Below are 144179 nucleotides of genomic sequence, written 5' to 3'. Positions count from 1 at the left end.
TCTACTAAAATATTCCCTACTGATCAACTGTCAACACTCTTTTTTTTTTTTTTTTTAAATCTGAGATAATTAAATGATTAAATCCAGCTAGTCTGAGGTGACTTTCTAGGGGGCAGGGACAGAACACCAGGATGTTTTTGCACTATTGACTACATGTGACATATGGGCAGGTTACAGGTTATGGAAGAGTAGCTTTGGCACTGTTTGCTTAAATACCATGTTAGCTATAATCACAATCTGTTTAATTAGAAAAGTATAATAATGCTGATAACCTGATTTTTTATTAAGAAATGTGTTATATAGTTCTTGCTTGAAGCTCCCACTGGACCTTGGAGGATAATTTGTAATTAGAAAAGCAGGACTAAACCACTGCTTTTCCTCTAGGGACATATTTTTGTTAAATATCCTTCAGCTGTATTCTTAAGGTAAGCAATTTGCTAGGGGCCAGACATAAATCTTTGCTGGCAGGGATGGGTTAGTAAATCCAGAAGAAATCTATAACAGCCTGAAGAATTTTCTGTCCTGAAACTACCTTGAACTGGTAACAGCCTATAGAGATAGAAGTAGTTTTGTTTGTTTGTTTGTTTCTGTAGGAAGGGAGACTTTATTTTAAAGAAGTTATCAGTTGTCCTCCTCCTTCCTAAGTACACAGCTTGAAGGATTTACAGCACAAGTCCAGGACTCAGCTCTGTGTTTTCAAAGCAGAAAGAAGGCAAGTTCTCACATAATGCTGAGGATATTGCAGCATATGCTTTAGACCCATACTCTCAAACAAAACAAAAAATAAAAGAAAAACAACACAAGGAGGTTTTTAAAACCATAGTTTCACACGTTCCTTATGCTGATTTATGTAGTCCCACCTCATTCCTGTACGCACACTGCTTCCTCTTTTCTGTCAGGGTGAGGATTTATATGGTGGCAGGTGAACCTGATTGGAGACCTGATCCATGTCAAAACTAGCCATAGAAAAAGAGGGTTAATTTTAATCTGGATCAAGGAACTGATCTCATTTATTAAACAGCTGCATAAATGTTCTGTGCCAGGATGTTTAGGGAGAGACAAAATGGGTGAAGAAAGGCAAGATTACTTCTTTTGATAGCAGTGCTGACCTGTGCCATTTTATAGCATATGAGAAATTGCAGGCTATAAGTGGACTGACTTTTGCAGCACAATGAATTAACTTATTCTCAAAATTAGTGTCAGGCCCTTACAATGTATCATAGATAACCAAATCTGGTTTTAAAAAGGAAAAATAATTTTGTTAAAGGAACAGTGAATTTATTTTAATTTGTCTCATAAATCGCTAATTTAGTGGTCAAAGGTGAGTTTTTTTTAACTAAATGCAGGTATAAAACTTCTTTAACAAACTTTCTTTTATTTTAAGAAGTCCTCTTGGAATGAGTAAATCAAAAAATACCAATTAGATGAGTTTATGAGATCTTTTAAGATGTTTCTGTTCATCAGAGGACAGATATTTCAGAATGTATTGTTTCTTTTTCTTAGCAGACAAATTGTTATTTCTTATTCCTTAGGTTCTCATATTCATCAATCACAAACACATTGCTTAAGTACTGAAAGGTAACATTAATTTCCAATCTACATGGATATTTTTATTAGTTACCAGTCTAGCAAAGTATCTGGATTCTATTCACGTAAGTAAAACATTTATCTTTCATGTAGTAATGATTTTAGAATGGCATTACACTGTGAGTTGTGTGCTGAAGCAAAATATCTGCAAAACTATCACAAAACAAAGCTTGGGGACATCTTTGAACATTAAGGGATAAGCATGGTTTATATCTTTCAGATGAAATATGGTTTAGGTAGAAGTAACTGATGATTTTTCATAAGCATTTAAAGTAGTGTTTGTCTTTCTTTGTATGAAGGTTTTAGGGTATGTACAGAGAAAGATCTTAAAGGACCTTTCTTAAGATCTAAAGCAGATTTTATTTTTTTTTCTTATTGCTCACAGAAGGTGTGGAAGAAAGGTTCTACCACGGCATTTCACGTGACTTTGAACACATGCCCATGTTTCTCTCTGTTCCTAAACAGATCATTTTTATTCTCTAATACTTTTCCTGGAAAACAGAACTCTCACTAAGAAGCAAATGTAGTACAGGCTTGTTTTACTGAGGTGATATCAACAACACATCAAAGAAAACCTGCATCTTAATGAAACTGTTTCTATTTCATGGATTCTCCACTGGTAGCACACCTGAAGCTTGTAGTTGGAGAGTACAGTTAAATTTTTTGCACAAAGCACACTTAAAGACATGTAACATACCAAAAATGGTGAAGAAATTTACAGTAAGAGAGCTCTTCTAAAACCTGTCTGTTTTACAGTTGTCAATCTACTTTGGCAATTTTATTTGCAAAATGAAAACTGTCCCTGGGTCACAGAAAGGAGAAACTTCATGGAATTTCTTTAGAAAGCTTGATCTTTCCATGGAGTAAAACCAGTGCCCAAAAGTATAACCACACATGTTGTTACATTCTCTAACTACTATAAATACAAATTTAGCTGTAATTATTGCTTAAACTTTACTAGACGCTGTACACTTGTCCTGATGACACAACATTCAAGACAGGCATATGCTGTTTGCTAAAAACTTGCATTACCTTTAGTTCTTGCAACTCTCCTGTCAGTCAGGTATTATGCCTCTTACTGTTTTATCTTGGTGAAGTATTTCTTAGATGCTAAGAATGCCTTCAGAACAAAAAGGGCCACTAGGAGGATTAGCAGGAGTTTGTGATAAGCCATCTTTACATTTCCATCTCTTCCATCTAACTGTGTGATAGAACAGCCTATCTAATGATTAAGAGATAGGGATATAAAGGGACAGCTATCTTGGCTTCCACCTAACTACCCCATGAAAAATAATTATGGAGTGTTTTTGAAATGCTTACAGCAGCAATAGAAAGAAATGAAATGGATTTTATCAGCATCTGTAACAGATCCTGTTGCAGAGGCTTACTCCTTAATGATCTACTTATGATGAAGGCATCTGTGCGCTGGCTGGCAACTCCCACGCTGCTGAGACTGAGCAATTTAAACAGAAGTATCCTCTCAATTTCTGCTAGAGTCCTCTAGACACTTTTACCAAATTCCCAAGCTGGCTTCTGCTCTGCTGTTGTAGGCAGATGCTGAATGCCACCTACCTGTGAATCCAAGCGCTATGGCAGCAAACAGAAGCTGTTTCCTGAACAAATGGTAAGAAATATTGCATCTAACATCGAAATACATGTCTCCAACAGAGAAATAAACTACCAGAGATCTGGGCAACATTCACCCTGAATTCAGACCATGAGAATGTTTTGGTACCTCTGCTGAGCACTTCTACCATAGCATTTACAATTAAAGAATAATGTTGAACTAACAATTCATCTTGCAGTTCTGAAAATAATAAACAGGAGAAGAGGGAAGAACTGTTATCTCCGGAATGGCTGCTTCCCCCACCCCTCACTCCAAAAGCTTAGATTTAATTTCTACACGTCAAGATATTTTAATTCTTTCAGTTATTCTAAATGGAGGAACCTGACTCAAGGTAGTTTAATTTCTGACTGGACTTTTGGATGACAGCTTTGTCCTGGGTTGGGAAACCTTAACTCTAGCATACCTAGGTGTGAGTTAGTTTGTGAGGTCCTATGTAGTTAGCAACCTTAGTAAATTATTCTTTAATTACATAGTGCATTTGGAGAGAACACTTCCTGAGCTCACAGAGAATACCATTACACTTGGTAAATTATATTATATCTTTATGTAAATGAGCAGTTACTCTAATAGGCCAACGTCTTTTCCTATTTGGAGTCATTAGCAAAATCACAATCAGTACACTGACAGTCTAATTAATTCATTTGAAGCCTTTAAAAAAAAAAAAAAAAGGAAGACACAGCAAACCATGCTTAACTATTCACCAACAGCAGTCTACCACAGTTAAAGGATAGAGAAATACAAGCTATAGCTAACATCATTGGGAAACTACCTTTAATTTCTAATTCTTAAGTGTCCTGGGCTGGATTTAACAAGGCTGTTGGTACTTCTGGTTTGCTGCTGTTTCATGAAGGAGACGTCAATGGCACGAAGCTGGGTGCCTTCTTTGATCTGTAGGTCGGCCTCTTCTCACAGATAACTAGTAATAGGACTAGAGGGAAGGGCCTCAAGTTGTGCCAGGGGAGGTTTAGTTTAGAAATTAGGAGAAATTTCAGAAGGAGTAGTCAGGCGTTGGCATGGGTTGTCCAGGGAGGTGGTAGAGTCATTGTCCCTGGGGGTGTTTAAGGAGAGGTTGGACCTGGTGCTTCGGGGACATGGTTAGTGGGTGACATTGGTCGGGGATGGTTGCACCTGATGATCTGTGAGGGCTTTTTCAGTTTTAATGACTTCAGGCTTCAGTTCCCCCTGCAGCCCCACACAGGGGCACAGGCCCTGCAGGCCTGCAGTGACTCACCGAGGAAAGAGCCCTTGGGAGAGGCAGCTGCTGGCAGAAACGCACCCCGAGGAGCACCAGCACTTGTGCAGGCAGGCAGGCAGTCGTGTGCTGCAGCACCAGCTAAGGGAAAAGAAAAAAAAACCACAGAGGTGCGTGTATAACAGTGCCATCTAGTGACGCGCATAACCGGGGCCACCTTCCCTTCGCGGGCCCAGCCATAAAGCCCCAGAGCCATGTGCTGTGCGTTGTTATTACTATTTTACTGCCGTCCCGAGGCTGAAGGACCCTTCCCCAGTGCCCAGAGCCACCCCACAGACCCGCGGGCCGCCTCCAGGCGCCCTCCCCCGGGCGGAGGCAGGAGCGGGCGGCCGGCAGGGGGCAGCGCGGCCGGGCCTGGCGGAGCCGGGCAGGTGGCGGCTCCTCCCCGCCGCCCTGACTCAGCCACACGGCCCCGCTCCCCGCTCCCTGACACCGGCCCGGCCGTGCCCGGCCCGGCTGCCCTGTGGAGGGGGAGCCGCCGAGCCAGGTAGGGGCTGAGGGGGGCCGGTTGCGCTATGTAGGTCACGGGAAATCAGGCCGGCATAATCCCCCTCCGCGGGGAGGGGAGGGGAGGCTGGGCGCGACCTGGCTGCCAAGTGCCCTGACGGGAAGCCGGCCGGGACGGGGCGAGCGGCGAGGGGAGAGCCTGGGGAGGGCTCCTGGCTGCTCCAGGAGGTTTTTTTTTTTTTTTTTTTTTCCTCACAGGTGTGATACCAGCGTCTTTTTCACTTGGCTTGTTGGCTTTCTGACCCTGGCCGTGGGTTCCCGGTTTGGGTTCGCACTTCTCCGTCAGCGCTCCGGTAATACCGACCTGTTGTTTTTTTTTTTTTCCTCAGGAAATTCCTCGCGTCAGTCACTTAGGAAAACTTAAAAAGGCTCCTTTGGGTGTTCTGGGGCGCCACAGCAAAGCGAGGGGCTGAGTTTGCCTCGATGAAGTGCCTGCCGCCTGCCCTCAGGGCAGCGCTGTGCGGGCAGGGCGGCGTGAGGCGCTCCCCCGGGCCCTGTGGGACGGTGCGGTGCCTGCCAGGGGGCTGTGAGCGGGGCCGAGCCGTGCTGCTGGGGCTCTGCCGCATCAGGACCCGTGAGCTCTGAAAACTGAGAAATGCTGAGGCAGGCTTGGCGGTATCCACAGAATCACAGAATTCCTAGGTTGGAAGAGACCTCAAGATCATCCGAGGTAATATTTCGCTCGGATTTCCTCCTTCTCCTGCCCAGTGCCTGTGATTGGTCTTCTGATCATCCCAGAGACAGATAGGAAGATAAATACCTCCAAATGAGCGTTATTTTTATATATTGTCGTACTTTTTAAGCTGAAAAATACTGCAGAATCTGCCTCTGCATTCGCTGTCCTGATACTTTCCAATGACCAGCGTGAAACTCTGATGCTGCTCCAGAGTCCGCAGTGGCATTTTTCATCCATACCACAGGGCTTGCACCCCTCCCCGGAGCCCTCAGAAGAATTCAGGGCCTTATTTCCTTGGCAGCGAGGCGTGATGTTTTTATCTTGTTTCGTTTTCAGATTGAAGAGGGAGTGGTAATAAACTCTTTGTTCAAAGAGCTCTCTCACATCAGTGTAGTAGTAGTGCTAAGCCATGCGGTTCACACCCATGCTTTTGGCCTGTGCTGTTTTTGTGTCATAATTTCTAGAGGTAAATCTTTTAGAATTAAGGGTAATTGGAAGGGGATAGAACACCTGAAGGAGTCAAGTCAGATTAGGATTTCCACGTTATTTGTGCTGCCTTACTTCAGCTGGGCTGTATATAAAGAGTCCACCTGCTCTGAAACTAATCTAGGAATTAGGACCTGATGCTGTGATTCATGTCTTCCTTGCTGGCTGTACGTTAATAAATGTGGAAGGTCAAAGGAGGAAGAAAAGACAGAAAACCTTATAATCTGCTTTGTAAAGTATAAATAGTTGCAAAGGGCAAGACTGTACCGGTGATGTATCGATGTGAGGATGGCAGTTGCAGTTGTGAAGCTGTTGAACACCCAGATGCCTTTTTCTGTGATTCATCTCAATCAACACAAATGTTTTCAATTGACTTCTGCAAACAGCTATTTTAATCTATTTGTTGAACCATGAAGACTGACAATATGTACTTTGAAAAAATAACTGAATTGTATTAAAATGATGACAGCTGAGTTGCTAAAGCCTGTAAAAGAAACATAACTCCATTTACTTTTTTTTTTTTTTTTACTTTTTTTTTTTTTTTTTTTTTAAGACTTTACTGTCAAAGCGTTATGGTGGTTATGGTAAAAATTAGGTTATGCTCTGTGAAGGGTGTTTTTTTTTTTTTTTTCCCTCTGAAGTGGGATGTGGAACTTCATATAATCCAAAACTTTGAGCAACAAAATTGGAGAAACTGCTGCTGGCGTGATTTTATTCAATCATGATATGAAACTGAGTTTTAGAAGTCTGTCTATGCACTTTCTTTTTAAAAGATTATACTAATGCATTGGACCCTGCTAAGTGTAAGTCTTCAGACTTACAGACTCAGTACCATCTGAATCATCAGTTTCTCTGTTAAACTCTTCATTGAAGGGTTATCGAGATTACTTTGATGTACATCAAGTTTTAAGGCTGCTTTAAAAAAAATAATATATATATATATTTACAGGCTGCTGTTCCACCCTTGCATATCTTTATTTATTAGTATACAAATGGTACTTTTTGATGTTTGCAGAATGTTTCATTGCAAGAGCTTTTAAAATTTTAATGAGGTTTATGGAAATCCAGTGTAGTTCTTAATGTCTGAGTTGTGTACTTAAGCCTTTGACAATGCAGGTCTATACGTCCTGGTCTTACTGTGACTTGTAGTTTCTCTCAAACGTTTGAGAGAGATGCGCTCTGCTCTCTCTGTGCTTTACAACATGTCTAGAGCAGTTGGCATGTTTGTGTTTGCTGTGTGTCCCTGAGAATAGGGCTTTTCAGACCGCATGTTCCACTCATCCTTTTTCTAATAGTTTTAAAACTATATTTTGGTTTACAGACACTTAAACTCTAAGACATGCTAATTTTTTTTTCAGCCACAAGTGTTCTTTCTATTTAAACATGCTGACATGGCATTGTTGGCTTAGTTGTGAGGTCTTCTCAGCCTAACCAGATAGTCATTTAGTCTAAGACTGTCTGACCTACCACCCAGAAAGCAAATGTATTCTGTACTCTTATTTAGCACCAAGGAAAGAGAGCTTCCAGGAAGATAGAGCAAAACACTGATTTTGTGTCTTGCAGTCTGCTCCGTGTAGCTGCTCTAACATATGGTGTGTTTCAGGTGGTGTTGTCACATGACAGTAGATGCCTATGCTGATGTTTATAGATGTTTACAGATGAGTTTATAGATGAAATGATGTTTATAGATGCATTTTTACTGCTCTGATAGTGTGGACATGGGATAGGCTACAAAGGTCTGCTCTAGTGAAAAGCTGGGGCAATAATGACCTGGAAATTCTGCATTTTTGTCTCTCTTACAGTACAGCATCGTTACAAAATAAAGGCTTCTTATATTCTGTCAGAATTATACCTTTAAAAACCTCATACAAACACTCTCCAGTACCTTGTCCTGATTGGATTCATCCATTTGAAAGTCAGAGGTAGGACTTCAATCTGTCTTGTAGAGCAGGCCAGCTAGACTTGGATCAGGTCTGAACACTGACTAGGCTAAGCTGAAAGAATGGTTTTGAACACACTTTTGAATGCATACAGCAAGAAATGGTGCTGTACATTATGCAGGAGTAATTATTCCATCCATCAATATATTTTTGTGGTGTTGATTGGCATTTGGAGGTGCTGCAGTGGTAATAAAGCATTCCTAGCTCAAGTTAGTGTTATCAGGACTAAGGAGCTTTCGGGAACACATACTGCCTTACTGTTTTATGGCATTAATCATAAGACTTCTTATGACTGCATGTAGTTACCTTCTGGTAAAGGAGTCATCTTGGTGGTGTGATAAGAGTACTTTCCCTTTGAAATCATGTGGCCAGAAAATGCTTGTCAAAGGTTGGTTCTGAAGGACGCATCCAGGTGAGGCAATTCAGTAAGGAATGAAAGCAGACATTATAATGGTGGTTGAGGCTCTGGACACCTGAAGGCATCATCTGTAAAAGTGTTACCTTTGTGTCTAGTGGGATTAGCTTTAATTGGCAGAGATGTGTCAAGTTTGGAAACGTGACACAAATACAGCTATCTGCGTGCAGGAGGCCTGAAAGCACAGTTCCATACGTACCAAGTAATGCTATGGTTTTTTCCTCCGGAATAAACTGTCACCTGAAAAGGAGGGATGAGGGTTAGGTTGCGTGAGGTGTACTTAGGTCTTTGATTTGCTTTGTTCTGTCTCTGAACTAAAGGCAGTGTGTTTTCCTGGCAGTTGCAATATTTGTCCTGGAATTTGTTCTGCTTCGTACTGTGGTGGCTCCCCATGGGTGCGCAGGGACGTTATTGAGAAATCAATGACTTCTAAAAAGAAAAAAAGAAGAAAAAAACGTTCAAGTGTGAAGTAATACTGAATTGCCCAAGTGTACTGTGACAGTTAATTCTGGTCTCATCATGATTAGCATTATAGAGAACATGCTATCTGCTTCTGTAGGGAAATAGATAGCTAAATAGTGCTAAAAATGTTAGGTGAATTATTATTATATATTTTTGCCATGTTATTGCAGAAGGATAGTCAAATGTCATCATTGTCCCTTGTACCTCTACTCAAGTCTCCAAATAGCATGACAGACATTGTTGTTTTATTGATTTGAACAGTTGCATGCCTTAGTATAACTTGTTTGGTTTGAAAAAACAAAACAAGCTGTATGGTAATAAAAACGTGCTAGGATCTTTGCGTAAGTAACTTGCTGAGAGACACTTGTGCCCTTTCTCCTCCTAAGTCTTGTGCATTTTGAACAACTTGCCTGTGTTGTTTATCAGTGGAGGGTAGGATTTATTTCTGTGAAACTTTCTTATATAAGTAGCTCTAATGTAGTCACTGATGTAGTAATATTTTAATTTGCCTGGGGAGCTGATAAAGTGATGCCAGCAAGAAAGCTCCCAGCTAGAAGGATTTCCTAATGTACATAAAAAAAAACAAAACACTGGCACAACAAACAAACAAACAAAACCCCTTTAAGCTATTTAAAAGACCTATATGCCAGTGAACTTTTGAATTGTAAATTAAATTTAACTGTTGGCTGTCTACTGCGCTGCTGGTTGGAGAGCTGAACTGCTGAAAAACCAATCCCAACTGAACTCATAAAATCATTAGTAAAACCTCACGTACCCTGGTGCAGGAGAGAAAGTATATGCTGAGGATATTGCATTTTTGAGTTAGTTATATAAACAGCTATTATTAATATATTTATAGTAACTAAACCATTTTTTTCAGGTGTTTGTTTTTGACACATGCGACAGAGCAACAAATGAAAAACTGCTATGGTGTAGCCAGGTCCATAAAAGTAGCGTGCATTTTTATTAAATTACTTTAACTCATTTTGATGTGGCAGGTTCTTGCCTTATTGCAGCACATGTGAGAGGCAGAGATAATTTGGCTTGCCGCTGCAATGCTGTACTGGTATTGGTTATATTGAGAGTGGTGTTTCTGTAAGCATGTATTTTGAAAGTATTTGGGAAGAAGGGAGTGTGAGTAGGGAGGTGCTGATTTTATTATCACATGTGCTTATCTTATTCCGCTGGACCAATCTGCTGTGCATAGCTGTGCTGTTTCCTCCCTGGAGTTTTGTGACACTTACACACTTTGCCTGTGCCATAAACGTGTTTTAGTATGGTGCCATAAATTCAGAATGTATTCCCATAAGAAAACCTATGGAGGACAAAAGCTCATGCCCCCTTGTGAGGAACTCCTTAATGAATACTCCCAAGCACAGAGAGATGTGGATGCATGTCAGAGACGAGGGCTCTGTACCCTTCTGCATGTGACCTGGAATTACTTGATGTTCTCTTCCGTATGTGCCTGAGTGAGGTACAGCTATGACCGGTGCTAAGCAGCCAAGTAATTTTCTGTAAACCATTACTGCCTTCAAAAAAAAAAAGGGTGTGTTGCTCCTTGTTTGGCTCTGACGTTGTTTAACCCACCCAAATGCCCTTGGGATACCTGTGGCATGGTCTGGGAGCAGCACTCATACTGGGACTTGACCGACATTTGAAGGTAGTGGTGGTGGGTTCATGTAGTCTTTTGTTTTGAGGGAATCTTGTGTTTTTTCCCTTTTTTTTTTTTTCTTTTTTTTTTTTTTTTTCAATAGTTAGTCATTTTGCCATTCAGTTCATAGTCAGCTATCACATTTGGAATTGCTAGGTCTAAGTGGGTAATTTCCTTTCTGAATTCTTGACTTGCATTGAGATTAATTATGCTTGCCCGCTTGGACTGGTTTCAGGTAAACAACTGGAAAGTTCTTTATCAGCTCCTTGAAACATTTTCATACGGCGAGCAGCACGTAAAGTGGAAATACTACGTTCTCTTAAAAGGAGGGGAAAAAAGCAAAACAATTTCCCCTCAGTGATTCCTGTTCTTAATGCTTTGGTCCCAGCAGTGTGAACAGCACTGGAAGACGTTAGTGTGAACCGGCTGCCAGATACCACAGAAGTTTTATGGATGTCAGTGGTTACATCTGCCTTCAGCAGTTTTTTGCTGGCATGATTTTTACAGTGGTGATCTTTGCCAGCAACAACCCAGTGCTCAGGGGTTCCTGACTTGCTGGTGCCGATACAGCAGAACGCACAGGAGAATCGAGGAGGTTTTGCAGAATTCCTTAGGCTGCATCAAGCTGGGTTAGTTTCGCTTTGATGCTGGTGGAGTCCTTGGGTTTAGAAAACTTCTTTATGTTTACAAGAACTTTTATTGAGAAATATTTAAATATTCCAAGAGAAACAACTAAGGCATTTAGCAAACATTGCCTTTATGATGTGTTCTGTTTGCAAGTTATGGTTCATGTCAGTGGTGGTGTTTTCAGCAACCTGTTAATAAAATGGGTTAATTGGAAGAGTTAAGTGATATCCACCACCCAATATTGGGGACGTAGGGGCAGAGGTGAATGCTGGTGATAATGCTCTTCAGTAGATGGACTGCTGTGGCTGAGGGAGTAGGCAAAGTTGTAGGCACCCAGACCTGGTTTCTGCTGACATTCAAGGCAGCTCAGTTAAAATGCCTGAATTATTTGACCTTTGGTGTATATAGAAGTTATCTGAATGCTTTACCAGGCATTAATGTTTCTTTTAGTCTTTGCCTATAAGGAAGAAAATTGTTAGCGGAATTTGTGGCTTGTATTTGCATGAACATTTCCCATTAGCCTTCAGTGAAATTCAACAGCATTTGAATTACTTCATGTGCAGATACATTTTAAAAAGTTAAATGAATTAAAGATGAATGAAATGTTATCTGATTCCTCCTCTTGACAATTTAAAACTCTAAAATGATAGCAGTAGCTCGCATTTCATGGATGTTGTATTGGTTTGGGAAGTGCTAAGCTATGCATAGCTGAAATCCAGGACTTGCTGTACGTTCTTATCATTACCGTAGCAGGTGCATGTGCAGCGATTCAATAGGTGGAAAGTTACTGAGTGATTTCGAAGCAGCAGCAAGCGTGGGGGATAATGCCTTGTTGTATTGGCAGGAAGGCCTGTTCCTTTACTAATGGTGATATTTGTACCAATTTCTGGCAAACATTTCAAGTAACAACAGTTGAGGTTTAAAGGAGGCGTCAACCCAGCAGCAGCATTTCAGCAGCACTCAGCACTGGGTGCAGTGACAAAAGGCTGTGACAGAAGGTAATGTGATCCAAGCGGTTATCGTACCAAAGTACTTTCAAATATTCTGAGATAAAAATATTATTTATTCAGGAACGGGAGTATTGGGGTCTGTGGCATCAGGGAGTTGAAAGAAACAGTTGCAGGCAGAATAAGCCTTTCTGTGAAATAAACCAAGGGATTTTTAGAAAGGCAGACTTGAGTCGAGTGGGGTCAACATGAATCTTATCCACTCTTTCTGTGTGTTAAGAGCAATAGAAGATGACACAGGAGAGAGATTTTTCCTTCGGGAAATTATGTTAATGCAGAAATAGAAACTATTCCTCCGCAGGGGAAACCAAAAAGCAGTGAGAGGCTGGTTTGGCTCCCAGTGAGCTCTTTAACATCAAACACAGCAAGGAGGGTAGGGGAGTCCTGGTAGTTGGAGTAGTTGGGTTACTACGGGCAAGTGTAGAGTTGGAGCACAAGCAGGTAATCCTAAAATGCAACTCTCAGACTGACGAAGATCGACAAGAAGTCGTTAGAGAAATATAACGATAGTGAAAAGAAAGACAAGGAAGGTTTGCTGCTCTTTGAAGACTAGAGCTGTTGACAGATAATACAAAGCAGACCGAGGTCTTTGACCTCATCCTCTTGTAAGAGAGCCTGGGACTAAGAGGCCGATGTAACCCATGATCAAGGCGAGTGCTACAACCCTAAGCTGGCATGGGGAGGGGACAGCTTAAAGAGCACGGAGATAAGTTTAGGTCTGATGTGTTTAAAAAGCATTATTCAAAGGGTAAGAGCTGGCTGATGTAATCCCTGAGTTGCTGCAACTCTTAACTCATGGAGGATGTGTGTAATGCTGGGGAACTGAAGAGCAACTGACGAGTCTCTGTTTTTAGAGGGGAGGATAGAAATGAACACTTGTAGACCCAGTTGTTTAACTTTGTTTATTCTGGTATTTTTCATGGGATTTACATTCTTCTGAAGCACTAGAAGATGACGAAGAAATGGGTAGTAGCCCAGATGATTTTATTTTTAAGATTAAAATGTGTTAGCCTAATGCAATTTCTTTCTCCAAAACTCTTAACAGGCCCTGCAGACAGAGGAGGAGCAGTTGATCTCTGGTATCTTGAATCCTTGTGGTAGAAAATGTCAAAGTTTCACCCTTGTTAAAGAACGTCGGGAGGAACTCACTGTGGGTAAGTGCTGAAGTGCTTGAAAAACAGTTTTCTCTGGCAGCGGACTCAAAAGACAGCGTTCTGTTTTGTGTATTTGTTTTATAGAAAGGATTTAAAGATTATAGTAGATGAGAAGAATGAGTCAACATGGTTATGGAATTGTAAAATTAGAGAATATCATACCAAGCTATTGTCATAGAATGGTTTAATTCTGCCCTCAGTAAAGGGTTTTTTAACAGGGCTGGTTCTTGGGTTGGCTTGAGGTTTGCATAGCAAAAGCATGAGCCCCACCGCTCAGTTCCTTACTTCAAACAGAGTGAGGCTACTTTGAAGTAATTGCTGCCACCTGGTTGTTTCGGCCTGGTCAATGGGAGCGAGCAGAGAAGGCCAGAGGGCCAAATGTATCCTTGCTTCCCCTGAGGTTTGCTTCAGTAACCCTTCAGGAACTGTCTAGTTCTTACTGGGGGGTCCTGTATCTACATCACCTAGGTGAGAATAGAGGTATACTCTGCAAGTTAAGTGATGTAATCTTTATCACCAGTGGAGGTAAGGTCTGAGTTGAGGTAGCTCCCAGTTTTGAAAACGGAATTTATTTAAAAAGTAATAATCAAAGTACAAACCCATTGGAGGCAGTCTGGAGAAGAACAATAAGAATGCCTGGGAATCTGGAGGAATGACTGAGTGAGCTAAGAGTGGTTATTTCAGCTTCCAAGAGGAGAGGGAGGTAGTGGGGAAATGAGAGCTAGCGAGGGTCAGTCTCAGTATGTGATACACACGTTTTTGTTTTTCCATGGTCTGTTTTGTTTCCTTGGTTGGTCAGACACTTGTATTGACATGTGTTCTCAGGAAAAGTCGTGAATAGTATAAAGAACAGCTGATGTGAGCCTCTGTGAGTTGTGATAGAGACAGGGTGGGTATTGCCACGGCAAAAGGCATCTAAGTGCACCGGGTGACTTTGCATGGGTTTTGATTCTTTGGTGAGTAAGAGATGGCTACAGTGGTGCAACACTATCTGCAAAATGCAGGGAGACTGCAGTGCTGGTAATTCTTTTTCTCCCTCTCTCTGCTTTCCTGTCTTACCAGATAGGGAGGATCCAGAGGATACTAAAGCATTGTGCCTCTTTTTAATATGTTTTTTATTTCTTCCTGCATCAAATGTATGGGCGAGACTTTTAGTACTTCTCATTGTAGCAGTTGAAAAGAAGCTAGAACTCCTTGGTGTAAGACAGCAATGTGAAAAAAGGAGACTGTGGGCATGCCTACACCCACACTGGCTCTGCAGGAGCAAATCCTAGAACAGGGAGTGCTAGGAAACATGGTATGAAGACGCTTAGATTAGCTTTGGAAGCAGTTTAGTCATGTTTGTGTGGCCCTGCATCCAAGCCACTGTGGTTTTACTGCTTCCCGACCTATGCTAATGTCTGCTTGCTGCCGTGCAGACTTAATCAGCTTGTATTAGTGACAACTTGGCAAACCCTGCCTTTTAATCCACTCTGTGTTGTAAACAGCCCTCTATTGTGCTTCCCCTGTGGCCTATGTTTATTAGGGTGCACTAACTCTTTTCCTTTAATTAATTGTCCACTAACAGTGCAAAACAGGGACGGCACTTGACTGTGTGAAAATTCTAGTTTGAGTGCTAGGGATAACGACAGTGAGATGAAACAAAGGCTTTAATTTCATCTGGAAGGTATTGGGCAAATTTCTGAATAGCAGAAGGAAAGCACGGAACTGAGGCAGTCCGGCTACGTCAACTGATCTCTAAATCAAGAGTGAGTAGGCAGAATTTTATTGAAAGTTAACAGCTTAGGATTTTTTTTTTTTTTTTTGCTTTATTCACAGAGGTAAGTTTATCAGGATGTATTGCTTCTATGAAATGTACTTTCTCTTAATTACCATTGTGTATGTATGAAACAGCTAATTTTTAACAAACTTGCCTTTTAATATTTTAAAGTGCATCTGCTGTTTTTTGAGACTTTGAATGGCATGTATTGCTACTGGGAGAGTTTGTGTTGTTTCATAAATCTGTGGACTGTGGATTCTGGGGTTATTTTCTTGGTTTTCACATGAAGGGGAAAGATAAGGAAAGCAATTTAAATTTCCCAAACCACAAGGCTATGCATCTTTCATAAAATCTAGTCTGGGTAGTGGTGTAGGTTATGATACATGGGATGCAATACAGTCTCTAAGGAGAACTTCCATCTCAAATAAAATGCAGTGTAATCCTATGATTATACTCAGCTCAAAATTAATTGTGAAAGGGGATGACTAGCTCTTGGCTACTCACTTCAAAAATCCTTGAAAAGGTTTTTGCCATTCTGAGGATGTCCTGTATCCTTCCTATTAAAAGGAAGTTTGATGGACTCTATGCTGTGGCTTGAAGGAGCACTGAAGACTGTCTTCTGTCACAATGATGTTGACATTCTCAAGATACAGAATTGAGCATCTTAATTCATGAAGGTTACTGCTATGAATTGACTATCTTTGTGTTCTAAAATGTTTAGATCCCTTTCCACTGATTTCAGTGAGGATAGAATTTCAGGCTAACGAAACAGCTGATTATGTATATGTGTGTTTTTAACTTTTTTTGGTTCTTTTTTTTTTTTTTTTTATAGCATTTCTTCCACCATTTCCTATCTTCCTCATTTGTCCCAGTTTTCAGAAATGAGAAGGTGCAAACTTGCATTTTCTCTTCCCTACCAGTTTACGATAGAGAATGCAGATGTGTATTATTTCTTACTTGGTGTGTGATTTTATTTGATTGCTTTTACAAAGCCATGTATTTAGTGCAAAAGCAAAATCTTTGTTCTTCCAAAAATGTTACACAAGGCAAGACTGTACTTGGCAGGAATGGTTTATCAGTGCCTAGAATGAGATCCAAGTGTCAGTGCTCTCTGGAGATAAGGATGTATTATTTTCTACCTGCCAGTGCTGAATTCTGTCTGGAGGTGAATAAGAGCTGGTGACAAGTACACTCTGGCAATATTGAGTGATTAATATGACTCTTCTGAGCTATGAGTACAGGAAGCTCTCTGTTTAATTGTAACTGTGCTTTTAAAATTTAATTATAGCTTTTTATGGAGAGGGAAAAAAAAGCTGATTGGGAAATAGAATTTCGTGAAGTAATACAGATTCTTCCTATTTCATATGCTACACTGACTCTCCTGTTGCCCTCTGCATCTAAGGTCTGTATTTGTGTGTTTTGTTTGTTTGGTTTTAAATTAATTGGAAAACCAGAGGCACTTAGGTTGTGGAAAGTGACTGTAGCTCAATGTTAAGGTTTCAGATGTAGATTTTTTTTACATATTTGTGTTCAGAGAATTTTTCGATGTTCTTAATGCCTTCTCTTTAATGCCTGCACGCTGACTGTATATCACAGAGAAATCAAGCTTTTGTAGACTACAAAAGAACAGACCTTTGCATCCTGTTTTACTGCCTCAGTAGAGGAAACAAAGATTTATTGCATCAGTCCTGCAGTACTTTGAAGCTGAAACATTGAATATGTTAGGATAATATGGCACCACTCTTAAATATGTCTAATACTGTATTAAGCATAAACTTGAAAACATGCACTAGCCAGCTCAGAAATGTGGTTATTCCTCATATGACCATCTTCTTCATTGACCATGTTTACAGTCCCCTGTACCAATTTGCAATTTCAAGCTTGTGATTCTGGATGAGGAATGTCTTTGAAAGCAAAGCTCCCCAAACCAAACTGGCAACAATAAACTGCCAAAAAACTTTCACAACCAACAACATTAGATAGTAATAGTTCCCAGAGTAAAGTGGTTCCATGTTGGTGTTAGGTATATATTTTCCTTTCTTTTATTTTGGAGGCACAGACCGGATTAGGATTGCATTAAGGGTGCTGGCAGGAAAGGTTTTGGAGATGATCTGGAGGGTAGACAGATTTGCCGTGGTATCATCTCACTAGAGAAAATGGGCTGGTTCTGAAGACGACCCCTTTGTTTTAACAAAGGGGGAAAAGATGCTAAAATACTGTAACTAGATTTCTAGTTGCCTCTGTATAAACCTGATATGATCTTCACTAAAATTCTGGAGCATAAAACAATAAAGGATCTGCTGGGTTTTCTAGTCTAGTCTGTACTGAAATCATGTTTTGATTTCTGCTCTGTAAACTGATGGTGTCCTCTCATTAGCTCTTCAATATTGGAGTGGTTTTGTTCATGCTACTCTGATGAGAGAGCTGTTTCAGAATGATCTTAGAAACTGCGGCTCTGCTTCCATCGCAGCCAGTTCGAACTATGAGTTCTCGTCCAAAAATTGTACTTATGCAAAATAAATTTTTTCCTCCCGTGATGTATACCGTTTTAAGTGCTGCATGGCTCCTTAAAACAGCATGCTGAAAGCCATTTCACAATTCTAGTTCCTTGCTCATAAGAGGGAAAAACTGACAGCCTCCCTGTTTGGAATTAATTTGTGTTGTCTGGAGGATTTTCTGCCAGACAGGTTAGCAGGATGTCTGTAAAATCCATTTTGAATGCTAAGCACTGTATAAATGAATAGACACCCTTTTCATACTTGCTTTTTCTTGTATGTGTGCGGCCTTGTTAGATGTCAAATATGAATTTAATATGAATGACTCCAGTGTTAACAGAAATGTGTGGATTTCTCCTTCCCCTTTGCGCGCACCTGGCTGGTTTAACAAGATGTTGTTATGATGCATTTCCTGTCTCAATAATTGAGTTTTGTGACCGGCTTCTTGGCAGCGCGGCCAGCTTTAGCATTCAGTGTCACGCCACTTCTTTCTGATTTTGCATTTCATGGGTGCAGTGTGTAGCTGTGAAATGACCTTGATGGGTCTAGTGTGGCTGTATATTTATTTATCTCTTTCTCCATGGTTAGTTTTTAGCCAGAATGGTTTCTTAATTGCCCCTGACAGGCTCAGCGTGTGGCACACAAGTGTTTTCAAAGAGCAACAGGGATGGGTGGGTGGCAGCAAGCAAGGGAAATGCGGATGGCTTCCACAGGGCAGCGAGCACATAACTGATGATGGTTTCGGTGCTTTCAGGGGTTTCTCACCCAGGTGGTGGAAGAAAAAAAGCCTGAAACCACTGGACTTCTCTGTGTGGACTGTCTCATGCTGCGGAATACAGTTCATCGCTACTGCGTCTCTTGTATGTGACCTGAGGGTATATCATCAGAAGGCTTGTTCTCATAAAGGTTTTTGTTGGCCCTCTCAGTTGTTACGCTGCCAGATCTCATTCAGTTGTTGGGCAGTTACTTTGTATTAATAGAGAAGGATAACTTTCACTTCACTAATTTCTTCCCCTTTCATTGTCTGCAGTGGAAAACAGAACGCAGCTGAAGGAACTTTTAAATCTACCTTGTCTGCCAAACAGAGCAGCTACCAAAGCAAGATGTTCTTTGCTGTAGACACATTAATTGCAGGTGAAGTGGATGCATTTAATAAGTAATGCATAATAGAAGTGTCTGCTGAAGTACGAGGTCTCAATTTGGAATACTGGCTGTCACGATAGGCTCTGGCTTGATGGACACAACTCCTCTGAAAAATGGGCTTGAGACTTCAACTTTATTTACAGTGCTGGCTGGAGGCTTCAGTAGCACTGAGCTGCATTTAGGTGATGTGAGTTCCGGAGCGTCCTGCCCATGTGCACTGAATCATTTCTCTTCTTGTTCACGCCTATACAGTATCCTCTGCAGGGTGACACTTGCATAATATTCCTGTGGCAAACACAGTAATTGCTAACACGTGAAATCAATATATGGCAATTATCAAATGCACTTCAGCTGTTTCTCAGTGCCCTGCAGACTTCTGGAGAGCAATACTTTGTGACCTATATAGTGTTTATGTAGGTCATAGATCACCAGTGGCACACCGGTGAGGACACACAAGGCTATATACCAGGATTTTCGTGAGTTGGAATAATTCCTCTTTTTTTCTTTTCAGAGTATCTCCTTGTCATTTGGGCTATGGGACATAAAATAGTTGAAAAGTTCCTCATGAGATGAATATGTGCGTTTTGTTCCTAACGGGTACGCTGTAGGATACCCAAAGAGTTCAAGGAGGAAGGACTTGTCATCTCCATCTCTACTTAAAAAAAAAAAAAAGAGGATTTCTAAAGTTTGTGTGCTCTTACTATGAAAACAGAACAAGGGGCAGGGACTGCTAGACTTCGGTTTGTCATTGTGCTGTCTTACTTCACCTTTCTGTGCAGTGAAACTAGTCAACTGACAGATGAAAATTCAGATAAATCTCTCCCAGACCTGATCTACAAGTATGAGTATCATTTGGTTCTTGCTGCAACATTGTACGTGTGCTTTTTTTATGAGATAAGCTGCTTTACAAGGTGGAAAGGGCTGGATATGTGCGTTGCCTCCCCAAGTGGAACTTAGTCTGCAAAAAGAGCTGATCAAAGAGCACAGACAGGGGCGTGGTCTGTGTAGCTTGAATGTTTCATATAAGAGTTGGCACCATTTGGGGAGGAGATGTGGATGTTAATTGCAAGATTGGAATAAGGAACTGGTGTGGATAAGAGAAGTGAAGTTGGATGGCAGGAGCGAGCCCAGTGTGTGGGAGTTAAATGAGATTGGGATTAGTACAGACAAGCTTGCCATTCGTCAGTATGTTTGGTTTCCAGAGCTGTGTTAGTCATACTAGGTAGTCCATTCGTGCCATTCAAATAGTGTCATAAAGCAGAGCTAGTGTGAAGTGATATTTTCAAGTGATCACTAGTTCCTGCTGTTTGTATACTCCAGTTTTCTTTGAAACTGATTGGAAAGGATAGGAACAGCTGGTAGATAATGTAAACTCTGGTGTCCTGCTTGTTCTTTGTAAAACTCCTAACACTTGCTTTATGAAAATGATTATCATCTTTCATCACGTTTTGATGTAGCATGTGTTTGGTCTTGTCCTTCCCTGTAATACAGCATAGTCAGTCATTCTTCCACCTCGTGCTTGATGCAGTTTGTGTGCACCTGTGAATGGGAGATTTCTGCTTTGTCAAACTGGAAAGGAAAGATTCTTCTTATACCAACCTGTGCTTCTCTGTAATGGCTAGGGAAACAGCTGGTTTCTCTGCAATATATTGTAGGGGTTCCCAAAATATTGTATGAAAGGATCTTTATGAAACCAGGGGCTGCAGAAACAATGATGCTTGACAAGTTAAGCATTTAATCTGTTCTGGTTTTCATTGTCTGAAGGAATTACTTGGCAGTTCTGACAGGGCTGTAAACCTGTTTTTATTAAATGCAAATTATAAAAAATGTATCTGAATGTCAAGCCTCTTCCAGAGGCTCAGCCACAGCAGGGTGTTTGTCCAGAAGCACTACATGTTCCCAGCACAGGTGGCACTACCTCCAAAATTGAAAGAGTGTCAACTTTGAAATGGACTGAGCTGCAGCTATCTATGTCTCTGTGGCTGTATGGAAGCTCTTGATTTCCCAAGTGACTGTTTCTCCATCAATTGCTGTAGGTAAGAGTTGTTCTCCAGGTGGGTTGTCATTATTAGAGTTGAGGCCAGTTGGTTTTCCTGATAGAAAACAGAGGACCAGAACCTGTTCAGACTGTATTCCCATCTCATTCTGTAAATTCATTTATAGCAGGTGTACAGCTTTCAGTGACTTGTTTCTTCCTTACCAGACTTAAAATCTAGTTAGGTTTATGGGCAGGCAACACGTTCACTGATGGTAGAGAGTAATAGAACTAATACCAACTGTCTGTAGTTCCTACTGTGCTGGCTCCAGCCATCAGTTTTACTAGTATGTTTGAGATCTTCTTGGTTTAGCTAACGATAGCAAGAAATGGGATTATTTTTTTCACTAACTTAATAGCTTGAGTTTCTAGTTCAAGTTTATCCATGATAAAGATTTTAGTACCAGTTGATAATCATAAAATATTAATGCATTTGAAATAAGTATGTTTCTGAGTATTTTTGTTTTCAATTAAACTCCTTTAAGGAAATCTTTCCTAAGTCCAGGTTGGAATTTCAGAATGGAAAAAACACAAAATACTTTAAAACCTCTTTTAAGTTACTTCGTTTGTATGCAGGATATTAGGATAAAGCTTTCTTTCAGCTAAATTATGTTTGTTTGTTTGTTTTGTTTTTTTCCTGGTGAAAGATTTGTAAGGCTTTGAGTTGTGATTTAAAAAAAAAAAAAGTAGAAAAATTATGAAGATGTAGCCTTGTGGGGCGGGAATATTTTCTTTCTTCCCAGCAATGAGTTGTATCATAGGAGCAATCCAGTGAAAAATTTGGTTTTTATCAGTTATGTGAAATGAGTGTTACAGGCTAAGGTTCTGTTCTACTGATGTAGGTAATTCTTAAACTGCCTCGAGCTTCACAAAATGTTAATAGAAAAGAGCTAATACATGACTTAGATTTTACACTTTCATAGGATTCCTATTTGCAGGCTACTTGGTATGGCCTTTTTTAGGAGCCAATGATGTGCTATAAATGATTTAAACAGTTCTTATTGTCTTTATCTTCCATCACTATTTCCCAGTGTATGAATTTGCTCTTACTGTGGTGCTGGGGGATAGGTCCATAAAGGATGCATTTATCTGGAAGCTTGGAGAAGCACAAAGGTGTGTACATTACTTCAGTAATGCGTAAGACACAATCTTTCTCAGTTCAAGACAAACAAGGAAAAAAACTTGTGTGTGTATCACATAATCAGGGCTATTCATTCCAGAGTTTCAGGGTGTGTCATAAAAAATGTTTTGTCCAACCATCTTGACTTATTTGACATTACTTGTGTCTCAAGTCTAATTAAGTAAGTCCATTATTTTGTCCTGAAGAATTTATGCACAGTGCAGTAAAGTTAACGGTGTGTAATGATAGTTGGGACAGGACACTGGCAAGATGAAATGAAAAAGTAAGACTAGTTTTCTGCTGGTAGCGACAGCTGGTTTTCTCAACTTCAGTCATACTGAAATAGAAGTAATAAGTAGTTATCTTTCCAGAATTGGCTTTATTTTAGTACTAACTTAGTGGAAATTGTGCTTGGTACTAAACCAAAGGAAATTGGTGACCACTCGGAAAAAAGGAGGTTTGGTAAGTTCAAAGCAGCACAAAGGGAATTTGTGGTCATTTTGAGTAGTTGAGATCTGCTAAGTTCAGACCTAAAAATGAAGAACTTTTAATGATAATGCAAAAAAAATAAGTGTGTGTCTGATTTTCATAACACAAGTGTTTAGCGATTTAGTAATTTTATGTTTATTTTGGAAGAACAACAGCCATTGTGATGACAGCTTTGGAAAACTGTGTGGAGAAGTCATGCTGTAACAAACGTGAAAAAAAATCTTTAAAGATCAGTTACTCAGTTAACAGGATGTTTTCTCATTCGTCATTGTTGTTGCTTGCCTATATTTTTCTTAAATAAAGGGAATTTTCAGGTAGAGCTGACTTCATTTTTCCAAATGTGGATTAATTAAGTTGGTTTTAAGTATACATTGTTATTTCAAAAGACAAATTTGGAATAGATCAAAGAGAGGAGTAGGTGTTAATTTATAGGCCTGTAAGAACAGATTTAATTGGAAGGCTAAATGTAAACTTATTGATTAGATTTTGGTTTTCTTTCTGCAGTCTGAGAACCTGAACAGGCTGAACAGGAAAACACCAGAGAAGCCTTTCTGGAGCTGTTGTCAGACAAACTTCTTTTTAATCAGGCAAGCAGTGAAGGTAATGCTGTGCGATCCATTCATTCTGTACACACCAGTGCAGAGCCAGGGTGGGTTTTTGGGTTGAACTGTCCTTAAGCAGGAGGTGACAGGTTTATGGCACTGGAAAGAAGGGGCAGAGGTCTGGTGGAAGTTTTGCTGCACAAGCACAGAGCTGGGTTTCCCAGGGCAGTGCCTCAGGAGTGCTGTTCTGAGGTGAAACCAGAGAGGGCATAGCGTTCGTGCAATTCAGCACATTTTCCTGTTGGTCAGGTTTGGGTTCCACCTGCGTGTACTCATACCTGCAACTGAGCAGAGAGCGCAGCAGCGTCTGTACTGATGGGGGTCATGGATCAGTTCAGCACAGGGGTATTTTCGGGTCACAGGTGCGTGGGGGCAATATGCGAATAGTGCAAGCATGTAGAGGTATCTCTAGCCATGTGCTTATTTAATCAAAACCAATAGTTTTTCTGTTCTGTAAGTTCTTTTCTCTCCTCTTTTTTTTTTTTTTTTTTAGTGAATTTTACTAGTTACTTTTAGAAATCATGTATATTTCTGATACCTTCTGTGGCTGGTAACAATGTGTTCTCTTGTTTGAGCCACGAATTAACACTGGTGCTGGAACAGAGGCAGCAAATGGAGATACCCAGAGAGGGGAGAATGCAGGATCAGAGTTGTAGGCACTTGAATCACATTTAATATACTCTTTTTATATTTTTTTAAGGGACTTTTCACCTCTGCTTTAGTGTATGCTTCAGGGCTGTGGATATACATTGTCATTTATGTCACTGGATTCTAGAATAAGTTTTCAAACTCTGGTTTGCTAGAAATAGAATTGTCTACATGAAAATTCAATGTCACCTGCTTAAAACATACTGTTGGGCTTTTGGAAGCAATATTCATGGTCTTAATTTCATATTAAATTGAAATGAAAAATTTACATCAAGTATTGTTTTTATTGTAAGTCCCTTAGAACAAAGATTTGGAAACTGTAAGTATAACATTACTGAGAAGGAATTTTGGAGAACTTTTTTTTTTTTTCTACCACCCAGATTAGATCAGCGTGGTTTGCTGGCAGTGCATGAGGTTCAAAGCCGAAAAAAATATCAAATCAAATTAATTTGATTTCATTGGCACATGTGTGCACAAGTTTACAAAATGCAGGCTAAGCAGAATACTTGTTTCACCCTACTTCTGTGGCTCTATTAACTAAAATGAACTGTGGCTTATCTTAACCACGAGAAGATGGAAGTGATTAGATAAACATGATATATTCCTGTGGGGCGCCAGTTGCTAGAAGCAGCATGCAGTTTGCAAAATGATTTCTTGTAACATCCTTTTTATGTCCATTCAATCTGAAAGCTTGGTCTTCATTACCAATGCAGTGCAGCAGTGTATCTGACACAGAGGCTGCTTTGTTGCAGGCCATTTCCATATATTATGAAGGTGTGCAGCTGACTACTTCAGCCCCAGGTTCTAAAACTTTTCAACTGGTTTGCGTGAATGTGTTTTTTTTTTTTTTTTTTTTTTTTGTGAAACATAGGGGGTTTTTGCCTCCCTTTGAACAGGAACGTTATATTGAAGAGGCAGGAAATCTTCTTGCTAGTGAGGGAATAGTTGATGATTGAGGATAACTCAAAATGATTTTGAAACTTTGACCCAAATCTGTATTCTCACAGGTAAAATTAGTGTAACTCATTGACTTGAGTGGTACTGCTCTGGGAATTAATTTTCTGAAATTTGAATTTACATTCCAAGGAATGTATAAACGTTTTGTTTCAGTGCAAGACTGTTGATGTTTGTCAGTTTAATCACTGTATAATTAGAATTCGATTGCTTTCTGAAGTTCTTTGATCCTCCAGATATAAAAAGGGATACTGGAAAATAACTTGGTAATCACCAGTTAATATTGATTTTCCTCAGTAGTGTTTCTTTCACTTCATAGCTGTTCTTCACACCTAGTGGCTACCCAGTTACACTGAGAAGACAGGTAACAATTAAAAATAAATTTAAATCTCAAAACGTTGATATTTAATAACTCCTAGTTTTGCTGGTTGTTCCGAAGTCCTCGTAACCTTTGTTTGAGTTGAGTTTGTTCCCCCAGTGTGTTGAAATTAGATTGCTAATCTGTAAAATGTTGTAAATTCTCAAGTGGCCTATGCAAGATAAACTTTTTGTACAATCTAGCAGCAGAGCACTGTTGTTGTAGGATGTGCTGGAGAGAAGCATTTATTTTAGTCTCATGAACCAATTGTTTAGGTATGCCCTTGAGCAATCAGCTGCAACTAAGAAAATGAATCTTTTGAAGAGGCTGTGGTAATGTAGCTTTTCCTTGTGAATTCAGTAACTTGAAAATTTGTCTTACTGTACAGTCTTTAAAGATTACAATTACTTGTGTCCTCATTTAAGCAAAATTCGTAGAACTCTTTGACAGTTATCTGATTCTATGGGTGACACTAGTAAGTAGGCAACGGTGTGATACTAGAAAATCTGTGCAGACTAATATTTCACTGCTTTGAAGATGCCATAGTATCTTCAGTGAATGTAAGAGAATATTAAAAATCTGGAGTCTGATTAATTTATCAAGGGGATTATAAATTATAAATTGACTGGACTTGATAGCCAAGGCGATCTTCCAGTTCTAAGCATTATGAAGGTCATGACATGGAGAAAACTTTCAAAAGCCAAAATAATTGAAATATCTACTCCTGTTCTGGAAACAGCTTAGAAACTTCAGCATAACTTTCTGCTAGTTGTGAATGGCAAGATTGAAACTTTATTTTGATGTGATAGGTAGGTGATGATGATAGCTATCATCACAGGAGCAATTTAAAAATGCATTTTGCCTGAAAGGAGCAAGTTAGTTTTCTGCTTCTCTCCTTGTGGGAAGGCTGTAACCTTATCAGTCTGTTCGCCCTTTCAAGGGTGTGTCAGCTGAACAGAAAACAGCATTTTAAGGTGGGTACTGCAGTCCTTCTACTGGAGTCACGGTAGGTGCTTTTGCAATCAGTTCCCTCCATACCAAGGATCTTTGAGGATGGAATAGAATAGATGAGGAAGTTTCTGTATCCTTTCTTACACTTCTTTGTGACTGTATAGGAGATATACAGACTGCTGTTAATTTCTGGGTTGGGTGGGGCGTGTTATGGGGTCTGAAGAAGAATCTGCTGGCCTCAAAGGGCGTTATTAGTTTGGAATTGGCCAAAAGCAGAGGTGAACATTACAGGGGAGTAATATGGGGGAAATAAAACGTGAAAGAGATGTCTGAAGAAATATTTCAAGCAACAGACTTCTTCCAGTGCCAGAAGAGGAAAGGATGTGAAAAGTTTTAAGAAAATAAGGAATTCTTTTTATTTTATTAGGTATACTGAACATGATTGTTTCTCTAAACATTCTTACGAATGTATCTCTTGGCCAGTAAGTTCTTTTTTTTGTCCAATTCTGCTAGCATTTTGTTATATTTCCATACATGTCTTATATCAGTTTGTGTCCCTTGCTGGGGACACGGTGGCAACCAGGCCAGGGAATATTTCCTTTGCATTTGGATAGTTCTGAATGAAGTGTGAACAGGGATCTAGTGTCTCCTGGCATTTTAAACATGTTGAAATGTTTACTGCTGAGAAATTTGAATTCTTGTAATGTTATTTTAGAAGAATGAACCTGTGTTTAACGACTGTCTCAGTGAGAAATGGTAAGGTATGGAAGTGTAAATCCTCAGCATTCCACTCTGGAAGGGCTCTAAATATACAACTATGGTAATAAAAAATTAGGGAATAGTCCCAGGAGCAGCCGAGCTGCTCTAGCCTCTGTCAGGTGGGAGCTGCACAGCCCCACTGATCAGGAAGCTGTCCCTTTCTCTGTTCTCCTGGGTTTGCTTCTGATAGTTTGGTAAACTGAATCAGCTTGGGGGTGACCAGGTGCACTTCCATGCACAAAATACCCATGCTAGGGATGTGGCACAAGGGGAAGGACCTCGCTCTCTTGGAAACACTGGGTTGTTTAACTGGATCATCCCATCCTATGGAGATATATTTTAGTGAAAACCCTATCAGAGGCTCTCTAAACTATTGTCCTAGAAAGGTAGAACTGAGATTAAGATGAACTGTTAATCTTCGGACACTAAAAATCATAGCCTAGAAAGCTTTGGGGTCTCATACATCTTAAGGCTGTGGGGCTGGATTCTGCTTTCATTGGTTAATGCTGCTGCAAGTCAACATGCCATACAGAGGGGGAAAATAATCAGGCTTTAATGAGACGCAGTTGAAGAAATCCAGTGAGACAAACTCAGCGGAATGAACATGTAGAAAGCAACTACGGTTGAAGAGCTAATATGCTGTGTCTTGAGAAATACAAACAAGTAGGAGGGTAGTAATAAGTGCTCATGCAGGGTAAGCCAACTGCCTAGAGCTGAGTGCCCCACAGTAGTTAATTGGGGAGATGAAGCTATTGTCCCACTGCCTTTGGAAAAGAAACAAGAAAAACTGGTCTGGTGCTTCTGAAAGGCAAGGCAGCAGCTGAAGCAGTACCATGAATGACCTTGTTCAGAATTTCTCACTTTTCCTGAAACTGGGGAGGAAGAAAAAGGCAAACAAAAACCAACAGCAAGCCCTGAGCAGTTACTGGTGCTCTTTTATCAATGTTTTGTTTTTCTTTTATAATGGAAATATTTGGATTGTTTGCACAATTATCTTACAAGCAGGTATTCTGGAAAATCTCCTCCAGTGATACATAGAAATTTATCTATTTCTGTGTTCTGAAATACGAACTGAGGAAGTCACGTAAATGCAACTGTTCTACATTTTCAAGCGTTGTTTTATGATATATGGATTAGCATGTTACTAATAAGAGAACTGAGTTTGCATGTTCTCTCGTAGCATGTTTAATTCACCATATTACCACTAGCTTCCCAAATAGGTTCCTCAGTGTTGCGAAACAATGTGAGCTTTGTATCTGACCGAGGCATGTCTACATGTGATGCCTCTCCGGAGGTGCAGTCCAGGGTCAAGAGCTTTAGAAGCAGTTTTCCTTTTTCTCTCTCTCCAGTGTAAAATACTCCCTTGAGACAGGTTGCAGGTGAGAAGTGAAGGGGCCTGGTCTCAAGGTGCTTGGTATCATTCTGCTGCTTCTCTGACTGCTGAGAGGGTAGTCATAGTTGTACTGCCTTAGAGCATTGGAGGTGTGATGTGTGGAGCAGTGCTCTGCTGTTCTAAATAAAATAAGCCAAACTGCTGTGCAAGCACTATTAGATATTTTGTGTAGCTAGTAGTTTTATTAGCTTTTAATAAGAGCAACAGCAGTTTGCTTTTGCAACTGGTGTAGTCAGAGATAAGCAAAACGTCTGGTATGAGGAGAGTCTCTCACTTTTGGATTAAAGATGGGCCTCGATGGTGCTGGCCTTTCCTCTGCCTTCTCCTGCCCTTTCCCAGAGCAGCAGCACAGCTGAGGCTGGCAGACACCTCTGGAGGTCATCCTGTCCAGCTGCCCTGGACCTGCTGGCAATCCTACTCCTGCTGCAGGCCAGGAGGGATGCAGCGATGGCTGTGTGTCAGCCTTGCAGCAAGAACATGTAGCTGCTTCATGGTCTGCCTGGTGTCTGCCAGGTCCCTGCGTCTTGTGCCAGGCTGCTTTCTAGCTGGTTAGTCCCCAGTGCGTGCTTGTGCCTGGAGCTATCCCTCCCCAGGTGCAGGGCTTTTGCGTATTGAACTTTGTGAGTGTCCTCTCTCATCATCCCTTCTGCCCGCTGGGATCTCAGAACGGTATCACAGCTATCTAATCTATCAGCTACTCCTCCCACTTCTGTAATTTCCACAAACCAGCATGGGAGTGCACTCTGGTACTGCACTCATTAACAAAGATGTTGAATGGTATTGGCCTCTAGCTGGAATCTTGTTTTATCTCATTAGACTAAAATTCAGTTCTGTCAGTGGCTAATTTCCTAGCACCACTTGTGATTCCTCCACATCTTTCTAGTAGCTGTTGTCTTAAAGAGACTTTAAAACTGGGCAAGGCCAAGTTCAGTGTAGGAAATGGGCAGCATATAGAGATGTCATCAGAGCCTGTGTGGGGACTGCTGCTGAGTGCTGTGCAGCTTAGCCCGAGGGTGCTTCATGAACAGTGGAAAGCAGATAGCAAACAGCTCACTCCAGAATGAGAGGTCTTCTACTAAGCTGGAGTCAAACCAGCTGCAGAGCTGCGTCTAATTACTTAGCCCATGGTTACAGCTAGTGGAGAAGCCTTCCTATTAAATTACCCAGTGTTTGTGTTGTGATTTTTTTTTCCCCGTTCATTATTTGTTTTTATTTCATTATTTATTTTATTAATTAAAATTATTTTTTTAAATATAAGAGAGCAATATTTATTTATTGCTCTCTTTCTTGAACCTCATAGAATGCTATAGTAGCATACAAAAGCAGTGTGCGTTTCATAATGAGGAATAATTGTCTTAAAGCTATCTGTGGGGGAGCAGCTGGAATGGCTGATCCCTGTGAATCAAATTCCCACTCAAGTCAGGAGTAAGCTGATGCCACTGCCTGTCCTCCCTCACATGCTCACAGCCTGAGTGGAGGCAGCAACAAAAGTCACCTGTGCAAGTGGCCAGGTGGTAACTTCAGTCCCTCCAAACTGCTGCCCAGGTGGGTGTTTAGCATTTTATATAAAGAGTAGCCAAATTTTTCATCTTCCCTTTTTTACAGGAGGTTAGCATGCACATTTCCCATCTCCTAGACTCCGTAAGCAAGCATCAGCTACAGACCTAGCTGCTAAGAAATTTTGGAAGACCTCTTTTGTGCGAGTCAGGAGAAAATGGTTAGGTAAATGCACATCTGTTGTGGTTGAATTTTTTGATTTACCTCAACTCTGATTCTGCTTTCTTTCCCAACCCTGATTCTTGCACGTTTAATAGCAGGAGAATCCACAGAAAATCGATCTGTGCCTGGGGAAGTATGGATAATTATTTTCTTGTTCCTACACTTATGTTTATATTTCAGGTACTCTTCAAAGCATCTTGTACGCCTGAATCAGTCATTACTTTTAATCTATCATCATTCTATTGCCATTCATCTATCATCGTCTTAGCATGTGTCCATGACAAGCATCATGGAGATAGAAGATTGAAAACATTTCTTGACGTATAGAAAGCTGGGATTTTGTTTCTAGTGTGATAAAACTAACTTCTGACATGCCATGTTTATACTGATGTTTCTTTATATCTCAATTATATATAGAAAGGGATTGCATGCTTCTTGTCTGAGCTTCCTGTGGTGATGGGGGGGCGGGGAGGGAAATACTTATCTGTTGTAGTAAGACAAATTCAGAAGGGATGTTCTGAACCTCAGATGCTCACAGCACATTCCTTCTGTATCTGGGCTTCAAGGATTTGTGCACTTTACTTTTCATTAAACTGCATATGCAAGTCTGACTTGTAGGTGATAGAAAATGAAAGGTGAAATGAAATGACTGGAGTTTTTAGAACGTATTTTCTGCTGAATAATTTCCCAAACAAGTTATGCAGTTACTTCAAGTGAAAAATTAACAAGCTACTGTGCTTTGCGTTTTAATAATGCATAGTAAGGTAAGTCCACGTCTGTTTTTTTTTTTTTTTCTTCTGTTTCTTCATGTTTTCATTGTTAAAATAAGGAAATAAATGTCGTAAGATTTATTTAGTATGTGTGTTGTTGTTCAGTTTTTATTGCAGGGTGCCTACATCTGAAACTGTCACTTTTATGTGCAAGTTTCAGATGCTTTATATATGGTGCATGTAGGATTTGACCATGAAATTAGAAAGACCTGTACAGTAAATCTGCCTCCATATTAAGGCATTTGTGCAGCAACTTGACTCCTAACGGCAAAACATACTGGCTGGTATACGTACTGGTTTGTATATGCATAGGTGGTGATGGGAGTAGGTTGTTTTTTTTGAACATTACTGTGCACTACAGAAGAGGTTGATTAGTGGTTTGTCAATACAAATCAGAGCAATCTATCTTCTCTTTTCCACCTATAGTTTTTCTTTACTTTTCCCATCCTTTTTTGTCTGGAAAAAACAAAACAAAACAAAACAAACCACCAACACCTTCATTTTGTTTAATTCAGTTCTGCTATTTCCATCGCTCTCCCGTTTATGCTTTTCTGATAAATGAAATGCTGTTCTGCAGGAATGATATTAAATGGAATTGGGTGGAAAAAAAAATGAAGTTATTTCTGCTTGGACTAGTCCTTTATGCACCTCTTTAATTTTACCCATCTGTATTTCCCTATTTTCTTCTTATAATTCACACAGTACCTTCAGCGATATGGCAGGTTGTCTGCAGGAGATGGGCTGACACCAAATGATTGAACAATTGAAAGCATTATTCTAGATATGCAGGAATTATTGCAAGAAAATTGGCCTGCTTGTTGTTCTAGGCATTGTGGAAAGAGCACGCAGATACGCAGAAGTCCTGACTTGAAGGAGAGGATCTGAGTTATGTGCAGAGTACGTCGGCAGCAGTGCTGCTCAGTGAGTCAGGGCTGGGAGCTGCTGGCAGTCAGAGAACATGTTACAGATGCCTTTCCACTGCGGAGCAGGATGGGAGGGAAGGGGACATAGTTCATTGCCCTGGGGAGTTGTGGCGGTACGCAAAGTGGGAAGATGCTTGCTTCCTTTTAAAGACCTGGCCTTGAGCTGATACAGCTCCATTTTGCTCTGCCTCTTCAGTCTCCCTGCTATGTATAAAAGCAGCTGCCAGTGTGAGAGAGGCTGATGGCTAAATGTGTTTTCCCGTACAAAAGGTTCTGTTCCCATCCTGGCTGAGGAGGGACAGCAGGAGGAGTTCTTCTTGGGTATTAAAAATAGAACAGCCCCCACGCCCCAGTGTAACTGGGGATGTTTGCACTGGTTGTTTCCTGTGGACTTTGATCTGAATGCTTAGGATGTTCTTGCAAGTAGCATTTAGTTAGGTACCACAACACTTCAGAAACAAACACAACCCCTCTCTGTCAGCTCTTACCTCTTTTTGCCTGATGTGACCTGGTTCATTGGCCAAGTGATCTGCATAACTGCAGCTTTGGTGCTTTCTTTAAAATCAAGCTGTTGGAGGACTCAGGCGTAGAGAAGAGGATGAGAAATACTTGGTTTTGGGGGTTTGCTCTGCCCGTTGGCTCTGACTTCCACCTTGTGGATTAGGAACCACTAAGCATAAAGACTCTGCAGCCCTCCATGTCCAAGGATCTATTTGAGCCCACTTTGGCTTGCTGATACATCAGTGAATAAAAGCAAACAAACTACATCGCAATCAAATATAGGCCAACCCTGCGTCAGTTCATGTTCTTTTATATTGTATAGAAGGCCTGGGTTTGAGTCTTTCTTCCCAGCTTCTAGTTCTTTTGGGGCTCAGTCCTGCAAAGCACTGAGTTGGCTTTGGTCTAGCATGGTGTTTAAACATTTTCACCTCTGCAAGCAGGGAGCTCCACATCAGTTTGATGACAATGTTAAGCATGTGGTCTCTATTGTGCTTTTTTATTTTTTTTTTTTTGGCTTTCCAGGTTGAAGGGCTTTGAAGCAGTGAGTGTTTGACTGTGTTACATTTTGTGCCTTGAAAAACTGGGTCTGAAGGGGAACCCTGGAAGGAAGGACAACAGTATAATAATTATAAGTACGAACCTTTTGTGGTTTTTCTATTCCACTTTGAGAAAGGGGAATGAAGTTGGCATTAAAGTAAACAGGATGTATCGCACTGGGTGAGACTAAGTCCCCTGTCAGAGTAATGTATGAGATAATAACATAATGTGCCACAGGATTCTTGAATATGCTAAAAGTAAAAACACTGATGTAAGGTATTCTATTTGTACAGTCAATGTTAACAAAGCACCCTTGAGATAATAACTGTAGCACTGGAAATTAGATGTGCTGCTGCCGCCTTTAATGCCAATTATGTCCTTGTCAGCTAGCCTGCTTGCTGCTTGTTAACCTTAATGTGTGAAACTGCTGTAGAGCTGCCATTCAGTTCCTATACATGTTTTAGTCCAACTTTTAAAGTTAACTCAGCCAGAGAAATACTCTATTTTGACCTTTTTTCTTTTTCTCAGGATACTTTCTGAACTGTTCAGATGCATTGCACTTAGCGTGCATGCACACTCGTATGTAACTGTAGGAGAGGAGTACTCGGTAATGCACTGCAGCCTGGAATTTGCCTTGCTGACACAGAACAGGTTTGGTCATCCAGAAATTAAAATTGGGTACCCTTATGAAGTTTTAGCTGTCCAACTTAATTTACTGGGGGATGTGCATGATAGGTCTATTTGCAATCTGGACGCAAAAAACATTATAGCTGGTTAAATTTTGTCGTGTATGCAGAATCACCAACAATAATAAATCTATTTTGAGTCATCTATTACACGAAAAAAAGCATTTTGCTCTAAGGTTGTCTTTTACAGGTAAATGATACTTTTAAGTGATACAAATTTTGCTGTTCTTCTGAACCTGGTACTGTGTGTACTGGCTTAGTTGTATCTGATCACTGGGCAACAGTTCCTTTTGGCTTTCCTATTGTGCGGTAGGCTTTATTTTTGGTTATACAATTTCATGATTTGTACTGTGCAAAATTTTTGTATTTTGCATTGAACATAAGCATGTAAAGTCAACTCACAGTGATATGTGGCCAGATTATCTGCACAGAGGGCTGTCTATGCTGTAGATGCAAAAATAGTTTAGGTATGTTAGAGCTGGCATGGTGTGGCTCAGCGCTCCAGAAAATCCGGCTTGAATGTTTCCAGCCTCAGTTTGTCCCTGGTAATGCTGCAAGCAGTTTTGCAGGAAACGGAGCCAAAATTAATAAAGGGTTGCTGGCTCTGTGTGGAGCCACTGTGTACACGTGTTCCTGGAAGAGGAAGCTCCGGGAGGCTCAGTACTGAGGCGGCCGTTCTGCCTGAGGTCAGCTCAGCTTCACCTGCGGTCGCTATTAGCCCTGGTTCTGCTGGCTCGGAGCTGATGTTTGTGTAAAGCTACTCTAGCACGCTTGCTGATGGTTGTTTTTGAGAAGACTTGTTAGAGCAGAGTACAGCACTGTGGAAAAGCACGGACTTCGCTTGGGAGCAGTACCACGTCTGATCTGTAAAACCCTTCTGTTGGAGTAAAGCGAGTTTTGTTGCTGTTACTTGATTTTTTTCTTTTTTTTCTGGAGGAAACAATTTGGATGCAGTATTAGTGGTGCGGAGCCAAATCTAATAAAGTTAAGTTAGTATCCCTGCGGACTGCAGTTACTTCTTGGGTTTATCTACTCACTGTTGGCTTGAAAGTAAAAGTTTTTTTATGATTAGAATTGATTGTAGTTTATGTAGCAGGACTTAGTTTTCTAGTGCTTTCAGGTACAAACTTGAAAGACAGAAGTTGCAGGAGAAAATTCAGCCTCAGTGGGATTTGAGGTTAGCGTTATGATACCTCTCCTAGGTGCTGAGTGTTTCTTACCTTGCATTGTCAAAGACTTACGCCAGCCACTTCAGCTGGATGCTCAAGTTGCTCAGAAACATTCCTATGTTCCTATAGCAGATTCCAGCAGGAGAGGGGATCTTTAACAAGCAGAAGGAAACCTTATTTATTTTCATCTTCTATCTGGCAAAAATCAAGTCTTAGAATTACTTTGGTGGGGGTATCTTTGACTATTTTATCTCAGAAATGAGATTCAGCTGGTAAGTGGAAGGAAAGATTGAGGCTATGCAGATGGAACATTTCGGGAGGATTTCTTTCATGTGACAGTGAGTCCATTGTTAGCCTTGATCAGAAGCAAGAATTTGTCACACCCTTTCACAGTATGGAATATATTCTGAGCCTCTGAAATACTTTGTAGGGAGAGGAAGGGAATCGGGGATTTTATCAATAGCTCCTATAAGACCACTTCCTAAAACTGCTTTCCAACTGCGTTGCTGCTTTCCATACTTTGCTCCAATTCTCCAGCAGAGGTTCAAGTCAGTTCTTGAATAATTCTTATTTAAAATAACTTAAGAAAGCAGACTTGTTATTTCAGCAGCCGTCTCGCTGGAGAGCAGCGTGGCCCAAACGCTACAATATTTTGAAAAGCTGGTCTCTCAAGATGAAATTCTACCTGTGTCTCTGTTATGATAATCTATCGTCTTGAGGTTGGCTGTGATTATTGTTAGTACTATAAAAATGTCTTTAAGAAAGACTTACTCGGTGGCATTTCCATGCAAGTGAGTAATAATACAAGCATGAGGGTGGAGAAGGGTGTATGCCAGATTTATTTTCCATAAGACAACGAGGGGAAAAAAAAAAACAGTAGAAGAAATTATTCAGAGCTTTCTCTTGCATTGAAATTCTATAAGTGGAGCCTGTGAAGAATTAAAAAGATCAGGAGAAAAGGAGTTGGTTAGAGCTGGGCTGGACTAGGTTTGTGCCTGGATCTGTGTGTGATGAGGCTTAGTTTTTTTTTTTTTTTTTTTTTTTTTTACTAAGTTATTTTGAGTTCAAAGAGAGATGAATATGTGATTTGTGCCCAACAAAAGAAAGGGCTACAGCTGTCAAAGCTCAGGAAGAAATCCACCTGGTCACAGAGCTGACTTTATCTGTCCCTCCTTTTTCCTGTCCTGTCACTGTTCTGCCCTTGCATGTGATGAGGGGAAATACCCAGAGTGCAGGAGGTGCTGGGGTTTTCCAGACTGCTTTAGTTTGGGTTGAGGATAGCCACGAAGCACTCCCATCCCAGCCAGCATCTGCCTCTTGGGAGTATGTGCCAGGCTGTCACCCGGCATACTGCACCTCTCTGCTTGCTGTAAATGTGCTGATTGTTGAAGAGATTTCTACAGATTTCTGAGGGAGTGTCGTAGTTACTGCTGCTTCACGGGCACTATTTCAGTGTGCTGGCTCTCGTAATTCCACAGCATAGAAATCACAGCTTTAGGAATGGAAAATGCACCTTAATTTAATATGATTAACCCCAAAATGCAACGCAGAAAATAATTAATATTGCATTTTGTTTGGGCCATGATGTCTGATCAGCATTACGTCCCATAAGTGGGACTCTGTTTTGCCCTGCTTTGCGTGTGGGCATGCCTTTGAAATAAAACATTTTGGGGCGCGCTGTTCTGCTACAGGCTGCAGTCTTCTTCTTTGCTTCTGTCTTCTGCACTCGTGCTGTTGTTTTCATGGCCACAAATCTAGCTGTCTAACATTTAGTTTTTCAGCACCTACTCTCCTCCTAATGAATGTGATCATTTACACAGTGTCACCGTAGTATTGGCATGCTAAATAATTTAGTGAGCTGTGTCAGGTAGATAGCTCGATGTTGTCTATGTTACTATGGCAATACATTTGCTTAATGTAAATATTATTCATTCTGACCATATGAATCTCAGGGCCTCTGACATTATTAGCTGTATTTGGAAGGTGGGAATCTGCGTATCTGGAAGAGAAGTTGTTCTGAAAATACTAATAGTTTAAAGATCACTTTCTTTTTTCATAATTCCTTCTGCTCGTTGACTGAGCTACATAATCTATTGATTGTAAAGAACAGAGCAGAACATTTCTCCTGTTTCTTTATAATGAAGCTGTATTACAACCACGATAAAGAAATATATAACTGTATTCTGATCCTCTAAAAATTCAGCTAACTGAAATAAATGGAAATAGGATCCTGAGGTCCATTAACTTTGCTCTCGGTCACAGAGTCACGGCAATTCTAGAAGCACAAGAACTTAAAATCAGACCTGGAAGACAAATTTCCCTCGGGCATTGGATTTGATTCTGTAGTTTGAAAGGACTGCTAAGCGTGAAGGACTCTTCTGTCACCTTTATGGGTACCAACAGATAGAGAGCTACTCAAAAACAAAATAAAAAAATCCTTCTTCGATAGGAAATTGATGTAAGCAATATGTTAATAAAGTTTATATCTCTTATGTGGTCGATGGTTTTCTTGTCCATTTTGTGGACCATTTCCAGAGAGAAGCAACTACCTTCAACAAAGTTTTGTCCTGAAGGCCAGTTTATTCCTGATTGTATGAGCAATGAGCTGCCAGCACTTCAGAGGCAGCAAATAGGAATAAACGTTGTATCATTCTATTAATGTATTTTTTGTTTTACTTTCCCTAAGTGTGGTATGGCATCATGATTCATCAGCTGACAGTCCATATAAAACTTCAGTCACTTCAAACCACAGGTGTTATCTAATATTGAATGCAAGTCTGTAATATTCACAGTATTTTATGTACTGTTTTTGCAGCTTTACTTGCTGAACTGCTAAGTTTATGACCAGCGTTGAAAAGAGGAGTTGGCTGCACTGCACCCACCCCTTTGTTTAGAATTGTCCCCAACCTTCACACCAAACGTCTGTAATGCAGGGGGAAAAGGCACAGTAAACACTGAATTACACCTTCAGTCGTTTGTAGCTCTGCAAGGAAGGGTAGGTGATACTGGAGGGCTCCGTGTGCTGAAATCTGAAGTCAGTGCTCAGCACCTATCTGTGTTTGGCCTGCTAATTGGAAGGAGTAATAAAACAAACCTGCAGCAGTAGCTGAGCACACACTTCTGAGTTTTTTATGTCACAGAAGAGCCTTTGTTGGACTTGCATAAGCATTCTTTATTTTTCCCCTCTCCAAGATGGTGAAACTTTTGCTGTCAGTGCTTGTACGTAAGGTAAATCTCCTGACTGGACAGGAATACAAACTAGAATTGGTAGTTGCCTTGCCATGGCATTGTTGCTCACAAATGCTAGTCTAGAATTCAAGTTAACCTGGGAAAATTAATTATTTACTACTTATATCTCTTCCTGACAAGGCTGCCTGTGGGAATACTCTGCTGCTGGCTGTCTCCCTTTTAAAAATACAATACGCTTTAGATACATCTGTTGTTTATAGATGCAGGCAGATATTGGAGCATTTAGATTCAGAATACCTACCAAGTATTAGCATAGCTGAAAGAGTAATTGGAGCAGCTTCTCTGATTATTATTTTAGTAAACAATCCATACGCGTAAACTAGCGTGGGAGAGGCTGTGCCTTCCGTAATGTATTGAAGGAAAAAAGACTACAGAGGCATTTTATCCCCTATGGGAAAAAAATGTGTAGCGAGGGGAACTCCTGTGGGATCAGGCTGGCAGGATTTTCCTGTACAGAAAGAGGCTTGAAGGCTCTGCACTTCCTGAGTCACAAGTATCTTATTTTCAAGACAGGTTGTCGGGAGGGATCCTCTGAGTGCCCAGCCTTTACCAACGCTTGGTTTCAGGACCTGGTGCGTGCCATAAGAACCATGTGAGGTGCACGGGCTGTTCTGACACAACTCACACTGCCAGTAGCTGGAAAAGTGGCGGAGCTCCTCTGGCCTGGCTGTTCTGCAGCACTAGAGCTGTTCACGTCTGTAGGAAGGAAAAGTTCCTGCAGGGGGGGAAAGGAGCCTAGCTCTGAAGTGCCCCCTTCTCACTTGTAGTGCCTGGCTGCAGCAAGGAGTTGGGTGCGTGCCGGTGCCTACCTGGGGATGCCTGTAGGCACAGAGGAATGCTTTCCGTCAAGCCCTGTGCCTAACCTTGTGTTTCTGAGCTCCACTGTGTTTCTTTGCGTGTACTGCTGAAATACGGCGTGCCTGTATTTTAAAGCCAGGCTGGAGGAAGCGGAATGGATTGCATTACAAGCTGGGTGTTTAAAGCAGGTGATAAATTGAAAGGAACAAAAGCGCGTTCCGAAAAGCAGTTGCGTTTAATGCTTCACACATGATTTGCTCAGCTAGTTTCTTTTATTGTCACGCTCTTAAGTGCCTTTTCACTTTACTCCACAGAAGAAAACATTCTGATAGCTCTGCAGTGCCTTTCATGAGCATAATGAATATTTGCTTTTGAATATTACCTTACAAATAAGAAGTGGAGTTGTTTCATCTGTAGTGTTCTTATTCTTTTGGCTGTCATTCCTTTTGTGCATTTTGCTTTGAAAAGGTGATGGTGGCTGCTGTGCCATCCCTTGCCTTCCATGGCTCTCCTCGTGGTCCCGTGTGTGGGTTAGGATGGTGGCTTCCCAGAGGAACTGTGCCTCTGAAACATCTCCTTTTGAACTGGCATAAGTGAGTCCTGACACTGGTTGCTGTTGATCCATAGATAGATGGCACTTAATTATCCCCTGCCTTGCCTTCTTTCCATTGCTGTCACAGGGCAGATATGCTGTGGAGATTAAAATGGAAAGAATGTTATCACCCTCGTGCTCTTGTGTTGTCCTTAAATATGATGGTTGCCCGTTTAAGTGCTCAAGTTAGATAGATGTGGCATAAAAATACACAGGGTAGTGTAAGGCCTAAATTATACTTTCAGTATCCTTTTCAGTAAATGTGGGTATTTTACAGCACTGGGTGTACTTTTGACAGAATATGGTGAAAAAGGTGAGTAAAAAAAACAAATAGAGTCTCCAAGCTTCTGCTGTTAATCTTGCCAGTACCTCAGTGCTTTGCTTTCATTGTTAGGGATTAGAGAGTATAAACCAAGTGTAACATAATGTGTTGTAGATACAAAAGTACTTGCTATTTAATCCTTACTGTTACTGCAGGAAAACAGGCAGACACCATTGAAATAACAGCAACAAGCAGTGTTTGTCTGCCTGTTGAGTTCTTAGGTCGTGGCTTTGGGCTGTTGGAAGGGTGAGGAGGAAGGCCCAGAAGGCTGGTGCTTGCTCACAGCGGGAGCTCTGCAGGTGTTTGCTTCCAGATCCCAGCACTGAACTTCAGAGCTCCTAATATGCTATTCTAATATGCTGCTTGAGTGGTGTTAAACTGTAATAACCAGCATTGTAATAAGCTTTACTAGACGTTATTAAGTGGGTTTAGTATTCAAACCGTGGTGTTGGAGATAAGTGTGCCAATGAACCTTATCAGTGGAGCAAAATGTAAATTTTAACTTGTTTATCTCATTAGTCCTTAATAGGGCTTTGCAAATCATGGCTGCATCATCTGATGGATTATATCCTCTGATCTGCTAAGCAAAACAGCACTCTAATAATAGCCAAACACTGTATGAAATCTTCCAGTTGGCATCCTGAGACACCTAATGTATTTTTTTCTTCATTGAGAGGGGCATTGGTTGTGACTTACCTTTTCTGTGCAATGCTGAAGTGAAGGTAACGTGAGAATTCATGACTTGTAGACCCTGAGCTTAGAAACATTTCCCCAGGTAGGGCTTTCTGATGGGCCCATAGGTCTAAGCACATTGTCTGTGTGTGATGTGCAGGAACTCGCCTTCTGGGCAGCTAAAACAGCCCGGCTGTCAACTGAATGATGGTGACTTGCTGCATTAAAAATAATCAGAGTTCTCCACAAGTCTGTTGCTCCCATCTTACGGGAGAGTGAAGAGAATCGGAGGAGAACTTGAGTCTCCTGGCATGAAGGCAGTTCCTTGTTGTGGCTTGTGAGGATGACTGTGTCTCCAGTATGCTATTCAGAGCGATTAAGAGGGAATTTAATAGATTTGAGGGAATTCTACTTTTTCTTACCCAACTGCTCATACAAATCTTGCCCGAGTCCAAAGAAATTTGTTCAGTCCATCTAGAAACTTTTAAGTTTTGAAGGTTTCCCAGTAAATGTAAGGTGTGGTAATTGCGAGTGAACACGTGGTTCTGGGGTCTGACACAACCAAACTCGATCACTTCCACTTGGAAGTTGATTTGGTTCACGTTTACTCCCATGTAGTCTTTACTTTGAAAATGTTCTACTAATCTTCTCAGGTTGATGTCTTAAATGACCACACCTCTTTGCAGAACAACATTAAAATAATACTTCAGATATTGCTGAATGCTCTATTATGAGAGGATCCATTGTTTGAATGGATGCTGGAGGTGCAAGATTTATTTCTTCTCTTACCATCCTGTTGTGAAATTGGTACTTAAAACCCTTTGCAGTACTCTGAGGGATGTGAGATGGGACAACTGTTAAAATACAGCAGTACACCAGCAGTAGCTACAGCCCTCATGGGTCCACAGAGTCAATTTACTGCTTCTGGTGGTGGGTTTATTGTGCTAGCAGTCATACATCACAGCGCTGCGTTTTATTTTTAGCATTAATCTTACTGATGGTCGAGTTGGTGGATAGGTACACTGTCACAGGGAAAGCTTAGCTTTTCCCCTGTTGGAGACGACTGCAGCTCTCGGGTCCCAGTCCTGCTGAGCTATAGGATGTGGGAGCATTGGGGCAACCTCGCCTGTACGTGTCGAGTCGAGCTGTACTGAATTTTCAAGTGTTAGCAAATTTGGGGACTGGTTCTTTCCACTTATTTATTATGGCGGGAGTTACTGCAGGTGGATATGCTTTTGGTACCTGCACTTCTGAAGAGAAGTTTTCTGCCATACGTTGTTAATTTGTCCTTAGTCATATATGTTTGGTTTAGTGCTGTCTTACCATTTATTTTCTGTTACTTTTCCAGAGCAGACACTTGATTGTATGCAAATTCTCACAACGTCAATGAAATGCCTCCTGAGACATCCAGGGACTGGAGGTTAATGTTGTTCAGAGGGCAGGAATACTTGATAGCAGCAGGGATATCTGAATGCTGACTAGTGGAAAGACGTACTCAGAAACAGTTTTGAAGTGTCATTACTGGAGTGCCCATGGCATGAATTATGGTTCAAGTAAAGTGGTGTCTGTGGGGAGAGATGGACTTGGAGATAAAACAGTAAAAAGTGGAAAAATAAAACATAAAACAGAGCACAGAGATGGCAGTATGTGGTGAGACAGTAGAAATACTAAAAGTTTAGTTTCAGCAGAGGGATAACTGGTAAACGTAATAGTTTTGCATATACTACAGTACTTTTCATAACTGATGTATCGATGCAAAAAATGGCTTGACATATGCTGTCTAGTTCTTATAACTTATTTCTTGTCTTAAGTGAGATGCTAGAAAAAAAATATCATTTAGTTTCAAGAAGCACGTGCTCAGGAATGAAATTGGAGTCCTACTTTCAAAGATGCTGTGGTTACAGCTGACTGCTGCTCAAGACATATGCGTGCAGACTGACGGTCACATGCCTCTTCAGACTGTTCCTGCCTTCAGCTTGCACTTCTCCTTTGGAGCTCTGTGAGGATTGGTATGCCGTATGTAACGTTGTCTCAGGCTCAGTTTGCAATTTTGGGTAGCATACAGTGCCAATTTTCAAGAAATTTGTCAAATTTGGGGTGAGGAGGAATGGGATGGGAAAGATGCTGGATTTCAGGCATGGCAGATAAATACACCCCAGCTACTTAAAAATAAAACCACAACAAAACAAAGCACACAGAAGTAGTGTAGGCATACTGTAACTTGTACAGCTCCACAAGCTCAGGAGGGATGGCAGCAGAGGTGAGAAGCAGCAAGGTTCCCAAAGACACACACAGACACTCCCCGCCTTTGGAGGTGTGCAAGAAGGAATAGGAACAACCTGTCGCTGGGTGGAACCTGGGCTTTCCCACGCCTGTAAATTTCTCCTTAGGTGCTACAGAATTAAATGGGAGAGGTTGTGGTTTGACTTTCTGTTATCTGTATAGAGAAGTGTTCCTGCTACAGCTGGCATCCAGGCTAGGATGTCAATTTTGAGCATTCCAAGTGTTAGAAAGTTTTAATAGTAAATAAATTCTACGTTAGTAGCTTCTGGTGCTCACCCCACCTTTTAGTAGACACTCTTCTCCTGCAAAATTTGTGAGGTTCTTTGTTTATCAGAGCACTCCCTTTTTAAGATGTGCAGTCCTCATTTGCAATTCAGAAAAGGCTTTTACTTACCTTCTCTTGCCTTCTAGGGTGTGGAAGCTGCTAGTTTATCTTCATTCCTCTCTGGACTAGAAAGGCACCTCTAATTCTGTTCACCTTGTGCCAGAGGTTCAAAGGCAAAACTGAAAAAAATAATTCAGAATTGTCACAAGTGTGTTGGATTTCCTTTGTCTTTTTTTTTTTTTTTTTTATTGTTCCTTTACTTGATTATTTAGCTGTTGTTTTTTCCTTAAAGCTGACAACATGTCTGAAGCAAGTGTTGTATAGACTAAAAATAGATAGTTCTTCTTTGGCAGTGCATTTACATGCCTTATTATCCAGGCAGAGACAGTCTCAAGAATGGAAGATGCTGTAATTGCATTTGGTTCCAGTTGTGGAAGACAGGACAGCATAGGAGTATAACATATTCTCGTAACAGAGTAAACTTGTGTTATGAGATCGGAGATAAATTAATTTGTACTCTGCATAATGGACAGCTTGATGCTGTTTATGTTGACACAAATCTTTTTATTCCCAGGAAAGCTGGAGAAACTTAGGAGGAAAAACACCTACCAGATGTATAAAATACAGTGAAACTGATTGGAAATGGAAATACAAATTCAATTACACGGTTATTTTTCTTTTGCTTTGGCTTTTTATGCACTGAAAATAATAAAAATGCCAACAATTCACTTTGGATTTTGCTGTTCACTAGCATGTATATTAAAAGTGAGAAATTTGAAGCACGTATAGAAAGACATAACCTGTCAAAGTCCATCCAACTTGCAAATCTGTGCTAAAATTTTTAAACATGGGCGTCACGGCAGGAGGAGAGGCAGGTTTTCCATGCAGCTGTACTCAGCGATGGGTGAAGTGTTACCTTATGGAAATTCCTGACTTTGCAGGAGGAATTAATGTGAAATGAATCGTCAACTCCCGCTTCTCTGTTTAAATTGGATTAAAAGGGGAGAGTTGAGAGCAGCATTTCTGTGCATCTTCCTATGGGACCAAATACCTGGGGGTTTGTGCGTTGTGGGAACAGAGAGCTGCAGGGATGGCTTAGGATTTTGTAAGGAGTGCTTATTTTGCCTTTTTTACTTTTCTTCCTGTTTCTCATCCCTATTCTTCAGTGAGCAGTGTGCTGCGGTGATTTGTGGGCCTCATCTGAGGCAATAATGTTAATTCAATTGTTATCCCCAAATTTGGCAATTGATAGTCATAAAAAGGAAATGAAAAAGGATTTTGCAATTGCTTTTCTCTTCACCAAGTGTGGAACATAATTTAGGAGAAAGGCAGTTCACTATCTTCTGGAGCTTTCTCTAAGCTAAATTGCAAATGCCTGATGCAAACAATGGTAGTTCATGCAATGTTCTGTTCTTTCTGTGTTTCTTTTTTCTTTCTTTTTTTAAAAGAGGAAAAAAAAAACACAAAATGGATTTCCATGCATAAGCGCCAATCCCCTAGATTTAACATTCTATTACAACCCTCTGCCTGATGTCAGGTGATGCATATACGTAGTGTGAGATATGAAAATGACCTTTCAGGTTTTAGTAGCTCATTAAGCGTAGTAGGCTTGCTAAGTAATTTGTGACAGGCTTCTGCCATCCTACAATGTAATGAAACAGTTGTCCTGAAGCTGTGTAACAACATGCTTTTGGTCATTCCCTTCATTCATTAATTCATCGCGCCACTAACAGGGTATCACTTCAGAGAGTAGGAAATAATCTTTACTTGCTGGATAAGTATCTTGGGGGGGTAATTCTCTCTAAAATGAGTGGTTTCAGGCAGCCACGTACAGAAAGATAAATGATGATTTTAAGTCATGCAGTCAACTATTATAGTCCGTGCACTATAATGAACATACTGAGAAATGTGGGAGGTTTTTATAGTGTAATAGATAGCTACCTAAATTTATATACAGTTGTAAAATTATTTTTTTAAGGAAAAAAACAACTTGGTATTGCAAATGAATTCCTGAGAGGAGGTATAAATATGTTTCTAGAATAAGTAGTATGTTAACAACCATGCAATATTCATTGCATACCTAGCAGTTTTGATTTAATGGGATATTTTGGCCTATTCCTGGGCTTTTAATTTGAGAGAGGCAGGTAAAAGAGAAGTAACACGTGCATGTGAATGAGAGAGAATTCCAGTTACAAAGTGCAGGTTCTTTTCTCAGTGAAAACTTCGTAACAAACCTCTGGGGAGGCCAGTTGGTTTATTGATCAAGTAATCAGGGTAATCTTTTAATGTTTTTTTTCTTTTTTACTGATTCTTGAGCCTGAACTGTATTTAGAATCTGCAGAATCATCTGAGAGTTTGGAGAGAAGAAATATTTATGGCTTCTTTATTATGAAATATGGGGAAAGTTTAGAATATGTGGACCTGCATTGTATTGTGGGTTAGTGCTGAAAGCTTACATGTCATCTTTACTGTCAGTTTGTAGAGTCAAGAACATTAGTCTTGGATGACTTATGCTTGCTATAATGAATAGTTTGACATGTTATACAAAGCGCTTGAAAAACTGTTTACATATTGCTCTTGTAGCCATAAAATATATAACTTAATCTTGTTTTCTGTAATCTGCATACGGTAATTATGTGTATGTTGATAACTGTTTTCTAGAGCATTGTTCTCTCAGGAAGATTGTATTTCCTATTCTCTACGTGAGTGTTCTGAAAACAGTGTTAAATCTTCAGAGCATGGAGCCTTTCACTGTTGAGCTAGCCTCATTTATCTTCCTGTCAGGAAGCTTTTCCAGATATGCAACTTAATTATTTCCTATGAATTTATTTTGTACTTTTAGCTGTAGACACTTTATTTTACCTTTCTTAGAAAGAAAGAACAGAACCCAAAACTTTCAAAAAGGAAAACAAGGTTCTGGGTTCTGTTCACTTCATCATCACAACTTCAAGAAGCTTGTGTTGTCCCAAAATATGAGTGAGCTGGGGCCAAGTTTGTATGATTTAACATGTCACACAGATGTCAGAATTATCTTGGAAAGCAAAATTGATGTTACAGGTTGAGTTGGATCACTTTGATGTCTCTCTTCCACTAGCATAACCAGAACATAAAGTTGGTTTTGTTAAACGTCTGTTTTCTGATGTGCTGCTCCCTCCCACTCCTGGATGGTGATAAATCTTGAAATAAAGCCCTGCAAATTCCCAGTAGAGGTGGGGAGGTTGGCAACGACTGTTTTTTCCAAATAATTCACTTCAATGATGTCAAAAAAAAAAAAAAGTGTGTGGATGCAGCAGCTGATCTGTGCAGTTCCTCTATGAATCAAGGAATGCAAAGTAGCTCTCTTTCAGTGACATGTCTTTTGCCCTTTGGGGTTGTTCTCTTTCCCTCTGAAATCTGATAGGAAAGCATATTCATTGCACACAGTTGTAAACTGAGTTTTGTTTTGCTTGCAGTGCCTGTCTCGCACAGTACAACAGCAAACACTTCGGTCTGTGGCCATCAGACATGTTAATGACTTGGTTCTCTCTGGAAACATCCTTTCCTTGGATCAGCAGTTTTGGTGGTGATTTGGGAATGAACCAGTGGAGTTAAAACCTTTGAATCAATTTCAGTGACATCTACTTTCTTCAGTATGTAGGTAGAAACAAACTTTTCTGAGATGCTGTTTTTTCAGTTTTAAATTCAGGTTCCAATCCCCCTTTTGTAGCTGTTGTCTGCAAGTAGCCGACAAGATAGCTCAGTCACGTGGTGACTGAGTGCTATTGTCAAAGGAGAAAATAGAGATAGGTATTTTGGATGTTAATAACCTCAGCTACCATTTTATTCTCGCATTTTTAGCCACCATAATCTGTGTTTTTAACCACTAGTTATTACTGAATTGCTTCATTTCTGTAGTAAGCCAAATGTGGGGGAGCTCAAACATAACAGAGAAGCAGATTTATGTTCCTTATCGCTCTTTAAAAGAAGCAAATCACACCACTAGATTTGCAACCTTATTTCCTCGCAACCCCAGCCCTTCCTTAGCTTCAGATTTATGACCTAGGGATATGAATGTATAGCTCGTCCCTCCCGGGTCTTTGCAAGAGTAGCTTCAGTCATGCTGTGCTCTTGAGTTCCAGGAAAATTGCCTGTGTACAAATGAATGTGGTGGCTGAATGTGCCCCGTGGTGTATCAGGTAAATAGAGCCCTCCTCGAGGAGGTCAAGGTCTCTGACAGGTATTCTGCTTTGTTTAATTACAGTTCCCTTGAGCAGTCGCTGCCATTTCTCTGGCTGGTAATGTGCCCTTTGATGAATTGTCTTTGTTGGTTACTTGTGCACTTTCCTAGACCCACTATGTGTAATGTTAGCCTAAAGCATCAATGCATTTTGGACCATACTGCCTAACTGGCCTCTCTGTTCATTCATTTTGGCCAACCCCTCCAATCCCTGCAGCAGAAATTGCTGCGGTCTCGGGATTTGGCAGAGCCTGTGCCCCAGCACACAGGCTACCAGTGTGACTCCATCCCATTGCTTGCCCTTTACGTGCACGCTGTACCACTGCAGCACGGCTGAGCTGGGGCAGGCACTACTGCTGTGCTTGCTCTGGGGAAATGGCTCATTCCTGTGTCTGGAGACCCATGTATTTATTTAAGGCCATAAACCAGATCCCCTAACAATTAACACACAGGACATGAAGAGGTTAGTGGGACCCCAGCTAGTTATCTGAGCTGGTGTGACACCCCAATAAACGTGTGAGTAGTGTACATCTCCAGAGATTTCAGAAAAGATGAATTGCGTTTTTAACTGCAGCAGGCTGACCGTAAATGTGACAGTAAGGTTTTCATCTCCTTATAAACCACACTCAGCGTAGTTTCTGTCATGAGATACATCTTGTTATTGTGGTCTCGGTGGGCACAAGTCACAAGGCACGCTTTCATGTTTGCGGGTTGGATTAAATTGTGCTTGATGAGAACAGAGTGATACTTCGATTAACTGCATTGCTTCACAATTTGTGGTGACTTCTTCTCTGCTGAGCTTTGATAAAGCTACCTGCTTAAGTGTAAAACATCTCCCATCCACCCACGCGAGGCACAGCATCCTTGCAGGTACTGGGTAGCAAAGGCAAGCAGAAGAAAGCTGACTAATTGTGAAGTGTTTGCTTGAGGTAGACAAAGGACAAGACAACTAGTGGACTGCAGCATCAAAACATGGAAAAAAAATGAAGGAGGAAGCTAACTGCTAATATAGTTTAATGTGTTAAAAAATGTGGTGTAAAGTGTTAAATTGTTAATGTAGTTTTCTTGCTAGTAGAACTTTTGCGAGTAGGACTTAATTAAGCACAGAACTTGAGAACTCTCCAGTGCAGTGGCTTTTAACCACTGTTCTCCCAGTTACCCACCCTGGTTCCAGTTCTCCAGTGAGCAAGCTGTAATCTTTCTGCCTTCTGGTACTGAATGTATAGGACCATTAAGGCAGAGGATGTGACTCCTCGTCATAAGCTTTTCTGTAGCAAAACTTAGCACAAGCAGGATGAATCCTATAATGCAGCGACTGTTTTCCTTTGAAATACTCTCGTTAATAAAATTTACACCCTCTCCCGGATCATAGTCCCTAAAGAAAAGCTGACAAATTTATGCAGAAAGCCTTCTTTTTGATCAAAAATAAACAAACCTTGAACAAGGTCTCTTTTAAGCTGGAACTAAGTTGAGGCTTGCTAAAATTTGCCACTCATTTTTCGCCTGCTCTCCCTCATCCACTTATCAGAGACTGCAGAAAAGTGATTGTATAGCTATGCTTAAAACCATATAATTTCCCTCTGCTTCTTTGAAGTTGTCTAATTTCAAGCTCCTTTATGCCACACTGATCCATGAAAATGTTGTGGTATTTGCTGTTTCTTTCACTTCCATTAAGGCTTCTTATCCAGCTCTCTATTGTCTCCGGATTGACAGGGATGGGCAGCTTTGGCCAGCAGGACAAAAGCGTGCAGAATCCAGTACCAGCAGTACAGTTGCACTCGAGAACTGTTGGAGAACACACCAGCATAGGGTTTCAACAGAAGACAACTTTGAAGATTAAACAGGGGAGCCTTGCAGCATATTCTGAGTCTATATTGCCTTGCTATGTTAGGCTGCACATTTTTTGTCTGTATGGTGTGCATTACCTGGTACGCCCTGATCCTGCAAACTTCTGTGCTACTTTTTTAAATTCAAAAGTAAAACTTCTGAAGAGATGTTCTGGTGGGAGTGGGCTTGACAAGGGATGATTCTCAGCTGGGCTGTTCCTCCAGTGTACTTGGCAATGAAATAAGTACTTCTGTTGATTAGGGAGTTCAGCCATATAATGAGCTGTGGGAAAAGGGTTGATGATTTACAGGCTTCTGAAGGAAAACTGAAAGCAAGTATCCTCTGCAAGTCCAACAGTTAGCTCTCAGTCTCATTGTTAATCTAAAGCTACTCAGTGTAGTTATGACTGCTGCTTTTTTTTTTTTTTTCTTTTTTTTTTTTTTTTTAAAAAAAAAAGGCAAATCAGTTAGGTTGTGCTAAAGATTTCTGCTCTTTTCCTTCCATCCTCATTTGCTTTTCTCAGATTCCACAGACGTGGTTACAGATCTAGGTTTGTGATTGTACAATTTTCTCTGCTGCTGCTCAGGGAGCACATAGGTGCTCGTTAACATCCCGTTTGTATACGTAACAGTTAACTGTATTTGCAGAAAAAAAGAAAACCCAACAAACTAAATAAGCCCCCATTGAAAGGTATTTGATATAAACCCATCAAAAGCTTTTGAAATGATGCAATTTTGTTCAATTACTCAAAAAATATAGCAAGATCTTAGGGGAATTTCACTTGTCTGTGTGAAACTCATTTCCTCGTGTGTGATGCGATTCCCATTCCACATTGGGATTGTTATGTACATAAAACTTTGGCTGTAGGTGTGGGAACCTTGTGTAGGAGAATAAAGAGTAGAGACAAAAGTCTTGTCAGTTTAGGCAATTACAATAGCTCTAGAATGCATATGTAAGTGGACTTTGCCTCTTAATAATGTTAACTGACTGTTTGGTAGGATATGCTTGAATTATGGAAAGATTTACCTGCTAAGAAGGTTTTGTTATTGTACAGCACGGTGAAAATATTAAACTGAGCAATGGTTTTTGGAAGTTGCATTTCGGATGGACTGCAGGAGAGGTGTATTTCCACTCGTCAGGTCTGTTAATTGATGGAGTAATGCCTTGACTAGGATTTAGTGGAGAGGAAAAGCTAAATTATTGTAGTATTTCAACCCTAAACTGATTAAAATATTTCTGTCTGTAGTGGTGACTGAGTTAATTTCTACCCTTTCTTCCATGATTGGTGTTTTATAAATTAATTCGTTTTCCCAAATTTGCATTTAGTATAATCAGATTATTTGTCTTGTCAGATTATTTGTCATTCAGCCTTGCAAAATAATCAAGAAAATCCAGTGGAAAAAGCTACTTGCCACAAATACGGTGAACATATTCTTTCTAGTGCCGCTGTAATGAGCATACTAACTTTCGGTAGATGTGTATCTTAGAAGATAACATCTCTTCCAATATAATTGTCTTCCTTTTTCAAATAGTACACTGTTTTTAGGATCTATTATGTGACCGCTTGTCAAAAAGCTGTATATGCTTTCTGAAGCAGCATTACTGACTCTGAAGTCTTTGAAGCCTATACAATCTATCAGTGTTTTGTCTTACTAAAGAAATCCCGATATCCCAAGATACTTTCCAGACTGGAAATATTTGCTTCCTTAAGAGAATTGATTTGATTTTAGAAATGTTACTGCACATTGCAGTCTTGCTTGCTGCTGTCTAGTTACTTTTAAATTAGAGATAATTAAAAGGCCGTAGTATTTGCTGCTGTGAGGGGAAGGTCTGTATTCTCTCACCACTCTTAAATTTCGGATCCGATAGCTGAGCTGGATGCAGGCCAACTTAGCCATGGTCAGCTTACCATTTGCTGCAGACAAGTTGATTTGTTTTCAGCTAGTAATTTGGATTTGGTAGTTTTGCGCTTCATTCCGTGCTTCATACAATCTGTTTATAATGACTTTGTGCGGTAGGAGTGAGCATTCAGAATAAACCGGTTCTGATTGAGTTTTAATGTCTGAGAGGTTGCTATTCATCACCAAGGGATGAATGATCTTTTTCATGATTCTTTGTTATTAAAGATTTAAATGGCTTCAGTCTTGTGACATATGTATGTGCAATCTACTGGTACAGGCAGGTTTTTGTTAGAATGCATAAATGCAGGAGGTGAACTTGCTGTTTTACGGTGTTTGTCACTTGTGTACTACTAAAGATCTTCATCTAGCAATGGGGTAGCATTTGTGCAGGTAATAAAACACATCTCGTAAATGGATTGGGCAAGCTGCATGCAACAGCAACTCAGGGAAACCTTCCTAAACCTTCCTAAAAACAGAAGTGAACCTTCCTAAAAGTCTCCCGTGGTTGGTAGTACAGGCGTTTCTAGATGCCCATGCTACAAGCACAGACAGCAGAGGTGATCTGCTTCGGCAGTAAGCTTTTAACAGAGGCGGGATTTCACTGTGTAAGAACACAGAGGTGGTTATAAATTCTTTCATAAATGTTAGCCATGAAGTAGGTCTTTAGTAGAAAATGAATTTTTGATCTGCACACACAAATGTAACTGGCTGTGCTGTTGGATCTCTTGGTATGTTGTTGTGTTTTGAATGTGTGGTGAGAGATGCACCATAAAATAGTGCCTCACTGCCGGTGAGCACTTGGATGTCCTTTTTTCTGTACATCTGTGCTGAGCCACTCCTGCACAGCTGCAGAGAAGTGGAGCAACACTGCAGGAGTCTGTGATGATCAAAGTGCGAGTATGGCACCTCTACCCTCCAAACCCATGTTTTGATAGCTACAAGATAGAAGTAGTAAAGGTGTCTTTCCCTCTTGTTTTATAGGAGGGTCTGATGGGGAGGGAATGCATGCTGCTGGGAACTTGGGGAGTGGAGGGTGAGGCTGGTTAGGCATGATGCATGAGAAGGAAGAGCCGTGAAGGTTGGGGAGGACAGAGAATTAGAACAGGTTGGATGAGAAGAGAAGGTAACAGGTTTTAGATTGCCCGTGTATATTACATCCTAGAGCTTTGCATGTATCTCAAGTGTCTTACGTCACCAGCCTTTGATTTTTATTGGCAGTCTTGAAGAAAGCCATGATCTCCCTTACAGTTGTTTGCTAGATTAAATAGGGAGGGCTGACCTGAAGTTTCTGATTCTACTGTCGCAATTGTAACGATGGTAATCTGTCATGTGATATCGAGATGGGTATGTAATAAAAGTTTCTTCTGTTTAAATTCTTCAACAAGTGCAAACTCTACAGAAACAACCTCCAAGTTGTAAAGTCAAACAACTCAAAACTAGTAAATTCCAGAAATGAACTTGCCTCTGCTTTGTTAATTAACTTCTCTTACTGCACCTTATGATACCATCTTTAATTACACAATCACATTAAGTTTTCCAAAGCTGCTTGCTTCATTTCATGCACAGGACAGATCTGCTTGAAGGGTGAATTGGGGCTGTGCGGTGAAGGGCACTTCTGCCCAGAGGAGTCTGCTCAGTTGCTACAGAAATAGGAAGGTTTGTGTTTGGAGGAGAGGGCTGGCCAAGGGGGAACGGGCATGAAGTGAACAGGTGCTCCAAAGAAGCTCAAATAAATATTTATTGGGATTGTTGGGTGTGGTATTAGGAAAGCTACTTGCAGCAGGCTTTTTGTAAGTGTTTTCTCGGCATGTTTTTGGTTTGTTCTGTAGATGTGTTGAGCTGCTAGTAAAGGTCACCACGTTTGTGTGCATTGAACATACAGGAGGTAATGGGGTGCCAGCATTGTTTAGGAAGCAGTGTTGTTACCCAAATGGATAAACTGTCCCAGGTTCATGCTGGCCTTTCCATGTGAGGCATGTTTTTTTTTCCAAAGAGAAAATAGCTCGTGTTAATTGTGTTGTACAGCAGTGTTTAGGAAATGCATAATGTGTATTTCAAGTGGTATAAGGAGCAAGGGGTGGGGGTGGGAGGGAAGACCCTTATATGCAATTGAATCTTGTTGAATCTCAAACATAGAGAATATACATACATACATGGGAACAAGGGGGTATTAAGACTGCCTGATCAACTTCTGTTTGTTTTTTGTTTGTCTCAAAAATCTTAGTGGTGTAGCCTGGTCTTTTTTTGGACATTCTGAATGCAGCAAAAATTTGCTGTTACTTTTTTGACTGTCGGTATGTTTTTTTCTGCTAACAATTTCAAGAATATAAGCAGAGCAGACCTGCAGGGAGCAGAGATGTCCACTGTAGAGAAAGATTTTTATCTTCTAAGATACATGCAGGGAAATATCTACTGCACTAGCAACGAATTGCTATATAGGCTGTGGCAGAAAAATCTCCTAATGTATTTGACTAAGCCAAGGAATATCCAGGACTCTTGGGATCCTAATGAAGACTGGAGAAAGAAGCATTTCAAAATGCATAAAAGTCTTCTATGTTGTACACAAGCTGTAGGAACCTGTAGTGCATTTGTTGTCTTCCTTAACTGTGTTGTTTTTTTGTTGTTGTTTTTGTTTTGCAGTGGCTCAAAATTAATAGCAGAGTCTGTTTGCAAAAGAAGAATAAAAAATTAAAGTTGATGGAGGGGCAAAAAAGAGGGGAACTGTGTAACTTAGATATTGACGCTTGAGGGAATACTATGTTCTCTTAAGCCTCCCAAATATCTGTAAGATATCTGTCTTTGTTTCATTTTAACGTTTCCCTGCAGGTGTGCAACTACTTTGATACTCAGATATCTAGGATATTAAATAATGGATGAAAAGAAAGTGCCAGTGTTTGGTCTTATAGTCCTCTAATATGACATCTCAATTTATTTGACGGTGAATACATGAGGGTGGTTTGGTTTTATATTTTTTTATGTCCTTTGGTTTTGGTTATTGTCCTTTGGTGTTGATACAAGTGCATCTTTCTACCTGCATACGGTATGCTACAGGTATTTCCAACTGATATGTTTTCTGACAGAAAAAAAAATGAAGTATTCACGATTATATCTATTCATGGGAATACTGTTTTTAAAAATATATAAAGAACCTGTACTTTTTTACTTGTACAGTCTATGCTACAGTTATTAAGCTACCCTGAAGAGAGACATGATCAGAAGGCAAAAACATACAGAAAAAAATAAAAATGTAATAAAGTATGCATACAGTGTTTATTGCATGAGCTTGTTGTATTTGAGTAGCACCTTAATTCAATCACTGATCTTAAAAAATCCGTTTGAGGCTTAAAAACTCTTATCATGAGAAGTTTAAGATGGTGGTCACATATAACATGTTTTAAAAAATTCCATCCTCCAGCTGAATTAAAATAAAATAAATGCTTTAGTGATATCTGTAAGTATGTTCTGTGTGTGTGTGTGTGCGTGTATATATATAAATTGGTGTACAGATGTGTTTTGTGTTATTTTTCCTTAAACAGAATTCTGTGGATACCGGAGCTCAAAACAGGATATTGATCTCTCTGTGATGCTTGGACATCTTTTACTAAGTACGGGATTTTCAAAGGAGATCCAGCATGGCCTAGATGGTTGACCTTCGGAAAACTTATAATGTCCTCTGGAACCAGTATCAGAAAAAAACGGCAGGGTCTGAGCCTGCAAGGTGTTGACCCAGAAACATGCATGATAGTGTTTAGAACACACTGGGCACAGGTAATGCTATTGAGTTTTATTGATTTGAAGAAGACTGCATTAAAATGAATTTGCTTCAGTCTTGCTTTTGGGGGTAATCCTGAATTGCTGAGGAACAACTTCATCTACTATGTTTAAACATTTTAAAACACAAAGGTAATTGATGTTTTAAGGTATGGCTAGGCTTAACTAATCACAATTCAAACCCCAGACTTATATCTGAAAGGGAAGTAGTATGACATTGCAATATCTTATAGGAGGTCTAGATCTTCTACTTGTCTTTTCTAATGATTCACTGGGACTTGTACCCTATTACAAACTTCTGTGTTTCCTTTCCTTATCCTAGTTAAGAGTTGCCTATCTTCTGTAAAGCATTAGATGTATGGGAGCCAAGCTGTATACAGGGTTGTTTATTATGGACAGATAAAGATTATGCACTGATTCTAAAAATTGTTTGCTTGTTATCAGGATTTTTACTGTTTGTAGGCAAAGATGTTTTGCTCTGAACAACATGATAGAAGATCTTATTTGCTACAGTAATATAAATAACAGTTTATGTAAAATTGATTTCTGTGCTTCTGCTTTTGCTGCTTCTGCTATCTTTAGAAGCAAGTCAGGAAAGGGCAGTGGTGTTTCTGAGATATTTCCAGTGTTGGAAGAGCCGTCTTTCAGGAGCCACCTTCTGTCATTGAACTGTGGTGATGCTGTTGTGTTAGGGGAGGACCTGCTGAATTTTTGGTTTTGCAGCAATTATCCTCCACAAAAGGACTAAATATGGTGGTTGTTCCACAGACAACGAGCTTCACTGATCGCATGCAGAACAGAATTTAATCCAGGGCATTTAAGTGCTGGGATTGCAGTTATTACTCAATCCTAAATCTGTGTTGAACGTTGCCAGGAGTACATGGGCATAAGTGGCCATTTGTATTTTATATGATGTGGCATGGAGAGATCAACTATGTGGACTTCTTGGACTTCTGCCTCTCTCACAACTGCAAGTCACCTCATGATATTGATGCTCCTGAACACGGTTACTCTGTGTGAAGAGCCAGCCCTTTGATTTCAGTCCTTTGTGACTAAGAAGCTGACTGCAAACATCATTGAAACTCAGTTTCCAAAGGCTAAAGGAACCTGCTTTAGCCATGCTTCAGAGAACCTAAAGTTTTCTGCAGTAAGAGAGGTGGCAAATTCAGGTGCCTATAAAGGTGAACAAAAGAATTAACTTTTAGCCTCTTGCATGCCAAATGTGAGACTTTTACATCTAGAAGATTCTTGAGAGACAAATCTTAAAAGCATAAAAAGGGTTTGGGCTTCTTGTTTTACAAATCCTGATTTTTTTTTTCCTTATAGGTAAGTGCATATTTTGAAACATACACTGAAAACAATTTACCTGTTCTTGTTTCTTTTTAGGTTCTAAAAATCTTAGAGAAGCATGATCCCTTGAAGAATACTCAGGCAAAGTATGGGGCAATTTCACCTGATGAAGCCAGCACTGTTCAGAATTACGTGGAACACATGCTTTTCTTACTAATTGAGGAGCAAGCAAAGGACGCCTCAATGGGGCCCATTCTAGAGTTTGTGGTCTCAGAAAACATAATGGAGAAGCTTTTTCTTTGGAGCCTACGGCGAGAGTTCACTGATGAGACAAAAATTGAGCAACTCAAAATGTATGAAATGCTAGTAACCCAGTCTCATCAGCCTTTGCTACATCACAAGCCCATCTTGAAGCCTTTGATGATGTTGCTGAGCTCCTGCTCAGGAACAACCACTCCAACAGTGGAAACAGAATTGGTTGTCCTCCTGAACCAGCTCTGCTCTATAATAGCCAAAGATCCCTCCATTCTAGAACTGTTTTTCCACACCAGTGAGGACCAAGGAGCTGCCAATTTCCTCATATTTTCCCTTCTGATTCCCTTCATCCATCGAGAAGGAACGGTGGGCCAACAGGCTCGTGATGCACTGCTCTTCATAATGTCCCTGTCTGCAGAAAACAATGTTGTTGCAAACCACATAGCAGAGAACACCTATTTTTGCCCAGTAAGTTGTTCCTCTTTTGCTCGGTCTTCAATGTTAAGCTAGGCATTGCACTTGTGTTCTGCTCAACTTGTTCTGTCCTTTTTGGTAAAGATGTGTTTTAACATACTTTTTTGTTTCTGCCAACAGCTGTTTTACAAATTATAATGCTGTTCAAGCTGGCCCTACTCCCAAATGCAGTCTTGCTGCTTCTTTTTATACCACTGTGCTTCCCCTCCTTTGGACCAGCACAAGTGTGTGTGTGTGTGTTTTTTTTTCCTGCAGTCAGTCACTCAGTGAGTTGATTTAGGAAACTGATGGAAGCTAACGTGGGTGACTTGCTCTTTGTCAGCGATCTGCACATTTTGGTGGCTGTCTCAACCATAACATCATCGTGCTATGTTGTAGTCTGTTACAAAACTTGGTAGTAATGTTGCGCTGTTAGAGCTGACAAATCAGCTATATTACACAAATGGAAAATCTTTGCTATTAAACAAGTAAATAAGCTAATTTAACAAACAGCATTGCACTATTGCACTTGCTTCATGCCTTATCACAAAAATTAATTTGAGATCTGCAACAGCTTTAAAACCTAGTATCACTGTGGAGAGAAGATGCTCTTCTGTGCCAGTTTCTGGCTCAATTCTTTTATCTTCTGTGTGGCTTGCATTTTTAGTTTAATAAATGCCATAAAAAATTAAATGGATGGGAACCTTTCATAGCTACTAAAGCGGAGTGCTTTACAGTGCTTTTACACTAACATACCTTCAACACAAACATTTGCACGTGACAGCTATTCCAGCCATAGGTCTCTGTTTCCCCTCAGACTGCTGTACCCTTTGACAGGTAAGGCAGAGCCGGGTTTGTAGTCTGGAGCAAGCCTAGAAGTTCCAAAGCAGAACTTGTAAATGGTATCCTTTGTCAGTTGTAAATGTTGCATCAAATGTCTTGTGCTGAGAGACTCCAGTTGACCTTATTTAATAGATGCTGCTAAAAAATACGAACTTGGTTCTTAAATTGTCCCTGAGACCGATGCCATTATTGGCTCTATGCTATAACTTCCATAATTACATCTTCCAATTAATTAAAAAAAAATCCTTTTTACACTGAAGATAAAAGCCAACTATATTAACCTTCGAACAGCGGGGAGCCATGACTGACAATCATTCTAATTAGGATGGCCTCTTGTCAAATGTGCTAAAATCAGACTTTTCTGAACAGTAATGAGACTGGCCTAAGTTTATAATAAAATTTTAATGCAGTGCCATAGAATTAGCTCACTAGCACAGAGTCTTTCTTGAATTTGAGTGTGATGAGCTCAAGGACCAGGTTCTGTTCTGGTGAAAGAAGATGCTCTGTAGACATCAGTGGCATTGCTGCATATCACTAAAATCAGGGTCACTGAGGCTACATCTGCACTGCAAAACAGGTGGCACAGCCCTTTGCTGATCTGAGTTGCGTTTGAGTGGCACTGTGATGATGCTGTCTTTGGTTACTTGGCTAAATTCGTTGATAGCACGTAGGATTTTCTGTACCATGCCTCACTGCATAGCATAGACATGACCTGGGCCGAGACCTGACCATAAATCTCTTCTGCTTCATATGTCCAAATCTGTGCCAAAGTGTACCTGAAGGCTTTCTCCATATTATTTTTTGAGCTCACTTTGTTTAGCAGCTTTTTAAAACTAAACTGTCCATAGTATTCAAAGCTGTGGGTGAGTAACCTATAAAGAAGGAAGGGGACAGGCTGGAGTGAGAACATCTCATAAACAAGTGTTTTTGACATAGAACGTGAAGACAAGCTATTTAGGCAAAGATTTCTGATTTTTACAAAGGTTTTCCTGTATCTTTGGTCAAGTAATTTTTACAATGTTTTAACCTGCAGCTTCTGTAACTTCGTGATTTAAGGTATTGTCTGTTCACTGCATAACAGGAAAACAATGTTTCTATGGAATTTTGAGTGGGGTAGCATCTCAAAGCTTCTCCACGAAACATTGTATTTGTAAATACCCCACAACTCAGGAGAGTTAGGTATAAAAGAAGGTATTATGACTCCAATGCACTTGAAAAGTTGAGACCGCACAGAGATAGGACAATGGATGTGGGAGGAATGAGGAATTATTAAAGGGAAGGAACTTCAATGTGAAAATAAGATGGCCAGATAGCAATTGTTTATATATTGACAACACATGATTTAACCAAATATGAGATTTACAAATCTCATAGACAGTCAGTGCCTTTCTCTGAGTCAAGACAAAGCATATCAGTCATTGGTTTGCAGAGAGCCTCATGACTCAGTGGTGAAAAAGAAAACTTTGGAGGTGTTTCTAAGAGTTGATGAGCATGTAGGGCTGCCATAACAATTGTTAGAAGAAATCTAGAAGGACAGTGACTGTTTAAGGTAAAACAAAACAAAAAAAAAGAAACCAGTCTTTCTCTCCCAGGATGTGAACTCATTCATTTCCTTCCTTCTAGAATATTTTTTTCATTGATGATTGTGATCTTGCTGATTAAAACTCCATAATGTGGACTGTGTACATTATTTAATACGCCTGCTTATAACATGTGAAGAGTTCTGTTAGTAATTTCAAATGGTAGTTGTATTTTTACCACATACTTTTATATAAAAAAAAATATATTTTTTTTATTTAAATCAGAGTAAATTTGCTTCTAATGGCTACTCTGTTTCTCAGTGCTTTAGAAACATGGTTTCACATAGAGCTATTTGTGTTGTACTTCATAGAAAAAATAAGAGCTTTCTAAACGCTTCACATTTTAACAGCTACATCTGTCACTTGTTACTCCAGTAAGTTGGACAAGCTAAAGAGTGCCCCGTTTTGAGACACTGAATGATTGGGAGTTCTCTGCTCCTTGTAGCAGTGAACAGCGTGTTTTGCTCAAGGTCGTTTTCATGCACTTCAGAACTAAACTTCCATATCAAGGAGAAATGAGGATAGTGCTCAGTTCTGAAAATCAAATTGCTTTGCTTACCGAAAGGGTGTGTGCTTATAAATAGCAATTAAATTTTAAGCAGACAATGGAAAATCAAGCATGCATTAATTAGGAGATTGTCACACAAAAGAAATTTAAATTCTCTTTTTCAGATTTTTTTTTTTCTTTCTACAATTGTCTGAAGCCTGGGTTTGTGAGTACAAGTATGGAGGGGATTACTGGAAATATTTTAATAGGTCTAGTGAAATCTACCCAACTTCTTACTTTGAGCTCTTCTACCAAGAGAAAGGAAAAAACTTCCTTGTTATAAAAGAATGTGATTGCACAAATAAAGCTTTGCTCCATAGTTTAGCTTCTTGGATTTGTTAGTATTTCCTGCAACTTTTTATTGTTGGTTTTATGTATGTGTGTGTGTGTCTGTATATATGTGTGTACATATATATATATATATATATGTATATTTATGTGTGAAAAAGTAGCTTAGCATGCCAAAGCAGAGTTTCCCACAGTATTATCTTTTTCATGGTATTTGGCTTAATTATATGTACCAGAATAAGCTCATCTTCAAAGCTTTGTGATTTTTTAGAAATGGAAAGCATTCAGAAAGACAGCCTTTGCCCAGCTGGATAGATTAACAGTTGTGATTGGTTACACTTGCATGTCATCAACACCTCCGTCCCCTTCCATGAACCCTTGGGTTGTTGACCTGCACATTGTCAAGTGTTTGTTTTCTAATGGAGAAAACAGTTGTCTTTCACCTGGACTTTGATTGTCGAGCCCTGTGGACACCAAGTAGCCATTTCTGGACAGACAAATTCCTCTAAGAGTTCACTGAATGAAAACTGAAAAGGTTTCCATCAGGCTGAGTCTTAATGATCCCATTAAATGAACATCATCTTAAAAAGTGCCCTAAAGTTGTAGAAAATCATGTCAGAAGGATGAGAATTGTAAAATAAAAATTTCCAGCTTCAAATAATGTTAATAATTAAAAGTTTGGTCCTGAACTCCCAATGCTCTTGATATATTCAGTAACACTTAAAAAGGTTTTTTTTGGGGAAATACGCTTTTAAAATTGTAACTAAAACTACATTTTTGCGCTTCTGTGATAATATTCTACATAGATCACCCGTAAGCCTTAATAGCACTGGAAACGTCTATACAGTAAGTTATTTCCCTTTTCTTCCCTTCCCTTCCCTTTTCCAAGTAAATACGAAGGAAAAAAGAAATTATTAACAGTTAAAAAATTCTTCTTGTGACTTGGATTCAACTGAATACCCATTTCTACGAATAGAAGTCAACACGTATCTGTGGCCAGAGTGAGACTGTACTTCATTTTTGTTGATGGGGACACTTCCCCCTCCATTTCTAGTTTTTTCTATTTCCTGGTGAAATAATTTTATATAGGCATATGGAAGTAACATTCAAACCATCTGCATCTGACAGGCTATGGAGATATGACAATGGTGGCTTCTTCTGGAGGATAAATGAAGGAAAGTGTAAAATAATTTTACAGGCATTTAAAAAAAAATATATAAATTCTGATAAAGAATACAAGATGATCTGCTTTTTCACATCACTTTCTCATAATTACCAGTTCTTGTAAGAAGGATAATATGTAGAAGGCTCTTGAAAATACTCATGTTTTTCTGCCACAGAACTCTTCCAAAGGAAACTGAATTAATCATAACAGTCTCTTGAGTTACTAAAACTAGCAAGAGAAAGGATTTGTTGTGCGTTCAAGCAGATGAACATTTAGAAACTTAACTTATTTCTCTGCTGTTTTTGAAATACAGGTGCTGGCAACAGGACTAAGTGGCCTCTATTCGTCTTTGCCTACAAAGTTGGAAGAAAAAGGGGAAGAGTGGCACTGTCTACTGAAAGATGACTGGCTGTTGTCACCAGCCCTTGTGCAATTCATGAATTCTCTTGAATTTTGCAATGCTGTGATACAGGTAATGGAGTAGAGCTGTCCTATTCTCTTGAAGCAATAGTTTTATATATTCTGCAAAAGTTTTTGCATGATGGAGTTTAGTTTCCCTTATTGATGGCATGGACTTGTACGTTACACTAAATAAGTTGCTTATAAAGTGAAGGCTTTGTGCTGGTTGTTCCAGTTGTAAGGATGAATTAATATGTTTTTGTTTTTCAGATGACAGATGTTTGTAATAAATTCGGTATAATTGTGCTGCTTCTTGATATTTCATCACAAAATTGGGAGTATTTTCTTTCTTTAAAAAAAAAAAAAAGTTTATTGCATTTTAATGCTACTGTTGATATTAAAAGTAAATTGAATGCCTTTACGTGGGGGGGAGAGTACTATTTATGTATTTGTGTTAAAAAACACTCTGTTTTTGTTTAAGCTCTTATAACAGTGTACACAAGAAAATAGTCTGTTTAGTTTGTTTTGCCTTTCAGTGACCACTGCATTTAAATTATTAATTTCAGATTGGCCTGTTTAGATTACATACTCTGTTCCTAATAATTGCTTCTTGATTTTTTTCTGGCTTTGATCCAGAAAAATCTATTTTGTATTGTTTTTTAAGGACAGAGGACCCTACAGAGCACTTGCCCAATATTTTATTAACATAGGATATAAATTCTACACGGGCTGTAGGTATGTGTTACTTAAAGAAATGCACTGAATAGGATTGAAAATAACATTTCCTGTTAAATAAAAAGTAAGTTGTAGTGAGATGCGTGCAAAATACTGTAAAGCAACCAATCGACTATTAAAGCATTGAACAAGTGAGAATAATAGTAGCTGTCATTCTTTAAATGCAGTATAAAAGATTTTCTAACATCTGTCCAAGTGGTGTTTGTATGCAGGAGATCTACATTTGTAGGAGATAATATTTGATACCTTTTTTAGAGTCCATGCAAAAGTTGCTGCAGACGAATTAAGAATATGTAATTTAAAAACTGCTTTTCAAATAAACTGAAAATTATTAAAGATCTTAAGTTGACATGCACAAAAGAGCAGTTTCTGAGTGCTGCCTGATTGTGTCTTCATAGTCTATCTTCAGCAATGCGCAGAAGAAAACTCAGTTACAGCAGGAATTTTTGCTTAATGCATGGAATGGTTTTTGTGCTGTGGCTCGTTCTGTGCTGACTGAAAAACTTTGGCCAGAGATTAATAAGGGACAGTGTAGCCAAGACCTCTTGCCACTTACTACTTTTTCCCTGGATCACAGCATGAAGAAGGGTAACCATTTTTCTTCCCCTTTTCAAAGTGAGGGTTATAAATTATAGGAATTTTGGGAAGAATTGCAAGTAGGAGAATGTATTTGTGGCTGCATGTAGGCTGTGACATTCAAGTTTGTATTTAAACTTCAAACGGAATATATTAACCTGGAGTGCTTCTGAAGGGATATTTTTTTTGCTCTTATTAAATTTATTTTAAATGCATTAATTGGTAATATGTTTTATTTTGTGGAAAATAGTGAATGCATCATTATAAAAGTAGATTTTTGGCTTCCAATAGCAGTTCAATTTTTTAAAAGTTAATAACCTATTTTATAAATAACGTATGCTGTTTTTCATTTTATTTTTTCTGTTTCTTTTTCTTTTTTTTTCCCCAGTGGTTGGGGGAAGAGCATGTGAACTGAATGTTCTTGCGCCACAGCCTAGAGAACGCTTTGGTTTACCTACTCTTAAAACACAGGAAAACAGTCGTTCTGCTTTTTCTTGTTGTAAGAGGACAATTTAATGATGGCAAGTCCACCTTCAAGTGACCCTGAGAAGGTTGCAGGAGCTAAATTTAGAATCTCAAGTCTTCCTTGATGCATGGGCATGCACGCTTTGCTGTCCATCCATTCATCTTTGTCAACACACGCGGAGATTGAAAAGCCCTGTTCTCCCACTGTTGGCAGGCTTACCGTAATTAAACACAGTTTGTGTTTGAGGAACACACAATCTTTAAGAATCCATATCGTAGAAAATGCTAGAGAGAAGGACAAATGAACATGGCTTTTTAAATGTGAAGTTATTTTGGTAGTGGGCAGTAGTAGTATCTTCCTTGTCTTGTTTGAAATCTCACTGGAACTGTTCTGTCTTTGCTCACCTCCCTTCCCCTTAGGTCGCACATCCTTTGATTCGTAACCAGCTTGTGAATTACATTTACAACGGATTTTTGGTGCCAGTAATGGCTCCTGCGCTCCATAAGGTCAGTGGTGAATGCGAGTGTGGCTTGAATGAGGCAAAGACATTATGGATGATCTCTCCGTGAAGATGATACTGAACATAGCTGAGTGAACATAGCTAACAGTAGTGAGTTCTATGCTGACTTCCCACCTTTTCTTTCCATAATTCCTCTTTACTCCATGCAGATTGTTAAGTAAAATGAGGATATTTATGAAAATGTTTAAAATTGTGAAGTGAAATGGAGAACCAAAACCTTTTTGTTGCACTAGGCTGACATACCATCAAAAAGCAGTGACCATTCAGACAGCATTTCATCATGACGGACATTGCCATGAGGGATTTTTTTTCCAAATGAATATTTTTCCAAAAGGAAAACGCCCAAAGTCCAAATGTTGAAAAGGAAAATGTTTGGTCAATAAATATTCCCCCAACTTTAGCTAAGTTGGTAGTGTTTCGTTACCACAGTTGGTAGAATTATTTTCATAAAGTGGAGAAGAAATAGAATTTTATGTCAATTTTCTCATGTGCTAGGGTGCAATTTATGTTACGTCAAAGAAAAAAAAATCTTTGAGTTTTAGTGCAAAATATTTCACTGATGTTGGTGAATTACTGATTTTCTTTTTTTTTTATTTTATTTTTGTTGCACTGCAGGAAACTACATGTCCTGCAGAATATGTCAATTAACGGTCATTTTCCTAAAAAAGAACATCTTGTGTGAGGAGAAAAAGCAGGAAATGATGAGAATAAAAACTAAGATTTTTTTTTTGGATATCTACCAAAAATTGCCAGGAGAGGACTAATAAATAACTTTAAAAAGTTTTACTAATTTTTACTAAGCCTGCCAAGCAGAAAGCTGTGCACCTGTTCCATTTCTGAGAGGCCAGTGAAACACCATCTCCTACTTCCTAGTGTAGGACTTGTCTTGGCAGTACACACAATTCCTTGTGGTAAGCAGTCACTTACCAAGAAAGTAATAAGCAGTGTAGAATCTTCAGCGATTCAGCAGAACACAAACATTTGAGAATTTGGCAGGGGCTGAAATAGAATTCGGCTGCGATCCAGATCAAGTTTGTAATCTGTCATTCAGATAGTTCACCCCCTTACCTAACAGGATTTCTTTTTTCTGTTTTGTAGAAATTTCTTGACTTAATCCAGTACAAACACTGGGAAGTGCAATCAAAAGTGAAACAGGAGCTAGCTTTAGGTCAACATTACAGATAACAAGTGAGATGTCAGAAGGTAGCCATGGGACTCTAGTTTTAGTAGGTACTGTTTTTAACCTCTGAAGTGCTCAAGACAAATTTTAGGGTTCTTGAATACTACCATGCAGATGAATGCTATTTGTATTGGTCAATATAACTCTGAACCTCCTATTGGCTTGATTATTTCTTTATAGATGCTATTTAAATCCTTTAAAGCATGCTGTTCAGATTAGCTTCTTCATGTGATAGAAATTTTATTGAACCGCATTTATATATTCTGAAATTGGGTGAAATCATACTTCTCTTGAAAATGGAGGTGTTGGCTGCTAACACACATAAGCTTCAATCCCAGGTCTTTCCTGAGCTCTTAAATTCTCTTGCATCCTTTTTCTTCCGTTAATAAACCTTACCTTGATGAGCATTAAGTTTGACTTCTCATTAAAAAATAAATATTTGATATATTTAAACCCCAAACACGCTTAACGGAGAAGATGTATTGCACCATCTAGTGGATTTGACACAAGGTTCTCACATATATGAGACCAAAATCTGTAGCAAAAGGAAACAAAGGGAGGTACCTTTGACCTCTTCAGTCTTTGTGTTGTGCCACATAAATTTAACGGAAAATAAATATTTTACATCTTTGCTTTTGGGACAGGTGCCTCTAGGCTAAGATAGATAATTATGCTGTAAGAGCTCTTTCATATGCTACAGTGATTTCTAGCGGTTGTTCTAAAAGTTCATGCTGTGTTGAGGAGTAAGCAAGTATCATCCATTTGGGGACATTTCCAGTGTTGTAATGGAAATTTTGTTTTTCTCTCCTTAATAACACAAAGGTGAAATATGGGAAGGGCCAAAATGAGAGAAAGGACAGAGGCATCATGGTGGTTTTAAAGCAGAAGTACTTCATTACTTTCGTTGAATAATACTACATGCATCTTGATTATTTTTTTTTATCCAGTTGTTTATCGGTGTGGGTTGCTTGGATTCCTTCTGGCATGTATACAGGAGCATGGTATAAAAACCTGACTTGGAAGACAGATCTGGGGAAGGTTAAAGAAGAGATGCTAATTATTAGTACATGTTCTATAAATCTCTCTTCATGGAAATCTTATTAGTAGAATTTAATTGGTATGGAACAGCTGCTTCTGATACCTGTTGGTGACAGACGTGGAAGGAAGCGAGTCCGGACTTTGTATGGCATGCAGGCCCTAGCATCCCACATCTAGTCTGGTACCCATGGTTCTAGCTTAATGCAGAATTCAGAAGAGAGAGAAGCTTTTGGCTCTGTTGGCACTACTTCAGATCTGTTCTCTACGTATTCTACTCCAATTTTCCCTCAAGGAGTAGATGTTTTGAGTTCAAAATTGCTTTGCAGAGAGACGCAGACGTGAATTTGTTGTTTTGAAAAGACAGCTCCAGTCGAGAATGCAGACATCTAGGAAAGAAATCTTCAGTCTTCTGTGTTCTCATTGTGATAGAATTTGATTTCTGTGTAAAACAACAACAGCCACATCAACAAATCACATTAATATGACTTCCTGTCTGATCACCAAATCTAATTTAGATTATTCAAGTATATAAAATAAAATCAGCCAAACAACCGTGCAAGCAATATTCAATAAATTGTGTAGCTAATAACCTTGTTATCTTTTAATCCCTCGTGGAGCAACAGCAACATTAGTTTGACTTATCAGCTGAGGTATTTTGATATGAACAAAATGTCTGGCATGAGGAGGGTTGCTCGCTTTTGGATTGAAGCTGAGCCTTGATCATGCTGGCCAGTCTCTCCTTCTCCTGTTTCTGTCCAGAACTGCAACATAGCTGAGGCTGGCAGGCACCCGTGGATGTCATCCTGCCTTAACCTCTCACTCAAGCAGGATCAGCTAGAGCAAGTTGCTCGGAGAAGTGCACTAGTTGTTTCTTTGCCTTTTTTTTTTCTTTTCCTGATGTCAATTTGGAATTTCCTGGGTTTCATTTATTGCCCCGTTGCTTCGTATTCTTTCACCAGGCACCACCAAGAAGAGTTCTGTTACCTTTGCTCCTTCCCAGCAGGTATTCTCACACACTGATAGGATCCTGCCGAGCCTTCTGTTCTCCCGGCTGAGTAGTCCCAGCTCTCTCTGCCTCTCCTCATACATCAGATGCTCTCACAGCACATTCATCTTTGTGGTCCTTTGTTGGACATACTCCACCATGTCCTGGGTGGCCCAGCACATCTTAGCAGTGCTGAGTAAAGGGAAAGGATGCCCCCCACCAACCTGCTGGAAATGCAGCCTGGAGTTCATCTTTGCTGCAAGAATGCACGGCTTGCACGTGGCCAGTCTTTGTCCCCAAGGACCTGTATGTCAGGGTCCCTCTGAATGGCAGCACAGCCATCCAGTCTGTCAGCTGCACTTCCCACTTCTTCATGTCTACAAACTTGCATGAGGGTACACTTCATCTCATCATCTAGGTCATTAATGATGATATTAAACTGCCGTGGCCTCAGCGTAGCCCCCTCCTCACGGGCATTGAGCTGTACTTTGCATTGCTGATCACAAGCTTTTGAGCCCAGCACTGCCACTGGTTTTCAATCCACCTCACTTCATCATTTCGTCTGTGAGGATATTATGCAAAAGGCAGTGTCAAAAACCATGCAAGAGACAGTGTCAAAAATTGTACAAGATAGATATCAACTGCTCTACATTTATCTGCGAGCCAGGCATCTTGTTGTAGAGGGCATGATTGCCCCTTCATAAATCCTGCCTGCTCCTATTCACCTTCTTGTCCTTAATGTGTTTGGAAATGCTCTTCTCTTCTTCCTGCTTAAAACAGTGGACAATTCAACAGGACACTTCGTGAAGGTGTCACAGCTTTTCAGAATTCCAGTTCATGGCTCCAGGCTTTGAGATGTGTATATACGTGATCTTGAACTGTCTGTAATGCTCATGGCGTTACGTAGTAAAGCCTTTTTAAAATTTTTGCAGGCTGTCCCCCACACGTACTTACTATGTACATGATTCACCGTGTGAATGAGACAGTACAAGAGTGTTGGGGATAGCAACACATTGCTATGAACAAGTTGGGATGGGAAGACCAACGTAGTTTGCTTGGTGTGATTTGATGGTTTTATTCAGCTCAGGGAACCAATATGTAGCTGAAAAAAGAATCAGCTAGTTCAGGTTTTTTCCAGTTAAGGAAGTTTCAAATTTATTGTGCAGGCTAGCTGCCTTGAAATAACCTGTTTTTCACTGTGAACACTGAGGGTTATTTAGGGAGCAGATTAACCGTGATGTGCTTAAAAAAAACAAACATTGTCTGAGTTTATGACTCCCTAACTTCGTTTCTCAAAGATAAGTGTCCTAATTATAGCATGTTCTTGCAGCCTAATTTATACCTGGTCTGTACTTGTCTGTTGTCGTGTTGCGTGGGTTATCCCACCTACCCACGTAATGAGGAATTGACAAATATGTTCCTATCCCAGAAGCTGAACATTGCCAAGTGGGTAGACAGAGCTCAGATTTGTATCGTGTAGCTGGGGATATGCATTAACTGGCTGCAGTGAATAGCCCTGTCTTGTCCTTTGGTTGGTTTTTATTGTACTTCTTACAAGAGTTACCTTCCTTGCTTCTGACATCTGAGTTTCTAGAGAAATGGAAACACATGATTCGGTGCCGTTCAGTGGGATTTGTCTGAGCATTTGTTATGCAAGGTCACAAATTCCTTATTTCTGTACGGATTTAGTTAAAACCAGAAAGAATAAAATACTTTGTCCATAAAGATAGATGGACAAAGGAGAGGTTAGCTTGATAGTTTTCATTTTGTAGTAACAGCCCACGATTTTTGGCCAAACCATCCTTCGTTTTTTCTGGTGTAAATGTCTGGGATTTAAGACAAGACTATCTGACAAAATCTGCTCATAATTTAAGACTGGCACTTTTTGACGGCGTGCCAGTTACAACTTGAAATTATGCAAATCTTTACGTTCCTCCTTAGCTTTTGGTACTTAGGAAAAAATACTTGCGAGAAGGTGTACTTCTGCTCAGGAAGGGAGCCATGACATTACATTTCTGTGATTTATCTCACTGGCTATTTTTTCACTTAATTTTCAAAGCTAACTGCTTGGAGCTCTGTCAAAAAATATAAGGTATTTAGGGGCCAAACGTTACAGTGGTCCAAGTAATCAAATCAAGCTAATTTCGTCATCAGTTAAAGTCTAGTTGAAGTCCCACAGTGAATCAGAATAATGCCTCTGAAGTTGAAGGAGTCTTACTGCTTGTGACAGGGGCCCTGTTGCCTTGTTCTAGTTTTTATGTGTTTAGTATTAGAAAGTGCTTATTTACCTTATTCTTTTAGATTCTTGTCATGCCATTGTAGGAAGTTCATCAGTGGATAATCCTTTTCATGAGATCTTCAATTGGTGTAGATTTTTGCCATCAAAACCATGTGCTAGATAACAAGGAGTCAGACGGTGATTATATTGATTATATATGCAATATTACGTTACCTTTGATGCAAATAATATTGTTTATATACACCTCTTTCTTGGAAGCTCCTATGATTTACTTTGGCATTCAGAGCATTCGGGTGATGCAGGTAGCAATCCTGATCATTTTGAATGTTTATGTAATTTGTGTAATTTCAATTTGTTGAAGATAGTGCTAAAAATTTGTCAAATTATATGATTACAGCAAATTTTTCATTTCTTCGTATTTACTGCTACACTATATGCATTTAATTGCTAGGATATTATTTCTCTACTTGGAAAGCTAGTTTTAGTCTGAATAAAGGAAAATTGTACCAGCTTTTTAGTGAAAAACATTGCTGTTGGCCAAGCAAACAGAACAGGTTTCTGGGAGCACTGGCGCGGTCCTGTCAAGTGGACCTCAGTTACATTGCTCACTAACCCATCTAAATGAAAACCTCTGAAGTGGTATGCTACTGTGATAATTCAATAATACTTGCTCGGTGATTACACTGCTCAGCTAGGGGGAAATGACCTGTAAATTACACTATACTGATTGGAAGTAGCATCTTTATAAATATCCTAAAAGAACGTCAGTTTCCAGTTAGAAATAATCCCGTCTCTCACCTTACTGAGAAGTGTTTGGACAGCTGCTGTAAAAAGGTGTAAATACAGCCTTACTGGAAAACTTGGAATAGTCTTATGCTTTGGAGAAGCCCATCAGGAGCTACAAAACTTAATTTTACCTGCTACAAAGTGGACATATGTTAAAGGTGCTGTTCACTTTTTACATCAGGCAATTGATTTGAACTTTAACGAGGTACAAACTGAGCCTGTTTATTAACTTAAGCAGAAGGAAGTTGAAGCAGCTCTTGTTTTCTGGTTCCTCCCTAAATGCAAACTTTCTCTGTCACTGATCCCACTTGTTCAGATGGGAAACTGATTGATTGAGGATAAAGCTTGCCTTTATTTCCGAGGTAGTTTTATCCTGAATCAATTCCCTGAGCCAATTCACTGTGCAGTGAAGTGAAGCATGAACACTTCTGCCAGTATAAGCAGGGGGCAAGAAGTTGAAAATGAATAGAAAGGAGAAGAGGGTGGGAATGGTTGAATTTTATTTTCTACTTTTTAATCAGGGGGGTGGATTTATTCAGGTTTAAACTGCTCATGGATCTAGAAGATAAGATCTAGTGAGGACGTTCATGGTCACTTCATAGGCAGTGTGAAATCCTTGTAGGAAGGAGAGGGGGAATCATGAAAGCCATACTCTCGTAAGAAGGCACAAAGCTGTAAATTAGAAAGTATATAGTGCAGATCCCAAGGGAGAATAGCCAGTAATAAAGAATCAGTGCAATTGGTCTAACACAGTCAGTGTAATATATTAAACTGAACTCGCAATGACAGTAATTTCTGGCTCTCTGCTATTACTTGGCACGGTGACTTGTAAAAGCTGGATCTCTTTACAGCGTTCTGCCTCACCATCTAATCAGTCATCAGAAGAGGCAAGAAAAGATTTACTAAAAATTATTACATAATAAGAGAAGGGTATTAAAATGCTAAAAGTAGCTTTCTGTTTTCAATAATCTCTGATCAAGTATCTCTCTGGCTATGAAGGCTCTCGGGTAGTCCCTCTTGTAAAAGTATCTGTAGTCTTCAAAAATATCTGTAACAACTGGGTGTTGTAAGGAAAAACATGTGGATGAGGCTTCCAGATGGCATCTTTTAGATACATACTTTATATGTGTATTTTTCAAAATTCCAGTAAGTTTTTGTCATTACAACGATGGATAATGGAAATAGAAATGGCAGAATCCCTGTCTGAGTAATGTAATGGATACATATTTTTCTCATTTTTCATTTTCCATCCTACAATTTTATCTCAAGAGCAGAGATATCCCCAGTCTTTACCATTCCCAAGCAATTTTGGTAGAAAGGATCTAATGCAAAGTATGCTGCTGGTAGGTTTTCATTTTTTGCTATTGTAGCAGTGATGGATTTTAATACTGCTGAAATATCTTTATCAAAAATACACCTCCAAATTTTCTTACTTAGCAAAGGACTTCCAGCAAACTACCACCTCTTCATTCATTTCCCTTTAGTATGGTATTTTTCTTGATCCTTGAATTATCAGAGGTGAGGAATATTCAGATTAAATGTCACACTCGTGGATATGTGAAAGTTTTGGCTCGTTTCTTATCATCCTTTCAAAGCTGTTCACATAAATTCACTTTGAGGGCTAGCTAGGATGAATTATACTGAAATCAATGTTTACAGTGAAATACAGTTTTTTGTAAGCTGCCTCAGGTTTTGATTGTAGTGAACATTCTTGATGTGTGTAGTAATGTTTTGTTCTCCAGGAACATTTGTTCTTTTGTTGCTTACCTAAATACTGATTTGGATTTATTATTTTTTTTAGAAAGGATTTTCCTACTTTACCCAAATCTGTCTCACAAGACATTAGTTTCAGGAGAAACAACAGCAGGTAGTCTGAATGAAGCTTAATATTATGGTTTGCGTGTCTTAGAAAACAGAGATCTTCAGTAATAACTGCACAAATTGAACCAGCCTTGCTTTCAGCACTGAATGTGTTATGTACAACATGGAACAGTTTTACTGAGTTAAAAGGTCTTTGCCAAGGCTGATTTTTGCCTAGTGTGACTGGTTTCTCCAAAGTCCTTCCTTAGTTAATTGCAAAAGAGAGTGAGTTCTCTAGAGGCTCATTCAGGGCAGGTTAGTGTATCCCAGTGAGTAAAAGGAAATTAGCCTCGAGGAGCTAAAATTAGCCTTTCTGACTCACTTCTTTTGCTGTCTCAAATCTTCAGAAATTATGTTTATTGTCAGGAAGAGTAAAATCAAGAAGCACACCCAGAATGCAAGATGGGGAAAATATGATATGACTGTAAAAGCACACATCTGCTTGCCAGCTTAATTGATCCTAAGCTGTATACATGGCTTTTGTTTCAAATGCCACAGAGCAATATATTTTGATTTGCTATTGTAAGGAAGCAGAAGGGCCATCTCTGTGCTGGTTTTATGGACAAGTTGCGCACAAAGGTATGCTGAGAGAAGTCCCAGCACAAGTAGCAGTAATTTCGCTTGCGTACCCTTAGCTTGCCTGCCTTGAGCGCTTTATGGGGAGTTGCGAAATAGACCCTAGCCTCGTTTATTGCACAAGCGTGAAGGAGTGTTGTGGTGAAGGTGGTGCATTTTCACTGGAAAATGCAAAAAGATTCTCCTTCCCTCTTTCTCAGCAAATGGCTAAGCAGATTCAACACCATCCTTCCCAAGAAGAATTAAGAATTAAACATGATGTGGCACACTGCACGAAAAACCTCAGTTCAAACAATTGAGGTTTAACAAAGTTATAAGTAACTCTTCTGTGACCTATTTGGGCTGCTTTAATCGCTATTTGGTGCTTCTAGCTCTGTTTAGTGGTGTCACTGAGGTGTTGGCTACAGTAAAGAGGATTTCTTTTTTGTTTAGTCCCCAAGCTGCAAGAATGCTGAACATGCTCTCAGAATTGAACATTTCTTTCCTAAAGTAGTCTCTCGCTGGCTTTCTTCTGCCCTTTGTTTCATTCATGATGCACACTCTGAAAAGCGCATGGCTTTCTCTTGCTGATACAAACGTAGCACGAGTTGCCCAAAGAGCATTGATTTCAGAAAAAGGTCACTGCCCTTGTGAATCTGCAGCCTTTGCTTGCTTTCATTTACAGTTTCAGTACTTTATATATCTACATAGGCCCATTCCTCTGCTGTCAGCAAACATCTGTGAAACCCGCAGGCCAAGTGCGTGCTTCATTTTCCTCATAAAGGATGAAGGAGGAGTGACAGAGACATAACAATATATTACTTCTGTCTGGCCTTTTCTTGGCAGAGGTTTTAAACCCTTTGATGAACTGTATGCTATCATTATGATGTCACATGATGGATTTCTTGGGGTTTGCTTTTTAGTGTTTGCTGCTGTAAAACACAAAACAGAAAATGCCAGTTCTCAGGGCAACAGTCAGCGGCTGTAATCAGAAAGCCTTTTCTTTATTTATTTATTTACTTTTTTTTTTTTTTTTACCCCACAACTTCCAACACCTTTTGGCTATTGCAAAAAACGAATCTCAGCTCCAACCAGAAACAATTTCCTTTGTTGCACAGCCCCTTGCTCATTTCCTGAGCAAATCTTATGGTGGTTGGGATGTGGCAGTAGCGCAGTGGAAATGCGTGCCTACGTGCATATGCACATAAAAAGGCATTTTATCATAATATTTACAGTAATGCAGAATTTGAACCAGAGCTGTAGCCACAGTGTTAATCCTGGTGATTTATAACTTTGGGGTGCTTGATCTCGCAACTTTTTTTTTCTTTTTTCACTTGACATTTGTAGGAGAAGGAAGAGGAATGAATTATTAAACTGGATTCGGAGTTGGAGTGTATGTTAATCAGTGTTGGTTCAGGGAAGATCTTTTTTCTCATTTCTGTACTGGGCAGCACTGGTCGTACAACTACAGATCTAGCAAACCTGTCTGGCTGTTGTTTACTTAGCTTTACGAAGTTCATAGAGCCAGTGAAAATGTGCTGTATTCCTTTCCTTTCACTAGTATGTTTTAGTGCTTGATTTTGACCAAAATAAACTGAATAAAATGACCTGAATTTCTGGTGAAAAATTTGACTGTTGCAGCTTCCCTGGTGTTTTGTTTCTAATACCAAAATGAGCTAGTAGGCTGCTGCTTGATGTTAAGGATGTTGGAGCCGAGTATCAGAATAAAGCCTCAGAAAGAGAGGGAAGCAGTGACCTCAACTTCAGAGCTACTCTGCATTCTCCTCGTCAGTGCCGCCTCTCCATAAGGTCTGCAGGCTGTATACAGCATTCCTATGTTCTGTGTAACTGGCCAGAAGCAGCTTGTGATCTTAAATGCTTTAAAGGGAGCGTTTGCTGGATGACATTACTGTGCATGTAGCTAACACGCGGCAGAATGGAACAGGGATTTTAATATTTACGGCGTGTTACGTAAGTGCTGCCCTTCTGAGTCGCTTCTAAATCCTCTTAGTTCTTAAGTGACAGCTTTGATTCTTTTTTTTTTTTTTTTTTAATAAAATCAGTCTTTTCATTTATCCAGCTAAGTTTGGTAAACAAAAGATGTTTAATACTTCCTTTCATACAGAGAGATTTTTGTGTATGAGGGTTTATCTTTGTACGCTTAAGCTTATTGGGTTCATGGGCAACTATTTTTAAAAAGCTGACTTTGCAACAGCGATGTGTGGTGCAGAGGTGGCCTTTGGAATTCGCTGCGCCTTGCCAGTGCATCCTGTCAATAGATAAGCTCCAAAAGGCTTGCGTTAAGCAGAGCAGTACGGGCTGTCCAAATGGTATGCAAGCAGCGCGTGGATACGGGACAATTGTGTTTCAACATACAAATAGGCAATAGCAAACACTTCAGTCTTTGGTTTGTGTGTGTATGGCTGTATACACACAGCTTTTAAAAATTGAGTGAGATGGAAAATAGTGGCAAAATTGTGGATAGGCATGTTCTGTTTTTTTAATTTATTTTTTAAAGCTCCGGACCTATGAGTTTGTACTGTGCTTTGATTCTGCTCTGTTGTCATTTATTTTTAATAACGCGGTAGATCCAGGCATTCACAACATCTGAGAATGCTTCTGAGGAACGGCAGAAGTGTGATTCAAAACCCCTGACATAGCAGAAACGTGGTGGGGAACTTCTAGCAGGATTTAGCTCATAGTATTTCAGCATGTATGAGATCTGGGGTATTGGCAGGTTGGGGGAGTTTTTACCTCTGGGGAAGCAAGACATAAGAAATGGGTTCAGAATGGTTATGAGAAAGTCAGAAGCACGTTACTTCACAGGTTTAAAAGCAAGGGTCTCAGTATTTTGGTGGCAATGTATGGAGAGCTTAGGGTGGGTGCTGGGTGTCGTACAGTTGCAGGGTGGGGATGGATGTTGTGTGCACAGTTTGTTTGCATTTGCCTTTTATTTCCCTGTAGGTGACCGTGGAAGAAGTGATGGCTACCACTGCGTACCTGGATCTCTTCTTGCGTAGTGTTTCAGAGCCAGCCCTCCTCAAGATTTTCCTCCGTTTTATTTTGCTGCATCGACACGAGAATGTGCACATCCTAGACACGCTCACTAGCCGAATCAACACGCCATTCCGGGTAAGGCCAGCAGGAGGCAAGGTCAGGTGCTCAGTGTGGATGCAGGTTCACTAATTAAATGGGAGAGCCCGTGTTTGCAGTGAGCATTTGTCTAACTAGGAATTTTCTCCCCCACCCAAATGTGTGCTTTTAAAAAAAATCTCTCTATATTTTTTTTTTATGCTGGCAGCTGGCTATGGCTGCACTGCTGCACTGAGAAGTTGATAAATGTGTGAGGTGGTCTGACCCATACACAAAATGGGAGAGAGGGAGATGAGGGCTTTTGGAAGTTTGAATTCTGTTAGAACTCTACAGGGCAATTTGGAAGTATTTTCATTCTGGATATGGCTGAATTAGTGCTGCCATCCCCAGCACTCATCCCCAGGACTTATAAACATAATCAAGGTGGGGTGCATTTTTGGTCTTTGGAGTTCTGCCTAGCCATAAGTACTTGCAAATGATCTTCGTAGGAGACTGTGGGAGCCCTGTAAGGATGTCTCCAAATTGCTCAAGTTGTGATTGCAGCATTGCCAATGTATTTCTCACGAACCAAGGGTGTATTGTCGTAGCATGTTTGCTTAACAGAGATATTGCCAGCCTTCTTGTTCGATTAAAAAAAAGGCACTTTCTTGCTCAAGTGATCAGATTTGCCACTTCCTTTTCTTTCTTCACTCCTCCGTGTAGTAAGGTTTATCTCAAATTTGCAGTGAGCCCCTTCGCAGTATAGGCACAATGCGCCACAGTGACTGGAGAGCTAGCTTCCAGAGATAGGCAAGTTACCTGTGCTAACAGTTTCATCTTCTGGCAGAGAAAAGGAATACTTGTTGCACTGGACTAAAATTCTGAGCCTTGCTTGGCTGGCAACCTTGGCTGAATCTTGTGTGGTGCACAACTTCATGGGTGAAATACTGTATAAAGTTTTAGGGCAAGAGAAAACAGAACACCAGCACATGCATTAAATTTGTGAATTAGGGACAGTGTCTTAGTCTGGAATTTGTTCGGAAATGTGAGTGAACACAAATATGGATATATGCTGTTGTTACTGCATTTTTAAGATGGATTAACTCTGAGAACTGAAACAGCTTCTGTCGACAAAAATGCAAATGCTGTTGTCTCTGCTAATCATTAATTACTGTTCCATAGGCGAACGAGATTGGAATTGTAAAGACTTCTCCAGCCCTGAGTAACTCAGGATCCCAGCCAAAATGGTTCTGTGATACTAAATGAGTTTTCTGCAGTATAGCTTGGCCAAGTACAAAAGCCAGAGCTGCAGCCTTCTGTGTGGTTTCCATAGCACAAAAGCTGCATATGTTACTATCGCTGAAAATACTTATTAATAAATCACGGGATTAAACTTATGTACAGACAGGTGGCCAAATACGCTTGTAAATACTATCCTCTTTATCTCCTGGTAGTACATTCAATCTTTTCTTTTTATGAAACGCAAAAATAGACTAGCTCTTCTCCTGCAGAAGATTCCTGATTTCTCATTTGTCCTTGCAACCATATTGCAAACGTTTCCCTATAAACTGCAATGCCATAAATACAGGAAAATTTAAGGAATTGGCAGGTTTTGCACTTTGAGGGTATGAAGAACAGTTAGGCTTGGCTCTCCGTTAGTCTCTCAGAGGAAATGAGAATTCCCATTTTACCCACACAACCCCTCCCTAAAACACTCCTTTCACGTCAGGATCTGACTTCTTCCAGAAGCTTGTTTTGCAGCTCTTTGTCTCTGCCTCCACATTAGCAACTGCAGTTCTGGTTGTTTCTTCCTTCCTTGCTCTTTCACTTTTTCTATTTCTGTAGGCATGAGGTCTTGGACTAACAAGCACCCTCCTGTTGGCTCCTGGTACGAGTGGTGGAAGGGCAACGAATTTGAGCTCTGCTTTGCCTCACAGCAGGCCAGCTCATGACTGTTCCCGGGTTATTTTCTCCCTGTGCCTGGCTAGCTGTCAGCCATGCTTTATTACCTTCATGCTTGTCCACATCCCAGCTTGTTTTTTGAGTGCAGGGCTTAACTTGCTTTCTCTTGTTCTTTTCTGGGTGTTAACTGAGTGACCAAACTAGGGAAGGCAATCAAAGAAAAGTTTGCTTTTTAGAGGCTACCAAGTGAGGTTCATTAAAGCTTTACTACTTAATAGCTCCACAGAGATAGCTACCAAGTCAGGGGAAATGTATGTATGTGTATGTATATTTTACAAGAAATGTGTGCATTCCTCTGCTCTTGGTCAGCATGGACAGCTGGTCATTCTGTAGGGCTGCTGAGTCGCTGGTCTGAAAAAGAGAAGGGAAATGGTGAAACGACGAGTCTTTTGAGTTGACATTCTCAAGAAAGCCTGGGCTGGAGAGGAACATAGCAATGTGCTTCTGCAGAGCTAGCTCAGAGCCTTTTATCAGTGGGAGTAGGGAGAGTGCAGAGAAGACGAGGAAATTCCACAGTTGGGAAGAGAAGCCTTGCCCAGGAAGGACGCTGGATTTAGTCCTGAATGAACTACAAAGGACATTCAGTGACTGAAAACAGGCAGAAAACATCTATAGCTTTTTCTTTATTTTGTCCTAATTTTTTTCTTTTTTTTTTTTTAAGCTACTGAGAAGTGAGATTTATTTCATGTATTAATTATGTGATTAATGTAATGAGAAGCAAGATTAAAACCAAAGTGAAACTCTAGGAAGGAGTCAACTTATGCTAAATAATTCTCACAAGAGTCAACCTGGTCCTGGGATCTAAGCCAGCTGTGAGATGCTGTTTCCAAGACAGAGCAGCACAGGAGCACGTGCCCAAGGGAATACGTGTAAAGAGGCAGGGAAATGATGGTGCTGTTGTTCACAAAAACAAATGAAAGATAAGAGCTCATGCTTCTACCATGTTGGATGCGTCTGTGCAGTCAAGCAAGCATCTGTTAGGTAAAAATACACTGCATGATAGCTTTGAAAGTGGTATGTGTCTTATTTAGACATTATTTGTGACCAAAAATCCCGTAAAAGTCTCAAGTTTCTAGTCTGTCCTAAAGCTAGTGTGAAAATGGGGTGCCGATCACAAAAAGGGTATGATTTTTGCCTCTGCTGCACGTGACTACTGAAATACTTGATTATGGGTGTGTTTGATCAGACCTTTGCCAATAAGACAAGCACGCAATTCCAATGAGGAGTCCTATTTTCCTTTTCCTTTTACATAGTCTCACAGAAAGGATCTTCATGCCTTGCCATGGTTCTCCGCCCTTCAAATGAGCTGTAATGGCAGGATTGGGAGCAACTCACATGGAGTGGATTCCAATAAAAAATGGCTTGTGCAGTCCTACGTCAGTGAGCTGTATTTCTCAAGGCAGGAGGGTATAGAAGCGTTTAGTTTTGTAATGTGCAGAACGCTAATCTTTCCTAATATGTAAAACAACCAAAACTTGAGATGGTTTATAGATTTTTTGGGAAAAGACTCTTTGTTGATTTAAATTCTTTGTCAGAGGTAAACCCTAGCACTTTATCTTGCAAGTTACAGGATTCACTTTATGCTGGATTAAGCTAATAAATTAGGAAAAAAAAAAGACTGGTAAATAGTTGCTTTGAGTTTCCATATAATTTAATGCTAATACCTTTCAAAGAATATTTATTTTTTTATAGCTTTTTTGAAGGAAAATTCTGGATCATGTTTTGCCAAAATGTAACATGGTGTATGTATAGCTCAAGACAACTTAATAAAATCCCATAGGGGTGCTGACAAAGTGCAATAGCATAGTAACAGTAACTTAAAGCATTATGTTCTGGCAGAGTCACTCTGTTATGCAGAATGGAAAGGTACAATTTCCAGATCAAAAACTGAAGCATTTATCATTTTCCAGCTCTGTGTGGTCTCCTTGGCACTGTTCAGAACACTCATTGGCTTGCATTGTGAAGACGTGATGTTGCAGCTAGTTTTAAGGTAAAGCCCAAATTCTTCTTTCCACTTTTCATTCTAATTCTGGGACGTGTAATCTCAGCCTATGGATGCAGAGTTAGATGGGGGTTCTCCAAGACAGCAGAAATGCAAGCTACTACAGAGATAAGAATATTTACGGTTCTGACAAAAGTATGCTAGACCTGTAGAAGCGTGATTTATGTCCTGCGATCTTCAGGAACAAGAGATTTTTCATGTGATTTATTTCTATAAAGGAGAGAGAAGAGAAGCTAAGAATATATTTATCACCTTCAAACTGCTTATTCCCTGCTTTAAAATGTATAATTCTTCTCTCCTACATGTTTTCTCTAGTGTATTATGTATACAGAGGACCTGTATATTTGCTTGCAGCTTCCATCTCTGTTTTTTCACCTCTGCTCAGTCGCCAAGAATATTTCAGGTTCCTGAACTGTTGTACATAAATTGTTCTGTAATGTGCTAGACACATTGATTATATATTACTGCTAACTGTTTGTTCTATGGGTTGCCTCAGAACACTACAGTTGTAATTGAGTATGTGGATTAGATTAGACTTAATCACTTATGTGGAAATCCTGGTGCAACTAAATCAAGGTTTTAACGTTGTGGAAGGTGTGACTGGAAGGTGGGACTGTTTCAGGCACCTGCCTGGCCCTCCACTGATAGGTGTTAAGGTGAAATTCCCTGCAGCTCTCTGACTGTTGTGCCTGGGAATGGTGTTAGGAACTCTGTGAACTCGAGTTAGATTGGGACTCCCCTACTAACTGCAGTACAGTCGAGTGCTGTTGTTTAATCTTCTTTTTGTTTATTTAGGGAATCCTTTAAAATTTGTTTGCATTTTAAATGGCAAAACATCAGCCCAGTTAACACTAAGGGTCTTAATAAAGTGCTCTTAAAAAGTTAAACATTCATTGCTCTAAAGAAGTTAAACATGAGAGTGTTCTTTCTCTGTTCCTTGTTCTCCCCATAGCTTATTCCCTCCTCTGCCCAAGAGCTCTTGATCTAGTGCTGTAAAACACCTTGATGACCCTTCCTTCCTTTTTGCTGGCTGCTTGCCTGGTACATGTAAACCAGCTCTCTGTGGTTTTCCTAGAAAAACAAATAAATTAAGGCTTCTGAGACAGAACTCTTTCATAATGGGAGCAAACCACACAGCTAGCCTTTGACTTCTGCCCATCCTACGCTTCCCCCATCGCTTCTTACAGCAGGCTTGCTCTGACCTATGAAGGAGCGCTCGTCTTCCCCATTCTGATGCAACTGATTTCCTATCTCTACTCTTCTTGACAGTTACTCATTGAACTGTAGCCTCACAATGTAAAGAGTCAGGGCTTCATGCTCTTGAGAGGTTTAGGATATGGATCACTGTCAAGATTATTGTTATTTCTTTTAATTTGGAGTGGGAAGGAAGGTGGAAAGGGAATTTTGTATGCGTTAGCTTTCTCTAACGTGGAAGGATGTAATGCTAGGCACTGCTCTTTCAGGTATCTGATCCCGTGTAACCACATGATGTTGAGCCAGCGGTGGGCTGTGAAAGAGAGAGACTGTTACTCTGTGTCTGCTGCAAAACTGCTCGCCCTGACACCAGTCTGCTGCTCCACCGGGATCACCTTGACTCTGGAAAGCCAGGGAAAAGATTATATTCTCTGGACAAAAGCAGCACAAACTAAAGGTAATTGTTGCTTGGGGGATGACCAGATCATGAACTGCAATGAATTTGGCTCATGGGAGGAGGTGGAAGAAAAGTGGTGGGTAACAATAAACTGGGCAATTAGGCTGCACTGGAAAGCTGATTTAATCCCTTCCGTGTGTCCAGGTCTATGGAAGCCTTATTCAACTTGGCTAGCTGTTAAAATACACATTTGTGAAAATAATGTACAGATACATGATGGCAATTCTTGTGGCTTCACGAGTGCTTACAGCTGCTTTACAGATAGGATGTGGGCTGGTCTCTCAGAAATACTGCATTACAGTGCTGACTTGCTAGTAGGAACAAGTTGTGCATTTATGAACAAATCTCTTAATTCTTTGATCTTCCTGCCTTATTGGGTGGTTGGGGCTAAAACTCCACCTGCCACGTCTTAGTGACTGTCTTGCTAGAGAACTTTTGTGTTGTTTTCTTATTGCATGTTATGAGTCATCTTCTTTATTTTCAGATTCTGGTAGAGGCCCTTGTGAATCCACCTGCATTGTGGAATGTGGAAGAACTGTGGATATCAGCTACCTGCAGTACCTGGGGGAAGCTCAGGAAGCCATCCTCCAGTGTCTGAAAGACTGTAAGGTTTGGTCTGCCTTATATGATGGAGTAAACCCCGATCCAGACACCTTTATCCAAACGCTTGCTGAGGAGAACGATACAGACGTGGAACACCCCATGTTTCGGCTCCAGCAAAGGACACCCAGCATGTGTAGCTCCTCTCACACAGCTGCTTTTGGTGAGAAGATGCAGCTGGAGCTAGAATGGGATGATAGCTACGACACAGGGATTTCTCCTGGTTCTGATGTGAGCTCGCCCCAACCGTACGATGATCTGGGGAGCACAGAGATGCAGCCACCTATAGAGCCACCGAAACACATTCAGGAGATGAAAAAAAATGCGATCATGCTCATCAAAGGATCTTACATAGAAGAATCAGACTTTCAGGATGATGTTATGGTTTACAGATTATGTGCCCAGAAGGATACTCAGGAAGATAACTCCAAGGAGAAAACTTCAAATGTAGCCAAAGAATGTCAGGTTGAAAACCAGACTGTTGTCAATGGGCCTCTTGCAAACAGCCAGCTGGAAACGGACTTGGATGAGCACAGTAAGACAAATTCAAGCTTGACTCAAGGTGTAATGAAAGAACATACAAACCAGAAAATGGCTGAGACGGATCCACAGCCAGATTTGGAGTTGAAGCTTTCTCCTCAGGAGGCAGATCACAACTTAAGTGTAAGACTGCTGAGCACAGATGGTGAGGATTTCATTGCACAGTATGACAAAATTATTAAGGAACTGGATCCAAATAATGCAAGCTTGGAGGAGGAAAAGTTGGACGCTCCTGACCCTGTGTCTCCTGCAGAAGAGGAGGAGGACTTTGAGAATTTCTCAGCAGACACCCCGTCTGCAGAGAGTGTGTCGTCTCCATTTGGCCCTAAGGAGGATCCCTCTCCCAAGCGTGCTACGAGGAGCCAGAGTGCTCCGTTTACAGGTGGCATGTCCTGTTAGTTACACACACAACAAATGTGAGAAGGGATGGTGATCAAAGGTGGCCAAACGAGATGGCACTGCGCAGTGCATGGCGCGAGCACAGCGCAAGGAACAGCCTTGGCACTAAGGAGGCTGTGCCCAAATAGCTGGGACTGGCCCAAGGAGAGCGAAGGAGATGCGACAGGGAAGTAGGGCAGAGCAGTGCAGTGACACAAAATCGTGGCTGCTCAGTTCTTTTGGGGCTTTTAGTTTTAATTGTTTAAAACCCTGCGATTATGTTGCTTGTGTCAGAGCACCGTCGTTCTAGGGGAAGCCTGGTGGTTGAAAGGGGGCCGGAGTAACTGTGCTAGCAGACAGAGCCCGGCTGAACGATGCGTTTTCCTGATGCCTTTCATCTCTGACGCTGTGGATGCGGCATGCCGCTATCCCCCCTCAGCTATTTCACATTCTAGCACGAGGTGGCAGCACGGGTGCCACGTCTGCCCGTGCCTGTCTGCGTGCAGCGCCCTGGCAGCCCGCTCCTCAAGCGCCAGGGCAGCCCTGGCTGCTGGCACGCTGCGCTGTCATGTGCCAGACAACAATTTCAGCTTGTTCTCCAGAGACTGGCCAAAGCACTCCGGAATGACAGCGCTCCTGGAGGCTGCAGCGTGCTTTTGATCTGTGCTTGTGCAGCTCCTTGCACTGCAGGCTCCCGATCTTTAATTAGGTCTCCTAGATACCACAGTAATGCAAATAATAAAAAAAAAAATAGTAGCGTGCCTGGGTTTTTCTCATCCCAAATGAGACTTCTGTAATCTGACGTCTCGTCCATTTGGAAGGAGGGGGGAAAACATTCATTTGTATCCATTGAAATGCAGCCCTTTCTGGTCAGCTGTGGCCAGCATGCCTGGCACTGTCTCCTAATTGAAAAACTCAGCCTGTTTATCCCGTCCATTTGCTATTTTCTCTGTGGTGGCAATTTCCTTGTATTAGAGGCTAATCACATTCAAACCTCTCCATTACCCATTATCTACCGTCAAATGTAGCTCAAAAATGTTGTCCCTGTCTCACATTTTTCATCCAGTCCCTTCCTCCATTTCTTGCTTTTAAAAACAGGAAAACAAAACCCAACCCAACCAAAAAAACACACTTTGCTCTGCATCCATAACATGTCTTACTCTTAGGCTGCTCACCTTGCTTTAGTGAAGGTCTCGGTGATCCTTGGTAAGGAATTGCTCACAAAAATGTCTCAGAAATGTGGGATTGCAGCATCCTTCAAATATATTTAATGTGGAGAGCTACATTACATATGTAGATGTCTGGGATAAAGATTTTCGGTTGCTTTCAATTTTGGGGATGATGCCATAGGATGGATGGGGCTTCCTGCTGCAGGATCAGCTAACCAGACAGAGGCTCTCATCCCCAGTAACTATCAGCAGTGCAAAAATGCTCTCTTCAGGCTCACAGATCTATGAAGAAAATGCCCCATTGATGTCTATGTCCAATTTAAAAGTGTTTTTTTTTTTTTTTTCTTAAAAAGAAAAATTAAATGTCCAGTATAAGGTTAAAAACTTAAAAACCACAATCATCCCTGTTTGCCCTGGAGCAAGGAAGAAAGTGATGTTCAGAAACAGGAACTTAGTGCATCACAGTTTTTGTTTTCTCCATACATCAGTGCTTGACTTCATGGCCATGTGGCGATGAAGTCAGGAAAGGAATATGTTTTTGTTATTTTCATTGGTTTACTCCACTTCTTACCAGGCTTGCAAATTCTTAGTTCCTCTGATTTGTATTCTAATGATTTCTCGAAGATACATCACTCTACCACTGAGAATTTCATGTTGGTAACTTCTCTCAGAGTGGCACGCAGCATTTGTTACAGATGTCTAACTTCAGCTTTCCCTGCTCAGACCTGAAGTTTGACCTACAGGAGAGGAACTGTGAGCTACCTCAGCTGCCTCCACTGCAACCCCTCCTGAGAGAGGAGAGCTCCCGTTGCACCGTGGTCCTCAGGAGCTCTGTGGAAGTGTCCCCACGGACAGGAGAGCAGCAAGCAGTGGGTTATGTTGGGACAGGAGGAGCCTACCCAGAAGTGCCGGTGGCCTGCGCCTTGTGCTGGGGCCTCGGGTGGCTGTTCAGCGTTTATCGTGCTGTCACCCTGTCAGCCAGGGGTGCCCCTGGTTTCCCCGAGGGGCTGCACACGCAGTCGTGTGGCGGGGCTGGCTGCGGGCCGAGGGCTGTTCCCAGCGCTTTGCTTGTGATCAGGGCACCCCTCCAGCACCCCCCGGCAGTGCCACCCAGCAGCCCCTGTGATCTGGTGAAAGGCACGCTCACCTTCGGACAGCTTTGTTAAGCTTGAGCACTACAGGGCTTGGTACCCTGGCGGTAAATGCCTCTGTATATCAGTGGTTATCCTCCAGCATGAATGCACAAGCTAAAGCTATTATTTATTGCTGACATTTATATGATAAAGACTACTTTTACAAATAATTTTGCTTATAAATCTATCTTAATATCTTCCCTGCTTTGTGTGACTGTTCGCAGTGCTGAAAATGCATTTTCTTGTGATGTGAGCTATTGCAGGTTTTGATTTTATGTTTAGAGTAGCATTTTTGTATTTTCTTTACAAGAGCACAGATTTTTGATAAGACTATCTGGCTGTAATTTACTTTGCCGAGTCCTTCTGTGGAAATAAGGCACAATGCCAGTGAAAAGGACAGATTGTTCAGTGGTACCATCCTGATTAACTTCAAAAGGCATGGAATGACAGACCATAACACATGAGGCTAAATCCTTATTGGCATATGTAAAGTAGAACGGTTGTGTATGTTAAATATGCTGTTAATGCAAGTGGCTAGCTACTCAACTGCTCCTGCTCATGAAAGCTTTTAACATCTTTGTTAACTCTATTTTGTCTGTTCAGTTATGTTTGTTGTTGTTGTTTTTTTTTTTTTTTTTTTTTTTTTCCTCCTCGCTGTCTTTAATTAGCATGTAGGAGGTCTGATTTGGTTGGTTATAATGATCAAAGTTCCTTTTCCATGCTTATTTCCTGGATCTTAGGATTTTTCTTCTATGAAAACAAAGGCATTGGTTCCTTCTCCTTTTCTTTCAGGACCGTTTATCAGCGTGGTGTTGTCGAAGCTGGAGAACATGCTGGAGAATTCCTTGCATGTCAATTTGCTGCTTATTGGGATTATTACTCAGCTGGCGAGTTATCCACAGCCTCTTCTTCGCTCCTTCCTGCTCAACACCAACATGGTGTTTCAGCCTAGCGTGCGCTCACTTTATCAGGTATTTGACCACCAGTCATGCCTATAGGAACGGTGTTCTTGGTGTCTTGTTAAACTTTACTTCAGCTCTTTTCAGTTCCACCTGCTCTTCTCCCACCCGAGAGCCTTGCATCCCATTTCAATGTTTTAGTGATCTTTTGTGCAAAGAACTGGAAACTCTTCATGGCCATAACTTTTGTTGCAACTCTTCTTTAATGCATCTAGAGAAAGCCTGAGCATTCAAGCTGTGGTTGCATAGGGAGCAAGGGAGTAAAAAGTGATTGTTGCTCTTCTTTTGGCAGGTGCTGGCATCTGTGAAAAATAAAATTGAACATTTTGCTTCCATTGAAAAAGACTTCCCAGGTCTTCTCCTGGAGGCCCAGCAGTACTTGCTTTTTCGTGTGGACATGTCTGATACAGCCGAGGAGCTGCTAACCAAAGGTAAATGTTAACCGCACCCGGAGGAGTGCTGGGTGCAATGACTCACCAGCCACCTCTCCCATTTGCTACAGCACGATTAAAAGTAGGTGTGGTGCGTTATAAATATCATTAACCAGATGCACCATTCTGACTTGAAACTGATGATCCTCAGTAGGCCACAGTATAGGGATCTGTTTGGATATTCCGTGCTCTTTAGAAGCTTTTATTATGTCGTTGCTACAGAAAACGTCTGTTTAAAGGAGTAACAAAATCAGCTCTTGCTTGGCTTGCTGTCAGTTTGGCCGTAAACAAACTTGCTTTCAAGGCATGAGGTGAGGTGGCATATGTGCATGATTTCATTTTATTTTTAGCCTGACCTTCTGCTAGTCATTGGGTCTTTTTTTGATAAATGTAGGGAGGACAGAAATCCAGAATAAATTGGTTTTGGTAACAATTGAATAAGGCTTCATATCATAGCTTGGGCTTCAACTGAGCGAGATAGAGATGAGCCAGAAAACTTCAAATGTGCTTTCTTGAATGAAAACATAAAACATAAAAATAAATGGGGGGATATAAGTCAGGACACTTCAAGAGCAGCGGGGAGTTAAGCAGGTATTACCCCAGCTTTCCAGGGGACTTTGCAACATCTGCTGCTAGTCAAGGACAGTGTGTGCTACACCTGTCTTAGCAGTTAACAGTACTTATGCTGCAGTGAGGGAAGCTAATAAAAATTAACAAAATGAAGACTCTTATGTTCTAATTAAGAAATTTCCAGAAGCAGCTGGGTTAGGGGCCCTGCCCTGGTAGCATGTGGCTTCTCAGCTTGTTGCTGAGCAGGCAGAGTTGGGGTGCAGGTTTTCCTTAAAACAAATAAACAAAAAAACCTACCACCACCACCAAAGAAAATAATTCCCATGTGATGAGAATGCGTAGAAGTTAGTGAGAGCTGTGACCAGATGTTCAAGAGATGTTCACCTGGGTTCAAGAGGCTGCATATACAGATGTTCTTATGCATCATTTGGAATCAGTAATGATCATCCTGCCTTGCCTAGACCTCTGTAAAGATGTTGTTTTCCTTGGATTTCCTTGGATTTCCAGAGGTGTGCAAGGCAGGACTTACATGCCTTCTTAATTGTGTTTTCATTTTTCAAGGCTCTGAAGAATAATTTACCTAGCTGCTAGTCAGCGTGGTGTGTGTTTGTGTGGTTTGCAGCACATCTATTTTGCAAAATTACGATCTCGCCAAGGCTGCCTCTCGAAGAATGAGCCTGTAGAAGGCACGTGCTGTAAATGAGCCGTGTGTTGCAAATATCGGGGGGGGCTTAGGCTCTGCGTTCTGGTACCATGGATTAGGAAGCCGTACAATTAGGTGATGTTGTGGCTGGCACGTGGGAGACAAGATTAGGAGGCAACATTAAATGTCCTTTTTTTCAGGTGCTAGCAGTAGGAACTTCTGTATAATGCATTCCCAACAGAAATTCATCTGTCTGAGAAAACCCACAAGCCTTGCACTTAAGGGTTTTCAGTGCTGGTTAGTTGTATCTCAGTTAAATACCAGAGTAATTTGGGGCATTTATTTGTACTTCCTACATGTATTTTACGTCAGTTTTCTTCTGTGGGCTTCAGAATATGCCAGGCTGACTCATGCGGGTCATTATTTAAGATCTCAAAACAAGGCTGCTTAGTCACTCTGTTGGTACATTTTCTTCTGTCTTGTGGCAACCCCTGTAAAGAAGGCACCTCTTGACAAATGGATGGAGAGTAAATAAATGTCTGGATAACGGCAGATTTGGTTCCCAAGAAGGCTGGTGATGCAAGCAATCAAACTGTAATTCCTGGGGCAAGTTGGCTCACCAGTCCTTCGACACGCAGCAGGTCATTGTATTGATTAAAAGTGCAAGGGCAAGGCAGGAGCTGCTACGCTAATGGAAAATGAAAAAGAATGAGGAACTCGTACAGGATTCTTGTGTGGTGCTCACAGGTGACATTCAAGCTAATAAAGCATCAGCTGTGCTCTGGGGGTTTCTTCCCCAAACAGAAGTGATGAATAACCCCCCCAGATTTTCTCTAAAGGCCGGAGCACAACAGGCCACCTACAGAATTTGCATCTGAAAAACATGAGCCAGATTTAACGGGGAAAGCAAATGTAAACATGAAATATTCCAAAGCATTTCCCTTCTTTTGAGAGTGACAGCCTCCAAAAGCATTTGAGCAGGAAGGGCCGATTTGTTATTTTCTGCTTGCAGAGTACTAGATGGTTTGCTCACACAGTAGTTGGGGTTAGGGTTAGATATGTAGAGTTCTGTGATGTAGATCCCATATGAAATGCTGCCCTTTCTCCAGTGCATTACTAACGCTATCTCCAGAGCGCTCATTTTCTCAATTTCGTGATTCAGTTTGCATTCTGACTGCAGAAAGAAGTGGACAGTCTTGGTTGAAGAAAAAAGTCAAATCTCTGATCCCTTGACCAGCTTACTCTGCCTTCCTTTTTTTTTAATATAAATATATAAAAAGTTTAAATCAAGACGTTTTTTGTTGAACTGTGTCAATTTTGATGCTTTATGAAGGGAAGAGTTTAAGAAAAAAAAGCTTTCAAAGCACAGTAACATTCTGGTTATATTGGCTAAACTATTTAAAATACTTGATATTAATTATGAAACATTTTGAGATTGTAAGAGAATCTAAAAGAAAATCTTCAAGGGAAGCTCAAAACTTCATCTTTTGATTGTAATTCATAATTTAAGTTGTTTTTCCTCCCACAGTCAGAATTTTCCACAGAGCTGAAATTCCTGTACTGTGTCTCTAGTAGACAGAAATTTGTAGAATAACAATATGAATGATTGATAAGTCTGGAGTTGGAAGGGTTTTTTGAAACTCGAGAAAAGTACAACTCTGTTAGATGATTAAGATTAAAATTTCTTTTGAGTAGTTGAAAGCTCACAGTGATTCCACAATGCCAGAGGAGAGCTACGGGAAAGAAACCCGAGCGCAGAGCTGTTGAACAGAGGAATTGCTCTGCCACATCGAGGGAGGCGTTCACCTGGGGTACCCCCATTAGCTGCTTGCAGATGTTTCAGAAAAGGGTTCATGTAACCTGGGACTGAATTGTTTTAGTATAAACTGCATGTGCTTCAAGGGAAACCTCTCCTTAATGCAGTCTTGTGGAGTTGGGCTTGTCTGCGGTACGTGAGTTAATATGACAGGGTGGGTTTTTGTTTGTTTCCTTGGTTGGCTCTAGGTTTTGTGTGTGTGTTCAATTATTTGCTTATCCAACTAATGGGAACATCCACTTGTAAGTCAGGCAGGATGCTAGCTGGCTGAGATCCTGGCCTCAGTGACATCTTGTGGCACGGAGTTCTGCAAGTTCATTTTTCTTTGTAAGGTATTTATTTCCATCAGTGTTAAATTTTGTCACCTTTTTAGCTTCGCTGAATAGCATTTAATTAAAGTGGAGTTCTGCTTCAGGATGAAACAAGGAGCACTTGATTGAAATTTAAGTGCTGCTGTCTCTGTAATTCCATGCGTCCTGATGTTTGAGCCCCGATCCCCTGAACTCTGGCATCAGAGATCATATAGCTCTAATGCCCTGCAGATCACATGGTGGCTTTCACTTGTTCTTTTTTTCTTCCTTTTTTTTTTTTTTTTTTTTTTTTTAAACATTTAGCTGCTTTACAGGGAGTATAAGTAAGTATAGTTGGCAAGAGCTACAGCTGTAGGAAAATCAAAATTTCAAAAGTTTTTTTCCCTTAGTTTCCAGCTTGCTTCAGACTCCTGTGGCAATTTTGATAGCTTGGCTTCAAGCCCACTTACACAGTGATTCATGGGGGGAGGAGAGAGCCAAGTGGAGCCGAATGATATTTTGATCTGGGGGAGGGCCAGAGTATAGTATTTTAAACTGAGGAAACCATGCTGGGTCTAATGGTAGATATTATCTATTTCATAAAGTAAATCCATATTACTCTTTCCCTTGATGACTCTTCTGCCCACATATTTCTCTCATCAGAGCTGCAGCTGAATAATATATAACCTGGGGAAAGACGGCTAATAAAAAATGCAGTAGAAGCAGGCCATGTAGAACTTAAAAACTTTGGATTAGCGAAGTATCTGCCTCTGCAGTCCGGGTACTGTAAACTCCAGCTCTGAACGCAATCCTTGCAAACTGCCTTTGGTCGCTGTACAAATACCGTGTGCTTAACATACTAAGTCCTTTTTTTTTTTTCTTTCTTTTCTTTCCCTCCCCACCCTCTTCCTGGCTTTAGGTAACGTCCAGCATGGCAGCAGCACAGGGAAAGGAAGGAACCTCTCCGAAGCTTCCCCGGCTGTACTCCAGCCTTTCCTGGGACATAAAGGAAAAAGGGGCCTGGCTCATCCCGGCCTTCCTGCGCACGTGAGGAATGCTGTCCTGGCAGCTGCCCTCTTCCCAGAGTTCCTGAAGGAGCTGGCAGCTCTTGCGCAGGAACACTCCGTTTTATGTTACAAAATACTGGGGGATTTTGAGGATTATTATTAGGAGGGTTTTTAAACATGGTTTTAAAATGCTTTTGGAGTTCAAACAGATTTTTTTTTTATAATGCAAAGCTGCTTACAAAAGAAGGTTGTACTTCAATATTTCCTGAAAATACTTGATTTGGAGGGGGAAGAGAGAGGCAAAATGTCATTCCACATTACCTTAGATTGGGTCTCATAATTTCCCTCTGTGCTACATAACTTATTTTAGAGATCCCTGATACTGCTCTTAATGCAGCTTCCGAGTTCCTCTTTATGCAGCTGCACTTCTTCAGTGTCACTGACTCCTGTTGAATTTCTGCAATAGGCACTCGTAGGTTGGCTCAGTGGCAAATGTTTTAGCTTGTTCTGCTCCAGAAATATTCTTTTCAAAAGCCTGTCTGACAATGGTTTGTCTGGAAAAACGTTGCTCCATGGACAAAGTTTGGGGCAAAATCTGCACAAGTTCCCTTTCTGTGAGGGGCTGTGCTTCTCCATGTCTCTGCCCTCCTCCCCCCTTCCTCTCCTTCTCCCTGAGACGGGGTTCTTACCAGTCCACCTCCGAAAAGCCCTCTTTGACTGGTGGCTCAGGTTTGTGAATTCAAGTGATCTTATGTGTGTGAAACCCGTGACTAGCCGAAAGCAGGTGCCGGACCCTACACATACCGTGTTGCCTTATGTTGCAGACAGATCTGCAGCTATCAGCTGTTGGTCTTTGAAGTCAAATGAACTGTGTAAGTGGATGTGGATTGCAGACTGCCTGGAATTTTCCTTGCAGTTTCTCAGCATTCTTTGATAACTGCTGCATTGCTACCTAAACTCTCAAGCATGCCTTATTTAGTAAGATTTGCACAAAGTACAAAACAAAATGTGTCTATGCAAGTGGTGATTAATTTGTAGCTTGTTTTTATGCTTATTTTAATAAGCTAAGGAAAGGTATTCAATATCTTTCAGTAGTATTAAAAGGACAGCAGGCTGGTTTTGTCCTTTTTTTAATGAAAAAGGTTGGCTTGTTCCTGAAAGCTGTTCTGTTTTATTGTTCATTTTTTTGGTTAAGGGAAAGTTGAATACTGTTTGTTTACTTTTAATTTAGGTGTTGACTTTTCCTAATATTGCACTTTCGGGATAGCGAGGGGAGGACCAGGCTATTCACCAGCTGCAGAAAAGGAAGCGGTAACAGGGAAAGCTGTCTGCTGGTGACTAACTGCTCGAGAAAATTCTCTTCCGTGAGTAATGGGCTTCATTAGAAGAACCCAAGCATGATGAATTGGTGCATCACCACTGCATTCCATCTTATCTCAGTAGCATAATTGTGCTTCCACTCTGCTCTAGCTGGCTACATAAAGGGGTGTTTGGCTCAAGAAAGTCTTAAACCCCCTTTTTCCAGGAAAGAAACTTAACAGCCTCCCCAGAAAACCTGAAGAACCAGAAATCGGAAATAACACTTGTGTGTGTTGGTTCCGCTCACTGTAATTCCGTAAGACTGGGATACTTCAGTCAATCACACCCCAATTTCCATACACATCTTCTCAGCGATTGCTTGGGGAAAGCTTATGGTAGTAAGAACACTTGGTTAAAAACAAAACCACCCCAGAAGAGTGTAATTAATTACAGATCAATTCTTGTGGACCTTGCAGTGCAATTTAAGCTCCTAAATCCTTTAGATGCTTGTGAAAAAATTGTACCTTTCATCTACAACTGTGAGAAGCATTCATTGTCAGACTGCTGGAGGCAATTCTAATGAAAAAAATCCCAAAGTGTACCTCTAACAAAATCACCTCAAGAATTTCTCTGGGTCTGTCTTTGCTTGTTTGCTGTACAGTCTTCACTTCGACCGTGGCTGGGGGCCATGTTGCTTCCTGGCTGATTCTCTGGTTTGCTTTCACTTCTAACTTGTCTATTTTTTTTTTTTTTAAGCACCATTGCATTGCCATCCTGTAAATCACCTTCTGACCTCCACGTGGCCCTGTTTCACTTCACAAGCTTCTGTGGAAGCTGAAGTCAAAGCTGTGTTCTTTTTTTTTTTTTTTGTTTTCTTAAATCTCAGTTATCCAGGCTTGGGAGAGCTCTTCCCTTCTCTTTCTTTTTTTTCCCCTGCATTGCTGTTGTGAATGAGAGATGAGCTAATTAAGATACTTTATGTCATCCTGGGAAATGGTGGGCTCTTCCTCCGCTCCTGCTATTACCCAAAGTGCTGTCTTTCACGCTGTACTCACGCTGTCTTTCATGCAGGCCGGGCTTGAAGGAGTTCTGTGGCATTGTGTGGAGTGTTTCAGCATTGTGGGTGTAGGGCAGGACGTGCTGTGCTCCTCGCCTCTTCTGGTAGGAACTTTGTGAGCAAAAGAAGAAGACCTGAATAAACGTGATCAGCTCACTTCTAGTGGTTCAGAATCATGTGCTAGACTGCAAAAGTAATCCAATTGTTTTTTAAAGGAGGATTCCTTAAAAAAAAAAAGAAAAGGAAAATCAATTCTGCAGACAGATGTTCAAGGCAGTGAGCTTACTCTGTGAACCCTCCCTTCCCTTGTTTTTATTCTGAAACAACAATCTTTGTTCACTGGGTAGGAGCGATTTCTTTTGAGATTGTTATTTTAACTGGTGTTTTCAACAAACCTGCAAAGTCACGGCAGTGTTAATCTCAGCAGGGCTATTAAGCTACATGGGGATTTTAAAATTTGGACTGCTCAAAAAAGCACCTGTGAATTTGAGAGAGGGGTGGATTTTCCCCCCTGGAAGAGGATAAAGTCAGCTGCAGGAGGATAAAGACAGCCTTTGGAGTGATGTGGAGGACTTCTTGCTGAAAGGTCACAACTGTTTGTACACAGTGTCCCCTTGTAAGAGGGAAACCTGCCTGTCAGCTCCCCAAAAGGGAGAGCTGGATGAGTGCAGTGACCCTGGCTCAGGACCATAAAAATGACCACTGTATGTGTAACGTTGTATTTCTTGGTTCCTGAGCTAAGTGGGGCTTGCAGCTATGACTCAGCTGTGACAGAAACATAATGTCAGCACCCAGTGAAAAAATATTGGCAGGAATTACATCTTCCTGTCTTCAAAATGCAGAACCTGTGATTTATCTTGAAAATGTTGATCCTTAGAGATGAATCACCTTTTTGTGCGTAAGTTCTTCAGCTAAATGCTTGTTTAATAAGCTCCTTCCCTCCAGTTAGATAATGTATTATCCCGTCTCTCACCAACGAGACATCTTTTTTTTCAAAACAACAAAAAAAAATTAATAAATTATGCCTCTGGTCTCTGCAGTCCAGCCGGTACCGCACTGGAGGACACAGTGTTATGTTGCTCTTTCCAGGAGGGAGGCGTTCCACGATCCGGATCTCCCCACGCTCACGTGTGTGTTGCTGGAGTAGTCCCCTTCTGCACGTTGTCTCAGCATCGGTCACGAATGAAGTGCCCTGGGGTTGGCAGATCTATTCCAAAACCTGCAGGTGGTGGCTCAGTGATACCAAAGCTAATTTCCAGTCTCCTCTTATACGTTTCAAACTGTGAGTGCCACATTTTCAATGATGCAGCCTTTCAGAGTGGTTTTAAGCTGTTCCGCTCTAGCAAGGAATCTTTCCTGCTCTTTGAACCTGCTGTTTTCTTGCAACCTGCCTATAAGGTGAGCACTTTGTGTCTTAAAACAGCTGCAGTCATTGTCCTTTACCTTTGACCCGTTTTGGATGCCCTGTAGTTTAGGCTCAGCACACACACGTGTTTCCTGTTGGGCTGATGCACTCAGCAGCTTTCATTCTAGACAGTATCACCCTTCGTATGTACTGATCTCTGAACACACACACACACACGCACACACACGCACACGCACGCACGCACATCAGTTGCAATTCGTGTGCTGTGTTGTTGGCCCTGCTTAAATTTGGTTTTCCCCTATGTGCCGTAAAGGAAAATCTGGGATTTTAAAGGAGACTGAGGTGTTGATTGGCGTTGCAGTTCCAGGTGTGAAAGATGCACTGCCGTGTTTGTGCAGGTAACGGTGGGGCTTCCTGCACTTGCCTGCTGTTTTTACCAAGGCTGATAAATTTCCTGGATTGGAAGAAAACCCCAGTGATTGGGGGTGGACTGGAGACATGGGCAGGAGCCTCGCTTTTGAATGGGAACAGAACTGGCAGGCAGTAAGGCTGAGCGGTGCTTCTGCCACCAGCACAACTCTAATTGCTCTTTGGCCCAGGCACGATGCCTGAGTGGTCTGCACGCTCCTTCTGAGAAAAACATTTGCAAACAAACTTACTGCATCCTGCCGAGTCCAAGCATTTAGGTTCAAGAGGTTAAGTCCTATTTACCAAGAGAAGCAGACCATCTAGCACAGCGTACAGGCATTCGCTCCCCTTTTGTGTGCTGTGCTTATGCCTCGCAGAAGGCTTCATGCTTCAGGAAGGTTTTTCAGCTCCTCTAGGAAGCTCTAAAATCTCAGGGTTGAGAGGAAAAGGATGGGAGCTGTGTGATTTGGCGCGGTGAAGTTATGTCATTGTATCACTTAAATTTGTAGCCACAGCTCCTGTTTGAGGGCAGCTTGATTTAATAAGCAATTTACTGTGCTGTATTTACTGAAATTGCTATGTCATGCCTGCAGTTTTTATGACAGCTCCTATTAAGTTTGTAACATTTAAACTGCACCTGCAGTTATGAGAGAATACTGGCGTTTTCTTCTTTCTTTTCTTTTCTTTTGACTCCGATGCCTCTGGCACAGTACAGTAACGTTGCTGCTGTGTCTAGATCTGATTTAGCTAATTACAGTATGTTCTTCTTGCATGTTTTGAACATTCCCAGCAGAAACAGGGTACCTGACACCCAGGCTGCGCAGGCTAACGAGCAAACCCAAGGTAAAACAGCGCAGATTAGCAGGGGGCACTTGCATCTGTGTGAAACGCAACAAAAATTTACATTTGTGTTGTCTTCACTTAACAGGGACCAGAAGGAAAAAGCTCATGGTAAACTTGAAAAAATGGATCTGACAGTATCCTATGGTAACTGTCCAGTTGGGTAGTGCTGCCCAGTCATGTTTTGGACCAGAACCGTGTGAAGGAGGGTAAAAATTGCCCCTTGTTAGTGTGGTGTCAGATTTGCATAACGAGGTATTCAGATAATAGGACAGCAGGGCCAGCTGTCAGGCCGAAGGCAGCCAGGGAACGCAGCGCTACTTCGGTGACTTTGTTAGCTGTGAAAGCCCGACTCTGAGTAAATGTACTTAATTTTTCAGGGGCCCCCAGCTTTTCTGAACAATTTGTGGCCCTGCATCAACGTGCTTCATTTGTTACATGCCCAGTTGGAAGCCTCTTATTTATGAATAGGAGCATTACTTGTATTCTTAAATGTGTAGGTACTTAGAGTGGCGTTTTGTTGCTGACTGTGCAAATCTTCTTTTTGTTCATTGATTATAATGGTTCTTGTGTGGCAGCTGGATTAAATTAAGACTGAAGTCTCTGGGCTTAAAGCCCTGATGGAACTTTTGTGCAAAGGCTGCAGTTCTCAACCAAATAACTTTCTCTGGCGCTTCGGCAGAATGCCTGCATACAATTAGGTATTGTGGCCTGAATACCTGCAACCTTCCAGTTCCGACGAAGCCAATTCCATAGCAGCTGTATTTTATTGCAGTCTGCTTCAAAAGTAACTAGCTTGAATTCGGACCAAAAAAATAACGAGTCAAATCCAGGACAGCTAAACTGTGTTTGGCTGAGCGCTGCTGCGGCAGCTTGGCCAGGGCCCGGACAAAATGCCATCCTGCCCGTCCTCTGAGGGCAGGGAGCGGTGCTGGCTCCTGGCACTCCCTGCTGCACCTTGAGCCGAGGCCTCGTGCTGCTCCAGGTGCTTCCCCGTGTCCAGGCGTCGGTCTTAAAACTCCAGCGTGGTAACAGCGGGGTCTGAGCGCCTCTAAGACCAGTCTGAAACTAAAGGCTTCAGGAATGAGGAGGCAAAATGCAACTTGCTGGTGGCTATGCCAGCTTTGTGGGTGTAGCTGCTTGAGGTAAGTGAAGCTGTGGTTGGTGCGGCAGTGTCAGGAGAGCTCTTGCTTTGGGCTTACGCGTAATGGCTGTGAGTGGAGGGAGCACTCCCTGGGGTGAAACTGTTGGAAGGACAGGAGGTGAGGGCCCCTCTCCACCTGTACGTCCAAACAACCGTGTAACGCCTGAAGGCCCCACAGGAGATCTGGGGGCTGGGACTAAGTGCCTGCGAGGGCTGGCCCAGCACTCAGTAGGACCGCACACAGCTGCATTGCCCCCTGAACTGAACTCGCATCCCTCTCGTCTTGTGGCAGCAGCCGGGCACTCCTGCTGCCCACTGAAGCTCTGGGGTAGTGCGGTTAAATTTAGGCTGTACAGCCAGACATTGTGTGTTGGAGCACAGTCAGAAAAGGAGGAGCATTCCTGGCGGCGCTGTGTTCCTGCTGCAGTGACCCCTAATTACGGGTCTGGCTCGGCCCAGAGACTCTTCTGCCTGGAGTTTAAATTTACCATCACGATGGGCAGAAAAACGCACAGCAAATCACAGGCCTTGACAACTTAGGACTTGGGATTTTATTGCCTTCCTCACACTGTGTAGCAATATCATTTGCTCTTTCTCTGTGTTTTATATGAAAGTTTGCCACATCTTGCAGGGGAGCAGGGAAGAGATTTGCACCAACCAGCCAGCCCAGTGCAGGCAACCTCCTGAGTGTCCAGAGGGATAAATCTTGACCTCCTGTCTGCGGCAGCTTGGTTTTATGTGCCTGTTGTGTGAAGCATAATATAACAAACTTCGGGGTATTTGTAAACAGCATTACAAGGAAGATGCAGGCAATGAGGGCAAAAAGACCAGCGTGCTGTTCTGCCTTCTACCCTGAGCAGTTTCAGAAGAGAGAGTTGAGGGAAAACCTAACTTGCTTAAGAGAAGAAAAGCCACTCTACATGTCAAGCATACACACAGGGCCATAAATTACTGAGAAGGTGCTGCTGAGGTCAGTGATTGTGAGAGTGTGTAGGTAGAGGGGTGCTCAGAACAGAAACGAGAACATTGCAGCGTGCTGACGCCATGCCACAGAGTGGAGAGGGGCTGCAGTGAAAGTGCAGTGTGAATATTCTAGCTGTAAATTTTTAGTTAAGGCTCCTATCATATGCTTCTATTTTTAACACAGTTAAAATTAAACTCTGCAGCCAAGGCTGAGCGCTAGAAATTCTTTCTTCGCTACTTCAGCTTTGCCAGCATCTTTTTTGTCAACTTTCTTCTCCTCTTGCACAGCCCTGGGTACGGGATCCCTCAGCTATAGGGGACGGTAAGTATCATCTCTCCGCCTCAGGGGTGACCTCCTAGAGGACTTTCATCAGCGGTTAGATGAGCTTGTCATGACAGTGTCTGGTGTCAGCTTTTAATTTGCGAGCATTTTCCTCGTCCCTCTGTTCATGGACGGCTACTGCTGAAAATCTGCACGAACCTGTCCTTAACTCACCCCGCCTGCTGCTGTTGCCCAGATGGCACCTGCACTCGGTAGCTCAGGGAGCCCTGTCATGGCTGTGCAAGGCTTACCAGTTAGGGGCAAAGCCCCCACCTTAATTCTCGAGTTGAGTTCCTAGCCTTGATACAACTGTGTTTAAAACAGCCTCTGAACCCTTCATCGCCAGGTTCTGCATTTTATCTTTCTGGACCTACCTGTCCTCTGGTTTTGGGGGTGGTTGCTTTTTATTATTATTATTTATGTAGTCTTTGCAATAGCAGATACAGAATTCCGTGAGGCTACTTCTGTCTTTTAATGTGCTTTGCAGAGTATTGCTATACACAGCTAAGCCAAAGCTGCTCTTGTGCTCAGTATGAAGTTTACTTCTGGGATGTTTAGAATTTGCCTTTAGCTCCATTTAGGACACAGTGTGGTGGTATGAATTTTGGTTGTATGGGTTTGCTCAGGATGGCGTGGTGTGACTGACGAGCCCTTTACTGCAGGCTGCCGTAGTCAGAACCACGTGAGCTGGCCACGCTGAGCTTTCTTACCTCTGGCTCCTGCTGCCAGCTCAGACTGCTTCGAAGCTGATAGCTGCTATCTCCACGAATGTAAAAAAGATCCATCATCTTGAACTGCTCTGACTCAAAAACACTTCTCTTCCTATCATAAAGAAATTTACATTTTGTGTGTGTCTGCAGAAGACTTGTTTAAAAATTCAACAAGTGACTGGTTCTTAATATAGTTCAAAATTTATAGGCTGTGGCTGATCTTTACCTTCCCTCAAAGAGAAAGAATATTAAAATTATCCCTTTCTATCTTACTAGTTATCCACTGTGGCTGGCAGGTGGAGGTGAAAAATAGGTTGAGACTTAGAGTAAATCCAATTCAAGACCTAATGCTGTACTCATATAGAACTTGGCTCATGATTTTTAACAGATTTTGTACTGTATTAACAAAGTCTAGTTATTTAGGAAAAGAGTGGGTACAAAGTTATAACCATTGAAAAGAAAGACATTTACCAGCAGTAGCCATGCTACAGTAGTGGAGCGCCTTCCCTCTCTTAAATACAGCTTAATTGTTACTGTCCCAAATACAGTGTTGTGCTTCTCAACTCTTTATTTATTTTTCAAGAGGCACCCACTACTATAGAGGATAAACTCAGCACAACAGCATCAAGCTGTACAACAAAAAGCATTAACCTTGGAGGACAACCTTTTGGAAACAATTGTGTTTTTTACACCCAGGAGTACCTTTAAATTAGGATTTGAGATTTCACACAGAAGCCCTTGTGCCTTTTGGGTTCTTCCTGCCGTGGCAGGAGTTGAACAGACCTCCAGTTCTAAAATGTAAAGTTTGCTGTATAGTCTAAACCTTGTATTAACTGAAAGCTTACACCACTGTGTAAGAGAAAATGGTACTTCTTGCTCATGCTATGAAAACATAGTAAAAACCTTTGTGTGACTGTCAGGCTACAAGAAAATCCTGGTTTTGTGTTTTTGTAAGGGTCATGGTTTTTGATTGCAACCATGTTACTGCTTTTTGTCAGCTGTATGACTTTTTAACTGTAAAGTTATTTTTATGTGAATTCTGGGTATACATTTTATTCATTAAATGTATTTGAAAGCCGTAGTTTTTTTCTGTCTTCTAATTCAGAGTTCAAAGGTGAACCGTGAGCCAATTTGTGCAGAAATCTTCTCCTTGAGACAAACGTTAGCAGTGATACTCATGAGAATTAACTGCCATCAACCTAGCCTGAACTAGCATTGCAAACATCACCTTTGCAAAAGGTGACTAAAAGCCCAGAGTATACCTGCTGCATGTCTTCTGTGGCAACATGTGCCCAGGGGGCACCTCTCCAAGAACAATTCTGAAGAAGCATCTCTGGGGTTGGAGGTAAATATGGTCTTTAAAATGTACCATTGAGCAGCCTCCAAAAGGGATGTAAGAACTCCAAAGAGCCCCCTGGTGCTAAATGGGATTTCCTGCCCTCCCACCTGTAAATTTGAATGGCTGCCCCTAGTTGGGCTTCTTGTTAATGGCTTGATCAGCTAAAGGATTTAAATATGTCAATGAGTTGGGAAGGGGAACTTAACTCTAGGACCATGGACTTCAGTGGACTTCTTCAGTGGACTTCAGGACTTGTCCTTGTCCCGTACCTAAGAAACCAGGAAGAATGAGGGCAATGGCACTTTTTTTTAATTCCCTCTTCTGCTAGGCATGCAGGCACATGCGGCCATTCTTCATTAGTCCTAGGTGTTTTGATTGTATCTACTAGTGTGCTCCCACTAATTCACAATGGGTTCTTAGTATGTACCACCAGGTTTATGCATTCAAGAGCTGTGAATTGCCCATCTCAGGATGCTAGAAGAGCTCAGTTTACACTTGCTTTATTACAAAACTAACGAATACAACTTACGCTCTGTATACTCACAGACTTTTCTGGGAACTTGTTCCCTGTGGCTGTATGTAAATTACATTTCTGAATGCCCCACCAAAGTGGAGGACATGTAAACAACTCCATCATCATCTGTTGAGGTGGTCTTTCACTCATCTGCCTTTGGCTGATGCAGCTGGGAAGGCAAGAAAGTAATGCTCCTTGCAGCAGAACCGACCTGGGGCACGTAATGCTGGAGGCACCACAGTTAGTTAGCAGTGAACCACACGGGATGAAGCGTGTCTTCTGTAGACAGTTGTGCAGTTTTCCCTTGTGGCTACTCTGACAGCTTCTTCTCTAATATTTGCTTCACCAGAACAGGATTGGATCGGCCTTGGGTTGCTCTTTGAACCAGTCCAATTAACTTATTTATGACTTTTTGATTTCCTGCTTTTATCGCCATAACCTTTAAAAGAACAGATAAACACCATTGTTACTGGAAAACAGCGTCTTCACTCATTCATTGCCAAATTATGAATATTTTTGTCCTTTAAGACAAAACCTAAAGGTTTGTCCTTTGTCCAGCATGGTTGAACACTATATTTTGGGGCTAAGTTGTTATTTATAAAAACTGCCTTCAGCTTTGCAATAAGTTCCTGCTCTGCTCCCCTGAGAAAACAGCAAGTCTCTGCAGCAGCAGGGCCTTACAACTAATAGAAAGATTTGTTCTTATTGAAAAAGCCAGAGAACATTTTTGGATGTAAACAAGGTCTGCAACTTGAACAGTTGACTTCCTGGAAAACAGCAAGAAAAATGAGATAGAGCCTATTAGCAAAAAGAAGCCTATCTTATGTTTTCTTCAACATACTGGTCAGGTATAATAATTTGCATCGAATCACAATCTATTTGATATTTGTGAGGTCCTTCAAGAGCAGACTCAGGTGGTTTGGTAACAGCACGTTGTTTCCTTTAAGCAAGGAATCCTTTGCAAAAAGCAAATATGGCCTCCTGTCAGGGAGGTGGTTTTCGGTGCACAATTACCTGCAAAATATCAAGGCCATGTTTAAAACCTAAGTAAAGAAGCTGTGGAAAAAAGCATTGAAAAAATTACTTTTGGACATTTCTAAGTGATATGCTACTGCTGAAACACAAGCTTCTGGTCTTCATACTGTTTGAGTGGCAGGAAGACATTCCCTACATTGTCAGAATTACTGGGCAAAACACGATAGCTTCAATTAACCAGGACGCTGTATTTACAGACATTAAGGGAAGGATGGCTAACATATGAACCACCAACTGTGACAATGCTGAGCGCAAATGCAAATACGGCTGCTCATTAGGGTATCTGAATTATTGGCAGGCTAAAATCTTCTTGGTATTGTCACAGTATGGAAAGGACTCATTACGCCTTCCATGCTAGGAATTCCTTATACAGGGGAGAGTACGGTACAGCCTGGATGCTGTGTTTTCATGAACTGCTTGGTGTCGCTTTGAACAACTTTGTCGAGGTTAGTTCTTTTTAAGGAAAGTTGCTATCAGAAAGCAAGGCATACTTTTTTCCCCTGGCAAGTACTCAGCTAACTATTTTGTCATGCAAGCTCTTGCAGCAATTTGAAGTAGTGAATTACAGGGCTTCAAGGCAGCTGTTGCTGTAGTGAAAGATCACCTGGAAAAAGGAGGGAAGTGAGGCCATTCTCCTGCATTTGGCTTGACTCAAACAGGGGAAAGCAGAGAGGAATTACATTCTCAGGCAAGGCATTATTATTGAAATGGGAGTATAGTTATGGACCTTCAGCTTCTGCACTTCCCAATCAGTTCTAATGTTCTTTCTATCCACACTTGTGCTTCTGCTCTAGTCAGAAAATACAGGAGCACTTTTATCAGGCTCTGCAAATAAGTCAGTCTGATGGAGGTCACGCCGACCTACTGCAAGCTCATTTTCTTTATCAAAAGCTCTTGCAGAGCTGTTAGCATCCCCCAATGAGATCTGGGGTGGGTGGTATTGTTCTCAAAAGATGTTAATGTCTTTTTTCCAAATGGCAAATGTATCTAGACAATGTTTATAGTAGGAGCAAGCTATTCACTTCTGCCTTTACATTTTCCCTCCACAGTACATCTAAGCACTTGTTTTCATTTTGTTTTTTATAAAGCAGATGTTAGACTCTGTCAGGATTCCTTCCCACTCCTCCCCTTCAAGATCAACACGTACTTTTTCCCCTTTTCCTGGCTCAGGCATGTGAGCCTGATGGCCACGCAGGCTGCTGCACGTCCTTTGATGGGGATGGGGAAGAGCTGAAACCCTGTCTTGAACACACTGCAGCACTTGTGCTGCTGTCACAGCCCAAGCCCAGGCCCGCAGAGCTGACAGCAGCCCTGTTGCAGCACACGCAGCCCCCTGAACCCACAGGTGCTGCTGCCACATGGGGCCGGCTCCTCCCCACCCCACAGACAGCGCCAGGCAGGACAGCAAGCGAGGCTTGCCTCTGGCACTGAGGGAAGGTGGGGACATGGAGAAGAGACAGAAACAAGTGAAATTTTGGCCCTGCCAGTTCTGATACTGTCTCTAATCCCGTAACATATGCCTTGCTGGTGGATAGCCTCAGTCTTCAGATTCAGAACAGCGTAGTGCTGTTGCTCTAATATCTCAAGAAATGACATAATGAGAGTTACGTGGCCAAGTGGCGAGGTCAGGTTAAGGCCAGTACACTGCATAGGTGAAGACAGAAGGAAAGCCCCGTAGCTTGGCTTCCTTGCATTAAATTTTTATGGTTTCATAGAATGACTTAGCACATTAGCCAGACTGGTAATTTCTTCTGCTGATCATTTTGTGTAAGCTTCAATTTCCAAAGAAACACTTAGTAAAATAAGAAAGGAGAAGAAAAGACATGATCATAGCTGTGCAGCAGCTTTAATGCTGCTATACTGGCTCTAGATCTCAAATAGCAATTAAAAGAGAAAAGGCCATTTTAATCCCCTCCTTTTTAGTGGCACAGCCTAACACAGCGCCCGAGCTTTCCAGCACCACCATCATCACCTCCTTTTCGTGTTCATCAATCACTGCTTGGCAGATCTGTTCCAGCTCCCCTTGATCCTCTAGCAGTTGAAGCTGCTTTTCTTTAACGATTTCAAGAGGCGTCTTTCCTTCTCCCTTCCACAATTCCTCGAACACCTGAAAATCACAATGAGTGGCGAAGGTCAGTTGCTGTACGTATCAATGTTATTTACATGCAAGTATTTTAATTACAGAGCTAAGTGAGATTTTAGTAGCAGCAAGAGCAGATTGTCTCAACATGAACAAGCCCAAGATTTAATCATGCACTGTGCTGAAAGAGCTCTTGTGCCTTCCCTCCTTTTTTCGGCACCCTGAAATCAATCGAAGCCTTTTCACTCCCTGCACAGAGTGCAGACCACGGTTGGGAAATGGTGCTCCGCAGCCCGCCGCAGCACCAGGAGCTGCCTGCTAGCAGCGAGGAGACTTGTTCCAAGAAGTTTGCCTGCTGCAGCCCCCATGTACCTTCTGTCCCTCCTTCGGGCAGCAGCATGTGCTGCTCACCACTCTGAGCTCTGCCCCCTGCTGCGGGTGGGCCCAGTGGCAGGCACCACCGGCACCCCAGCGAGGCTGTTTCTCAGGCAGCACTCGCGCTCGTCTCACATTGTGCACAAGAAGTGCCTGAGCACGGTGAGAAAATGCATTTCCATGAGCGATGTCTCTGCACAGGAGCTGACGATTAGCTGACTGCTGTACCGAGTCCAATCCCAGGTAACTCATCTCATTACCAGCCCTCATCAGCAAGCTGTAATGAGGATACGTACGACAAAGCAGAAGAGAAATGGTGCCGAGCCGATTCCGCGCAGCAGCTCCAGCCCACCTATGCATCACCTCCACGCACAGGGATGCGGGGTGAACCTAAGCCTCTGGAATAATTACTTCTTAATGCTGGTGTGTTCTCCTATGCCATAGCAGGGCTATTGCCCTGGAATAAACTTGAGAGAAGGGAACATTTATAAAAAAACAATTTCCTTGGGCAGTCATTTTCTGTATTCCCTTTGCTCTTATTTCAGAGCTGTGGGAGGAGAGAAAGAAAACCCTTATTAAAACAGCTGCTTGTGCTTCATCCTGCTCTGAAGATATAATTGTATGTTTGGGCCACTGCTGTGTACCAGTATGGAAATGGATGTCACGTCAAAATTTCAGCGCTAAACACTCAGTGTAGATGGAGGAGAGGCTGGGAAGGGGAAAGGAGAAAGGCCATTCAAACCGTGTGTTAAATAATTAGCAGGGCAGCAAGACAACTTCGGAAGAATGGAAGATGCGGGATGGTACTTTAAGTACCCCAGCCTTCAGTGTGGAAGACTTCTCCGGTACGAAAGACCCGTGGTTAAGCAATTTTGTAGCCATGAGAGGTCTGTAAGAACCACGTGCTGACAATTCTTGTAAATAGAGATTTGTTTGCCAGCTGTACCCCAAAGCGTTCGATGGTATCTTGTCACAGTGCTGGAGACCCCGAGAGAGGGCAGCGACACAAAGCGCCTTGTTTTTCCCCCGTAAGAGGGCTGCAGGCAGATCACAACATTAAAGCTACCGATAAGCGGCCAGAGTTAGAACCACACTGAGTAAAGCTTTCAGCTGCTTACATCTAAACAAATCAATGCAGCGTATGATGCCTTCTGCAAGATCTTCCTTCCAGTGCAAGAGTGCAAATCATTGTGCCAGCGCTACCTGCAACACCCCTAGAAACAAACACACCCGGCAGAGATCCACCCAGTCTGCAGCAGGTTGCATTATTTTCTTTTTGCTGCACTCCATGGCCTAATTCCACAGCAGCCTCCACCTGCTCCTTCCTTCCCTGAGGGCCTCCCGAGGCACTGGGCTGGTGCAGCGCCCCTCAGAAGGAGCTCTGTCCTCTTTGCACAGCACAGCCCATGGCAAAACACCCTGGAGAGCCCCAAGTACTGCACACATCAGAGGTTGGACAGTAAATATGCCCCATCACCATCCTGGAAAGAGGCAGATGTGATTTTTAGGACTGGTATGTATGCAAGCAAGACGTTATGTGCTGCGGGAGGAGAAAATCTGTGACAAACAAAATCTAAGCAGCCAAGCATGGCAGAGTTACCCAGGAGCAACTCATCCATCAGGCTGCCTTAGATCAGGGGGCAGGACAGCTTGACGGTCACGGCCACAGCTCTGCTTCCCCGCCTGTCCTCTGCCAAACATCTCCTGGCACTGAGAAAAGCTTGCCCGTTAGAAACCTTCACGGCACCAGATTTTCCCTGTGGCATCTGCATCACGTGTACTTTTCAATTTGGTAACAAGCATATCCACTCAGCTACCGGAGCAATAATGTTATCAAGGCCCCTGCTTGTTTACAGGTATGAAGGAAAGCAGAAAGAGATGTGGCCAAGTCCTGTCAAAGATGCACTTTAAAAAATGTGTTTCGCTACTTGGCAAAGAGTACAGATCTAAAGAAAGCAGTTTAAAAAATGATTTCAACTCATTTACACAAACTGTCTGCACCAGAACAGTGGGATCAAATTATGAGGTCTCCAGAGCCAAAATGAGAATCTCAGGCCTCATTTCCATTACTGAAATCTCAGTAGTTTCTACTATTGATTCTTGCCTGAGCGTGATTAGATTTTAATGATGTTCTGCTCTCTCTACCTACACCGGCATAGCAGCGAACCATTGGTCAAGACGAATTAATCAGGACTCACACGTCTGGCTGCCATGGGCATCATATCAAACATTTTGCAACTGGTGAAGATGCCAGCTGACTGCTGCGCCTGAGAACGGCTCCAACTGGAAACCCTACCCGCAGTCATTTCCTGCCAAAGGTGGGAGGGAAGCAGCAGGCAGCACCACTCGAGCCTGTCCTGTGGGCATCTCTCCTTGCCACTGATGGAAAGCCTTGATGCCTGGCAGTTGTCCCTCAGCCTCTGACAAAAGTGAGGGGCAGGCTGGGTCCAGTGCTCCAGATGGCGCAGCCATAATTGTCAAAGCAGATGGTTCTGTTTAGGTTTGTGTACTGTGCTCATTTTCCTGCTATCTACTTTAAAGCAGGGGTGCCAAGTGGGTGTGCTGAAGTTATTCCTATGTGGGTGACATATGCAACTGCATAAGCAAACAAGACCTGGGGGCTGCTCTGCTCTGTGCCCTGCTCCAGATCCCTGAAGAACAGGCGATGAAGGCTCCACGCTGAGCTGCTCCAGCAGGGCTCTCAGCAGCCAGGGCCACTTCCTGCTTTCCTGCCCCAGGATCCGTCCTCCTCCAACTCCGGAACACACAAGCGGGCCCTGATGCCACAGATGTACACCCTGCCAGCCCCAAAGTGAGGACTGAGGCCCCGTTGAGGCGTATTGCCCACTGGAGCCGTTTCAGCCCTGGGGAAGTTGCACCGGGACGTCCCGCCGTGGACTTCAAAGTGGAGCCTCAAGGCTCCCCTGGCCCAGGCCACACTCGCCCCACAGCCCTGCAGCGTGGGAGCTGCCCCCCTGCGCACAGGCATGCCAGACTGAAACCGCTTCGGAGACCTCTGGGCAGGATGCTATATTTGATGGCAAGTTGGGCGTGAGCTCCGTAATTACCTAAGTGTTAATTATGCAAGCACACAGTGCCCTTTCCTTGGCATATGCATCCTACCATACAATGTTCTGTGTCTATAATCAGCACTCTCGGCTTTTATCTGTCTGTGTTTCTAATGCCTCACACAGCAGAGACCGAGCACAAACCTCTTAAAAAATTAAAACTTTTAACAGCTTCCTGCTGTGAGCCGTGTATGTGGATACACGTCTGCGTGCTCACCCCATCAAACCCTTCTATCATTTCTAGTTGGATCCGTCTCCACCGCTGCAATTCGTTCTCCCCCACCCCAAGTGCTGCAATTCATCTGCTGTTGTGTATATATAGCCCTTTCTGCCCTCGGGCCATCCAGTATCTCTGCCTACTGCTGAGAATTGTTATAAACATTTGTTATTCTTCTGACATCCAGGCAACCAAAATACTTTTCTAAATGCGGCAAGGTTCCTGCAGTTTGATAGCATCACTCAGTGATGGCAAACAGTACTGTTATTTCTCTGTGTCCAATTTCAGAACAGAGAGGACAACACGCACATTACAAGGAGTTTGTAATTAAACAAGAAAGGCATCTCTGAAATTCTTGACATTTCATAACCTGTCAGAAGTGCTGGCGTACAGATATATCACAAGGAAAAACCTCCAGCAGAAGAGCATTAGTACCCCGTTTCTACCTCCACAAGGAAGCAGAGAATTAAGAATGGAGTTCTGAAGCTCCTCTCTCAGACGCAGACTCCAAGCTGATGGGTGTCCCGTTACCCCACGGGCACACAACCACCCGGCATCCCAGTGCGTTTCCTTTTAATGTTATGTTCTTTTTGAAGCTTTTACTTTTGCAATCTAAAATTTCCAAATGCACATGCCTGAAGTCAGGCACTTAGGTCTTGTATTTATGGTGCCTATAATAAGCTGCTGGCTATTCTGAGGAGCAGACCAACCACAAGCCCAGCTTAATTAAGAAGCACAAGAAACCCCCCCCAAACCAGGAGGTTTAAGTGTCTCCAAGTAGGGTAAAGAGCCACATTTGCAACTGTTACTCTTGGTTTATAACCATGCAAAAGGTGCACTGCTCTCTGTACCGTTCCAAAATTGTTCTTGGACTCCATTTGTGCTAAAAAAGCGGAAGCCAGCCCTGTGTATTCCAGTGTTAAACTCTTGAAAGCACACAAAGCAAACTAAATATCTTTATTAACAATTTTGCTGATCACCTGAGAACAAACGGCCATCTGATGTATTTATGTAAAGGCCAATCACTACCTGAAAGAACAACACATTCCACAAACAATGTGAGATGAATGGCAGTTATTCCCTTTCACAAAAGGGCTCCGAATTTTGTCTATATACACTCAGACGTCACAGTACCCATCATAAGCAGTTCATAACTTAAGATGAATGTGTCAAGTGCTGATTTTTCTGACTGTCCTGACAGGGGGAAAACTGGCTTTACAGACAGCTCTTGCTTGAGACGCCAATAACAACACTTGCTCAAAGAAGCTGGGATAAAAGAAAGGCCAGAAGTCTCCATGTTTCACTCACAGAGTATGCCAGATCAGACTTTTTTTTTTCTTCTTTTTCTTTTTGTGACTACAATCAGGTAATTATATCCATTTCCATATGCTAATACTTGGGAATGTAGACCCTAGTATCCCTTAGCACACAGTAGCTGATACTCCCAGCTTAACTGCAAGTCAGGGATTAGTTCCCACTGACCTTTCACTCAGGTCTGACTCAAACTACCAAATTGAGATCTGTGCCCGGTCTGTTCAGAAGCAGAACTTACTTAACTGACTGCAGTTCACATGTTGAAAATGTACTCTTTGGTTTGTGCTCCCTTCTAACGCTGAATATGCAAATATATCTGTAAGATTATATACACGAGGTATTTTCATCCGTTATATGTATACAGTATAGATGCTAGATTTATCCTTCATCAACACTCCGAATAATTTCCTTTTAAACAAGCAGTGTACTGATACACACTGAATATAAAGTAGCTATGCAAATGGACTAAGTGCCCACAGATTCAAAATAAAATTACAGTAAAATCAAAAAGGTACTCACCTGCTTTGCTGCTGAAGCAGAAATTTCTTTTTTTTCGAGAAGATTCAGAAGGTCAGCTAGGAGAACAGAACTGATTGGGCTATGGAAAAAGGGGGCAAGAGTTACCTCAGAGAAAAGGATACGTAATATATCTAGGCTACTGATGCTTGCCTAAACATCACACCATTTAACATGACAAGCTAGTATTTTTTCCCATGATACACTATATTCAGCTTTGGTATTGATTGCCTGATTATGCCTTAACATTGTCATATTCCAGAGAAGGAAGGCACTGATTACTACTCTTAACTACATAGTCCTCTTCTCTGGAAGGCATTTGGTTAGCTTCATTCATCATGACAGTGTCAAGGCCTAAGTAGCACTGCCTAGGCTAGCAAACTTCACAGATAATAACTAAAGCAGAAGTGAGCAACAGAGTGACATGATACTATTCTTGGTACATGAGAAAAGGAGCAATTTTGTTTCACCATTGTAGTAATTGAGAAGCCTGACCTTTCCTTCACTGTACAGGAATGTTGTTTTAAGTAACTCAGCAGGTCATTTAAAATCCAGCCGATGACTTTCTTTGGCTTCATCTGGGTCTGTTTTACTACATTTTCAAAGAATTCTGTTAATCCGTCTTCATTCTGTTAAAAGAAAAATTAAATGCATCAAAGAGATACTGAAGTGCAAACATGATTAGTTACACAATTATATTCAGAGTATAAATACTCAATCCTAAAGTAAATTGGTTTTGTGAATTCATTTCAAAACCACAAGACTTTTGAGTAATTTTATTAACAAAACAGTAAGCAAAGTATGTTGTCTAGAATGCATACATATAGCTTGTATGTCAGCCTGTCTGTTTTAATGTAACTTCCAAGAACTGAGTTATCTTTTTTCTCTGAAATCCTCCCTAAAATTATCATTTGGAGAGAACCTCTCTCATCTCCTTTGTTCTACATACATACGATGCCAGAAAATATAATGCTCAATAAAATGCTCCACATGCTGTCATGCTGTCTGTTACCAAGAAGACTTTGCCTGAAACTGTCTACAGATACTTCACTTTTCATCTTGCAATCACTTCTTCTTATTTTGGATCGATGGAGTAAGATTGGCTTGTATTCACCCTTGAATGATAAGGAAAGGTCATACTGTAAGGAGTGGGGTTTTATTTTTCTAGTTTCTAGCTTTCACAGAAGCTATGTAAGGCTTCACACGGCACCCTAAGTGCTCAGAAGGTATGACAGTAAGGGATTCAGTTTATGGTATAAGTGAAATCTGAGCCTGTTTTTAGAAGAACAGACACTGCACAGTCTGTTGAATGCTGTGCTGCTCGACATCAAGGCAGTGATGGATCTTTAACTATAGCACAGAACTTATTAGGTATACTAAAGGCTTGTAGTGCTCCTTTTCAAGGAGGAATCCAAATCCAGCGTGCTACTGGACTTCTGCAGTGTTTGGCATAACTGCACAGGAGGACATGCCAGCTCTGAGAAGTTGTCAGAGGTAACAGTTTAGAGGCAGCCACTGAGTTATTCTCAGTACACTGTCATCACAGCAGAAACATTTTCCAAGCACATAGTGATTGCAGACAGATCTCTGCGAACACTTCTGAGCAAAAAGAGTCCAGGTACATGCTAAACCAAACCTGACTTTTCCACCCAAACTCACCCCTGTCAAAACTGTCTCTTTTGCCCTTGTTTTTATAGATAACTTATCACCATAGCAATACAAAAAATTTGGACTTTCCACCTTGAAAATTTCAGAATGTAAACTTCTACCATCTCTGGATACCACATTCGTTAGTAATGACGTATGGCTTTTAGGGAGGTTGCAATGTACCGCTCTCTATTCAGTAAAACAGATTAAAACCTACTTAGAATAATGGATTGAAGTGCTGTAAAACTGGTGGGACAGAAATCAGACCCTTCCCCTTTACCTTGAGACCATGAACAAAGAAAGAATCGAAGTTCTCAGCCTCAGTAAGTCACTAAGGACTTCTGTGGAGTGGATCCGGTAACTCCCAAAACTTATCTGATACACAGACACAAACTTCCTTTCTTGACCTATGTTTTTACAAATTTAACTAGCAGTTACTTAGCGATAAAAAATGCAAAATCCAAGGTTAAATACATTAGAACAAATTTTGCTTAAAGACAAAAAAATAAAAAACAAAAAAGCTCAAACATCAGAGGAGTGATGTAATTATCAAAGTCTAATAAACGATTAAAAACTAGGCATGCGTGAAGTGGAATTACTAAAATGATAAACTACTAAATACTGCACTCTTCCTAATTCACCCCAGGATTCATTAGCACAAACACACACCTATTATTTAACCAGCAGACTCCCTTACACAGAAGCACCTGTCCAATTTAGGTAGGAAGACGTGAGTATGTATAAATGTTGGTTTTTGTTGTTGTTGTTTTTTATACATGTGCTGCAGAAGGTTTTACAAACACTCCAGGCAGAGTAGTCTAGCTACAACATTATGCACACAAAAACAATGTCTGCAGACGCCACATGTCTCAATGAAGGCTACACAGCTCAGATGCAGCATGTCCAACACTTTTATCACGTATATGATGGAGAGCATATCTCTAGCAGTGGGCTTATTCAGATTTCTGGATATCAACAGCCTGGCTGGAGTTACAGCTCTGATGCTGCTGCCAGACCTTTGAAAATCAAGGACAAACATACCCAGCCTTCAAATTTTAATCAGATGATTTCCAAGCAGTAAGAGGAGAAAAGCCCAGGAATACTGTGAGAGATAGACTTACACATGCTACCAGGCACTGAACCCTATACCTACCGGCTACTTGTGCACATAGAACTGGATATATTCCCCCAAATTCCTTGGCCCTTCTTTATTTTTTTGAAAGTGACTATAATTTTCTGTAGCCAAAAAGAAGGAAAACCCAGCAATGCCAGATTGAATTGAACAAGGCAGAATGTCAAAACGTCAAAATGACTGTTAGAAATGAAATGATTTCCTTATTTTCTTGCCATATAAAGAAGGAATAGCTTGATTAACTTTAATCTCTAGATACCATACTACTTGAACTTGACTTTAATTTGCTGTGCATTTTGGTCAACTTTTGTCATGCGAAACTCACCCCAACTACCAAATTCATTTTGATGACTTTCCCTCAGAAGATGTAGTTAAAATTAGAGAAAAATAACCAAGGGGCAGCTCTGATACACTGAGCTCTACTATCCATCATTTCACTTCTAAAACAAACAAAAAAACTTCAGTGAAATCTTAACTTAGCTACTTCCCTAATAATTTGTCACCACGATTTTCTGTGTGCTGTCTGCACACACTAGGTACTTCTGCTACTGTATTTCTACACCGTGGCTTAAAACATCATAAAGAGTTAACGTACACACACACACACAGACCTGTCCCTTGCGATAGATCTGAGCTGAAAACCAATGCAAGCTCTAATGTTCTGGTTCACAGGAATGCTGTCTCACTTAATTCTGAGTAACATATTTTATGCTTCTTAGAAGGAAAACCAGAATTCTGGAATTGCAGCACCATGCTTGTGATTGAGGCCCACTTGGGGGCTCCCATTATGCACAAAATATGTTGTAACTTATTCATCAGAATCTCACTGGCGTGAAATATGAACTCAACCAGATGCAAATTTATTTTTGAAATACGGTTTCACACCATCATTTAATAGTACACGTCAAAATCTAGGGGTGGAGTGATTCCAGATGCTTTTAAAACAAGTTTAAAACAATATGCTACTTTACAGAACGCCATGGGTGTCATCTGCAGAGACATTGGCTCTGTAATGCAAACTTGTGCTTTTAAAGACCAATAATGTTTCCTGAAGAACTGAAGGAGAAAAACACATCAGTGTTCACAAATGTCATTTTCTGCTTTCTTCTTCCCATTTTCACCATCACAGCTCCCACAATAATCAACTATGAGGTAACTACTGCTGCAAAAATGTGCAAGACTGTCAGGGGGAAAAAAGCAGAAAATGTACTCTGTTAAAGCAGCAAGAAGAGCAGTCAAAGAAAGACAGTTCAAACTTCTTTATGGCTTCTTATAAAATGCTTTAAATTCTAAAAAGAAGCATAAATTCACCTGCACACCAAAGTGTATGAGGGTGGCATGCTGTAAACAAAATTGTCAAGAACTACTTCTTCAGCATCCCATTTTGACCGTTTAATGGATTCACAAATGTAATTGTTCCAGCAAACGAATGACCCCAAGCCCAAGTGGAACTGCTGCTTTTATCTGAGTAAGCAGAGGAACAGTAAATGTATACAAAGACTTGAAATTCAGATGAGAAAGGAAATGATCTGACTTTTTTTTTTTTTCTATTGCTGTACTGTGACAGCCAATCTATTTTTCGGTTGGACTTCAGCATGGTCTTTGAAAACAAAGCATCACATTTATATCTATGCCAATGCATCTTATTTTTTTTGCCCCTACAGGAAGCAAGGCAAAAATATTATACTACCATAACTGACCAAGTTCTCGGAGATCCTTCTTGATAGAAGAACAGTATTTGACAGCCTAACAGTTTACACAGCAAAGTAGGAACTGCATGCAGAAATTGAATACCCAAATACCACTCAGTCTATCCAGTCCAAAAAATTGTATGTTTACAAATAAGAAGGATTTTGCATGAAGAAAATCAAACTTCACTTATTTTTGTCATTTGTACAAAACTATGAAAAATCTAGCAGTTTACACTTAGGAAATCTCAGGCAAAGATATTAACAGCCAAAGCTCTCCTTCCATTTCAGTTCATCTTGCAATTAGGCAACGCTAGAGACTTACACTCTCAATACTGCAGTGCATACAGGCAGTTATCGTACATGAGAATAAAGCTCATGAAGTGAGCTCAGAAACTAACTTGCATTCTGAGGTACAGTATTGTTTTGTTTTATTATAACTTTTTTTTTTTTTTTTTTTTTTTTTTGCGTTTTCGCTAACAAGTTGGCGCAGAACAGAGATTTTGCATTTTAGAGTCATCCCTCTACCACTGCCATTTATTTAATGAGCACTCCTGGGCGCTCTAACCTGAAAGAATGCTCATTAGATTGTGCATCTGGCCCTATCAGCAATCTTCTGTAACTTCTGATGTAAGCTTAATACAGCAATGGACATACCATTTTCAGATGAATTAAGGTTAACTAGTCTCCCAGTGAACAGGCAAGCAACTTTTATGGAGAGTATACATGCTGACATTCTAATGCACAATAAAAGAAGACCCACAATGAAGAATGTGTTCACTTCATGCATTCAAATGGTTGCATTATCTTATTACAAGCTGTATCCCAAAATTCAGCTTGGAGCTCATTAATTATCTTATACACTGCAAAAAGGAAAAAGCTAAGAGAGAAAAAGCAAAGGCAATAGCAGATTTCAGAGAATGGCTGGAAAGAAAGGGGAGCTGGTCAGGCAAATCCATAGGGTTAGTTACTAGAGATGACAGAAACCACACAGCAGAGGCCATCAATACCAGCAAGATTGAAGAAGTAGGTTGATGCCAAGGGAAAGGAGTGGGTGTACTGAGTCCGGCTGGGATGAAGTTAATTTTCTTCATAGCAGGCCATAGGGGGCTGTGTTCTGGATTTGTGACTATAACAGTGCTGGTAACGCACCGGTGTTTTGGCTACTGCTGAGCTGTACTTGCACAGCATAAAGGCTTTCTCTTTTCCCGCTATACTCCTGCAGTGAGCAGGCTAGGGGCAGGCAAGAACAGCCAGCCTAAATTGACCGCAGGGATATTACCTGCCATATGCCATGCTCAGCAAGAAAAACTGAGGGCAAAGGGTTTGGGATGAGGCACTCTGAGACTGGATGGGCATCAGACTACTTGTGGGAGGTGATAAGTGATTGCTCTTGCATTACTTCTGGTTTTTCCTTCCTCCTTCTTTCACTTCTTTAAGTGTTACATCTATCTCCACCCATAAGTTCTTTTGCTTTTGCTCTTCTTACTCTCTCCCCCATCCCACTGGTTGGGGGAATGAGCAAGCAACTGCATGGTGCTTAGCAGCTGATCAAGGTCAACCCACCAGAATGGGGGAGAAGAATAAAAAACAACAGAAAAAAAGGGTGTGCAGAGACCTACTTCCTCTTCTGAGCTCCTTTTATTTTAATGTGCAAGATAAAATGCACACTTGGACAGGAATACTGCCTGCTAAATCACATTGTGCAATTTACACAATGAAACAGAAAGGTAAGATACTACAGACACTTCTCAGCCACTGCAGCCTCATCACTTCGATGAGACTTACAACATATCTGCCTACCAAGCAGTAGCCCACTAAAATGGCACACCAGCACAAAAGCAGATTTCCTAACATCTTTCTTCAGACGAAGTAACTATGTTTTCTGTAGAAACAGATTCTATAAAGGTGTATTAAAATATACACAGTATACACAGCACAAGTGTATTAAAGACACACGAAGAAGGGTTATTAGGTAGTTATGTGCACTGCTCTCCCTGCACTTACAGCCAAAGGAAAGGAACTCCTCCAGAGGACAATTTAAAGTACTTACGGTTATACTCTGAATCTTACCATGAAGTTGTTTTCCTTCTGTCGCCACTAATCACAGAGGTAACCAAAGCAGAACCCTGTCCTAGCTTAGCTGGCTATGTGAAATGTCTAAACTTGGGTGGCTATACTAACCCACCACAAAGTTTTCATTGCCAAAACAAGATGATGCAATTTGTATTTAAGAAGCCTTAAGTCCTTTAGATTAATTTTGGAAGTTATGAGATTTTGTTGTCTTTTCATTATTTACATCCACATTTGGCACATCCTTTCTTTCACATCCCCTCTTCTCAACATGTCCCTGGTAAACTGCATTGTGAGGTCAACGTTGATGTTGTAAAGCCATTTTGTTTATTTACCTAAGAATAAGTCAATTTTTTTATTTTTTTTTTCTAAAGAGTATGGAAACTGGGGCACATGAAGCTGAAAGATTTAAACTATGGGTTTTCCATCTGCAGTCAGGAAAGCATGTCCATTAATTTGTTAAACACTGACACTGTGCCCAGACTCATACCAGACCCAAAGACAAGAAGAACATGCAATTGCAGACAAGGATTTCTCAGCAGGAAGTTGTACATTTGTGGCAGTAAGTCACTAGTTTGTCCATGTGTAGACAGACAAGATCAATATTAAATAATAGTTATTTGACTGCACCTTGCATGAGAAATGCTTTTTCTAGTAGCACTGTGCAAGGTTTCTTTTCCCCCTACTATTCTATTCATATGGCTCCAAGGTACAAAGTAGGCAACGAACTGGACAAATTTCCAACCAAAAAAAATCCATGAGAACTGATAGCTGGTTAATAATGACATTTGTAAATGTTTTTAAAAACAATGGAGCTTTGAAGTTGCTAGGTTTATTTTAGCACTTGATCAATAGACCTACCACTAAGGTGAAGCTGTGTTCAGGAAGAATCCCATACAGCTCAACAAGCTTTGCTCTCTTCGCACTGGGGAGGTCAGGAAGTCTTTCATGAATCCAATCAATATTTACCACTTGCTGATGGTTCACATTAGCTGGCAAAGATTTAGTATCATATAGAATCAATGGAGGAAGATTTGGCTCTGGCATGAACCTAGAGAAAATGAAGAAAAACTTCCTTAGAATTATTTTTAGTCCAAAAGCTAAGCAACAAGAAAAAAAAAAAAGACAAGTTTAAGCTCACCTGGAAATTTTACTACTATTTTAACAAAATAAAACATTAAAAAATAATTACTTGGTATACTAATGGTAAGTACTAAGAGATCAGTCCCTGAACTGCTGCGAAGTCCCTATTCTCTATAAGTATTTGCCACTGATTGTCAAAGTCAATGTTTAAAAAGGAGTAATTAAAACACTTCTGCACTCAAAATAATATTATTAGTAACAATGACAATGATAGCTATGGAAACAACGTATTCAACCTTTTGGCATCAAGCATGAATTGTAGATCTGGGCAAAAAGACTGCAGTGGACTGGCAGGAAGAAACCCAGATTGAGAGCCAACTGCCAGGAGTGATCTGGGCAGGTTGCGACCTTTTGCATACTAACTTCAAAAATCTAGATGAAATCCCATGCTGTTCTAAAAGCAAAGTCACTGTGCTCAGCCGGGTGCCACCACTGAACAAAAGGCTCCCTTAAAGAGAAGGCCATTTCAAACCAGTGGAATAACTGCAATTGAAGCAGGAACTTCATTGTTAGATGATCAAATGAGGGGTTCAAAAATTTCAGAATAAAGGACATTGGACAACCTCTATAATTTTTTATTTCAAATCTGCCTAACCACATATCTCACATCTGATGTATATTTGCAAGAAGTAAATTATAAAAATCTGAGAAAACACAGTTTAATATTGGCCACAATCTTAGCACTAATAGTAATCTTTCCAGTCTTTATTTGAAGTATATTGGACTCACCAGTTTTGCCAAGGTTTGCATGAATTTTCTTTTGCATTTGTTCTTATTCTTGTTAAATTAGTTGTGTTATTAGTCTTGTTAAATAAGCCAGCCCCTACCACATTAAGGAATTCTTAAATGATCACTGCCATTTCTGCTGCATTTCTACAAATGCTAATTGGAAAAGCAGATTTAATTTAAACTTTGTGGGATGTTTTCAAAATCCTTGCTGTGCTTCAATGAGAATATATGCAGGTTTAACAGGAATACAGATAGGGCAGAGCTAAGAAGCCCTGAAAATTCTCCTGCAGAACTACAATTTTCCAGCCAAGAAGTGAACTCTGGCAGTAACAGGAAGACTGTCCTAGGATGCAAAGCCAGGGAATTCCTGGGTGGATCAGCATTAAGAAGACCCTAGGCAGGGGAGGATGCAGGCAGGCACAGAGCAGGAGAAGAGGAGCCCAAAGCCCTCAGTAATCACTGAGCTGCATAACCAGCAGCATTGTCTGATCATCTCATCCAGACACTACTGTGATTACCTCCTGTGCTAGGGCACGCAGAGGTTATGCTGCTGCTTTGCAGTGCTGCCCCAGCTCCCAGCAGCACTGCTTCCTGCCAGGAGTCATGCCTTAGTCCCTCACCCTCCAGCTCGATCCTTCCCAGCTGGCTGTTTGTGGCTTGACTGTGCTGCACTGACTTTGCCGAGAGTAGATGAAAGAGTGCTCACATGAATCATGCTAGCAATCAAACTGCGACGGCTGTCATCTCACACTGGTGGAAAGCAAGAGGTACTTAGCAGGGTAACAACCTCAATAGGGCTACACAGATCTTAAGGTAGAAACCTGCCTATGTACACTGACACTCTTCAGCAGTAGTTAGGATTTTCAAATAGTGTCTTAAACAGAATTTAAGCGTGAAGATGCAGGGCCTGCTATCTGAAAATCATTTCCCTCAGTATTTATTTAAAGCAGGAACAATTCTTAACTCAGAATATTCTTACATTTAATGTCAGACATTCTTAATAATACATGTGTACTGGCCACAAAGCAAACCTTCAATTTATCCACTTGGAGCGAAGGTAATCCAGCTTAGTTTTTGGGAAAGATCTATGGGATTTAGCAAAGATCAGAGAGTTCTAGATCTGAACTTCTCAGAAATAAACTGATTTTGATAGGTCTCTTTCCCTTCCAGTGGAAGGTCTACACTCGCCATACTAACTACAGACTCATTACATTGACTACGCTTAGCATATTAAATAAGTTTTCAGTTCTTGAAACGTTAACTTATTGAAAAAAGAATACCGATAATCCTGCATTCCTTCTTTGTCTCTCATTGGTACAGTGCACCTAAAATAAAACACAACAGGTAAGATGTGAGAAGTGGTACACCACAGAATCAGTTTTCCGGAAAAAAACAAAACAAAACAAAACATCACCTTGTGAAGATCAGGAGAACTTCTTAAAGCCACTTCAAAGAAAATGTGTGTGAACTCCCTGACACTGCTTGATGTAACACACAGGGGTGTTTTTTTTGTTTGTTTGCTTGTTTTTATCAACAGATTGTGTTAAAGCCTCAGCTTTAAGAGGAATTAATTACTACCTGCAATGAAACTATGCTTGTGAATTTTGACTTTAGAAGAAAGAAGTTGAGCATTACCATGCTATCTCCCCTGATCAGTTCACTGGGTATCCCTAGCACTCTAAATGTATTATTCCTGATATTCCTCCAAAATAAAAACTCACCCAAGCTTGGAATCAAAGGCTCTTGTTTCATTCAGAATTGTTCCTCCATTTTCCAGTTCTTCAATTTGCCTCTGTATTTCATAGTCTGACAGAAACAAAAGAAAAAAAATAAGCTTGTTATACTGCACTATTAGCTTTTATACATTCTACTATTTCACTGCTATGCAATAATGGAAAAGTTTGTTGATTTAACCTTAATGAAATCAACAGCAGTAGTTACAGACAATTATTAGTCACTGCCTTTCTCTCTAGCACTGTTTCTTTCCTTGCATGTTTTCCTCATCTTCTTTCATTTCCTTCAAGTAGAAAACATTTTCTCCCAGGCACTGCAGCCAAGCCATACATTCCTAGTGACCTTCCTCTCACCCAGTAGAGTATTTGGAACAAGAATTCTCATATCGCCCTTGCCAGTTTTATTTTGGGGATGTAACGATCATCTTTTCTTGCTCATACCCAAGCTGCATCTGAACTTCACACACACCATCTACTGTACTCAGTGGAAAGCAATCATCTACACTGGACGACACGGAGCTACTGCTAACATATTTCAGAGCCAAACACTCTAAGCACTGAATCATCTGCTTTGTTCTTCTTACAGGCAGAAGGATAAAAGTTAAAACTGCAGACTAACACGGCTGCTATCCCCAGAGTGCCCCATAGGTCCACTGGCAGCGTCTCGGTCACTGTGATGGGGGTGAGCTGGGTCCAGGGTCCATCCAGGGAGTTCAGTCAGAAGCAGCAGGAGATGAGGCCAGCCACAGGACTGGGAACAAGACTACAGCACGGGTCCAAGGTCCATCAGGAGACAGGACTGGAAACTCACACACCTGTGACATTGCTTAGGCAAAGTCTGAAGGCCCCAGCCCGGGCTTAAATGGGACTCCTGCACCAGGGGCAAGACACATGGATTGGATGCCCAGACAAAGCTAGTCAAGGCATTTAAGGCCGATTAGTGTACTCTGGAGCTTGGCATATTTCATTTACTGAGACCTCCTAAAATATCTACAATGCTCCAGTAACAAAGGAACCATTTACCTATTGCTTTTGCCAGGAATCGTATGCTATTGATATTCTTCACCTCCGTCCTCACTCCGTAAGGCTCTCCAGGATGATGCACAGAAACATTGGCATCCACTCTCAGCTGACCCTCTGTAAAAGGAAACTTCATCAACAGAATAGTCTGCCCTGTAACCTAGAGTCAAAAACAAACGAACTTGGCATGCATTAATAAACTGCATAATAAACTGCATGTTACATGTAGAACATTAATAGCCGACTTCCGTATGATCAGAAATGGGTAACAACCACCTCATAATAGCTTTCTGTTTGTGATTCCATTTTAAGCTTCTGCCTCCAATCATTCATAATTTTCCGAGAATACAATTTTATATATATGTATTTTATTTTTTTTTAGTATTATTGCTGATAATTCCTCTCCAAGAAAACTGTATGGCACAATGCAGGGCAGGTCATCTAGATCAGTACAGCAAAAAGAGCTTCTGACTCACAGCTCTTAAATAAAGGGCAGAATTATACAAGCAGTTTAAAGCAGTAGACTGTGAGTTCCATTCCACTAAAAACAGCACCAAAACTTTGGAATTACAACTTGATGGATATATACTACCCTAGCGTGGAACACAAGAACTTGCAGTTACGTTGAACAGATTTACTTAGGTGTCCTTGGAAGTCTGCAGCCCAAAGACAAAATGTCAGAAGTGGTGGATTTTTTGTAATTTTCTTCCTCTCCTTCAAGAAACTGCAATCTTTTCCCTCCCCAGATTTCCCTAGCTGCCAGAAACACTGAAACTGAATACAAAGTTACATATAAAAGCATCGTACAATTTTAGTCCAAAATGGGCTAATGTTCTCAGAGATCTTTGATGACTCAACTTCAAGTAAATAGGACTTTCATCTTTCTAAGTTTTCTCCCCTAAAGACATCACTTCTAAGAAGAGAAGGTTTGCCATAGTTATTCAACTGGTGGGAAAAAAACAAACAGGAAAGGTTATATTATAATGACTTAACATTTTTTCCCATATTGCACAGTGAATGTCTATGGCCTTCATCTTTGGTTTTTAAATTTTAATACAGATAAAAAGAAAAACAAAACAAAGCAAAACCAACCAACCAAAAAAACAAAACAAAACAAAAAGCAAAAACCACTTGAGGTTTAGATACAGTATTAATAATAAAGGAACTACAAAATAGCTCAGAGTCAAACCTGAGAAGTCTATGGCTCAGAATCCATTCTGGTCAAGAGATGTAAATTGACTAGAGAGGATTTGGTACATTTTGTAAAAGTAGGCTGGATGATAGTTCATTCATTTTCTCTGTCTTCAAAGAGCCTTTGCCGAGCACATATTAAGAATAAAAGTGCTGGAATGACCCAACATCTCTTTCAAGAGAGGTGTTTTGCATGTGCTTCCTCATTGGGGTGAAATGAATACTTGTTACAGAAGAAGAATATTCTTGTCCTGTCCTTACTTCATTTTGAGACACAACCTGCTTCTGCTTGGATGTAGGTGTCAATGTGATGTGACAATGAAGTTAATCAGGCATAAGTGAAAGGAGAGCCAGACCCTAAATGTTCTTAAAACAGCTTTTTCCCTTTAAGCCCACTTTAAGCTCAGCTTCTTTTCCTTTCTCTTTGCAATGAAATTATCTTTTCACTTGTCTATTGTTAATGAAGTAACAGTGAATAAAACTGGGCACTTGTCTTCACTGAACACAGAAGCAGAATGAAGGTAAAGTATGAGAATGTAAAGACCTTATTTGAAAGCAAGTAATTATGATTTATAGCAATGGTAATTATGAATTACTATTCTATGACAAGGGAAAACCATAGTAGCAAGCCCTTAAAAATGCCACCTGCAAAAAAAAAAAAAAAAAAAAAATCAAATACTTTTAAAGTGAATTATATTGCAGGAAAAATATTCCCAGCACTGGATTCCGCCTTTACAGTCAGAAATCTCAATGCAGTAAAAGATACCACAGTGCAATTCCAGTGGCAATATTTGGGTCAAATTCAGAAGTGATAAATGATGGTGTATATATATATATATATGTCCATGAAGGCCTTTGAAAACTGGATGCTTAATAACAAAACACCGTGCCCCACCTGATGGGTACCGCACTTGTGAGAGAAGATTCAGAGAGAAGATGTAGGCAGCGCAAGGCACTATGTAACATAAGGAATGTCTAGCAATTATTATTTCCCCCTACATTAAATTAGATTTGAATCAGTAGCTAACATTTCTTAGATCCCCTAAGTCTTTGGTAATACTTGGACCACTCTGGCTCAGTTCTCTAGGTGATGGACTCATTTATACTATGACCTGATTTTGTTGCCAGATCAGTGAGGCCAATTATCACAGGGAAAAAAAAAAAAAGAGAGAGGAAAAAAAAAAGCTTAAATTGCGAACACTAACAGGCAACAGATAAATGAGTGTATGTGCTGGGGGGAATGAATGCCCCAAATTGCACTTTTTAAAACTCTCACACAGAAGCCTGCTGTTTGCTAGCTGTAACCATGGACTGGCTGTAAATTTTGGTAACATTAGGACTGAGCAAAAATGGTATGTCTCAAATTTAGAAAGGGACATGAGAGAGAACAACCAGTTAGGAGGCTGAAGACATGCTGCGCTTCTGCACAACTATTCAGACTAGAAAAATTGGGCTTTAGAGTTCCAGACAGAAGAGCTGGTGCCAAAATGAGGGATTCTCAAGAGGATGTTGTCTCAGAAAGATTGTAGTGATCTCTGCTGGAGAAATCCTGGAGGTAGAGGAGAATCCTGAAGATCAGATTGATGTGTGGGGATGAATGCCAGAGGATACCTCGGGACCTCGGCTGCTAATGCCTGCAACTGTTCCCTGCAAGCCTGCTGCACAGCACGAACCACCACAAATTTCTGCCCAGCATCCCCTGATCAGCAGTGATCTCCCTAGTGGGAAGACAAGTTGAGACCTAGCGAGCACAATGCCAGAAGGGTGTGGGGAGGGACAGACAGTGTGTGAAACAATCAGGTGGGGTAAAAGCTAAAATCTTGTTGGTTCACCCAAGACACCTGCATAAGTTTACTGCTTACACCGATTTTATGACCAGCTGAGACCTGACATGCAACTTAGAGGATGATCCATACTCCTACTACTTAGTGGGAACTAAGGGAACAGCCATATTCCACAGCTAGTCCTTACTACATTGCCTCTGTGCTGCAGCTCTGTGGCAAGCAACATGAGGGCAGACAGGGAGAAACACAAGAACCCTGGGGACACTCTTTCCTGCCTAGGCTTATCCTGTAAAAGTAATGTGTGAGTCAATATAAAATCTAACACTGCAAAGCTCTGCAGAGGAAGGCAGGCCCGTAAGGACACCTGAAGCACGGGAGACATTAGGGCAGGCTCTGAGGATTGTAAAAACAACAGCTAGAAAAAGCTATGTGTTATAAGCAACTGCAGAGCAAAAGAACCAGAAGCTGCAAAACTCCTGCAAATACAGAGAATTACTGGTGACAAGAGAACATGCCCTTCCCCCTTCTGTACCTGCCATGATTGCCTGGCTGCTCCCAAGTGTTTGAAGAATAAGTTGAAGCTCTCTGACTGCTGCAGCTGCTTCTTCCCCACAGCACATATCAGGCTCCATGACAACCTCCATGAGGCCGACTCCTACCAGGGGAAGAGACAAGAGATTTCCAACAATAGCTTTTGATCTCGGCATATTAGAGTGGAACTGGCTAAACACATGAAAGCACTTGGGCCTTTTTCAAGAAAAACACACACAAAAAAACCCTCCACCCCAGAAAACAACAATGCCCCCAAAAGAAAACATAACAAAACAAACAAAAGCAAACATAAAAATCATGTATTATTTAGTGACTGTCACAATGGACCCAGCTGCAGACTCCTATAAAAACTTTTCCTCCTATTTTTTTTAAAGGAGCAGGCAAACTGCAGGCTGTCCTCCACCCTCTGATGACTTGCAGAACAGACACACACATTCCTCTTCTGCCTTCCTCTAGGAGAACTCCAGTTTAAAGCCAATCTGACTGCAGACTCAAATTTATTGATCTTAAACTAATCTTGGAACAGACAGAACTGCAAACAGATGTAGTCTAGTTTTTATTTTCAGTATCTGGCTTTCAAAGAATATGAGCAGCCACAGCCCTTAACTCCAGGATACTGGAGCACCACATCCCTGTTACGCTAGGCCATCCTGATTGCTGTCTTCTATTTTGCATTAAGTTGGTTCATTCAGTTTATAATTTCAATGCTTTAAGAGAAAATCTACATTTTTTCAAAGCTAATAATTAAAAGAAATCTCTGACTCATGCACTGTCAAATTCTAGCAGCTACTCCTACATACAAACTTGATTTACTACAGGTCTGGGATTTTTTTATTTATTATTATAATTTTTAAACAATGCCTACAGTAGCAAGAGCTTAAGCAGCTGCGTGGCTGTATGTTACTGACATACACAATTTTGAAGAATTGGAGCCAACAGATTTCTAATTTGCTATTGCAATATGCCATCAACCAACTGCAATAGGAAAGGCTTGCTAGCCATTAAAAAATGCAAGCCTTCCCCTGCTTCAAGTGTAATGTGCATTTTGATCTGTTTTTATTTTTGAGGAGAGACATACCAGGTTGTTTTTACTTTTCACTTGTTACTTGTCACCCATTTACTTTTAAAGACTCATCTTATACAGAAAGAAGGAGAAAAATAAGAAAATAGTCCAGGCTTACCAGCCCTATTCAAGTCAACAAGAGTTTGGCTCCTTGAATCATCATGGAGACTCTTTCCACTGTCTTGCTCCAACTGAATTTGCTTAATCCTCACAGTTTTGGTCACCATCTGGCTCATTTTGTTATCTATGCAGAGACTGTATGACAGACTCCCATTCACCGCAATAGGAACTCTTTGCTGAGTGATTTGATAGCCAGCCTGTCAAAAAAATAGCTTTATACTCAAAACACTCATTTTATGCAAAACAGCAGCATTACCAAATGCAAGTACCCTAGACTAAGAATATTAAACTGACTATGCAACAGCTTCCATAGTGACCTGTAAAAGATGAAGGTACACGTAAACAGGCAAAAACACAAATTATTCTGCTTATCTGGAGAGGAGGGAAGCTAGAGAAGGGGACTAGAATTTGAAGTAACTGTGAGAAGCTGGAGATCTGGGAAAAAATAAGAGTGCTCCTCAATACAGGCAAGAATGCAATACTATACTAATGCAGAAATAATCAATAACCAACTACTCAACCACTTGCTAAAGATTACATCAATTTCACTGATACTGCCTTGGGGCAGAAAATGGACCAGAAGAGGTTCTTCCATGCTTGTGGTTCTGTGATCATGTTAAATCTTGTCTGAAGACAGTAACTGTACCTCCATCCCCAAGCTGAATATGCCTCTCTGCCAGTTCAGTAACTGACTCATTAGTGTGGTGGGGAGGGCGGTGGCAGGAAAAAAATATGAAGAAAAGGAGAAAGTCCAGTTTCATTAATGCAGCAATTTACAAGCTAGACACTGCAACCCCCAATGAGGCACACAGCTGATAAATACCACCTCATACTCGGGACTCCATGCAAAGGGGCAGCTTCTAGCCAGAGAAGGGGCTGCCAGTGACAAGGGCTTGTAATCACTGCTCTGATGTAAAAATACAGATTTGAATCAATTACTCTGTTGAGATAGGGCCCCTATCTCTTCCTCCTTGCTAGCCTGCTCATGCCCCCACTGGTGAGAATTTTAAAAAAGCCTGCCAGTTTTCTGGGAGAAGCATTTGCGTATCTTGTAGGGAGGAAGGGCTTACTGCAAAGTTTAGAGATGGTGACAGCGCGTTGGGATACAGGACAATGGTCTGGCACCATGAATAGCTCAGCTTATATATGCAATAAAGAGCACGACCTTCTAGCCATAATCACTACAAGAAACATAAAATAATAGACTCTTTTCAGACTATGCTAACCAGACAGCTCTTCCCATCTCTTAAAACTTCTCATTAAAATGATTTTTTTTTAAAGCCTGGAATGCTGAGTGACAATAAATAACAAGAATCCCATTTCCTATCCAAAGCCCTACGCTCATGAGTAACAATAATCCCATTGTCAAAAGACCCTAAGAGCAGGATTTATTTTATCTGTTCTGTACAGCTCATTAGCCTAAACTCCGCATCTTATTACAGAGTTCCTGGCTAGACTGCTTCACTGTGAAATGCAGGTTGGGCAGTTTAATGTCAGCGCTTTAAACTACAGAAGTCAGTCACTAGAAAAAAAGAATTACGTGTTTCAGGCTAATAAAATCAGCATCTCCTTCACCAAATTTCCATCCATATTTTACAAGAGGATCCTATAATTCACGTTCACTGACAATGGCAGCCCACGTGATGCTGTACACTCTTTCTTCTGCCTCACCTTTCTCCTCTAAACACATAGCTGAGGTTTCTTTTACTTGACAACATTCTTTCATATAGTTTCTATACAGGAGACTGATAGGACTGATAGCAGGAGAAAACACAAGACCATGAGATTGTTTTCAGTTTAACGGCAGAAGCACCAAAGGTGACGTGGAAACAGATCTGTGATGTTTTGGTGCTTCTTTAGTATGTATAAAAGAATTTTGAAAGTTGTGTTTATTTCTTGCTATTTCACTTTTTTCTTCTTCAGGTCAGGAAATGGGTTCTAAAATAGTTCTACAAGTAAAAAAAAAAAAAAAAAAAAAAAAAAAAGCATTGATAATTCAACATGATAAGGATGTTTCATATTCCCAGTAGCTCATTACAAAACTCCCAGCAAAAGAGCCTCTCTTAATGACTCACAAATATTAGCAAAGTTATCCCCCAAAACAAAATCAGCAATTATGTCAACTTCACAGAAGTGAACCTAAGAGTTGCACATTCCCAATAAAAAAGAAAACAGGATACAAATCTCTTCTGAGATCCAGGTGTCCAACAGAAAACTATAAAATCTTTCCCTTTCCAAAGTGAGAAACAAATGTATTTCAATGTGTTATGTGTAACTTCAAAATATTTTCAATACCTGAACAAACACCGGGAGAGAAGATAGCCTGGTTAATAATACAGCACATCTGTACTTTGATTTGGGACCTGAGAAATCTCTTTCTCTGCCTCTCTTGATGTCTGGGATACCTCATCTAAAGAGAGGATAAGCTAACATGCCTGATCTTTCTCAGATAAAATAAAAACATTTTTTTTTCTTCTTATGCAGTCAGCAGATGTTCAGCCACAAATGAGAGAAATTAAAGCTAGTGTTCCTCCCTTTGACAAATTAAACTGAAAAATCAGAGCAAATAAGCTGACAGGAAAAAAAAAGTATTTAAAATTAGAAAGAAAGAAATATAAATTTCTATTTACCAAAATAGACAAAGAAAAGATTCAAACACTTCTGCGCCCTGTTGTAATGACAGAAGTTAGGCCCTTACAGAAGTTAGGCCCTTACACACTCCATATCAAGTGTGGCAAAATGTATTTGACTTCCACTGACAATTTCTAACAAATACGAAAGCTACCAACAAACCACACTGAAAAGACTCAGTCATATTTTTTTTAATTTATTGGAACTACTGACTGAGAAATTTTTAAAGGCAAATTAAATATTTTTAGCTCCTTAAGCACACACAGAAAAGACACTACCATGTTTATACCAGTGAAACTTGTGTTTGTTATACATTCACTTGAAATGAAGGGCTATTACCAGACTGCTTTTACCCTAACAGACAATTAGTGCTAAGCACCAGGAATGGAGAACTTAGGGGGCAAAGCAGCTCCAGCTCCCAATTCAATTACATTAAGCCACTGGAATCGTGCAGCTAAGCAAGGAGTCAGCAATCAGAGCAATCATATTCAATCAGCAAGCACCAGGGTACAGCTGTCTATTCATCAGGGCACAGCGCAGCATCCTGTTGGGGCGAGCAGAACACTGACTGGAAACAGAAAAAGCATCTCTTCACTCATCCCCTGTTGTCACCCGTACTCCAGACTTGCCCTTTCCTACAGCTGTAAAGGAGCCACCCACACTGCATACTTACAGGCAGATCTGCATAGAAATAGTGTTTTCTGTCAAACAAGGACTTCTTGTTTATGCTGCAGTTGAGTGCCAGGCCTGTCATCACTGCTGCTTCTACACATCTCCTGTTGAGAACCTAAGGAAACATGACACAGAGTTTTGCTCAGATGCTCAGTATGTAACAAATGTGTTTCCCACACACTGCCTTACATGGAGCGTATATTCAGTTTTGCTTTCCTTCAGCCACCCTTATATCTCTTTCCTTGTGTGGGTAGTTCTAATTCATCATTAAAGTTGCAGTAGCTACAAATCCGCAGAGCTTTAAGATGAAAAAAATGTCATTGTCACGTTGTCATGCCACATAAGGAGGTATGCACTGCTCTGGCTTGCTACTCTTGCACACTCAGAGATAAAAAAGATAAATCATAGCAAATGACAACTGACTTGCAACTGGCTGTCACGTCATACTGGGAAAACAATGGACTTGCACGAGGGACTGCAGTGCTATTTCATTGAAACACTTTGTGGTTACAGGTGTTCTGAAACCACAGTGAATTCCTGAATAATTATACACAGATTTGTTTAACAATGATGAAATTAAGTGTGCTTATGCTTTGTTAAAAGAGAACCAAAGAAACATCAATTGATCCCATGGCTACAAGTATGCATGCATTCCAGAACCCAGGGAACCCATTGCATTAAGGTTCTTGAAGAACGCCACATGAGCTGAACACCCAGCAAGGCCTTCATGAAGAAATACAGGAGTTTCTCACAATGAATCCATCACTCTCAGTGTTACACCCTTCTACCTCCTCAGCAGGTTCAGGATCCAGAGGAGAAAGAAAATTCCACTCCCAAAAGTAGTAACAAGCAATGTTTCATAATTACAGCTTTTTTCAAATGTGCTCTCATTAATTTAACAGTTCAACTAATATCAAATTGATATAACTGGAAAAAAATAGAGAAGACTGAGTTTGCCTTAGTGCAACTCCAACATGATCACATTTACTGTGTTTTGAGGCAGGAACAGAACTTTATTCATCTTATTCTGTGTTGTAGAGCTGCCAAGAAGTCAATTTCTGGACCATTAAAGGAACACATTAGGTAAAGGTATTTACATGATTTTATCTGCATTGACCAAAACATAAAAGGCTTAAATACTGTTTTCTTCAATGCTTCTGACAGAATTTGTTTTTTATATTTACCAGCCTGGTTTCTGAAAACAGAATAAGCAGCTGTACATTGTTCATAGCCCATGTGTTTACCTCAAAAAGGAGGTCTCTTTGCTTTGAGTATTTTAGAAATCAAGACTTCACTGAAAAATAGGAGAAACTCTTCATATAAGAGAAACTTAAAAATTGCTTATACAGTAGAGAAATTAAGTATTTAAGACATCTAACAAGGTAACTTTCAGATCTTTAGCGTAGCTATATATGGCTAACTACAACACATCATCTGTTGCAGCATATTTTATTTATTAAAAATTTTAAAAGACACATAGAACAGATTTCAAAACAGATAAGAGGAAGAACAATTTCCCTTTGAAATAGATCTGCAGCAAAATGAACGCAATTAGCCCTGACTGTAATCTAAAGTAAAACAGGTAACTTCAAAATATTACTTTATTTTAGTATCATGGCTGCAGTTCATTACATAGTAGATGATCCTGTTTTCAGCAATTAAATGCTTCCAGGCAGAACAGAGACTTTTTTTTTACTGTTTAAAAAAGCTCATAACAATGCCTATAACGGTCCAAATTGTTCAATGTTTAAAACACCACAACATTTCTAACTGCACCAGCAAAATTTCCTCCTTCTGAAGCCTTATGGCATGACACTACTCAGCTTCACAAATCAGAGAGGACTATACCCGTCAGCCCTTTAACCAGAAACCATTAAGGCTTCATAAGGACCAGGGAGACTCAAAACACCAGTGTACCAAAGCAGTGAACACATGCCTGATGTCCTGCTCCGTCTCCAGCCAGCAAAGGGATTGTGACTGACTCCAGCCTGAAAACAAGACAAAACCCAGGTCCCAAGCTGCAGTCCACTAGAGCTTCAGAGGATGTTCTACAAACACAGGTGGAGTTTAGCCAATGATTATGATACAACTATCACCTTTGACTACTTCTTCAGTTTTTGCTTCAAACAAGGTAGACTGTATCTTACTCATTGCTCTATGGGATTAATACTGTTTGGGGGTGGAGGAAATAATTCCCATATACTTACTACTTACATCTGCAAGAAGCATTTGTACTACAACTGGTGAACCATTCTGGTGGCCCTGGGGAAAAACTAGCATAAAAATGTAAAATATTCATTATTTTCTATGCAGTATTACTAAGCAGTTGGATGGCTGCAATGTGTATCTGCGCGCAGCATATTGGATCACAGTAGCCCAGTCCTTGTACATACATTACTCATTCACTAGTCTCACTTCATGTGGTATTTCTTGACTGCAGAAGACACTGCAAAATCAATCTTTCCCCCAGCGCCATACTGAGATGTCTTTTCTCCTGCCCTGTTTGACTAGGACAAGCAGATGACCATCTACTTCCTCAAAAATCAGAAGTTATCTAATATTGCTCCACTTCTGAACTATCACTACCCATTTCGGTCTTTTATGATCTATGTGCATAAAGCAGAACTGGTTAAGCAAACTACTAATTTTGCTTCAAACAAGCTTAGCTTCTCAAATAATCTACAGTGATAAATATCAATTCAGTACGTGAAACTTCCCTTACTAATGACCTAGAATAAGTCCCCCCAGCTTGTTTAGGTGGTAAGCTGTTATTAAGTTGACAGCTTTGACTAGCACCAAAGATCTAAATTACTGGCTTGAACTGACAAGCTGCCAGTCTGATATGCTAGCAAAGCGCTGGCCTTGAAAGAAAGCTGTGCAGTTCCTGGAACAGCTATGGACAAAACAACAGTCTAGAAAGCCTTCTTAAACACTTCTCGTCTTCTAAAACAGAAGCATCTCTCCTAGGTATTTATTTCAAGAAACTCCTACAGACCTATCACAGAAAGAAATGTAAATTGTTTGGATTGGAAACTCATGCAACACCTTAACAATGGCATCACAACATCAGCACCATTTCCCTTGTAGCGAGGCTATCCTGCTAGAGCACCATGGTAACTGAGAGCTAAAGGAATGAAAGAACAATCCAACTAAGACCTTGCTTTTTCTGATACTTGTCTATTCTCTACATCTAGTTCACAAGTGGAAAGATTCCTTTTAAAAATTTATCATTTTTATTTGCAAGGTCGGATTAGTCAAGACCTTGGCTTTAAATACAGGACTATTCAATAGCTATACAACAGTACATGCATAATACCTTCAACGGCATAAATTCCCATCAAAAGCAAACTTTAACAGTTTTTTTTTTTTTTTTTTTTTCTTTAGCAGCAGGTTTACTCCTTATACTAATACATTAGAAAAGCTGGTTCCCTTTTAGGTGAAGATATCTGTTTCTATATTTAGTGAATGATCATTTTTACACTTTAAGAGTGTAGGCATAAAGCTTTTTGTTTTGGTCATGAGTAATATATAGGATAAGCAGCCTTTCAATACTTAAAGGGGGCTTATGAAAAGACCGAGAACAACTTTTTACTTGGGCAGACAATGATAGGACAAGGGGGAATGGTTTTAAACTAAAAGAGGAGAGACTTATATTAGATGTTAGGAAGAAATTCTTCACTCAGAGGGTGGTGAGGCCCTGGCACAGGTTGCCCAGGGAAGCTGTGGATGCCCCATCCCTGGAGGTGCTCAAGGCCAGGCTGGATGGGGCTTTGGGCAACCTGGTCTGGTGGGAGGTGTCCCTGCCCATGGCAGGGGGGTGAAACTGAGTGGTCTTTAAGGTCCCTTCCAACCCAAGCCAGTCCATGGTTCTATGGTAAGTGAAAAAAAATATATATATAAAAAAAAGAAACACCTAAATCTCCTTCCTGGAAAAAAGTTCATTTCTGCTACCCCTTAGGAAAAAAATCTATATTATAGCAGTGGGTTCCCAGAGGCCTTTGTTACAGAACAAAGCATTCCTTGTACTAAACACAGCATAATCAACATAATTTCCCCAAAATTAATAAAAATATATATTGATTCTAGGTTACATATTTTAATAAAGTAGGTTCCATATGAATTAGCTATCTTAAAACCTTCACTCCTACTTATAAACATGAAGAAATTGGCATCCTGTGATTAACTACGTGACTATTTATCTTGGAAATATTTAATTTGGCTCCTTTTAATTTAAAATAACAGCTGGAAGAAGGAAGTAGTGCAATGTACTTAGCCAGCTCTCTGTAGACAAAGCAGTAATCTTTAGAAACCTCAACAGATATATCTAGTCATATTTCCTGTTACTCTTATTTCATATCACTCTGATTTTTATTTGCTTCCATTAACGGATATATTCAGTTTTATTATTCCTACAGTTTTAAAAGTACTGACCTGCTCCAATATATGGTTCTTTGAAGTGCATTCATAAGTTAAACTTCAAAATAAATTATTCTCATATCCACTTAGTCCAAATGTAATTGTGACCGTTCCATCTGATACTGCAGTTGAGTACTTCAACCCAGGGTTCTTCCTTGGCATCCTCCCACACAGAGAGGAGGGCCTAACTGTCTTGTAGCTATGCACATACAGAATGTACACGGCAATAAATGAAGAGGTAACCATGTGGCAGATAAACCATTTATTTCAATAGGATTGTTGGGAATTATATCCCAGCCCCTTTGGCATACAATATATATATATTTTAAAAGAACAAGCCAACATAAGACTTGTCATTTGTTTGGTCTGCAAAGAACCTACATATTGCAACAAACGAGGTCACTAACTGCAGGATAAATTTAAAAAGAAGGCCAGCTTCAATTTATGCTTTTTTGGCTTTCAGTCCAGCATCTACTTCACAGCATATTTCCCGTCTTAAGATGAGCATTATGTTCTTATCCCTGAGGAAAGGTGCAAGTGAGTAGAGGAGAAAGCAGCAGACATTATAAATAAAGACCTTAGATTAACAGAAAGAGACTCTAGCTTAAGGAAGGAGAACAAAATGGCAACTGAGAAGTTGAAGCAGTGTATTTTGGTCAAATATATCATTATATTTTGTAACCTTATCTGTCTGCTGTCCGGTGCCAAAGATATATGCTACTATACAAAACATATTATTATCCTTAACCTTGTCTGGTGGCAAAGAACAGGGAACTCTGACATCTTAAGAAGTGCCTGGCTCCTAAACACATTACTTTACATGTATCCAAAGAATAACAGGGCACATTCTCTGAAAATGAAGAGCCATTGTGAATACTTGTATCACAAGGCTTAGAATAGGAGGAATTATCTTCCAGTGGCAATGAAAATCACAAAAATTCAGCAGCAGTAGGGAGAAATTCTGACCCCTGAGAGTAAGAAAACCAGGAAGTTTAACACCAAATTCAAAGCTCTTTAAATACTTGCTGCCTTCTGGGTTTCTCAGCCCTTTGAGACAGGGTTTGCTAAAACCCACAGAAGGAAAAATCCATTCAGACTACTATGTGGGCAAAGTGCTCAGTGTTCTCAATGGAAAAAAATCTGTTTCTGGGGTGCTACTGAGGCAACAAATCCAGTGGCATTGCCTCAAAACAGAGATCTTGGTGTCTAAAACTCCATCATCCCCAGCTACAACTGAATAAACTTCTACCATTCAGAACTGGTTCCAAAAGCAGAAGAACAACACAATAGAGATGCAATGGTTTATCATATCCATAAGCACTGTTTCCATGGCATTGCCATCAAGAAGTCCAGTATCTAACATCTATACCCACCCTGCTGACAGTTCCACCTTCTGAGCCTGCCACATGGCTTTTCTGACCTGTCATAAGGATGCTTCCGCTGTTACGCCACCTGAAACGGAAACCACTGCCAGCGCTATCTGGTCCAGGAGAAGCTAAACAAGGAAAAAGCCAGTGAAAACAACTCCCTGATTCTAGAGACAGGAGACTGAGCAATGGCTAAAACCTAAGTTACAGAATGGGATCAAATCCAAAGTCAGCCAGAGCTTTGAGGAAGAGCTGCTCAGACCTTTTCCTATGCTTAGCTCTGCAAAAAAACAACAAACACTAATAAAGACTTTTAAACATGGGTAACATCTGCTTTCTTCAACATAACTTATATTGCTCAACTTGTTTAAGGGGGAAAATTCAGAGCATTTAGTAAAGAATGGAAATAGAAAGTGTTTCTAAATTGCCCCCTTACCCTGTTTACCCTTGCAGGTGGTTCTTGGCATGTAGGCTTGTTCAGGGCCATCTCCCTTGTTATCAAATCCCTTGCAACAAATTCAGAACTTCGATACACATTGACTGGCATTCTCTTGCACTTCTAAATCTTGCCTCTCTGCCCTCTGCTCCTTGTTGCAATCTTTAAGTATACTAAAAGCTCCCAGCCCTTTGCTGCTACTCACTCCCTCATCCCTTCTTCCTCCATTCGCAGTTTCCTGAAACATGCTTATTTGCTCTTCAAAAAAGGTGCCATCTTTCCCTTCAGGGTGGTTCTTCTGACCTCTTACAACAGCACAACTTACAAATTGAGAGTAAAACAGAAGTCTAACACACACAAGGAAAAAGTAATTCAAGCAAACGATAGGTAACATACTGCAACAAATCTTGCAAAAAGCTATTAAAAGAGCAAATTAAAATTATCTTTTAAAAGGCAAGTTTGTTTGCTTTTGGTTAAAATTCTTCGTTAAAAGACAAGAGCAGCAGGACCAATGTAAATTAATTTCCTATAAATAACTGTCCAAGTTTGTTTTAGCTAAGCAGAGATCAGCACCATCTCCTCCATGATTCCCTTCACCTCTTCCCCACTTCAACATCCCAAACTGAGTATGAAGTGTCACAAATACCTGAATGTCAGCAGCCCAAATAAAGCTAGTAGCAGTGGGGAGAAAAGAGCAGACTCAAACGCTATTTTCCTCTTCATGCACTTGCTAATAGATTCAGAAAAACATCTGCAGATCGAAATCTTTTTAGACAAATTTGGCTGAACTTGGCAGCTAAACTGCAAAACTAACATTTCTGTATAGAAAACAATGGTTGCAATAGCAAAGTCTACACATACAACTAATAAAATCCAGTGGCACAAGCTTACACATTCCTTTCAAAATCAAAAATACAGCCATAACATATTTACGGTGCCAAGGTGGCTGATAGAGAGGAAAACACAAAGAAACAGATTAATTTTACCCTAAGAACCAATTACAGCCTAATTGCACCAAGATAAGTTTCAAGCAAAATACATAAAACTGAGAGTTATGCAACATTACACATGAGATAGCTAACCATGATGAGAACAAAGACCCAGTCTACAATTATCTGTCATCAAATGCTGTTGGACAGTGTTTCCTAAATACCTTTTAATGAAAAAAGTCTTCAAAGAAAAAATTGTTAATAAGAAGAACAAAGAAGCAAGATGTCAGTTTGCAAAGTTAAAATGCTCAAAAAAATGGTAGAATCCTGATTGCTACTGAAACTCTTTCTTAATAGAGCGCTGTTTTCACTTGCATATGTACACTCCACTACCTTGGATTTCCTCAGGAGTCGCCTGGAACCAGACTGGCTGTCCACATATGGAGAGAAAATTAAATCAAAATCTTAAGGATGCCAAAGCATATAATAGTGACTGATAAGAGAAGGAATAGAAATTTGCCTCTCTGCCAAAATCACCCACAGTTCAAAGTTAAAATAAATTCCCAGCACACAAATAAAAACTACTGCAAAAGCCTAATGTGCATTTCGGCAGCAATTTCAGAGTGCATCAGGAAAGAGGGGACAGCGATCTGTCTAGCTGTCATGTAATGGTCACACTGTCCTACCGTATCAGAGGTGGCACGATGACTTCGGTAGCAGAACTACGTGAAAGAAAGGAAACAAGATACTGCAAACACCAGCTCCCCACTATGAAGTAGAAAAAAAATCTGTATAAAGCAAAAGGTAAAGCAATAAAAACCAACACAAAAGGAGATAAGTGAAAATACATAGATAACATCAGTGATGCATTGAAGGATCTACTGAAATAGGTGACAGCAAGATGTTATATCAACGCAACGCAGTTCTAATAGGCAAGTTTACATCAGCCAGAGGGACCTGTTAAGGATGAACAGCAAAGCCAACAAGAAGAAAAAGGGAGAGCTCAATAGGTAGCACAGTTTCTGAGATGTTAAGGAGACAAAGCCCTACAGGAATTGTTAGCCTTGACAAAAAGATTAAAACACCCAGAATGAATGTTCTAACTTCTCACAAATAAACAAGACACAGCAAAAAGCAAGAGAAAATCTTGCAGGGTACTCCTTCAAAGCTTGACAGAAGAGCATTGACAAACATCACCAAACACTTCAAAGCACAAGAGCAGAGGCATCTCCAGAAAAATGGTATTCATAGTTAAGCATGAAATAATTTTGACCCAAGCAACTGCAGTAACTGAGGAGGTGTAACGCTTCTCAGACCCCAATGAAGGAGACTAGTTCCACGAATAACCACCCCAGGCTGTGCGTGATCCTATGAAAGAGAAGAAAATACAACAAGGAGAACCCCTCACTCTAAGCCAGCCCTGAAAGTCACCTGAAGCAGGCCTCCTTAATCTCTCAAAGACTTCTCCTGACCAGTACAACAGTGCTGAACTGCTTAATAGCTTGAAATTACATAGGTAGGCTCTAATCCATCACGTACACAGAAATTCAAGGGTCTATGAACTGCAAAAGCCTTCTCAGGGAGCAATCATTTGAAAGTCTGTTTCCCTCTCCCATTTTTTTTCTAAACTAAGTGGTATTTTCTTTTTAGAGGCTTACAGGGACTAGGACTAACATACTGTGCAAGCTGGGGCTGTGTCAACAATGAAAGGCTGTTAACCACTGATGATACAATGCTTATAACACACCCAAATATCATCAGGAATGAAAGGACTGCAACAGATAGGTACCACGAATTTCTAAGGAAATATCTCCTTTTTTCCACTTGAATACAATTATTGCAGCTTTAGTGAAAGAAATAGCAAACAGTTAAATAGAATCTAGACATAAGTAAATGGTTTTAAACAAGTATGCACTCACTTCTTCCTTCAGGCACTGCTACTAATTTATTTTTAGAGGAGAGATTGAAGGGTACAACAATCTAAGCACATGTGGTTTCAAAGAAGAAAAGTAAATTTAGATTACAACACCTAAACCAACACGCATAGAAGGAACCCAAGACTGTCCGGTTCCTCAAGAAAAGTGTGTGCAATTGAACATGTAGTTATCAAAAGGAAAGCTAAGTACAAGAAGGGACTCAATTTACATGCGTGTCAGCAGGAATGTCAAAACACAACTGAAGTCACAAGTTGATAAAGCAGCTGCTGTGGTCACCAGATCTAACAGGCATGGGATATCAAAAAGTCTAGTTTCAAGTTGTAAAATATAAATTCTAGTCTCAATGTTTCTGTTCCAACATCTGTAAGATGGTGCCAAATCCACCAAAATACATACCAACCTCCCAGTGCCTTTGAATGCAAATGCACCAGGTAAATCCTGTATGTTAATAGCATCTGAAATTTATTATGAAGTCTGATAATCACCCAACCCACCTGTAAAAATACTGGGCATCTCCTACTGCCAAGGATGGATGCAATCTCAACACAGGAAGGGGAACGAAAGCATCCTCCACATCTCCAAGCTGGGTATTACCACTGCCAGGTCCCTGGGCAACTATGTCACAGCACTGCAGGGGGGGAGGACAACAGCATGATACGTGTGCTCTCAGCTACTGAGCAGTGCCGCAGTCACATTCCTTAGCTTTGGAGAAGTCAGAGTTTGGATTTCAGGTTGCCAGTAACACAGTACCTGAAGGAGCAAGGCCTAACAGCTGTTCTAGCCCCACTTTCTTGCATGAAAAAGTGTATCGGTTGTAGGAATGTCACTGTACCACTGAGAGAAAATACTGGAGCATGCAAAGGCTTCCTTCTAACACCACACAGGGAAAACTGAAGGGGTTTAAATCGAAGATATGAAAATCTCAGTAGCAGCAATGAGTGAGTTGCCAAGTGCTGAAGGATGTCTAATGAAACAGGAAAAAGATATATATTCAGATAATATCATGATATTCTACAGCAGTGTTCAACACAGCCCTTACTCTACTTTTTCTAAGGTCAGATGGAATTTATCTTTTCTTCATTAGAACCAGAGCTTGATGATTACCTGTGCTTCAGAAAACTCTACCTTACAAAAAGATAAAACAGACACTGTTCACACTGTGAAGATAACAAAATTCAAATGCAAGAGAAGGTGTCAAAATTTTCAAAATACTTAAGGTTGCAAGGCTAACATTCATTCAACTTTTATTAACTTAAACCTTGGTTAATAAATCCTAGGTTATTTCTTAGTATACCTGCATACAAAGAAACAGGATCAGGTTTTCACTTTAGTCATGAAGGATACAAACACAAAATGTTTATCTTCTGGTGTGATTAGCAACAAAGACTAAGCACAGACAACAAAGGTTTCAGCCTTTAGTTACTACATCTATCATCTTATTTCTTAGGCTGAGCTATAATTAACTTTTAGTCAGCCATCTGAAGCATGAGAATAGCTGGATTTACTTTCTGTGAGGCCAGTCTCACCTTTATAAACCTTTATAAAGATTCTCAGAATTTTCAAAGAGGATTTATCAGACTGGAAGTGAAACCACATTTATGGATCCTCAGAAGAATTTTAAATCAACCTACATGTACATATAATGCATCATATGCAGCCCTGTGTAGCTTAATACTTTCTACGTAACAGGGTCTCTAAATACACCATGCTAATTTGCTTGCCAAGTCCATCTACCTGGTAAACAAAACATAAGAGGTACACTTTGCACACTTCATTAAATTTTGAAGGCTTGTATATTGTCCCAAAGAGAAGCAATCCTTAGAGTGACTGAGTACGATGCCTAAGGGTGAGGGTTCCATCACCACAGGACATGAAAATGAAGCCTGTAGAGCAGTGCGGGACGTGCCCTCCAGTCTTACTATTTCTTAATGTACCTTCTTAATTAAAGCTTTACCATGTCATTTTTCCTGCTTCATGCCGAACAGGAGTACACCTGCATTGCTGTTCTTGCCTGTAGCTGTCTCAGAGGCACATTATGAAAGCGGCATAGTGAAATGGTCGTGACACTAACACTGTTTTTGATGGTCCTCTGAAGGCCTACTTGCAGCAGAAACATAAAATAAATTGTATGACAGTACAGGAGGAAAATATAAAGCAGAAAGATGGAGGAGGTCTGAACAGATTCCTCTAGTTTCCCCTCTACTGTGCAGAGCACAGCGAAGTATCATGCCCACGCTGATTAGTGACCAAGAAATGTATAACAAGTAGAAAAGTTCCCCCTAGCACCATTCTTTCTGGTCCCACTGCGAAGCACCAAACGCTAGCATGGTTGTCTATCATAGCCATATCATAGTCCCACGGTAAGTTTAAATCCCTGTGACATTGAGAACTGTCACTATACTTCCCAGTTTATAACACTAGTTACTCTCTGCTGCAGACAGAACAACCCCTGTATTTTTCAGTTCTGTTATGACTTTGCTCCTATTTTTTTAATTTCTTGTCAAAACAGGGTCGGAAAGCCAAATATTTACCTTCTAAAAAGACTTAGTAGGCAATAATCTGAACGTTTGTTAAGATGTTACTTTATTTATTTATTTTTTAATAAATACTTAGAAATTTTCAAAATCTACCTATTATCTTTCTAAATCCACTGAAATCTATCAAATTCTACTTCTGGTAATACTGCTATATACAAATACATGTAGTTACTTCAAGAAAATAAGCCCAGTTATTTGCTGCCAGAACAAATACTGTTCTCTGACATTAATTCGTGTGCAGAAAGTACAATGCGAAAACAAAGGTATGACTACAGACTGGATTCTGTATCACATGCTAGCCTGTAAGAACTGGTGTTTTGTAACATTCACTTTCAACTCTATTTTCAGCAGTACTACGGTGAGAAAAATCTTTCTTTTTGTAGAAATAAAAGCACCTGGGAGAAGCTAACACAGAATCACTACTTTTCAATTAACCTAACTGTCCGGCTTTCGCATCTCAGGTGCAGTTACCTTCTCTGCCAAATCCCACGTGTATCAGTATGTTCTCACAAAGGCCATACCAAGCCTCATTTGTAAGCGCTGCGACAGAGAAAAGCAAGCCAGAAAAGCCCCAACCTGGACAAATAGAAATGTACATAAAAATGAAACTCTACATAAATACTCATTTTCGTTCTTTCAAGAACAGATTTTCTACTTGACTGAAGACAAGCATTAGACAATTTAACAGGATTTCTGTGCATTCACAGAATGTTAAGAAGCTGTAAAACAAAAATTTGAACCCTTTTAAATTCTGTGATTATGAACTCCTTAACCTTGGCCTACCCCCAGATGAAATTAACTCATCTTCCATATTTCAGGTCTAACTGGGATTCAAGTCTAAAACCAAATGATTGCATAAGATTCCCATTCTCTCTGGAAAGTTGTCAAGATTTCCATATAGTTAGATCTGAAACTCAGCCCTGAATTGGCACTGAGACCAGAGTCAAGTCCAAATTTTATCAGCATCTAACCTCTACTTTCTTAGGTTTCAATACCTTTGCAAATACAAAATGAATATATCAATTCATTTCTCTCTTTAAGGATCACACAGCACATATAAAGCCCCTAGAAATCTACCTGTAAGTTAATTCTCAATTTTATAATCTTATTTAAGGCTATAATATGGTGAAGAAAAGCTTCCAACAGATAAAAAAAATACATCTGCAACTGGAATTCAAGCCTCCACTCTAACAAATATATTCAGGGAAGCACTTTTGCATATGCATAAAATAATTTCACCCCATTATAATCTCTGCATGTTTGTTGCATGAAGCAATGTAAAGTCTATTCACTATTTACTTTTGCTGTATAGTGTTATACTTTTTTTTTTTTTTAAACTATTATATGAAACCTGTTAGATTCCTGGAGAATTCTACAGAAGCACTGTCATAGCCATCACAAACAATGAAGTTATAATTAAGCTGTGATTTCAAAAATGTATTATGCTGTCCCTAACAAATTCTCATTGTCAAGCACTAGCTATCTATTCTGACTTATTAGCTCACAATGTTTCACACAGATTCTTTTTTTTTTTTAATTTTAATTATGTTGCACTGGAAATAGGAACAGTTGACACTTGCCTAAATCAGAGAGTTTCTACTAAGGAAACTAAGTAACCCTGTAGTGAGACATTCCAAATGGCAAATGACAGCTACATAAACACACATATGGCAAAGTAACATCAAATGGCCACTTGGAAATAAATCTAAGACGTTCTTCTCTCACAGGATTTTAAGTACCTCTCATATCTAAGGAATTTCCTGTGTGGCATACTAACCAAATACACCCACTCTGGCCTCAGAGAAATACTGTGATTCATTTAATATGTCGAAAAGACAGTCCTTATTTTTTTTCCTTTGCAGAGGATATCAAATATCCGCAGTGATAACCAGGGAGTCAGTAGAATAAAAAGAAACAGTACCAGGCATCTCAAAATATTAAACAGACGGAAAATAGACAAATGTGTAAAAGCAGTTTTATAGTCAAATATTAGAAAGAGAATATTAGAAATACACCCAAAGTTGGCTGACATAAATTCTGTTAAAAGTTAAGTTGAAACATAACTTACTGGTAAAGTTCCCGGTAAAGAAGCATCAAAGAAAGATACCAAAGAGTTAGGAGGTGCTGCAAACTGGACTTGGGAACCAGAGAAAAGTTTTGAGTTGGAGCTGATCTGTGCATGAATTTCCAGACCCACAACTGGTACCCAAGGAGCAAGACTGAAAAGGAAAGAGAAGAGAAATGTAGTTAAATATCGATGTTACCTACACATAACTATCTATGATTCTATGTTAAAAAAACATAAACATCTAAAAATACAAGAATTAAAACCTCTTCATTTAGTTATTTGACAAAAACTAAATTGCAATTGTAAAAATTTGCAAACAGTACTGCAAATCCATCTATAGTGTGACAGCAAAGGTTGTGCTGCAATGCCGGAGACAAGGCACTAACTCAATATATAAAGACAGGACTGTATGGCAAAGGGTCTTGACTATACGCTGGAGAGAATGCTGTAAGAAAGAAAACGTAATGGTCTGAAACTTAACTTTGCCTTAGATGAGAAATCTTACAGAAATTAATGAGGCAAACTTGCATGCTGAATGAACCCTAATTTGGTACCCCATGAAAATCACAAAATCATCATAAATATCAATTACTTCTCATGCAGTTTGATAAATCTCCAGCAGACAGGTGGCATAATAAATTATGTATTCTTTGTCAGACAGTCACTTGCATGCTGGGAAAGGTGGCTCTCCAGAGCAGTGCTAGTAGCATATTAGCATAAACATTAGTAATGTGGTAATAGAGAAATCACAATTTCAACTAGAGAGCTGCTGCTCTCTGAACATACTCCATAGCATAAAGCTTCTCTATATCATGTGAAAAGTAATTGCAATTCTCACATCCATAACCTTTATATGGACAAGGGAAAAGGGTCACCTTTACAGTATGAATTGCTTGACAGTTTCTGTAAGTAATTATCTGGCCTTGTACAAATGAAGTGGCACAAATAATATTTCAGTGATGAAATCACATTTCTGTGGCAAGAGACTTCAGCAATATAAGTACCCAGATAGCTATAGCAGATAAGCGAGCTATGGAAAAACATTAAACAAATATATCAAGGATAGTGCTCTTTCCAAAGGTGAACATAACACACTGCCAAGATTTTAGTTCTCTGTCTGCCCTCCAACAGCCGAGGACATCCCTACAGACACGAAATTAGAGATGCAGATACCACTCATAGTGCTGCTTTAGGAAGAAGAGTATTGTCCTAACGGATTAAGGTTCAGATGTTTAAAGCATCCCATACATTTTTTTCTGTGCTGAAATGTTTTCTTCCGTGTTTTCCTCTACTCATAGAAAATACCTCATGGGAAGGCGAGCTGCCTTGGGACCCCTACCAGGGGCACGCCGGGCTCTCTCTTTGCCCGTGCGCTGACCCGAGGGGAGATAACCGTGTCCCTGTGGCAGCCCGTGTGTGTCAGCTCGCTCGGCAGGTGCTGTCGCTGCCCCACCGCCCTGACAGGAGGCTGCTGAGGCCGCCCGCCCCCCGAGCCCGGCCCCACGCCGTACCCGCTCTTCCCCGCCGGCACCGCCCCACCTCCGGCGTTACGGGCGACGACCCGCGGGGGGCGGCGGGCTGGGACAGCGACAGTAACGGGGACAAGGGCAGCGATGGGGACAGGGACGGGGAGGGGTCCCCCCAGGCCGCGCCGCCACGCCCGGCGCCAGCCCCCGCCACAGCCCAGCGCCGCCGCCGCCATTTTGCCTCGCCCACGGCTCCGAGCCTTCCCCGCAGCGCCCCCTGGGAGATGTAGTCCGGAGAGCGCGGTGGCTGCGCGGAGTGGCGGGCGGGGGGACTACAACTCCCGGCAGGCCCCGCGCCTCGGCTCCGCCTGAGGGGGCGGTAATGGCGGGCGGTGGCCTCGGCGAGGCGAGGCGAGGCGCTGTGAGGTGTGGCAGCCCTCAGGGGAGCGGTGCCACAGCACGGCTGGGGACCGGGAGATCCACGCTCTGCACCCATACCCTGACACACAGATTAAAAAAAAAAAAAAAAAAAAGATGTTTTATAGTTGGTGTTTCCCAAATCTTGGGCGTCAAACATCACCTGCCTTGTTTTCTGTCAGCAATCTGATGCCCTTCAGTGGCAACCCTGGGCCTTGGCTGTGTGCGTGGAGCACTGAGGGCCAGTCCCTGGAGGGCCCCAGAGTGTTATTGCTGTACAAATACACGGTAACAAGGATCACTGAATAGGCAAGTATCTTAGATGCTGTTTATGCAACTACATCAAACAGACAACAGAATTAACAACCTTCTGTCCTAAACCACAGGCCTGGGGAGCTTAAATGGGAATGTACGTTAGCTGTTGCCTCTGTCGTCTTTGCTCTATGTCAGATACTGCCAATTGAAGCTAATCGGTCACAAAAGTGTGAGTAAGACTGATTCCTTCCAGCAGAGGACAGTG

The 144179-nt window shown here is 40.8% G+C and overlaps 2 protein-coding genes across 2 annotated transcripts; one reads left to right on the top strand and one right to left on the bottom strand.

The window, feature by feature from the left end:
- The first annotated feature begins 22935 nt into the window (after positions 1-22935).
- On the top strand, positions 22936-100199 carry FHIP1A (FHF complex subunit HOOK interacting protein 1A). Its single transcript, XM_084286406.1, has 12 exons — positions 22936-23032; positions 54124-54355; positions 55745-56371; positions 61093-61251; positions 63375-63461; positions 75083-75250; positions 79063-79142; positions 80618-80805; positions 81290-82327; positions 85418-85596; positions 85877-86015; positions 90254-100199. The coding sequence occupies exons 2-12, from the start codon at positions 54254-54256 to the stop codon at positions 90502-90504; spliced, it is 3018 nt and encodes a 1005-aa protein (XP_084142532.1). The 5' UTR covers positions 22936-23032; positions 54124-54253; the 3' UTR covers positions 90505-100199.
- Positions 100200-100273: 74 nt separating this feature from the next.
- Positions 100274-143486, bottom strand: GATB (glutamyl-tRNA amidotransferase subunit B). Its single transcript, XM_084286408.1, has 13 exons — positions 143288-143486; positions 141777-141927; positions 128088-128201; positions 124782-124980; positions 123581-123703; positions 120077-120190; positions 119042-119126; positions 118601-118645; positions 116310-116499; positions 109404-109537; positions 108912-108990; positions 103311-103445; positions 100274-100742 (listed from the first exon to the last, which is right to left on the bottom strand). Exons 1-13 carry the CDS (start codon positions 143476-143478, stop codon positions 100614-100616), a joined length of 1689 nt encoding a protein of 562 aa, XP_084142534.1. The 5' UTR covers positions 143479-143486; the 3' UTR covers positions 100274-100613.
- Positions 143487-144179: the final 693 nt, after the last annotated feature.

This window comes from Netta rufina (genome assembly GCF_964035555.1).
Source record: "Netta rufina genome assembly, chromosome: 4".
Classification (NCBI taxonomy): Eukaryota; Metazoa; Chordata; class Aves; order Anseriformes; family Anatidae; genus Netta; species Netta rufina.
The sequence above is the reverse complement of the archived record's forward strand: the minus strand, read 5'-3'. Positions and strand labels throughout refer to the sequence as shown.

Bases quoted from the DNA above. Each gene is read 5' to 3' on its own strand.
- FHIP1A (XM_084286406.1), top strand. From the start codon at position 54,254: ATGTCCTCTGGAACCAGTATCAGAAAAAAACGGCAGGGTCTGAGCCTG. The intron at 61,252-63,374 runs GTAATGGAGTAG...CCTTCCCCTTAG, and splicing joins TTTGCAATGCTGTGATACAG to GTCGCACATCCTTTGATTCG. The intron at 75,251-79,062 runs GTAAGGCCAGCA...ATCATTTTCCAG, and splicing joins GAATCAACACGCCATTCCGG to CTCTGTGTGGTCTCCTTGGC.
- GATB (XM_084286408.1), bottom strand. From the start codon at position 143,478: ATGGCGGCGGCGGCGCTGGGCTGTGGCGGGGGCTGGCGCCGGGCGTGG. The intron at 128,202-141,776 runs GTAAGTTATGTT...ATGTTTCCTTAG, and splicing joins CTTTACCGGGAACTTTACCA to GTTCTCAACAGGAGATGTGT. The intron at 116,500-118,600 runs GTATTCTTTTTT...CATTTTCTCTAG, and splicing joins GAAGGAATGCAGGATTATCG to GTTCATGCCAGAGCCAAATC.